This window comes from Etheostoma spectabile, chromosome 11 (assembly GCF_008692095.1).
Source record: "Etheostoma spectabile isolate EspeVRDwgs_2016 chromosome 11, UIUC_Espe_1.0, whole genome shotgun sequence".
Lineage (NCBI taxonomy): Eukaryota > Metazoa > Chordata > Actinopteri > Perciformes > Percidae > Etheostoma > Etheostoma spectabile.
Window position 1 is genome coordinate 2,319,929 of NC_045743.1, and position 140,072 is coordinate 2,460,000.

The 140,072-nt window shown below is 40.7% G+C and overlaps 5 protein-coding genes and 1 long non-coding RNA gene across 17 annotated transcripts in view; 3 read left to right on the plus strand and 3 right to left on the minus strand.

Moving 5' to 3' along the window:
- Positions 1 to 53,812, minus strand: part of znf385b (zinc finger protein 385B) — a 56,672-nt gene extending 2,860 nt beyond the window's left edge. The window contains exons 1-11 of one of the 6 annotated variants that reach the window (XM_032529893.1): positions 53,613 to 53,812; positions 34,947 to 35,084; positions 34,481 to 34,624; positions 33,817 to 33,930; positions 10,301 to 10,437; positions 9,975 to 10,085; positions 3,516 to 3,687; positions 3,009 to 3,383; positions 2,494 to 2,678; positions 2,227 to 2,322; positions 1 to 1,924 (exon numbers count right to left, since the gene is read on the minus strand). The exon at positions 1 to 1,924 is cut by the window's left edge and continues 2,860 nt beyond it. In XM_032529893.1, coding sequence (XP_032385784.1) covers positions 1,655 to 1,924; positions 2,227 to 2,322; positions 2,494 to 2,678; positions 3,009 to 3,383; positions 3,516 to 3,687; positions 9,975 to 10,085; positions 10,301 to 10,437; positions 33,817 to 33,930; positions 34,481 to 34,624; positions 34,947 to 35,082 — 1,740 coding nt within the window. In that variant the 5' untranslated portion in view covers positions 35,083 to 35,084; positions 53,613 to 53,812 and the 3' untranslated portion in view covers positions 1 to 1,654. Of the gene's footprint in view, positions 1,925 to 2,226; positions 2,323 to 2,493; positions 2,679 to 3,008; positions 3,388 to 3,515; positions 3,688 to 9,974; positions 10,086 to 10,300; positions 10,438 to 27,438; positions 27,881 to 33,816; positions 33,931 to 34,480; positions 34,625 to 34,946; positions 35,085 to 35,740; positions 35,986 to 53,612 lie in introns of those variants that run through there. The other 5 variants (XM_032529890.1, XM_032529892.1, XM_032529889.1 and 2 more) reach the window with 5 other exon arrangements.
- On the plus strand, positions 26,182 to 49,540 carry LOC116698119 (uncharacterized). The gene is made up of 3 exons (XR_004334123.1): positions 26,182 to 26,288; positions 30,622 to 30,624; positions 49,529 to 49,540. It is a non-coding gene; the product is annotated as an uncharacterized LOC116698119 (long non-coding RNA).
- A 3,615-nt stretch (positions 53,813 to 57,427) lies between the features above and the next one.
- Positions 57,428 to 73,579, minus strand: cwc22 (CWC22 spliceosome associated protein homolog). Its single transcript, XM_032529118.1, is given in 22 exon segments — positions 57,428 to 58,468; positions 58,592 to 58,800; positions 59,219 to 59,281; positions 59,283 to 59,290; positions 59,423 to 59,455; positions 59,537 to 59,785; positions 62,715 to 62,792; positions 63,810 to 63,870; positions 64,209 to 64,290; positions 65,027 to 65,122; positions 65,201 to 65,263; positions 65,379 to 65,585; positions 65,840 to 65,975; positions 66,097 to 66,150; positions 66,673 to 66,812; positions 66,815 to 66,840; positions 67,059 to 67,187; positions 67,703 to 67,957; positions 68,125 to 68,330; positions 71,954 to 72,183; positions 72,274 to 72,323; positions 73,477 to 73,579. Coding segments are annotated over 21 exon segments (3,192 nt in total). The 5' UTR covers position 72,323; positions 73,477 to 73,579; the 3' UTR covers positions 57,428 to 57,650.
- Positions 73,580 to 75,054: 1,475 nt separating this feature from the next.
- On the minus strand, positions 75,055 to 110,438 carry itprid2 (ITPR interacting domain containing 2). Of its 7 annotated transcripts, none has more exons than XM_032529113.1 (23): positions 110,300 to 110,438; positions 105,459 to 105,602; positions 103,902 to 104,066; positions 101,800 to 101,842; positions 99,650 to 99,699; positions 99,343 to 99,396; positions 94,706 to 94,745; positions 94,504 to 94,599; positions 92,185 to 92,332; positions 91,224 to 91,284; positions 86,389 to 86,496; positions 84,967 to 85,321; positions 84,551 to 84,767; positions 84,010 to 84,061; positions 83,430 to 83,512; positions 81,234 to 82,273; positions 80,540 to 81,200; positions 80,109 to 80,168; positions 79,678 to 79,802; positions 79,472 to 79,586; positions 78,694 to 78,759; positions 78,297 to 78,608; positions 75,055 to 77,503 (listed from the first exon to the last, which is right to left on the minus strand). In XM_032529113.1, exons 2-23 carry the CDS (start codon positions 105,499 to 105,501, stop codon positions 77,396 to 77,398), a joined length of 4,002 nt encoding a protein of 1,333 aa, XP_032385004.1. In that variant the 5' UTR covers positions 105,502 to 105,602; positions 110,300 to 110,438; the 3' UTR covers positions 75,055 to 77,395. The 7 variants fall into 7 exon arrangements, with proteins under 7 accessions (XP_032385004.1, XP_032385005.1, XP_032385002.1 ...); XM_032529114.1 differs by having other exon boundaries at positions 80,540 to 81,172; positions 81,212 to 82,273; XM_032529111.1 differs by having other exon boundaries at positions 80,540 to 82,273; positions 84,967 to 85,318.
- A 6,927-nt stretch (positions 110,439 to 117,365) lies between these two features.
- neurod1 (neuronal differentiation 1) lies at positions 117,366 to 121,605 on the plus strand. The gene is made up of 4 exons (XM_032529117.1): positions 117,366 to 117,518; positions 119,254 to 119,505; positions 119,956 to 120,185; positions 120,447 to 121,605. Exons 2-4 carry the CDS (start codon positions 119,276 to 119,278, stop codon positions 121,007 to 121,009), a joined length of 1,023 nt encoding a protein of 340 aa, XP_032385008.1. The 5' UTR covers positions 117,366 to 117,518; positions 119,254 to 119,275; the 3' UTR covers positions 121,010 to 121,605.
- A 3,655-nt stretch (positions 121,606 to 125,260) lies between these two features.
- Positions 125,261 to 140,072, plus strand: part of cerkl (CERK like autophagy regulator) — a 26,035-nt gene continuing 11,223 nt past the window's right edge. The window contains exons 1-3 of the mRNA XM_032529654.1: positions 125,261 to 125,656; positions 125,814 to 125,923; positions 131,656 to 131,886. Of these exons, the coding sequence (XP_032385545.1) occupies positions 125,457 to 125,656; positions 125,814 to 125,923; positions 131,656 to 131,886 (541 nt within the window). The 5' untranslated portion in view covers positions 125,261 to 125,456. The remainder of the gene's footprint in view (positions 125,657 to 125,813; positions 125,924 to 131,655; positions 131,887 to 140,072) is intronic.

Sequence of the window (140,072 nt, forward strand, 5' to 3'; positions counted from 1 at the left end):
TTTCCCCTTAGCTTTCAAACCCACACGTGCGGCCATACTATCTATAAAAACAAAGCATTTAAGTCCTTCAAAGTTAAGTGTCTGGCAGGCTGCAAATGGTTAGACAACGTATTTCTCTGTACCAAGATGTCAAAAGTCAATATGTGATTGTATGTGGTGTGTTTAACAAGGTCCATGATAATAACAGGCTCCTGTCATAATAGGAATAACTGTATATACTGTATACCGAATATGTAACTACATATACTGTATACTGAATATATTGTGTGAAAGAGACCGGGAGAAAAACCCAAATATACCTCAGCCCCAAGAGACTGAATGAACAGTTGAAAAGTTCAGAATAAAGCTGGTATGTGGCAGTGATCATTTTGTCACACATAACTTGCTTATATTAAGATGTACATAGAGCCTTAAGAGCTAAAAGTAGCATGTGTATCCTGAGGGTGGCACTAGAGGAAAGGGTTTGTGTAATGTCTCTAGACCAGTATTAGATGGACGGACAGATCACACTGTTAATTGAAAGTTGTGAAAAAGTTTGGTGTGAATATGTTTTTAGATAAACTCTAAAAAAACTAAAAGCATCCAGAGAAGTGTTTATATTTAGTTTTACCTCATGGAGAGTGAATAAGCTTGTTAAATGTATTGATTAAGTAAAGTATTGAAAAACGAACACATTGTTGGTTTTGGTCTTTTCAAGGGATTTGGTGACAATAAGAACTATTTAGAAAAATGCTTGCCTTATCTTTCAATTTAGTTTTCTGCTGTACCCTTAGGAACGAGTTGAACATGAGTGCAGGGACGTCTGAGGGAGGACACCTGAGGCACATGAAGACATCTGCAGTAGTATTTGTTCATGAGGACGTCTGACATCAGGTTGGTGCTGGTTAGCTCCTCCAGCAGGAGCAAGAAGAGCGTCTGTTTTCAGAGGAGATTTGTTTAGACAAAAAAAAAACTCCTCCAAACTCTGAGGACCCGACACAACCAGACCTGACTAACTTGTCCACCTTTGTGTCTAGATTTCGGTTATCATTGAGACGTTTTTTAAATTCTGCTTGTCAATTCCAGTTCCTCACAAATCCTGGTTCTGATCCTTGTTACCTTGGTCAAAACAAAATACATTAAAAACAAACTACAGCTTTATTTTCAGTACATTTGGGCTGCCACAAAGAGATACTTTGGGGTGCTTTTTTGGTAAAAATGTCAAAGAAAGAAAAATATAAATATTCTCTACTGTATGTTTCCATACACAAGTTGAATGCTTTACTTTCTTTTGGATGTTTTGAATCTGGAGCATCAAAATGACAAATGGGGACATCAAAAAAGCGGCATACTGATTGTTTTTCCCCAAGACAACTTATTGCTTACTAAAAAATATTTTTCTTTATGTGTGGGAGCCTTTCAGCCACTGTTCCTTTGTGGTTTGGATAAAATCATCACAGGTTGCTGTTGAGTCAGTTGTGAAGTTTCAGACCCAAGAAGAAGATCCAGACAGAAGGAGGCGGGTCTGTCCTTTCAAGTTTCCTTTTGAAGGTTGCAGGTTTGAATCCTTGCAGCCTTGATGGCCGAGCTGATGTCTCTTCTCGACTCTTCCCTCTCTCCAATTAAAATGGAGGTCAAAGGTCAACAGTTTGACTCCTCACCACCAACGCTGCCATCAGTAGGGAGTGAAAAGGATTGATCCTTGGCTTGCTCTGATTGGTCCAGGAGCTGGACGCAGGAAGGAGGCGGTGAAGAGGGATGAAGTGGTTAGAGGACGAGGATGGAGAGAGATGGTAGGGGTTAGGGGTGAGGAGGTGGGAGTGAGGAGGGGGGAGGAGGAGAGAGAAGAAGAAGGTAGTGAGATGGTGGAGGTAAGGGAGGAGGGCGGCTGAGAAAATGGAGTGGAGAGGAAGGAGGGAGAGAGGGAGGGCTTCACCAAATCCTTCTTAGAAGGAGAGAACAGGAAACAAGGAAAGAAGAGGAGGGGAAACAAAAGGAGAGAAGACAAGGAGAGGAAACAAGGAGGGGAACCATGAGGAGACAAGAATTGGAACCAAGGAAACAGGAGAATAAAGAAATTATTATTATATACAGTATATTTTTTATTGTCTCGCCATTATTGATTTATATCAACATTCATCTAGTTTACTGATCAATTAATAAGCACAGATCTATAATTAAAATGTGGTTCATGCCAATGAAGCAAATTATAATTTAAATTAGAGTGAGAGGTAGAGAAATACTTACAGTAAGTGAGCTGCGCTGCTGTTTGTTATAAGGGCTGTATTTGGGTTTGCTTGGTTTTCCTGCCACTCTGTCCTTGTGCCTCCTGCTGGAGATGTGCTGCAACAACAACAAACCTTGATATTATTCTGTGGTTTCCACTGTGGTCTCACATAGTTAACCTGTAGCGAGTCTGAAATCACTTCCTATTTATGACAGTAGTTCTGTATAAAGTAGAGTAGTAGTTAGAATAATGTTTTATTATACTGTATGTGCCCACTGTGTTTTTACCTGTTTGAGTTGGATCTCAGAGTTGACATGGACATCACAGATCTGGCAGTGGAAGGTTTTGTTTTGCAGGCCGGAGCCCTTCAGTGCAGAGCTGCTGCTGTTCTTCAGCTTGGCTCCGGCTCGAGGGTAGGCCTTGATTGGCCCGGCACCGCTCCGAGCCTCCAGCATCGTCTTGTGCTTTGAGCCTGCAAACAGAGACACGCAGAAACTAAACTTCTATGAAACAAGAGACATAATGACAATGAAAAACTATCAACTAATTCACTTCCTTTCCTTCCAGCCCACTAGTTCCTGTTTATTTCTATTTAAATCAAACTGCAGAGACTTGAAACTTGATGAAGCCCAATAATATATCTGTATAGCAATCTTCATCATGTAGTAACGCTAGTGTTAAAAGTTCTCCCTGTTGTTGCATTTAAGGATGCATGTGATCACTCAAGCTTCCACTGAAGAGATGAAAAATGGCAGCACAATTTTTTTTTAAATAATTCTTACATCATCTTTTTCTTCCTCACCTGCATTATGAGCCTCCAACTGAGACAGAGAGTTGACGGCGACTTTACACAGAGAGCAGTACAGCAGTTTCTTCGCTTTTTCCTCCTCCGACTCCACTGAAAGAGGAGAATCCTGGGTAGAGGCCTGGGAAGGAGGAGGATGAGCAGCTGGGGATGAAGAGGAGGTGACAGGAGCTGGAAGAGGATGAGGCGGAGAGGCTCGGGAAGAGGGGGAAGAAGAGGAAGAGAAGAAGAGGCCTGAGGCGGGGAGAGCGGTGGGAGGACTGGAGGGAGGAGGCTCACTGCTAGAGGAGGGGGAGGCAGAGGAGAGAGAGGAGCAGGAGGGAAGGAGGAAGGGTTTAAGAGGAAAGGAGTCCGTGGGGCTAGATAAAAGATCTGGAGGTGAACAAGTGGGAGGAGAGGAGAAGGAAAAGGAAAAATTAAAAAAACACTCTTTGCTATAACAACCAAACTCACTTGAAAATAAAAATCAGTAACAGTATTTAGATCAGTTTTATTAAAATGAACCTGTGTGCTGATCGTTGCTTCTGTTATCTGAGACAGGAAGGGCGGGGCAAACTGGACTTGTGATGCTCCCATTGGTCTCTCCAGTGATTGACAGCTTGGCCTTGGTCTTGTTCTCCTGAGACTTGAGCTTCTTTGCGTGACGACTGCCTCTGAAATGAGCTTCTGCCTGAGACTGAAGAAAGAGACATACAGAGAAGTTTTAATTTTCTGTTTGGGCATGTTTCTGTCATTTACTATAAGTCCTGATGTCACTTTCTAACCACTCTGCCACTAGCTTCTGAGGCTCAGTACCGTCTTTCATTGAGGGTTTCTTTCACCAGTCTTCCTGAAAAATTGCTGAATCCTTATCACTGCCCGACACTGTCAAACTATTTTTTAGCATTCAAAAAAATAAAGTACTCCCGTTTTGTTTTGTGAGCACAGCAGTGTGGGTATTATACAGTACATCATAGTAGTCGATATCCATTATATCCATCAAAAACACAGTTATCTTCCCAACTTTTATCTGTAAAGTCTGCTGTCTAAACAAGTCTGCAGCCATGCTAGCAGCTCTGTCAGGCTGCTGCTTTGAGCTAAATACTGTCAGGATGCTAACATGCTCACAGTGACAATGCTAACATGCTGATGTTAAGCCGGTTATATTTACCAGGGTCACCATCTTAATTTACTTAGCATGCTAACATTTGCTAATTTGCACTTCAGACAGGACACTGCTGATAAGAATGCTATTCATTATGCAGGTATTAAATCATAAACCAAAGTACAAATTTGATATACTTGCAAAAATCTACTGTATGTGTGTATTTATGTGTGTTTTTCACAATAAGACATCCAGATACAGATAGCTTGCTAGTGGAGATGGAGTATTTTAGGTCTACTCAACCTGTACATCAACCACCAGGAGTTGGAGAGCCTATGTGTTGGGATGTATTTGGACTTGAAATGTGAAACCAGAATTGTTCATGAACACAATTTAAATCAAGTTCTAACTGTACAAAATTGTTCAATTGTAATTGTGTCAATTTGTTCAAGTGTTGTTTGTTTGTCCAAGACAAATTTCCTTTAGGACATTAAACTCCATCTCATCTTACAGGTGTCACCACACACAGCGTAACAAGCCCAGAGTGACAGTGTGTCGACTCAGTACATAAACCTCCAGGTTAACAATGTCCTCATGTAACTGTCTGGACGCTCCATGACTCAGCTTTTATTCAGTTTGTTAGACTGAGTTAATGCTGCCCTTTTTACCCGTCTCCTTGTCTCCTCTCCTTAACAGTAATTCTTGTTTTTATGTTCACTCATGAATAATTTAAACAGCTCATAAATTAGTCATGTTTGACTGGCATGTCACTAACGATTCAGCTTGTTATCCCTCAGCTGTCATTATGTGGATGAGCAGTGTCACAGTACTATAATATAATTTAAATGTTAGGTACAGTAAACCTGATTACACACCTGCTGTTTTGAAGGAATGTCTGACAGGATCAACCACTAAACAAAAACAAGCTTCACAACGTTTTAACATTTTCCTTAGCAGTTCTCTGCAGACAAAAACTGTAGGCATGTCCTCAGGAAATCTTTTAAAGGAACAGTCCAACATCATCTTCAGTCAATTTAATCTATGTGCTTTGTAAAACAAGATAACAATGCAAATGTCAACAATTAGGGAGAACTATCCATCCATCCATCCATCTTCATCCGCTTATCCGGTATCGGGTCGCGGGGGCAGCAGCTCCAGTAGGGGACCCCAAACTTCCCTTTCCCGAGCCACATCAACCAGCTCCGACTGGGGGATCCCGAGGCGTTCCCAGGCCAGGTTGGAGATATAATTTCTCCACCTAGTACTGGGTCTTCCCCGAGGCCTCCTCCCAGCTGGACGTGCCTGGAACACCTCCCTAGGGAGGCGCCCTGGAGGCATCCTTACCAGATGCCCGAACCACCTCAACTGGCTCCTTTCGACGCGAAGGAGCAGCGGCTCTACTCCGAGCTCCTCACGGATGACTGAGCTTCTCACCCTTTCTCTAAGGGAGACGCCAGCCACCCTCCTGAGGAAACCCATTTCGGCCGCTTGTACCCTGGATCTCGTTCTTTCGGTCATGACCCAGCCTTCATGACCATAGGTGAGGGTAGGAACGAAAATTGCCCGGTAGATCGAGAGCTTTGCCTTCTGGCTCAGCTCTCTTTTCGTCACAACGGTGCGATAAACAGAAAGTAATACCGCACCGGCTGCTCCGATTCTCCGACCAATCTCACGCTCCATAGTCCCCTCACTCGCGAACAAAACCCCAAGGTACTTAAACTCCTTCACTTGGGGTAAGGACTCACTCCCTACCTGAAGAAAGCACTCCATCGGTTTCCTGCTGAGAACCATGGCCTCAGATTTAGAGGTGCTGATCCTCATCCCAGCCGCTTCGCACTCGGCTGCGAACCGATCCAGAGAGTGCTGAAGGTCACAGACCGATGACGCCATCAGGACCACATCATCTGCAAAAAGCAGCGATGAGATCCTGAGCCCACCGAACTGCAACCCCTCCCCGCCCCGACTACGCCTCGATATCCTGTCCATAAATATTACAAACAGGATTGGTGACAAAGCGCAGCCCTGGCGGAGGCCAACCCTCACCTGGAACGAGTCCGACTTACTGCCGAGAACCCGGACACAGCTCTCGCTTTGGTCATACAGAGATTGGATGGCCCTGAGAAGGAACCCCCTCACCCCATACTCCCGCAGCACCTCCCACAATTTCTCCCGGGGGACCCGGTCATACGCCTTCTCCAGATCCACAAAACACATGTAGACTGGTTGGGCATACTCCCAGGCCCCCTCCAAGATCCTTGCGAGAGTGAAGATCTGGTCCGTTGTTCCACGGCCAGGACGGAATCCGCATTGTTCCTCTTCAATCCGAGGTTCGACTATCGGCCGAACCCTCCTTTCCAGCACCTTGGAGTAGACTTTACCAGGGAGGCTGAGAAGTGTAATACCCCTGTAATTGGCACACACCCTCTGGTCCCCCTTTTTGAAGAGGGGAACCACCACACCCGTGTCTGCCACTCTTTAGGCACCGTCCCAGACTTCCACGCAATGTTGAAGAGGCGTGTCAACCAAGACAGCCCCTCCACACCCAGAGCTTTCAGCATTTCTGGGCGGATCTCATCAATCCCTGGGGCTTTGCCGCTGTGGAGTTGTTTGACTACCTCAGCGACTTCCACCAGGGAAATTGACGACAATCCCCCATCATCCTCTAGCTCTGCCTCTACCACAGAGGGTGTGTCAGCTGGATTTAGGAGTTCCTCAAAGTGCTCCTTCCACCGTTCTATTTCCACCCCATTTGAGGTCAACAAAGTCCCACCCTTACTGTAAACAGCTTGGATGATTCCTCGCTTCCCCCTCCTGAGGTGGCGAACGGTTTTCCAGAAGCACCTTGGTGCCGACCGAAAGTCCTTCTCCATGTCTTCTCCGAACTTCTCCCACACCCGCTGCTTTGCCTCTGTCACGGCAGAGGCTGCCGCCCTTCGGGCCCATCGGTACCTTGCAACTGCCTCCGGAGTCCTCCGGGATAACATATCCCGGAAAGACTCCTTCTTCAGTCGGACGGCTTCCCTGACCCTCGGTATCCACCAGGGTGTTCGTGGGTTACCGCCCCTTGAGGCACCTAAGACCCTAAGACCACAGCTCTCCGCCGCAGCTTCAGCAATGGAAACTTTGAACATTGTCCACTCAGGCTCAATGCCCCCAGCCTCCACAGGGATGCCCGAAAAGCTCCGCCGGAGGTGTGAATTGAAAGTCCGTCGGACAGGGGCCTCCTCCAGACGTTCCCAATTTACCCGCACTACGCGTTTGGGCTCACCAGGTCTGTCTAGAGTCCTCCCCCATCCCCTGACCCAACTCACCACCAGATGGTGATCAGTTGACAGCTCTGCCCCTCTCTTCACCCGAGTGTCCAAAACATACGGCCTCAGATCAGATGAAACGATTATAAAATCGATCATTGACCTTTGGCCTAGGGTGCTCTGGTACCACGTACACTTATGAGCATCCCTATGTTCGAACATGGTGTTTGTGATGGACAATCCATGACTAGCACAGAAGTCCAACAACAGACAACCACTCTGGTTCAGATCAGGGAGGCCGTTCCTCCCAATCACGCCTCTCCAAGTATCTCCGTCATCACCCACGTGTGCGTTGAAGTCCCCCAGCAGAACTATGGAGTCCCCTACTGGAGCCCCATACAGGACTCCATTCAGGGTCTCCAAGAAGGCCGAATACTCCGAACTCTTGTTTGGTGCATATGCACAAACAACAGTCAGAGTTTTCCCCCCCATCACCCGCAGGCATAGGGGGGCGACCCTCTCGTCCACCGGGGTAAACTCCAACGCAGCGGCGCTCAGCCGGGGGCTTGTGAGTATCCCCACACTCACCCGGCGCCTCACACCCTGGGCAACTCCGGAGTAGGACAGAGTCCAACCCCTATCCAGGAGTACGGTTCCAGAACCGAGACTGTGCATAGAGGTAAGCCCCACCAGATCTAACTGGTAGCGCTCCACCTCCCGCACAAGTTCCGGCTCCTTCCCCCACAGAGAGGTGACATTCCACGTCCCCAGAGCCAGCCTCTGCCGCCCGGGTCTGGTTCGTCGAAGCCCCTGACCTTCGCCGCCACCCATGTGGCAGCGCACCCAACCCCACTGGTTCCTCCCACAGGTGGTGGGCCCATGAGATGGAGAGAGAGGTGCCACGTAGCTTTTTCGGGCTGTGCCCGACCGGGCTCCGTGGCAAACCCGGCCACCAGGCGCTCGCTGACGAGCCCACCGTCTGGTCCCTCGATCTCTTCCTCGTTTTTCCATAGGATTTTTGAACCATTCTTTGTCTGGCCCCTCCCCTGAGACCACTTTGCCATGGGAGACCCTACCAGGAGCACAAAGCTCCAGACAACACAGCCCTCAGGTTCATAGGGGCACACAAACCTCTCCACCACGATAAGGTGATGGTTCCGGAGAGGCAAATGTCAACAATTAGGGAGAACTAATATCAGCAAAAAAACTAAATTTAAATTTTAGAGCACTACTGCACGTTACATTATATTCTGACTGTTCAGAACCATTTTAATTCTTTCCCCAGTTTGGTAACCACAGATTTTTAGTTGCTAATAAGCAAGCATTTGTAAAGTAGCCTAACATCTACCAAACATAGTATAATAGCTAAAAAGCAACCATGATGTAGATGATAAGATGTCCAGTAGGGTTCATGCCTTTGTTTCCAGAGATACTGTAGGTCATTGTGTATTTTGCCTAGCTTAGCAAAATGACTGGAAGCTTCTTCAAAAGTGAAAAAAGTGAGAATACCCTGTAATTTTCAGCGTCACAAATCATAAAACTCTGAGGACTCCTGACGATGATATGAACTGCCATCAAACAGAGAGTTAGAGAGTTAGTCAAGACCAGACCCTAAACGATAACAAGTAATAGCAAGCTAATGCTAATCAGTTTTTTAGCTTATTCATTTCCCAGTTCTGAAACCAGTGAGATTGATCGCAATCGCCATGGGCGGCACTAAACTCTGCACGGAGCCGCTGCGAAACGGCCACGGGAAAGAACTTGCTATGGTGGAACGTGTACGTTCAAAAGTTTGTTTTAATCGTGTGAAAGAAAACTCAGATAGTCTAGTTAGCTGTCTCTATTTACCCTGCAAAGATCTGAGAAGCATTAACCATATTCCTCAAAAATCAACCTAGAGAGTTAAGGTTGACATTTTTGCTTAATTGTTAGCTAACAAGGATAGGAAGGGTATCCTATATTAAAGGAACAATTCAATGTTTTATTAAATCATCTTTCTCTCTGTCTTCTATAAATTTAGATGAGAAGATGGATGTCAATTTCATCTCTAAGTGTAGCTACAGACATAGGTCCAGTGTGTTAAGCCTTAAGCACATGGACTGGAAGCAGGGGAGAAGTGATAGCCTAGCGCCATCAAAATAGAATAAAATGCCTTCCAACAACTCCAAAGCTGTGGTTAGTTTTAGCAGTGGTTAGCTTTGGAGCTATTTGTTGACCAGCTACTGCTGGGCATAGTGACTGCATCTCAAAACTACTGTCCACATTGAGGAGTTGCAAGGTTTGAGTTAGCGGTTGGTGGGTGCATTTACTTTCAGTTTCACTTTTGATGGATGGCTAGCTGTGTCCCCTTGCTTCCAGTCCTTTTGAGAAGCTAGGCAAACCATGCCCTGGATGGATAGAACAATCAGAGATGAAACTGATATCAATCTTATCATCGGACTCCGGGGAAGACCGAGAATCAGAGGATTTCCAGAAATGTCACACTATTGCCTTGAATGTGCTTCAAACACAGCCGAACCAAAGTGCAGAGAGATCACATTACAAGAAGTTTATCAAAGAAACATTATCAAATTGACCAAAGAGTGTGAAAATCAGATCTACAAGTTAAACAGACGCACAGACACTTACATCAGAGTTAAACTTCAGCTGGCAGACGTTGCATGAGATGACCTGTTTCTTCCTGGGTATAAAGGTAACGCCAAAGGTGTGGTTGATGACGGCTTTCTGCACCGGGTCCATCTGCAGGATTCACACAGAGGTCAGAGATCCCCAGCCTGCTCAGGAATGGCTGAACAGTGATGACAGTCTTGCTTCTTGTCTCTTTATCACAGTCAGTCTGTAACGCCTGCAGCTACAACACCCTGTCACTGTTACTGTCCCTCACACACACACACACACACGCACGTGCACAACACACACACACACACACACACACACACACACACACACATTACCGTGTTAAAGTTTGGGAACAGTCCGACTGGTGATGTTGTCTCGACAGGAAACGTCAGGAACGGTTTCATCATCACCGAGGGACCATTGGCACCAATTAGCCCCGGCAATGCCCCGCCCACTGCACCACACCCACCTCCTGGAAACAGAGAGAGAAAGAGTTGGAATCATTGATTTCTAATAACTGAGCTCATGACACTAATATTGATTTGTGTGCTTTTTAGTTCCTGGTCCATGACTGGAAGTAATTGGTTGTCTGTTTAACATAAAAAAAGAAGATATCCTACTTCAATGCCTTGACATCAACAAGATATTTTTAATACTTCAGATGTTCTTACAGAGAGAGAGAGAGAGAGAGAGAGAGAGACATCTGTCTATATTAATGAAACACTTTGTGATCCCACAAGTGTACTTTCTGGTTGAAATTATAAAATAATTTCCCAGGGCGAAACCAATGTTAAATGTAACATTTCAATTGACTGTACAGACAGGAACAATACGTTTTCATCTTTTTCAATGGTTCATACTACGATCCCCTCTTTCTTCAGAAATATTGCAATTAAAGGTGGGTTTGAGAAGACATTTTATCAATCCAGGCAATGAAAATACATTTGAAGACAACCACTGCTGGATAACATGAAAAACTACAAGAAGACCTCCGCCGCCAAGGCAATTTTGACTGCTGAGAAATTGTTTTTCTATTATTCCAACACCACATGAATGCGGCACAAACGCCCTATCTCTCAGTGTTAACAAATGTGAAAAATAATTTGTGTATCCGCCCTGTGATTATGATCCATTTCACGTTTTTAGGTTCTTCTTGCTCTATAGACCCTTCCACCAAGTTTTATTTAAATAAGTCCAGCAGTTTTTCCGTAATCTTGCTTGACTAAAAAACCAACAGACCAACAAACGGACAAACCCAACCAAAAACATAGCAGAAATAATTTCCAAACTTTTTAGTCTATATCCTTCGCATTCCACTTCCGGGATAGCTCCGGTGCTGCAGGAAATGAAGCCGGATGCATGTATTGTCTGTTTCCTTCTGCTTTCTTTGTGTTGGAACAAAGATTCGGTGGTTTCATTCCTATACCATGGTTACCTGGTCCTCGGATCTCTGCATGGTAAATTGAGACAGCTAGACTATCTGTCCAATCTGAGTTTTCTCTTGCAAGACTATTTTGCAGTGGCTCTTTGCGGAGTTTAGCACCGCCCACGATGATTTTGATTGGTTTAAAGAAATGCCATTAAACCAGAGCACGTTTTCCTCCCATCCCCGAATGCTACAGTATTTGGAGTAGCCAGACTCTCCTTCAGCGTCTTTTGGAGGAGGGTCTGGCAAATCAAGACTATTTACTTTCTGACTATTTCTCTAAGGTTTGAGTAGGACACAGATGAAGTTTTGCTATAAAAACAGATTTATTACGTTTTCAAACAATCAATTGGACCAGTAACCATTTGTTTTACAGTAAGCAGGTCACGTATAATATAGGCTACACTTACAGTCCACTGAAGTCTGATCTCCAAATTTAATGTGAGGAGGTGTTACATATATTTTATATATACAAACCATACTCTATCCGTGTATGTTTATAGTCATAGCTTGTCACTCTGCAGTGAATTATTTCATAACAACAAAGTGTGGGTGAAAACACTGAGAGCAATTGAATCAGCTCTGACAGAGAAGGAGGAGGAGGAGGAGAAGTTTTTGATCTTATTGATTTTGTCAATCTATCCAAGTTAAGTTAGATCAACCCAATCTATGGGAAAATGCTAACTTGCTAGCTTGATAGCATCAAAATGGCTCCATAGGAGGTGTGTCTTGTCAAGGCTGGCTTACCCCGTTGGGAAATTCACGCAGAACCGTCATAACTCTGCTGTCCTTACGTTAAGCCCTCCCACCAGCTCTATACACCATGTGATTAGCCTGACCAGAATTTGTTTTTTTCCAGATTGAAAGCCAACGGAGAGTTCAGTCAGTCAGCCATCCAGCCTAGAAATCTAGACTGACCCTAGATGAAAATTACATTTGCTGCCGACAGGGTGCGATTTCTAGGCTAGATGGCTGAGTGAATGAACTGGATTGAGAGGTTTGGTTTTAGGGCCAGGCCAGCTGTCTGTGTTTTCAGACTGACTTATCATCTCAACCCATTCTAAATGCTTTATAACCAATATTAACCCATGCTTTGTGTGCAGAGTATGAGGGCGTGCCAAGCTAGCAGCTATGCGAGCATTGGAGCAGTTGGTGAACAGTGTTTTCTGTTGGAGATGGTAAATCCCTTTGGGGTCAACTTTAGTTTTTTATACTTTGTAAAGCTGTAACATGCACAAAGAATATATTAAATACAATAAAAGGAAAGGGGGAAGGCCAAAAAGCATAATATGAGCACTTTAATCCATTGCGGAATGTATTAAATCCAGTTCTAACCCTTGCTGATGAGGATAGACAGTTTTAAATGTGTGTTTTAAATGTGATTGAGAGGTTTGGTTTTTGTACTCGTGTTTTTTGTTAGGCGTGTTTGTGTTTTCCAACTGACTTTAAGATAGCTGCGAATTAGCAGTGTGCCATGATTCTATTATAGCAGAGCTATGAGTCATTGTCTACATTTATCACTACAGCTCATTATTAAGTCCAGAAAAGCATGACTCAACACAGAGCTGTAATCAAACACATGGAGCTGGACACACAACAGCTCAGATCACTGTCATTGTGTTGTCATTAGCTAGGATATTATTTATGATTATAAATACAGATTAGTGTCTATTTAAAGATGGTGTAATGTGTCAGCTTGCTGGACCTGCCAAAATAAATGTTCACTTTCAATATTACAGTCACGTAATGCTAGTAAACTGCATGCTGTCATAAAAAACTGCATTCACTTTAAAGCAGAAAATTATTCATTAACCTATTACGTCTTATGTTATGTTATGTTTTTAGCAGTATTTAGTATTTCCTAGTAGTTCCCAAAGTCAGTTTGACTTGCAGTTTGTATCCTATCATGTTGGTACATAACATGTGACAACATCACGGAGCATAATAAACCGACTAAGTATATCTTTTCACTTTTATCAACTTATAAGTTAGTCCTTCATGTTAAACATTGCAATGTGGAACAGAGAAACTCCTGCAACCTCCTGAGAGACCAATAAAACCACCTCAAGAATTCACCATAAACGTCCCATGGCATAACCATTTTGTTGAGGATTTCCCCCAGCCTGCCTATGGTCTCCCAGTGGCTGGAAATGGTGATAGGTGTAAACCAAGCCCTGGGTATCCTGCTCTGCCTTTGAGAAAATGAAAGCTTAGATAGGCCGATCTGGAATCTGCCACTTATGAGGTCATAAGGGGAAAGGTTATTTCCCATTTCTCTTCTTTGCCTACCCAGAGAATTTGGCCTGGCTATGAGAAAGAGAGAGACATCATGGCTTGTAGACAAGCAAAGCATGTCAGTTGGTCAAGGCCACACCCCCAGTCTCCACCTCGCACCTCTTCTCTCCTCCTCAATAGCATTTAAAGCTACAGACCCAGAAATGACGCATACTAAGGAAAGCTCATTGTGGGACAGGCTCTAGTGGCTGTAATTCTGCACCAAGGCTGAATTTTGTGAAAGAGACTTCAGATACAGTATTAGGGGACCCCTAAGGCCTATATAAAAGCGTCCAAAAAGCACCATGTCATGGGACCTTTAAAAAAAACAGAACCCTTTGAAAGACCACTCACACAAAACAAGATCCGACTGAACCTCATCAAGGACTACTGAATCCATAACACGAAACACTTTAAATATCCAAGAGAACCACAGGAACTCCCTTAAGTAACTTGGACACTTTCTCAAGAAAGATTATACCATGACCTTTGGGGCCCCCCAAAGGTCTGGTGGGAGGGAGTATCTGATGCTGTTCAGCAATCTATCATGAACCCTAGTGATGCATTAAACCTCCTGAAGCACCACTCAAACCACTGCAAGGACCATTTGAACCACCTTAAAACTCCCTAGAAAGACATGTCAGGACATTCTGAAGCTCCTTTCAAGCATGCAATGCAAACCTGAACCTATCCAGACATCAGGAACTGTATGTGTGAATGCAAATGTGTGTAATGTCCTATTGAGCCCATGTGTAGAGCAGGTCATTGTCACGGCGAGCAAGTAGGCGTGTTGTTGACATTTCTATCGTGCAGCTAGTGTGAAACAGATAACATACACTGTCTAACTGGAGAGAGGACGAGATTCAGAAACGTCTGTAAGTGAGAGCCGATGCCAAAATCGTCAGACAAATTCAGGGCACGGAAAGATACTTTGTGACCAAATTACAAACCCAACTACATGACAGCAGTGTAATTTGCGTCATGTCTTCCCTCATGCACGCTCCACCCAGGCGACACCCCTTGCTGAAACAAAAAATAAATCAAGAGTATTTCCAGTAAGTGAGAATGCGTCTGACACAGACAATTTTGTTTTTTGCGTTACATGTGTGAAAGGACAACTGATTTTTGGTCTTTATTTGTCACTGTACTTAATTTTGTCATTTTTACAATGTAAATGTATGACAAAGAAAAGAAAGTCATGATTAGTATGGAGATTTGGAGATATATGTTTCAGTGATGTGTGTGTGATAAATGGCGTGGTGACAGGGTCACCGTAACCCTGTCTTTCTGTCCTGAGATCTGTTTACAACACACACACACACACACCCACACACACACACACACACACACACACACACACACACACAGTAGCCCTCCCCTTCTGTCTTACAGTAAGTTGCTGATCTAAGAAGCTGCTATAAATATTGCTACACATCTGCTACTGCATTTACATGGAGACCGTTAATAAATCAGCATTGAAAATGGCCAACAACAAAGTAACGGGCGAGACAGTTTTATTTCAGGCTGTCTGTGATACAGCTTGAAGATCTGTAAAATCTGTAAACAAACTAACACACTCAGTTTAAAGTTTCTCCACAACTTTCTTAAAACGCGTTGCCATCTGCAGTCTGCAAATCTGAAGTATTTAAAGTAACAAAAGTGCTAAGAAGTTTCAAACTTAAACAGATATTGAAACTGGAACAGACCAGTTTACTAGCTGAGTGGTGTAAATCAAATCACATACAAGGAATTTGCCTTGGGGTTTTGTATGTGCAAGATGGTCACAATATACATAGTAAGAATAAAGTAACTAATGCAAAAGTCAGTCTTTGTGTTTTCTCTATTTTGAGTTAACCATCACAAGCTGTTTTTTAAACTGAGCCGAAGAGGGTTACCTAACATTAGATCAAATTAGAATCCCGGCTTCAATCACAGGATGCAAATCAAATGGGGGGATGTATTCTCTACTCCTTCTGGTGTTGGTACTGAAGTCCGTCGGGGGGGCATACTATCACCGGCCCTCTTTTATATTTACATAGATGACCTGTCTGACCAGCTAAGAGTGTAAAACAGGATGTATGGTAACATGCTAGTGAACCATCTTATGTATGCTGATGATTTGGCTGTTGTTTCTCCTATGAGTGCTGCGTTTCAGGAGTTGTTAAATATATGTTCCAAATATGTTTCAGGAGTTGTTAAATATACGTTCCGATTATGGGGTTAAATTGGGTGTGAAATATATACTAAAAAGAGTTTGATCATGATCTGTAGCGTGAAAGGGGATAAGGACTTTATTTTTCCATCTTTTCATTTGTCACGGCAAGTGTTAACTGCTTGTTGTAAAAGAAGTACTTGGGTCCCATCTTAACGGATCAAATGTCAGATGATGATGACATGTATAGGCGGCGCCGCATGTTATATATACAAGCGGATATGCTTGCCAGGAAGTTTTCAAGGTGTTCCGATACTTTCAAGATAAACATCTTTAAAGCATATTGTGCTGCTTTTTACATTGCCCTCTTGTGGGTCAAATTCAAAAAGGCAAGCTACAACGAGCTGCGAGTTGTCTATAATGATTGTTTGCGCATACTATTCAGAAAACCAAGGTGGTGTAGTGCAAGTGAGTTGTTTTGTCAAGCTGGAGTTATTAAATTCTCTGCTTTACTGCGGAATCTAATGTGTAAACGTATTGGTTGCCTGAACTCTTCTTGTAACTGTCATTTTACAGCTGATTGACCCAAGGGTCAGTGCCAGTCACCCTCATGGGATTACTGGTATAACTGTCTTCTTTAATTTGTATCTGTCATTTTTAATTGTACTGTATGTTGTTTACTGTACTGTATGTTGAAATGGTCCATAAATTCATTGTAAACTCTTTCTAATTCGAAGTGTCCAGTTTCCTGCTGGTCAGTCCAGTTTTATCTACTGAGGTAAGATTTATGATTGTGACTGCAGCCATGCATGTCTGGCATTCACACCTCACTCTAACACACACACACACACGCACACACACACACACACACACACACACACACACACACACAATAAAGATGTATGAAGGAAAATCTTACACAGTGGCCGGCTGTACCGTCAGCTGCAGACTGAAGCTCCTGTAACTGATCTGACATGTAGGCTCTGTCCCATCTGTCATAAACCACCCCCATAAGGTAGCCAATGGCAGTGGTTGCTAAGAAGTGTGTCTGATATTTAATCACTCACATCCCCCCGGTTTATAAATCTAAATTGGACAAACCTTTCAGTTATTTGCACGACCTGGCACACAGACCGTCGCTGGTGTTTCAAACAGGTTGAAAACATATTTGTAGCGATCGAGGGTGTGGAGATGAATGCACTGATCAGCCAATATGCATCTCAGCAGCTTTTTTAAAGACCTAACCCTCCAGACAGGTACTCTGGAGTTATAATTTGTCAATCAGCTGCATGTTTGTTTAAGTTAGGAACAAATGAAAGGACATGAAAGGAAAAAAACTCTCAAAAATTCTTTTGAGGTGGACTGCCAAAATAAATCTGTGTAAACAAGAAGCAAGACTACACACATACACACACAATCACAGTGCCAGGTAAGTATACATCTACTAAAACCTGCACATGGCAACCAGCTGGCGATAAAAACTTGTGTTTCAACTGCAGTACTATTCTTATGAGCCAAAGAGCAAAAGCCAAACACACCCACTGTGTGAGTGTGTGTGTGTGTGTGTTTATGTTTGTGTGTGTGTTTGTGTTTATGTTTGTGTGTGTGTGTTTATGTTTGTGTGTGTGTGTGTGTGGTGTGTGTGTGTGTGTGTGTGTGTGTGTGTGTGTGTGTGTGTGTGTGTGTGTGTGTGTGTGTGAAACAGTTAACACTCTAAATATGTTGAAGCAGATATCAAAGTATCTCAGTCGTACCAGTGTATTACTGAATGATGATAGGCATGAAGTAGGTAAATCAACATGGCTCTTTCGTTGAACAGACTACAGCTTTAACACGTTCACTTTAAATCTGTGCAAATGTTTCTGATCAGTAGTAAGACGAGTTGACAGAACTGAAAGAGCCAAAAAAAATTCAAAAATAGAGGAACATATTATAACTTTTTAGCTGTGTTGCACCATTCAGTTTCATACAAGAGAGTAATGTCATAGAAAAACAGGAGTCCGTGCAACAAATTAACTGAATAAACTGTGTGAATTTATTTTCCTGTTAACGACCGGGCTAATTTAAAGTTGCCTGACATTTATAACCCGCTGGCTCCAATCCTTTATAAAGTAAAACAATCAACAACACAGGGTGAATAAGTTAAAGTCCTGCAATCAAAAATAAGTGTAGAAGTATTAGCAGAAAACTCTAACAGTACTCATTGTGTAGCAAAAATAATATAATATAAATATTGTTATATATTACATAATTTAACTATTGTCACTGATGCATACAAGTGTAAGCAGAAACGTTCATCTTTTAAATAAATGTTATGGATAAAAATTAAATGAAGAATTATATAAAAGCATAAAAAGAAAAGATATTAGCTTAAAACACATGAGCAATATGTGTTAGTTCCCTCTTAGTGTTAGTGCACTGACTGTTCAATCTGTTTTTAATTCAAGTGAACCGACTGTGTCTTGTTGCTGAATTAAGACAAATGAAATATTCTGCATATTCTCCCCACAATGATAGATTTTTTTTGCATGAAAAATTACTAAAATAAAATGACTTGAGAAGGATATTTTTGCAAAAACAAATGCATCATCATTTAATGATCATATGTTTTGTTTAAAAGAAAAATGAATTAATGAAATAAATAAAAAGCTGGTAAAAAGTAAAAAGTAACATTTGCCACTGAAATGTAGAGGTACCTCAACATTGATACAGGTGTAAGTTGTACCTTCTGAACAGGAGAAGTCAAACTTTCAAAACTGTCAAATACATTTTCATCTTATCCCATCAATGGGTAAAAATGTTGAACAAACCAGTAACACACACACACACACACACACCACACACACACACACACACACACACACACACACACACACACGCAGAAACATACATAGCTGTGGAAACTAATGGGAGCCGACTCAAAAATCAAACACGCAAACAAATTTGTCAGCACTTACATTTAAGCACAATATTTGTAATAATGCACAGCCGTGCAAAGTAGACCACTTACGTATTAAGTCTATTAAACAACCCAACTGTTTATAAAATAGTTCAAATCAGGATCTGCTACAGTAAATGCAATAACATTAAATCAAAATCATTCTGATCTGCTACTCATTGAACCACAACCTGCTCATGGTTTGGACAGGCTACTTTGTCCACAGAATAACAGTGATACGCTTTCTTTATCCTCTCCTACTCTGGAAAGAACTCCAAACTGTAGATTTCGCCTGTAGTTCTTTTAATCAAGTGAAGACCTTCAACATTGGCTGCCTTTCTTAATCATCATCTAAATTGACTAGCTGCATGAATTTGATCGTGTTTGTTTTTTTGTTTTAAGTCTTCTGATTTAACCGGTTTTTTTTTTATCTGACCGTTTTACTTTTTTAGTTTGTTTACCCTTTTAACTGTTTTGTGTACACTGTGAAACTAATTTGCTCGAATGTGCTATACAATGCTCGCCTTGACCTTGCCTTGCCTTCCTATTCACTCTAATTGATGCACTAGTTCTAACTTGTGATAAGTGTGATGGTAATCTGTCAACATTGTGCACCAAGCTTATCATCCATCTGCTCCTTAATCGCGTTCCTCAGGTAGCATGTCACATGGTGCTGTTACGAACCAAAGAGAATCCAAACTACGCCACTCTAGTGAATGCAATGTGAGCTGTTCGCCACAGAGTGGTGGTGAAGGGTGTGTGGCGATGAGATGATGGCAGTTTTTTGATTAAAGGTTCTACCTGAACCAGTAGCCTTTTTTTCTTTATCTCGATCCAGATTTACTTTACTTTGTTTCTCCCCTTCTGTCTGTATGTGTTCTACTGTACTCTAATCTGTCCTCTACTGTACTCTAATCTGTCCTCTACTGTACTCTAATCTGTCCATCCACTGTACTCTAATCTGTCATCCACTGTACTCTAATCTGTCATCCACTGTACTCTAATCTGTCATCTACTGTACTCTAATCTGTCATCCACTGTACTCGGACTGTCTCTGAGTAGCCTATGGTGTCTGCTCATGTCTCTACGAACCAAAGAGCAAAATCCAAACCACCCACTACTCACTGTTGTTTGTGCATGTGTGGTGTGTTGTGTGTGTGCTGTGTGTGTTGGTTGTTGTTTGAGGTAATGTGTGTGTGTGTGTGTTGATGTGAGTGAGTGAGTGAGTGTGTATCAGGTGACTGGAATAAGAGTGGCATGTGTCATCACTATCTGAACCCACAAACCCTGAGCGTCAGGTGTGGTGTGGTGGTGTGTGTGTGTGTGTTGTGTGTGTGTGTGTGTGTGGGGTGTGTGCTACTCCTTCTTAATCCCCTGCTGCCATTTCTTCCACAGAGAAGAAACTCTATCCCTGGGGACGAGAGAGTGTGAGAGAGAGAGAGAGAGAAAGACAGAGAGAGAGAAAAAGAGAGAGAGAGAGAGAGAGAGAGAGAGAGAGAGGAGAGAGGAGAGGAGAGAGAGAGAGAAGAAGAGAGAGAGAGTGAGAGAGAAACACACAGAGAGAAACAAGAAGAGAGAGACCACTGTGACCGAAATTAAGAAAAACGTTGACAATGTTGAATGTTGAAAATGTACCGACCGATTGAAAACAGCTTGGTCATAGGAAGGCTGAACAGGCTATCAGGGGGCAGGCTGTGTTCACTGTCATAAACGAGAGGTTGAGACCGAATCTCACTTCTTTCACTGTGAGGATTTGAGAGGTGTTCTTAGAAAAAATAAACAACATGCAGTTTATTCTGAGTTTTTTAATCTCCATGATCTCCATGATCCATGATCCCTAACCCTAACTGTGACTTTGTGGATGACAACAGTCAACCAGCTCAGTGGTAAATGTTTGAGGAATTACACATACAAAGAAATTACAGCTGCCCACGTTATTCATTGTTATTTAATGCCTTTATGTATTTGATACGACGGAGAGAGAGAGAGAGAGAGAGGTTGAGGTTTAAAAGTCCCTTTATGGACCATTTTCAGATTACAAAATAACTCACAAAAAAAAGACAAAAAAAACCAAAATAGACAATTACAACAATACAAAAAAAGACATTCCATTTAAAACCTGAGGGACCAACTCCCCCCCCTCTCCCACGGAGCAAAAGCACCCCTTTACAGCCCACACATTACCAAAACCCCCCAAATGTCCATCAGTGGTAATAAGAGTGTTCAACCTCAGCGGGCCCTGACAAAACCCTTCAGCATTGGTTGCGGCTCCACAGAGAGAGAGGAGAGAGGAGAGGAGGGAGAGAGAGAGAGAGAGAGGGAGGGAGAGACGACCACACACATATTTACAGATTATATTGGAGGATTAAAGTTTAAATAACTCTGCTGCATTTACTTCTGTGTGTGTGTGTGTGTGTGTGTGTGTGTGTTGTGTGGTGTGTGTGTGTGTGTGTGTGGTGTGTGTGTGTGTGTTTTTGCAGTTGTTGGATCATACCGTCTCCTGTTAGACAGAGCTCAGAGTGTGTGAGAAAGAGACACTCACAAAACCAGCTGGTACCCAAAAGCGGTCTTTTCTTTACGGTGCTGTGTTACCCACGGTATATTACTGAGTTAGCGTTACCCGGAGGTCACATAGACAATAATTAAATTTACAATAAGATATTAAGTTACTGATGCATTGTTGCATTTCAAGTGTTGCATATGTAACTTAGCTTACTTTGGATGTATGGTGAGCTAAACCAGGTATCACTGTCACTGTGTCAAGAGCCAAAGAATTAAAAGATTGATGTAGCAACCAACATAGTAATAATTAATGTAACGCATTTCATGAAACCCACGGACGCTTTACAAAGGTAGAGGGGGACAAGTGAAAAGACAATAGTAGGCCAAGACAAACACAGACTAAGGAATAACACGTCCACGCTATATGGAAGGGGGGACGTAATTTAATCTAGGCTACTGACGTACAACCACGTTGCCCATTGTAAAGTTATTTTATGAATGAAATAGACATATTACATACCTGAGGGCAAATTCTGGGATGTTTTCTAACCATTTTCAACCCTGTAATTGTCTCCATATGTTGAAAGCCTGAGTGTTTTTGCCTGTTGTCTTTCACTTTCCCTTTTAACTTTTACGTTGTTCTTCATTTAATTTCCTTCTTTCTTTATGTGATGGCCCTGTCCCAGTGTCAGCAATAACTACAGCCGACAACTTCTGAAATAATTAGGCATATATAAAGAATTGTCCTGCAACCCTTTACCTGGCTGGGTACACTAAGACAGGCTTTACCGGATATACGCCAAAATCTGTGAAAGACTAATATCAGATGTTTCAGTTGTTTGCCGTGTGATGACCCCCCCCCCCCCCCCCCCCCCCCCAATCTGCCTGCCTATCATGTTCTGCTCCTTTTTTCCAGGTACTGTACCTGGCCAACTGGGCCTGGTTTACAGAAGACATAAAGGACTCCCCCTCTGGGAGTTTCATTCTCTCTCAGCTGGGCCTGCTGCGTCCATCCACCATTTTGTTTTTTGTCTGGTTTGCTGCACCATACAACACACATCAAACCATATTCACCCATTCAAACATGGCAAAGACGACTGATGTCTTATACACGTCCACACCACACCTTTACACTTTTGTTGAGTTAAGTTGTGTTATTAGTCTATTTGGTCAAATAAACTACTTTTTGATTAATTTATCTGTGCGTTACCTCCCCTTTGTTGCCGGCCTTGAGCCAAATGCTAGCAGCCAAGTCTGCACAAAATTGATCACCGGCGATCTCCGCCCGTTGCATACCGGTTAGATTTGTGTCCAACTTGATCCCGACTTGCTCTGACTTCATGCACACGTAGGCAACGATAATCTCACAAGATCAAGGTGGCCGCAGTTCTGACACACACAGGCAGCGCAGTTTCTTTTCAAGACCGCAAGACACAGGCGAACCCGGAGCATGGTGGGAAACGCCAGCCTCTCAGCTGATTCAACAGCTGATTGGTTCAGAATCGACTCAACATGATGACGTTTCATGTAGAGTTTTTATTGATTTTGAATTGGAGGGATTTTAATTGCCACTTGTCCGATTTAAAGGCTTATTCTGTGCAAACCGCATGTTGTGTGGCTGATAGTTACGTTTAGAAGTCAGAGAGAATCAGTTCAGATTACGGATCATATGCAGTGTGTCGTTAATTAAAATCAGCAACAGATCGCATGTAGAGCATTTTGAGAGCTACTCTGTCATCATTAAAACAACTGGGGACTTGTACAAGTTGATATATGGGTCTGATCAAATTTTATTTCATTTAATCAGACCACAGTGTTTCTGACACTTCCGGTTCAGCCTGAAGCTGCCGGAAAAACGGCTGCAAACTGTCTGACTTCACCGCAGCTTTTTGTCACCACCCACGGGTGCTGCCGCCTGCTCTTGTCCACTTTACAGGGAGGCGCAGTTCATCTCAAACAAGCCCACTGACTCCAGCAAACACTGACCAACCAGCAATAAGGCTGCATTCACACCCAATTAGGTGTTGCGGTGAAAATGGCAGTCCTCCAATTCATTTGAACAGGGGTGCATTTAGGGCGCTGCGAAAAGAATTATCTCCCTACGTACAACTGACTTTTTGCTCCAAAGAGGAGGAAGTGGGTACGAGTGGAGACTTTACGGGCCCAGTTGTGCTTCTTACAGTACAGTGACATAATCCCTCACTGGCTTCCCACTGCAGCTGAAATCATTGCAGCTTGAGATGATGCCTGGAAGAATGCAGGGTATTAATTCACCAGTGATCCTACTGGGAGGAGAACCCGTCTTACTACCTTCATCTGCATCACACATTCCTTGTCCACAGAGAGGGAGAATGACATGGAGTGGTTCTGCTGACGGCAGCATAAGACATCACACTGCATTATTATTATGCAGAGAAACACTCACATTAGCATAACAAGCCTGTATGTGTGTGTGTGTTTAAGTAGGTCACGTTCAGATCCTTCTTCATCCAAAATAACACACACACACACACACACACACACACACACGCACATACACACACACACACATACATACACACACACATACAGTGTATAAGACCAGATATATGAAAGCAGACATCAGAGCGCCAGTCTGTGTCTCAGTAGAAAGAAAACAGCTTAATAACCTCATTTGAACGGAACCAACATATGTTAAACTATTGGACAGAACAAAGAACATGCCGCTGATTTAGCCATTCTTTGATTTAGCCTTTCCAGTAGCAGAGATAAAAATGCAAAATCTGTCTGCATATCTGACCAGTAGATTAAAAGATATCTCTTGCTCTTAAAACATATCTACTCAGGATCTAAGTTTGTTTGTTTTTTAAACATTTTTATTCCAGCATGTTTAGCATGGGCCTGGCAAAAATAATGGAAACAGCACAAGACAGGTATTTTAGAAGGTATTTTATAAATAAATTAAAAATTAAAAAATGCAGCAGTGTTTCTTTATCTGATCTTTCCTTTTTTGGAAACATCTAAAAAAATGTAAACATAATATATCATTTTTGGTCACACCAGTAATGAAAACTTTCATATCTGTGTGTTAAATGAAACTAGATCTGACAGTGCAGGAAAGAAATTACAATGAACTAAACAAACTGGGACCAGTTTCACAAGGATAGACTTTGACCATAGTTGAGATCTATCTAGAATTCAGATAGATTACAGATACAGATAGACACAGATAGATTAACTTGCAATGGCGTCTTGGTGAATAAAAACTTTTTTCAGACTGAAAAACATGACTGACTATCGTCAAATCACTTTCTGTTCACTCCAGCAGAACAATTTTGCCTTGTGGAGAAATTCATCAGTTTCTGATTGTTACCATAGAAACATTACTGTTAGTTCAGAGTTAAGGCCTTTACACACCAGGGGGAGTGAGAAATAAACGACAAGAAAATGCTAAATATATTTTGGAAAGTATTTGCTTGGAAAATAAATATTTCTTGACTAATTCTTGACCCCAGAAATTCTTCCTACATTTAAAAGAGGATTAAGCTCTCAGTGCTGGAGGAACTGTGGGGAAAGTGATGCAAATTAAGTCCATATATTTTATTTATGCAAGTTATTAAACACATTTTGGCTAAAAGTCTTTTAGTTTTATTGATGCAGTTTTCAAAAAAAGTAATTAAAAGCAGAACATTTCTGGGAAAACGTCCAACTGGTCAAGGTAAAAATGATTCATTTGGAATATAACTATAGCAAATAGCAAAGAGCAAATAACAAAAAGTTGGAAAAAAAAACATAGATGAAATGAAATGGTAATGTATGCTTCAAGAAGCACAACTCATGGAGAAAGTGACTCACAAAGGAAGGATGTGGAAGATATGATTGAGGAAAAAGTGAATTTTAACTAACGTGTCCTCTTCTTTTCAAACAGACGGATGACTCTTTTACTGAACATGTGACCACCGCCTGTATGGATGCATGCTCGATCATGTCTGTGTGAACGTATGGCTGAATGCATGTGTTGTTCACGTGTAAGTGTGCATACATGTATGTGCCTAAATGTATTTAATGTACAAAAATAAGTCCAGTATCCAACCTGTTTGTAACATGTAATCACATTAATGTAATTACAAAAAACAAAACAGTCTTAAATCTCTTTGTGAAACTGGGGCCGGGCAACTGCAACCACAACAGACAACTGCACGCTCTACTACACATGAAGAACCAAGCAGACAACAGAACCTAAAGTTACAGTAAATTGGATTTGTATTAACTCATGTTTATGATTTCGTATTAGTTGGTTTCAGAGAAAAACAGAAAACCTCTAAAAGAAAAAGTAAGGGATAAAACTTTAAAAAAGGTTTAATTTGCAGAACTAAAAGCGGACAAGAGAAACAATTGTATGTGTGTTAGAAACAGACAAACACACACTGTGCTGAGATGATAAGCAGCAGTGTGTGGGTAATTACAGCAGTCACGCTATATCTATAATGAGAGGAATGTCAGACAGACAGGAGGTCTCGACCAATCGCATCCTTTATTTTCTCAATTTTATTATTATTTTATCAAATATTCAGTTTCTCCCAGGAATATTCTAGAAGTTCTCTGCATGTAAAGATCCCAATGTTCATTTAGCTGAAGATATTCCTGGAAAACGTCAGACTTTCATATATATCGCACAAAAGATAATCACATTTAAGAGTGAGCAAATAAAGAAAGAAGCAGCAGTGTTGTAGCGTTTGTATCAGAGAGACTATCCATAGCAGGCACATTTCCATCTGCACTTTATCAAGGTGGAAAAGTTGGAAAACTGAGTAGGGCTGCACAATATAGGTGGAACGTATACATCCAAAAGTTGTTTTAGTTTGTTTAGTCCACTACCGTACACAGTATACACAAAAGTTTGGGGTCACTTAGAAATTTCCAATGCACTCCATTAAAGACAGAACACCAGCTGATGTCAGTTGCATTGTTTTTTTAACCAGGGCAGAAGTTTTCAGATTACTTTATGTGCTTACATAATTGTAAAAGGGTTCTCTAATGTTTTTATAGTTAGTTTTTTTTTTTTTTATTATTATATCAGATTAGTAAACAGAATGGGCCCTTAGAGCAGTGGATGGATGGTTGCTGATAATGGGCGATGTATTGCATTAAAGATCAGCCCCCCACTCAGATCAGCTGGTACTCTGTCTATAACGGAGTGGAATGGAAATTTGTAAGTGACCCCAAAGTTTTGACCGGTAGTGTACATTGTTTTTTATCGTCATCGCGATATCAACTTGCATAATAAACGCAACGCTAAAGGCTGCAGCGTATCGCAATAGACACTCAGAAGTTTTTTTTGATAGTTGAAAGAAAATATCAATAGAAAACTACAATTTAAAATGTGTGTCTTTTACATTCAATTCAAATTTATAATTTCTTCAATAAAATAATGTTGGAAATAATTTCCTAAATCAAAAAGCAATGTGTATTTTAGCAGAGTAATGAAAGCAGCAGAAATGCCGAACTGAGTATACTTTAATATCTGTTTAAATATCGCAAGTAACATCTTTATCGCGGTATTCAACAACGTTATCATTCATGGTCCTCAGAGGATAAATCTTCCTGACTGCAGTGATCCCCTGACTTTTCAAAGCACCAGCATGAAGCTCATATTTGTGTTCTTTTATTTTAAAAAAAACCAATACAAATATATTGGTTTATGACCAAACACCATCAAACCTAATGCCATTCCCAACAGCCTCAGCTATTTACTGCTAATTAGTAAATGTTAGCATGCAATTCAACCTTGTTGTGAAAAGGGTATAAGATGTTAAATATTGTAAGCAGTATTCTCTGCTTAGTATCAGTAGAAATGTACTGATTGACTGTTCCAATAAACTGGAATAACACAACCACAAAGTAGAAAAAATCCCCAAGAATGTTTTTTGTGATGTGGATATAATTATAATCAACCTCTGATAAACAGCTGATAATATGTGTGACAGTGACAGTTTTCACATTGTGAGCTGAGAGTCTACAACCTCAGTTCAAGGATCGAGTCCAGGTCACAATCTGCGGGTCATGTAATCTCTACCACCCCCCCAAAAAAATCAAAAAAACAAACTCACATATAACTGACACAAAAACAACACTTGCATTAAAAACCAAAGTGGCTAAATGTGGAGCTCAAACACAAATTGACGGAAGACGGATTTCCTACCTCGACTCAGGAAACTACTCCACATCATCGACAGGGAGACAGCTGTCTCACCTCCTCCTCCTCTTCCTCCTCCCTCTCCCCTCTATCATCTGCTTCCCCAATAACAAAAAGCAAAGAAGAAGAAACCCAAACTAAACAGCAGAGAATCGCCACATGACTGTCTGTCTGTGTGAACGCTTGTGTGGATAGAGGATGGCGACCGACACACCGAGAGAGAGATACAGAGTGTACAGTGTATTTGAATCACTGAGGTGATGCTATTTAGGGTGAGCGGTGATGACAGCCACTCCGTCTCAATGGAACTCCCTTTTTCCCTGTCTCTCTATCTCTGTGTTGCTCACGCTCTATCAGCCAGTTCATGGCATCGTGATTCAAAGCAGAGGAGGATACAAGCTATCAGTTATTTCATTCGCAAGAACAAAATGCAGAATGAATATGTACAAGAATGAAAGGAAACAGACGAAAACAACAATAAAAAAACAACAACAAATAATTGAACAAAGGAATCAAGAAGGAACAACAGCCGGGTGTTAAAAGAGAAAGAGAAAAAAATCTGCAAATGTAGAAGAGAGAAAGACAAAAATAAGCATGCAAGTAAACTGCTAAATGATTCAAAACAAGAAAACAAGACTGGAAAACAAAAGTAATTCTCCACCAGTCATCTACAAGTCCTTCTCTTTCTCTAGAGCCAAGGGTTCACCAGTCCGACCAGTAGAGTGTCTACTTATCCAACCAGTCCTTACTATCTTTTCTATGTTTCATACCGTACCAACAACTTGTCTCCTGGCAGTACCAGTTTTAATCTTAACTTGTCCTACGAGAACTCTAGTTCTGTTAGCCCGGGTTTTTCTATACCTCATAGACACATAATATATTACACGTTGTTGTCTACTGGTCGGCGGTCACAGATGTGGGTCATGTTTGCAGCATCACAGGTTCAAATCTGGTCACATACAGTACTCCCATGCAACCTACACACACACACCTTCCCCCCCCCTCCCCCTTCTGAGGCTACCGCCACCACAGTACAGCACTATGAGAGTGTGAATCTGTCAGCAAGGTCTATTCATACACCGCTGAATACATCAACGCAAAACCACACATCAACACCTGCCCAATCTCTCCATTTCACAAACAACAATATGTGTCTATTAATAACATATAGTTGTCATTATGTACAAGGGATTAGCAGGACAATGTGTTGACCTTGATTAGCCCAGGAGAGCTAATTAGAGCTAGTCCACACACACACACACACACGCACGCACGCACGCACGCACGCACGCACGCACGCCGCACGCACACACACACACACTTTCACATGAAAACCAAATAAAGGAAGAGGTGAACTGCTGTGGACATTTCCACTGTGCTATAGAAACCAATCAGGAGCACTGAGGTTTTCATTAAAAGGAAACCTTAGTATAACTACATTTTACTCTGTGAAAAAATAAACTTCAGTACCCTCCCCAAAATGTTTCACACATTATATTCTTATTCATTATTGCTGGGGTACAATACCTTAGACATTCAAAGCACATTAGTCGTTTTGTCTTCAGTATATAAGCAACAACTCTGCACACACCAAATACTGAAAACTAAGTGAGGAGAGTAGCTTTAAATTGTGAACGTCATTAGTCGCATGGGAGTTACTCTGTTTATTTGTACTGATGTGGATCATGGGAATTCACTTCTTTCATTAGTGATTGTGTGGGTATGAGTGTGTATGAGTGATAATGCTGCCTCATAGTGGTCACTAATTGCCACTGAGGGGAAAACACAACTATGAGTGTATTCAATTAGAGCACGTACTCTATATAGAGCATATCCTTACTTACTAGTATAAATGTAAATAGTTCTTTCAACTTCTCAGACTTAGAAAAATGATGCAAGTAATTCTGGTTCATCTCCTACTGCCTGGCTAGATGTCTGTAATTTTGTATTTTTACCATGCGTTTTTTAAAATTTCACCACAATACATGTGTTTGGCAGTGGTGGAAATGAACAGGGATTGTGGGTAGTGTAGTACTTTTCCATGACATCGCAAATAAAATATATTTTTCTTCAAAAGAGATTGACTTCATAAGGACTTGTGGCTTCTACAGAAGCATAAACCATCGTATCACAATCTCCTAACGTGGGATAAGACTACTGGATGGTAAAGCCATTATGGAAATATAACCCATCCATCCATCTTTGTCCGCTTATCCAGGTATCGGGTTGCAGGGGGAGCAGCTCTAGCAGGGGACCCCAAACTTCCCTTTCCCGAGCCACATTGACTAACTCCGACTGGGGGATCCCGTGGCATTCCCAGGCCATGATGGAGATATAGTCCCTCTACCTAGTCTTGGTTCTTCCCCGAGGCCTCCTCCCAGCTGGATATGCCTGGACCACCTCCCTAGGGAGGCGCCCAGGAGGCATCCTTACCAAATGCCCGAACCACCTTAACTGGCTCTTTTCGACACGAAGGATCAGTGGCTCTGCTCTGAGCTCCTCACGAATGACTGAGCTTCTCACCCTATCTCTAAGGGAGACGACAGCCACCCTTCTAAGGAAACCCATTTTGGCCGCTTGTACACTGGATCTCGTTGCTTTGGTCATGACCCAGCCTTCATGACCATAGGTGAGGGTAGGAACAAACACTGACCGGTAGATCGAGAGCTTTGCCTTCTGGCTCAGCTCTCCTTTTCGTCACAACGGTGCGATTCTCTGACCAATCTCCCGCTCCATTGTCCCCTGACTCACGAACAAGACCTCAATGTATTTTACCTCCTTCACTTAGGGTAAGGACTCATTCCCTACCTAAAGAAGGTACTCCATCAGTTTCCTGCTGAGAACCATGGCCTCAGATTTAGAGGTGCTGATCCTCATCATAGACGTTTCACACTTGGCTGCGAACCGATCCAGTGAGTGCTGAACGTCACAGACCGATGACGCCATCAGGACCACATCGTCTGCAAAAAGCAGCGATGAGATCCTGAGCCCACTAAACTGCAACCCCTCCCCACCCTGACTAAATACTACAAACAGGATTGGTGACAAAGCACGGACCTGGCAGGTGGCACACACCCTCTGGTCCCCCTTTTTGAAGAGGGGAACCACTAACATGGTGTTTGTGATGGACAATCCATGACTAGCACAGAAGTCCAACAACAGACAACCACTCTGGTTTAGATCAGGGAGGCCGTTCCTCCCACTCACGCTCTCCATGTATCTCCATCATTGCCCACGTGTGCGCTGAAGTCCCCCAGCAGAACTACAGTGGAGCCCCATTCAGGACTCCATTCAAGGTCTCCAAGAAGGCCGAGTACTCCAAGCCCTTGTTTGGTGCATATGCACAAATAACAGCTAGATATATAATCAAAATCCTTATGCAAAATACGAATGTGATTTTCATATCCGGGACCACACTGTTGCGCTCTATTGAGTTTTATCTTTTTATGCTACTTCATACGTCTACTCCTGTTCTGCCATCAGCAGTTGGTTTCAGTTGAACATTTTGTTGCTAGTAGTTGAGTTTCATAACTTAATTTAACTGACATTGTTTTGTCATATCTATGACCAAGAAATATATGGAGAAACTACTACTACTCCTCAAATGCCCTTTTTGCAACATTATTTGTTTGTACTCTTTTTATACAGCTATTTAGTGATTGTTGATTTTTTAATAACATTTTTCTGCGTTCAGTTTGCTGCTAACTAAGCTAGCCATTAAACTAGCTAATCTGTGGTTGTAAATGTGCTGTTAACGCAATATTCTAAGTATAGCCCTAATTTAAAAAGTCACAGAATGATTTACGGTAGGTAGACGGCTACAGTGCACACATTCTAAGGGGTTACAGATTTAGTTGTAACACCGGAAAAGCCTGTGTTAGTGTATCAAGCCAGGTAAAAGGTAGCCAGAGATTTCTTTATATAGGCCTAATTGTTTTCTAATTTTACTTTAGAATTTATCTGATCCGTTCCTTTAATAAAAAATAAAATCATACAAGCTCATCAGATGTTGGAAAATGGTGGGAGTAGGTACTTGTTCTAGCTCCATTGATGTATAATTTTAGCCTTTCAGTAGTGCCAGTGCGCATGTTGTTTAAGAAGACATAATAATCCATACAAAATAACTGATTCTAGCTGTTTCATGTGAAGATCATTGATAGATGAACACACAGATCTTGTCGACTGTAAGTCTGTTTGTATTGGCTGTGATTCCATCTGACCTGACTGCTGATAGGCTGCTCAGCCAGGTCACACACACACACACACACACACACACACACACACACACACACACACACACACACACACACAAATGCAGACAGCTTGGCCTGGAGGAGCTGAGTTCAGGCCAAAGAGCTTTTCATGGTCGGGCAAGCATCCTGTAATGGACAGCGAGAGAGAGAGAGAGAGAGAGAGAGAGAAATACAACACACACACACACATACAAAATGTACTACAGTATATGATTAATATAAATCAATCTACATGTTGTGTTAATATCTGCATGTGTTTGTGTGAGAGACAGAGACAGAGAGAGAAAAAGAGAGCGAGAGCGAGAGAGAGAGAGAGATAGGAGAGAGAGATTTAATCTTTAATCAGTGTTATTGTAGCCTGTACACTGATATGGACACATAGTATGTAATTACAGCTGCTGCACACAGACACCTATCGCTAGTGTGTGTGTGTGTGTGTGTGTGTGTGTGTGTGTGTGTGTGTGTGCGTGCGTGCGTGTGTGTGTGTGTGTGTGTGTGTGTGTGACTGTCTTTTTCAGTTTCTTGTCTCTCCTGACATCATTATCCAATTTACTGTAATTAGGTGTGTGTGTGTCTGTATGTTTGTTTGTTTTTATGTCCTATTCTTTCCTCTTGTTTATGTTGATTTTGGAACTTAGTATTTTTAATTTTACTATATTATACAAGTGATGTTGTTGTTTTATAATCTAACCTGGAAGTCAGCTTCACTCAGGGCTTAAATGACTTAAATGGCATTGTGTGTTTGAACAAGAAAATAAGGCCAACAAACTGGAATATTGTAGTATACAGTGATTTACATACATATTTCATCACAGCAGATTTTTGTGGAGACAGACAGATAAAAGGACTAATACCAAATATAATGTAAGGATAAGAATCAATACAAGCGATGTCTTTGATAAATTTAGTCTGTGTGGTTTCAGAGCAGTGGTATGTCCCAGTTTAATAACCTGCTGCAATCTGCTCCACTTCTCAACTCCTTTGCATCTCACAGCACATCCCCAGTCTGTTGACCAATAGTTTGACTTTAAAAACTGGATCTGAAATGCTGCAGGAAGAAACTGTTTCAGTCACAGCTGATTAAAGACCCAAACTCAGTCAGTCAACGTAAAGTACTTCAACTGTAATTTCAGCAGCAGAGGGCGCTGGAAGTACTTAGAAGCTTTCAGCAATAATGAAATTAAGTGTGGAGCATTTTATAAGACTGACACTTTGGACATAAAATATGAGATCTAATACAAAAACACACACTCTCGTATCATTGCTCAATAGCCACTGATATCTAGTACTATCTTTATGTTAAAGGAATAGACATTATAGGAAAAAACACTTTCACATGGGCCTTCTTGCCCAGATTTAGAGTAAATACAGACATGTCATGTTTGTGCATATGAAGAAACAACCAGCAGCCAGTTTAGCAGTAACTTAGCTTAGTATAAATACTGGAAGCAGAGGGAAACAGCTAGCCTGACTCTGTCCAAAGGTAACAAAATCCACAGATTGATTCATATCCACAGATCCACAGATTGTCAGTCTGGTTCAGCTAACATGGGGGAACTTTAGCCACTGTGAAAGCATGACAAAAGGATTCAACTCATCAACATGACTGACAGGTGTTTGGGTGGAGCTAACAATACCCACAAAGAGGTTAAGTATGATAATGCACTAATGATCTGACTTAATGCATTGCAGGGTCAGTGTATTCTTTCAGTGGTCAATCTCAGAGCTCTGTCTCTCTTTCTCTCTCTCTTTCTCCATCTCTCTTGCTCTCGCTCACTCTCTCTCTCTCTCTCTCTCTCTCTCTCTCTCTCTCTCTCTCTCTTGCTCTCGCTCTAACCTCTCCCAGAGGGCAGCAGCAGCTGTTTATGATGGATGAGTCAAAGTCACTGTCACTCAGCAGACAGACATTTAGACTTCACAAATGGATGTCCTGTTTAGCACTTAATGTCTGTAGGTTACGGTGAGAACTTGCATATATTTCTGTGATGTTGTTTGGACTATTCATTTCCTCTCAAGCCTGCAGCTGTAGTCTTTGTGGTGCGTTCAAGTTCAACTTTTAATGTTTGATTAATTCGTCATTGTCAGCGCAGTACACCAGTAGTAGAAGAAGTATTAGTAGCACTGGTCCTACCTGCCGTGCTGGATGAAGCGCTAAGGCTTGGACTAAGGCCTGGGGTCGGAGTGAGTCCTGCAGGCTGGGAGCTGAGCCCTGCAGCCTGGGGAAGAGACCTAGACTGAACCCCTGTTGAAACCAAACACATCAAGATCCATTAGAACATCTTGCTAAAGCTACCGCTACTACTACTACTACAGCTCCTGCTGCTTCTGTGACTACTACTGCAGTTACCTTGCTACAACGAATGCAGCTTAAACTATGTGACGACTGCTACAGCTACTACTAGTCTACTACTACTTCTACTACTACTAAAACTACTACCGCTGCTTAGACTTCTGCTACCCAACCCATAACGTGACATAAATCTTCAGGCTCAGGTCAGATTTGATTATTTTCAAAATGGAATTCATTTCACTTGTTACCACTGCATTGCAAGAAAATAGGCATTGCCGAGTAGGAAGAGGGAGTGAGGTGTAGTGAAGCTCGTGCGTTGTGTTAGCCAAGCAAGCTAACAAATAGCAGTGGTTAAAATAAACCAAACATTTAGCTTCAGGTCTTGAGTCGGTTCACAAATTTGACAGTAGAGGGTCAGCAGTTATTTTAATATTTTTTTATTTTTGCCTTATAAGATGATTGTTATAAACTACAAATGCAAATACTACTGCTTGTCGTACTGTACCTGTTGACTGTTGTCCTGTCTCTCTAGCCTGGAGCTGTCTCACTCTCCGGAGGTGAGACCTGCCATTGTAGTGCAGCTGGGCCTGAGCAGCAGAGGTCAGCTGCAGGTTACACACCTCACAAAGCGAATAGGCCCCACCCTGACCTGGGAGAAAACAACAAGGGTGTGTCAGACTGTAGAAGAAAACAACAAGGATGGGTCAGATTGTAGAAGAAAACTACAAGGTTGAGTCAGACTGTTAGAAAAAACAACAAGGAAGAGCCAGACTGTAGGAGAAAACAACAAAGAAGAGTCAGACTTAGGAGAAAACAACAAAGAAGAGTCAGACTTAGGAGAAAACAACAAAGAAGAGTCAGACTTAGGAGAAAACTACAAGGATGAGCCAGACTGTAGGAGAAAGCAAGAAAGAATGAATTGGAATGACAGGAGATAATAGAGAGCGTTGGTGCTGGAACATGTCACTCACCTGGGGATGGAGTCTGCTGGACAGAGAGACTGATGGTTGCAGGTGTTGGAGGGTCCATCAACTCCTGACACATCCCTCCGAAGGCAAAGATCTGCCCCCTCTTCAGGAGCTGAGAGGGGCTGAGAGGAGTCTTCATCCCTAAGGGAGAAGAAGAGAAACAGACACACATGACGATGAGTGATATTCCTAAATATCCATTTATACCAGATACAATCAATATCTAATACCCCCCACATCCTCATTTAAAAGATACATATTTCACAGTTACAACAATTGATTTCAATGAAATGAATTATAATAAGAATTAGCATGAGAGCTTTTTCTCTTTTCACTTTAATGAAATAAATGAAGTACAATCCAGCAAACCAAATGCCAGCAGGGGAGTAAACTGCAAAGTACAGAAGAAAACAGAAAGAAGCTCAGAGACCTAATTATAAGTGACTATTGCCAGCATGTAACCGGATGGCTGGAGGGTTACCTTGCCAGCTACGATGGCGTGGCTCTGGCACTTTCTGTTGTGACCAGGCCTGAAGAATGACAAGCTACTATAGTCCGCAGCTAAAAACAGTTCATTCAAAATAGTACGACAAGGTCTAAAACACAATGACACTTCAAAAACACCATATCTTTTCGTAAAAGGAATCAGTTTACTGAAAAAACTACATTACACCAAAATCCGCTCCAGATGTCTAACAATGGTGATCCAACGCAGCAGCAATGCATACAGAGCCAACGTAAAGGTGACAGTTAACATCCACAAGAACAAGCTATGACCCTTAAAAGGAGATACTCACTGAGGGACAGACAGGTGGACAGACAGGAGTGAGGCCTGAATGACACCGGATGCAGAGTGTGAAGCATAAATGCTCACAGGGAGAGTGATGAAGTAATGAGTAAGAGGAGAGAGGAAGGATGACATATGTGTGTGTGTCCAGTGTGTGTGTGTGTGTGTGTATGTGTGTGTGTGTGTGTGTGTGTGTGTGTAGGTCAGTCCATGACTGTGTCCATCTGTTGTCCCGTCAGCTCTGCCAAGTCCCATGACCTCTGACAGGCCCAACACACACAACACACACACACACACACACACACACACACACACACACACACACACACACACACACACACACACACACACACAATAATTTTTTTCATATTCAGTTATCTTTATTGTCACAACGTACATACATTACTACTGTATTCAAATTATCTTTAGGGATTAAGATCAGATTTAGTCAACTCATTAAGGCTGTAATTGCACATCATTGACTAATGGCACAAAAAAAATGTTTACAACATGATAATGATAATGTGTATTTTTTATAGAGTGGTATATCAGCTGCTGGTACCCACAAGGTCTGCACTGGACATGAATTCAAGGTCTCTGGTATCAACATAAACACACCAGCTGGACCAGCTAAGAATTTAAGCCCAAATTCATGTTTTTGTTCCATATAAACAAAATTGACTTCCAATCAAAAAGCAACTCCTGCTATTCCATGACCATGGATTAGCCATTAGGATGTACTGAGTACCGGACAACAGCTAGAAAAGTTCGAAAAGTTGACAGCTTGAAACGGCATTAAACTCTCCTGGTTGAATCATCAGTACTAAAGAATAACCGCTGCATTTGGAAATATATGGTTCCTTGATTAAAAAAATAATCTGTGTAAAAATAATAAGTGTACATAAAAACAAAAGGTTAAACAACTTTGACTCCCAAGGTGCAGTTTGTCAAGAAATATTCAATCAAAGAGCTTAAAAATCAGTTATATGCACTGTTAATGGTGTTTGGGGGCTAAAGATTATAGAGAAAACTGTAGGTTCTGCTAATCAAATGAATTTACGTTTGGATTCTGGGTCAATTTTAGATGCAATCAGTAAATATGGTGCTGTGTTTTGAATCGCGACTCTGATTCACACCTCTGACTGGTTTCTTCATAGCAACAGTGGCCGAGGATCATGGGTATTGTAGAATTACGATAGATACAATAGAGCTTTCTGCCATGCCAAAGTGATGGACAAAACAGGCGAAACAAAGAAACAAAGAATTAATTAAAACTGGTGGCAGAACATAGAGCTATAGGGTGGTTACATTATGCGAGAGAGTCATGTATTTCTATGGTAGGTAACATTGAGGATACTGTTAAAATGATGCGTAAAAACCAATGCTACTTGCAAGGCTAAATATACTTTGTGTTGACAAGACAGAAGTAATTGGCTGATATGATGCATCTGTGTTTCTTTCCTCTTCAAACACTTCCAATTATTTAAGCACTGAGCTGAGTACATCATAGCTTTCAGAAAAGTTGGTATTTCTGTTACTCCAATTAACACGGCAAACATTTATGATGTTGTTTTTTGCATTATTTGCCTTGTTACAAATATCACTCCCATTTAATGTATGGAGCATTGTGTCATTTTATTTGAATGTGAAAATCAATTTGTGCAATTTAAAGTGCCCTCCCAAATTCATAAAAATGGTGTCCGTGTCCACTACTTTCTGCTAATAATCCCGCAATGCAATGCAGCCATCACTTGTCAGTGATCATGCAAATGACGATGAATAATAAGTGCATGAATCTCTGTTTAGTGTTTACAATTGAGTAAAATATTTATTATAAAATGAGTAATGAATGAGGGAACAAGGGAGAGATTTTGGACACCGGCAGTTTGATTTTGAATAAGTATTTTAGTTTTTTTACCTGGAAGTTTTGGCTCATGGTTCTGTAATATTTAGAGTTATTTCACATTGTAAAGGATTTAGATGAGATAAATCTATAGCAAACCTACTACACTGCAGACTCCGCTGGTTTCACACTTCCTCTCTCTCTCTCTTCCAGCTGGTTGTTGGTACTCAACTTTATGTTCTGCTGACAGCTGGTTAATCTGCCACTGTGGTGATGAATTAGCTACAAAATGTGCGCACGCACGCACACACGCACGCACGCACACATGCATGCCCCCACTCACACACACACAGACACAGACACACACACACACACACACGCACCACACACACACACACACACACACACACACACACACACACACACACACACACACACACAGCCAGTTGATGCTGACATCAGCTTTAGCAGGGAAGGATTAAATATATCTGCTCTATTGAGCTGGGAATTACAAACCATATACACACCCAGGTAGATACATACACACTCATACTGTAAAGTAAGATGCTGAAAAAAGAAAAAGCAAGTCAGTGAACTGAAGATTTTGCACTAATATGATATGAAATATGTGTATTTACCTTTTCTGTGTGTGTGTGTGCATGTGCATGTGTGTGTGTGTGTGAGATTATAACCCCCACAGCTGGCCTCTGATTACTGACTGCCTGGTCAGCCTGGATTAGACACACACACACACACACACACACAACACACACACACACACACACACACACACAACAATGTGATTGCAAGGAAAAGCAGAAATATTTATTTCTGCGCCAGTGCGTCACAATAACCAGAATTTCTTCTTCTTCCTATTCAGACTTTAAAGAGACTCAATAGAGAGCAAAGAAACATTTCACTGAGTTTTTGTCTCATCTCCACATGTTTACATAGTGAAATATGATTATATCATACATTCACTCGACAAGAAACAGCACTGTGCTATACTGTTTGTGGTGATAGAACGCATGTGATTTGTACCGATGTTCTTTAAAACACCCTCTTTTGAGATCAATAAGGGAGAACCAAAAGGTTCTTTGCAGGTTCCTTTACTATTTAGACTCTACACAAACACTATTATGACTTTCAAAAGATTGATAGAATCTATCTGCAGATTATAAAGTCTTATATGCATTTGGCTCCTTTTCAACTCAAGATTGCAATCTGACTTTGACGTTTTAGGACATAATCTCACGTCTAGCTGTTTCCCTGCTCCCAGTGCTTATGCTTAACTAAACTAACCATCCCTGAACCTTCAGATATAAGAGTGGAATCAATCTTCTAATCATTTTCACTCTCAGCTAGAGAGTGAAAATAAGATAAATTTACGAAAATGTACTATTAAGGTGTTTTGAAAGGTGACTGTAAATGCAAATAAAATATCTCCTACTCCCAATGATGCACAATTAAGACATGTTTTAGAAACAACTAATTTGTAAAATTATATTTTTTACTTTTAGTAACTGATTAAGAATTTATCTACCTCAAGAACCAAAAGAAATCCTCTTATAGTGTCAGGAACTAACAGGACAACTGCAGTGTGTGTTATTGTTCAGTGGGGTATGAAAGCTTTTATAAGCCAGAGTTATGTTCTGAAATCACTACGTAGTCATGGAGATACAAGGTTTACGCCATCAGATTTCTTATGTATTCTTATCTCGTTTCTAATGTCAGCAAGTGGACAAACGAGGGGCTCATCAGATTGGTCGAAAGCTCTGAATACTGCTGGTGTAAAAGATAAAGAGATGGAGATATTGAAGAGGTCACTAATGCATGTCCCTGTTCCCTGAAAGGGACTATACGACACACACACACACACACACACACACACACACACTAACCTGAGGCAGACAGGACAAAGAAACTAATGGAGATGTGAAAAGACAGAGAAAGAGGTCTTAGAGTGGCTGTCTCCCACCCTGAGGCCAGTAGCTGGCAATGACAGTGGTCAAAGACACACATACACACACATATACACACACATATACACACACACACACACAGCAAACAAAGCAGTAGCTGGCAGCGGCAGAGATGCTACTAGATACAGTTTGATGTGTGTATGTTTGCCCCTGCAGGACTCTGAGATCAAACTATCAGAAGAAACTGGTAAAAACTCAAAACACTGCTTTAGAAACAACATGATTTTTTTTAGATAAAAATAAATAAAATTTCCATATTTCTCACACAGTAACCCTTCTGAGAACCAGCGATAGAAATCCAGGTCAAATAAAATCGAATGCATTAATATCTGATCATGCTTTGTATCCTTTTCAAGACCTCCACTCAGGCAGAGCTTCCTCCCAGGCTGTGTTTGACCTCCGACAGGTTCCACAAGTTCAAATCTCAGCAAACCATTTCTAACCTCAAAACCTCAAACTGGAGCAGCTCTGACCTGAAACCGCAAACTGAACACTAGATGTAGGAAGCCTGTTGGGAGGAACTAGCTGACAGGCTGAATTCAGGGCAAAATACTTTTACATAAGTTTTATTTTTCTTAGCTCGCTCTTCACACAACAACTCACATTTTCCTTACAAAACAAAACTGCTTTAAGGTTGTTCTAACCTAAATTTACAGTTTGCATGTCTTAGAAAACTGGGATTACAGTAGCCGGGTCTACTCCAACAACAAAAAAACTATTATGTATTGACATGTTGTTGGTGTGATGGGACAAATTATGATACAGACAATAGGATGGACAAAGTTTAATATTGATGTATTCTGCTAATTTGTAAAATGCAGATGGTGTCATGAGAGCTCAGCACACTTGAAAACATTGTCAGCAATTTGACAACCTATATGTAGGATGACAAAAAGTATCCCACAAACATGCTGACAACTCAACAGAAGTGCTGGATTTTGGCATGGTGCAGTGGTGCAGTCTACGTGATTCGCAGTACCCACTACGAAAGCGCCAGGATTTCCATAAACCCACTTAAAAATGTGCAATGGCATGTAACAACGTACTTTCCATTATAATTTTCATATAATTTGAATTATCTGTGTATTTAAAATGCTCTTAAGAAGGCTCTGTGACAAAACACGTAAGCATATTTCTATTGTGTTGTGAGCCAAATAATTACTTTGTCATCCTAGACTTTAACTCTCAGATGTGCTGCCTTTTTACTTTTTTGGGCTGCAATGGGTATTGCAATGTCCAGAACCATCTCTTGACGCACACTGGCTCACAAAGCATCACTGAAAAGAAGACATTTTGAAAGTGTAGAAAAGCCATATTAGTAAATTATTTTGCACCGTTCATGAGTGCAGTGAGCCAACAGGAAGTAAGCCAGCAGAGAAGTCTCTAACATGAATGTTCTACTGGCCCAAAAAACATAAAAGCTCAAGGAAGCCTGGAAAACCTTTTGGGCATATGTGCCCAATGAGCAACTTTCATGGAGGTAAATGGGGCGCAATCTGGGCATCATATGTTTCAGTCTACAGAAACTATTACTTAATTTTTGTGGTCTTAAATTTTGCTTTTACTTGCGTGATTGTATTTTTAGTTGTTTAATGAGCATTGTTGAAGGTGCCTGTGCCCTTTAAACGTAGGCTACATGTTCCACTAAAACAAGATCCTTCTCAAGACTATTTTTGCAGAGGCGTCGTTGCTCTGTGCGGTGCTTAGCGCCGCCCAGGACGATTGTGATTGCTTTAAAGAAAAGTCAATAAACCAGAGCAGGTTTTTCTCCCATCCTGGAGTGCTGTATGGACTAGCCAGACCATGCTGGTCTGGGTCAAGGTCTGGCAATGCAAGACTAGTACGTGACTAGTCTTTATCCACAATGTTCCACTTCTGGGATTGTTCCATTGCCGTATAGGAAATTCCGCCAGATGTCACTTTTGATGGACAGATGTCCAGCACCTTCAACTGTGTTAGAATTTTAAACTCTGGTGGATTTATGAGGACTATGGTTAACCGCTCCTCAGATATCTGCAAAACAACCTTTAAACGTACACATGTTCCACTAAGACAAGTTTCTTCCCGAGGCTATTTGCAGTGGAACCAGGGCTTGGTCCAGCGCTTAGCACCGTCCAAGACAAATGTGATTACTTTTAATCCAATAAACCAGAGCACTTTATTTCTATCATCCCGGGATGCTGTGTGGACTAGCCAGGCCCTTTCTGCGGAGGAAGGTCTGGTAATACAAGACTATAAATGACTAATAAAGACCTTGAAACTTAAAACGGGAAAGTCTGATCTCCCCTGACTTCCTCAGAGAGTTACATTTCGCTGCATGTGTGTTGTCAATCTGGGGAATGAGTTTCTCATCGAAAACATCTCTGCTTCTTGTATTATGAATTCTTTAACCGCAGAGTCAGTGTATCTGGAAATTAAGCCAAACATCACTCTTCTGTTTTCTAACTCTGCCTTTCTCGCCAGACACATAAACTGCTCTCTTATAAAGAGTATCATATATAAAACTAAACAAGCTTCACAGTGACACCACCATCAGTCTGAGGAGATCACATTCAGACTGCAGTGAATCTGAACACCTGCAGGAGGCCGTAACCTGAAGACACTCTGAGGACACATAAGGTGCTTTCCATTCAGCTAATTATGCTTCCTCCCTTCTCAAGACAGCGACCCGGAAATCAATCGAGGTTCTCCATCATTGAAGACGTTCCAAAACCTAAAATGTGTCTCGGAGCCACAGATGTGTCCTAAAATTACATTTCTACCGGTTGGCTTTGATTGGTTTGTGTTCAGTGATTGACCGGCGGGCCGAGGTGCTATGGAAACAGCATTAACTGTAATAATAATTTAATTGCATCATTGCATTACTGTAGGTTGGACAATCTACCTGTGGAATAATTACACCAATGGCGGATAGATTCATGTTTATTCATAAAACAAATAAATGAATACATATGTGTTTAATCAAATCTTAAATCTTTGTATTTTTCTTTTTCTTCACTAGCAAATTTTCTTTTCTTTTTTTCCTGTGCCAAGTGCATCTTGGCTCATTAAGGAAAATGAGGTAGCCAAATGTTTGTCACAGCTGCAAAGTTGTGGTCATTATTAATCCAATATTATTCTAAAATGAATTGGAATTTCTTTACCTACATCAGTTACATTACATGACACTTTGGAGCACGAGTCATTAGTCGTTAAGTGTTCTTTAAAACTATTACTCAATTATTTTTTGCACATTATAGGACAGTTAAGATGGCATCTGTCATGAATATTCCTTAAAATGACTGTAAGGGGGTGCTAAAACACGAGGTAAAGACACGAATGAGGGAATTGAGAAGCATGTTGGCCAAATGGAAAAGCACCCAGTCAGACAGGTTGAAAGGTTTGTAGACAGTCCAGTTCTCCGTCTGTCTGTTTTCTAGTTGTCATGGAAGTGCTGTGTAGTAACACCACAACTGTGATGCCACTGTGGTCTGTCCACAGGGAAACTATGACACACTAATGCACCCTAATGCGTACTAATGCACACTAATGCACGCATGCACGCACACACACACACACAAACCGTCCACATCCTCACTTTCCTGTCCAGGTGGTTTCTAAAAGTACTCTGTCCAGCATTTAAAAAAAGGTAAAAGTAAAACAAGCGGAAAACTCTTCTTCTTCCTCTTCGTCACAGTGAGCACGTTCATAAACCCCTCCTTCAAGTCAGCAGAGGGGTTGGATTACACGCTCTTTAAATCTCAGCAGGTTTCAAGTTTTAATACTTAAAATATCATGAAATAATGTTTTGGTCTGCATTTTTTTAACAATAGCCATTCAATGTATTTACATTCAGTAATTACCTGCTTGTACAGTAGTTTCCATTGGTGGTGGTTAAATCCGCCATTCCTTCGTTGGATTCAGCCATTCAACCTATGCTTTGAGGTCAATATCGAAATTGTAGAGTTTAAAAAATACATAAAAAAATATAAATGATGGAATGTGTTTGTTATTGATGATCCAGTGTGTTGCTCTCAGTGTGAATCGCAACAGTTTAGGGATTTAATTTTGAAGCACACTCAATGAGTGATGTAGAGTGTGTTTGTGTGACTAATCCTCTCTTATATACAACTGACATCATGTTGGTTTACATACCGCAGGAGGGATTACACACACACACACACACACACACACAGAAAGAGAGAGAGCGGGAGGTACAGTGACGTTAGTCAGTCCAACCTTCACTTCAGGACACTGTGACTTCTGTTCTTTCTTTATATAGCTGCTCTGCTCCATCAGGACCTGACACTACAACCGTTCAAGGAGAAACTCTAAAAGCTTTCACACTAAAATCCAGCACTGAACTGGTAGCGCTAACAAAAAGTGCAGACCTGAGGGGCCCAGTCACCTGACACACCACTCAGCTAATAAACCACCTTGCTATCCAACAACTGCCACTGAACTCAATGACAGAAGAAATATAACTGTGGCGTTGGTGTTTCAGAGTAGATTCATCACATTTATCAGCATTAACGGAAACATTGATAGATGTAGATTCTGCATATTACAATTTGGTAATGTTAAGATCACAGCCGAAAATACAGCAGCAGCAGCGCCATTGTAGATTAGTTTTTGTTTAGGTTTGATCTCTTAAAGGACAATTCCAGCCAATTTTTACGTTAGACTTAGACTTAGACTTCTCTTTATTGATCCTTTGGGATGACTCCCGCAGGAAATTGAAAGTTCCAGCAGCAGTTTTTAGCAAGAACAAAGAAATAAAAAATAGATAAAAAGACAGTATAAAGACAACAAAATCAACAAAATCCCAATAAAAATTATAACAACTATAAGAACATTTGTCAAATAAACAAAGAAGAGACCATAAATTATTATTAAAGTGTCAGTGTTTAGTCCAGTGTTAAAAATGATTATAAATGATTATAAATTGACCAGGTGTGAATTTAAGTCCAGGTGTGCATGTATGTATGTATGTATGTATGTATGTATGTATGTATGTATGTATGTATGTATGTATGTGTGTATGTATGTATGTATGTATATATGTATGTATGTATGTATGTATATATGTATGTATGTATGTATTGTCCTCTCTGCCCTATTTCCTCCTGCCCCCTAGTGAGGAGTTGTATAGTTTATTATAGTTAATCTTGATTGCTATAAATATAAGCACTTTCGACTGAAAAAAACACAAACTTGAATCAGTACTTACAAACTTGAGCTGTTGCAGCTACGTGTACAAGCTTCCACTCAGCTAAAACGGCAGTTGTTGGGGCAAGTTTTAGAGTGCCTTTGTGCCTTTTAACATGTGAGGTGAGTAGGAGGCTTGGACCAACCGGCATCCTTGCTTCTTGGAGCGATCTGCACACCGTTTAACTTTTCCTGCTACACCGGGACTTCAGTGCGAGACCACAGCTAGCCTTCAGTAATGCTATCACTGTGCAAGCCACAGACATCATTTGGCTTGTTTGCATGTAGCATTTGTGTGTGTGTGTGTGTGTGTGTGTGTGTGTGTGTGTGTGTGTGTGTGTGTGTGTGTGTGTGTGTGTGTGTGTGTAAGGAAACTACGACACAAATCAACACTGCCAAGCCTCATACTCACCAACACCAGCTCAGTCACACACAAATGGATGAGCTACAAATACACATAAAACTGCTGCGTGACTAATATTACAGAAACATAACTGAACACACAACAGCTAGCAGCTAGCAGGGTGCGCTAGCTACCAGCAAGATAGAGACAGGGTAGGTGCCTTTTAACAATGTTTGAGTTGAAAATGCATACTGTTGTCACGTTAGGGCCCTGTTCATGTTGCACAAACATTTTAATTGAATTTCGTGTATGTTAAGAAACACAAAGGCACTGCTGTTTTAGCTCAGTGGACGCTCGTAGACATAGCTGCAAATACTCCGTGTTGCCTTTACCGATTTGGCTCATTTTTTTCTATTGACTGCACTTGCATATTTACAGCAATCAAGATTAACATAAAAATTGGCCGGAATTCTCCTTTAAAAACTTTCATCCATTGTTGTTTGTCTTAAAGGAATAGTTTGACATTTTGTGAAATTCTCTCATTTGTTATGAGAACGTGTGTGTATATATATATATATTATATATATTATATATATATATATGAAGCTGCAGCCAGGAGCTGGTTACCTTAGCGTATAAAGACTAGAAAGAGGGGAAACAGCTAGCCTGGCTCTCTCCAAAGGTAACAAAATCCACAAGCATCCACCATCTCAAGCACCTCTATAGCTCAAAGGTCCCATGACATGGTGCTCTTTGGATGTGTTTACTGTACATAGATCTTACTGGTCCCTTAATATCATATCTGAATTCTCTTTCCCAAAATTCAGCGTTGGTGCAGAATAACAGCCACTAGAGCCAGCCCCACAATGAGCTTTTCCTTAGTATGTGTCATTTCTGCCATGGGACCTTTAATAAATAACACATTATATCTAATTTTATCTGTACAAATCAACCAACAAAGAGTCCTAGAAGCAACTGCACTCATAAAAATAAATTATATCATTATATTATAAATTATCAAGAAATAACCTCTTAGAGGTGTTGGTAGGTGATATTTGTAACCTTTGGACAGAGCTAAACTAGGCTTTATTCCTGTTTCCAGTATTTATGCTTAACTAAGCTAACTGGCTGCTAACCGTAGCTTCATACTCAGTGTCTTGTTGCAATTATGCAAAATAATGTGAAATAATTTGGGATAAGTGAACATTTGTAACTGATCCTGATTCCTGCCTAAACAGGAAGCTGCAGAGCCACAGAGATAAACCAGATGTTGCTCTATTACAGACTGTCAGGGATTAACACACACACACTGCATGTAGGTTACCCTGCAGGCTGTGCAGGAGTTTCTGGGACCTGATTGGTTGAGCCAGAAGGGAATTGTGGGATTGGGATTATAATCCACTGATAAATATGTGTGTGTGTGTGTGTGTGTGTGTGTGTGTGTGTGTGTGTGTGTGTGTGTGTGTGTGTGTGTGTGTGTTGTGTGTGTGTGTGTGTGTGTGTGTGTGTGTGTTGTTGCTCAGTTAGTATAATCTGTGGTTTTATAATGAAGATTACCACTCGCACCCTTCTGAACATCCATCCCAGTTGTCTGACTTTGCCCCCCTCGCTGCTGAAATGTATCAGCAAAACACTAACCTTTGACCTCCTTGTGACTCAATATGTGTGTGTGTGTGTGTGTGTGTGTGTGTGTGTGTGTGGTGTGTGTGTGTGTGTGTGTGTGTGTGTGTGTGTGTGTGTGTGTGTGTGCATGCAGAAGATACACACTTTGAGCATGGAAGTACATTTGGAAGTACACTCCGAGGCCTTCCCAGGCCAGGGTACAGATGTAATCTCTCAAACTCCTCAGGATGACTGAGCTTCTTACCCTATCTCTAAGGGAGACGCTAGCCACCCTCCTAAAGAAACCCATTTTGGCCGCTTGTACCCTGGATCTCATGACCCAGCCTTCATGACCATAGATGAGGGTAGGAATGAAAATTGACCGGTAGATCGAGAGCTTTGCCTTCTGGCTCAGCTCTCTTTTCGTCACATTGCTTCAATAAAGTGAATGTAATACCGACCCCCGCTGCATCTATATGCCAACAAGTCTCCCGCTCCATTGACCCCTCACTCGCAAACAAGACCCACAGGTACTTGAACTCCTGCCCAGAGTAGGCACTCCATCGCTTTCCTGCTGAGAACCAGCCTCAGATTAAGAGGTGATTTAGAGAAGAGCCGGTCCGTTGTTCCACCACCAGGACGGACTCTTGTGTTCCTCTTTATTTCCAGCACCTTGGAGTAGACTTTACCAGGGAGGCTGACAAGTGATAACCCTGTAATTGGCACACACCCTCTGGTCCCCCAATTTGAACAGGGGAACCACCACCCCGGTCTGCCACTGCACTGTCCCAAACTTCCACACAATGTCGTGGAGGCGTGTCATCCAGGACAGCCCCTCCACACCCAGAGCTTTCAGCATTTCTGGATTCTGATTTGGTCTATATTCTTCCAAACAATCACACTCAAGACCTGAGTACTACAAACTGTACTTCAGCACTGCAAACGTACAGTACAACACAGTGAGTATCTGCCTTTTTTACTGTAGTGCGTTTAGATTTAAAGCTGCTGCTGGAAAACATTAATAATAATAATAATAATATTAATAATAATAATACATTTATTTTATAGCACTTTTCTAAACACTCAAAGACACTTTACAGTTTTGGTTTACAAAACAAACAAAAGGCATGTAGACATGACAGACAAAAAAGAAAAGGAAGACACACAGGTGCACAGGTAAAGCAGGAGAGGTCGGCAAAGAAAAAGAGGGAAAAACTGTGAAAGTCTGTCAACAGGAAAAAGCAAGTTCGAAGAGTTGAGTTTTGAGGGTCTGTGTGAAGGATGGTAGGGGGCTTGACTGTTTGATGTGGTTGGGGAAGGCGTGCCAATGGGTGGGTGCAGCAGCTGAGAAGGATTAACCCGGCCCAAAAGACGAGAAGAAGGCAATGACATCACTTCCTTCTCAACATGCTTACTCATCAAACATTCAACACCTGTTCCACTCAACTAATGGAAGAAGAAACATGAGACACACACACAGAAACACACACCTTGGTGGGCAGGTGATTTAAGCATTCGTTTCTACTCTAAAAGGTTTTTTAGTTTTTTTTTAGAGGAGTATGTAGGGGTAAAGGTGTGTCTCAGTTTCTTTATATCGCCTTCACATTAAGGACACTGTGACTTTACATGAACAAATAAATCAATAAATGATGTAATCATAACAGCTCTTCACCCATGCCCTCCCACATCTAGACAGCAGAACACGTGTGTAAGGATGCTGTTTGTGATTTTAGCTTAGCGTTTAAAACAATAATCCCCCACAAACTGGTCCAAAGAGTGACCAGGGCTGGGACAGATCACTGTGCTCATGGACACTAAGCAACGGACCCCAAAATGTCAGGATTCGAGGTACCTCCTCAACTCTCACAGGAGCACCACAGAGGTGTGTCCTTAGCCTCCTCTTCTACTTATTCTTCACACAATTGTTCCCCTATTCATCCCTTCAACACTCACTTATCTTATATCTTCTCATTTAACCAAAAGACAACAAGAGAGAAGAAATGTTGCCACTTTTGTTTTGTTTCACTGTGTATGGAGATATTTAAAACAGGAAACAACCTGGACGAGGTTTGTCTGTCTGTCTATATGTCTATATGTCTATCTATATGTATGTCTAAGAGGTGAAACTCCTTACAACTTCCTGCAGCCTCACAACTAATGACACAGTGTGTACGTGTGTGTCAGTGTGACCTTCACAACCTCAGTGTGTGTGTGTGTGTGTGTGTGTGTGTGTGTGTGTGTGTGTGTGTGTGTGTGTGTGCGCGCGCGCGCGCGCGCGTGTAATACCTCAGAGAAACGAGTTGCAAGGAAACACTTCATCACTGCCGTCCTATTTACACACACACTTTCTCGCGCACGCACGCAAACACACTCATTCCCTCTTTTAATGCCCAATTTCCTAACCTCTCTCCTGGGCCACTAATTGCATTTTTGATGATAATCATTCAATCACATTTCATTACTGTCATCACTTCCTCTTCATCACATGACGGGAAATTAATTAAACTTCCTTACACAACACAGGGTGCAGGTGCAGAAACACACATACACACAGGTAGCTTCATAAATCACAGCAGACAGAATGGGAGTAATGAGGTGGCTAGCTGTTAGCGCTCTGGGAAGGAGCACACGCACAGTACTCCACATACTGCAATACTCTCAGTATTACTGTTACAGTGACAGGAAAATCTAATCTCTGAGGGAACACAGCAGTTGCACAACACAAGTAGTGTGTGTTCAGTGTCATCAACAACAAAACTACTAGACAAGCACAAAACGTATTGGAGCAGTGATTGGTCTGGAGTCATGATTTCACAGAAACACTGATTTATGAGTTCAGAGTTTTAAAAGGATGATTTTCTTTAAGTAAATATAGTTACACATTTTGGAAAATAATCCTGCTTTCTAGCTGAGATTTAGATTCAGACTTCTCTTTATTGATCCTTTTGGGATGACTCCCGCGAGGAATTAAAAAAATTCCAGCAGCAGTTTTACCAAGAAAAAAAACCCTGGAGCCAGGAGATGGTAAGTTTTAACATAAAGAGAGGAAACACTGCTTCCTGCAAAGAAATAGTCAAACTCGTTGTGAAACTGCAACTTGTCGTTTTTTTGAAACATGATATAACATGCTAATCAGTGAGCTTCAGAGGTGTCGGCAGGAGGATTTTGTTATTACTAAACTATAGTGCATACTGTCTGTTTCCCCCATGGGGAATTGTAACCAATGACAACTACACTTTTGGAGCATCCACATGATGCAAGCCTTTGGTGATCGCGTACCACCCCCCCACCCCTCCTCCACAAAGTTGCTAACAGCGTTTAACCCTTCAGAGGATTAAAAAAACATGACAGACTCTTTAGAAGAGGTAATTATCTTGTAATTTGTATGTCATCTTTGTCAAAAGCGGAACGCTGCTATTGTCCTTTCTCAGCTGTGAAGTAAAACATCTCACTTAAGCCTCTATGCACGAAAGTCACCGGACGACACCATTTTGTAAACACAGCCATACTGAAAAATACAGAGTGAGGTTTGTGAAGCTGATAGGCTTATTAGCTTTGTATCAACCCATTTGGCAATGGCTTGAATGTAATAGGCATTAATATAAAATAGATGCGCACTACAGCTTTAAGATGTAACAGTGATGTATTCGCTCTTTTAACTGCAATACAGTTCTTATGATGAGCTCATTACACCTGTCAGTCCAAGTGCACACACAGTTGGCATGTGTGTGTGTTTTTGTGTGCTCTCTGCAGGTTTCCAAACTGATCTGTCCTGACGTAACAACATGCTGCTTCTCAATCTGCCCACTGCTGAGTTTTGGCACACACACACACACACACACACACACACACACACACACACACACACAAACACAAAACACACACACACACACACACACACACGCACGCACACACACACACACACACAGAGAGAGTTTAGTAATACTGTCATGTTCTATAAATAGGTAAAATTGATTTGCGTGGGGGAGAACAAGAGATTGTGTTACAGTATAGGGTAAATGTACTTTTACTGTACAACTGGACAATGCTTAATAACTGCTTAAAGCTACACCAACACCAAACTGATTATGGTTAGGCATCAAAACGGCTGTTACATGACTGGTTCATTTTAATATGACCATTTTATTTAACACTGTGGAATGATGACTGGTGCATGACCATAACGGTTTTGGCACCAAAACAACTTGGTTAAGGATTAGAAAAAAAGGTTTGTGGTTTGGGGTAAAATTTTAGGACACAAACACCCGTCCTGTGGGTCCCGTCCACCACACCAACCTCCTCAAATGCATATGTTTTTGGAGGAGCTTTATATACAATACGGGCACTTAAGATTTTTGCCTTACAGTAAAAAACAATGTGGGGCTTACAGTAATAAATATGTTGACTACATAAGAATTACAATGCCTTCATGTTCATAGGTATATGTACGAATGGTGATTGAGGACAGCCTGAACAACATCTTATTATAGCTTATCTGCAGGTTACTACAGTCTGATGGTGGGTTGGTACAGCAACAACTAGTTAGTACAATTAAATGGCAGGTTAGTACTGAATAATAATAGAGTCTAACAGTGGTGGTTAATATGGTCCAGTAGCGGGTTCGTAATGACTAGTAGGTATGGTCTAACAACTCTTCCTGTCATTCTTTCTTTTGATTGGACATTAAGCTCAGTGGGATTGGGTTCCTGCTGCAGAAGACTTTAATTAAGTTGATTAGTGTTAATTAGACTCACAGAGGCCTGAGACACACAAACTGAATGTCCAAACATCCAAACAAAGGACAGAAAGAAGGAAGAAAAGGACAAAAAGATGAAGGTCTTGTTCATTTTATAAGGGGCGGTTGGAGAAATGGCAGGTCACAAAGGAAAGTTGGAAAAATGGAGGTAGAGGAAGGAAAGGAAGGGAGGAGGTATTATAGGAGGAAAATCACTCATCTGGTGTGTTTATGGGCAATCTGCAGGGGGCGCTACAGTCCAACTGATCAGGTGTCACTATCAGAATGACCGACGCACACGCACACGCGCACACACACACACACACACACACACACACACAAAGAGAGCCTGTCATACTGTCACATATGTGATAATTAACAACATCTCTGTGATAGAAAGACAGACAGAGAGAGAAACACACCAACTTCAACACACACACACACACACACAGTAAGTCTTCATCGTTTTCTTGATTTTTTGGCAATATTGTCTTTGATACACTCATAATAAAAAATATTCAACTGAGATGTAGTTGAGAGAGAGACTCTGGATGATTTGGACTGTGTGTGTGTGGGGGGGGGGGGAGTTGTAAGGGATTATCTGAGAATAATGAAGCATGTTCAATACGCACATAAGATTATACTGTCTGTCTGTTTGTCTCATTTTAAAGAAGACAGTTATACTGTAGTTTTGTTGTATTTGATTAGTTTTTTTAAAGTATTTGATGTAAATAATTAAAGACGGCAGGTCAAACCAATTGTTGTAGTTTGTGGATTGCTGGATTAAAACTGTTTTAAGAATGAAACACATTAATTAGTGGATTTGGAGAAAGTTACAACATACTGTCAGTAAGACCTGCTGTTATCTACAGAACCAGCTGCGGTTCATTTAATTAAAAAACAACACAAATCAATAAAACTGAGTATAGAAGCACAAACAAGGGGAAAAAAACTCACAACGTACTGAAATAGAGTGACAGAAACACGTGTAGTTATTGATTGATCTTCAGATTATTTTTTCAATCAATTGATTACATTTTTGGTTCATAAAACAATAGAAAACCCAATCTAAAGTACAAAACCCCAAAATATTAATTTTACTATCATGTGAGACAAGAAGCAGCAGCAGATCCTCACATTTGAGAACATAGAACCATGTATTTGCTTGGAATATGAACTTATTGATGATCAAAGCACTAGCAGATTATTTTTTATTTTACTATTTGATTAATTATTATTATTATTATTATTAACTATGAGAGATACACTAGAAACAGACAATCCTTTATTTAGGTAAAATAAGTAATACCACACTATAAAAATACATCTTTACCGGTAAAATCCTGCTTTTAAATTAAAATACATAACTAGTTACAGCAAAATGTACTGACGAATTAAAAGTAAAAGTACTCATTATGCAGAATGGACAGCTATACTACTTATTTTACAGATTCACATCCTACATACAAAGCAGTTTATATAAGAAATTACACATTTTACTGGAGTATTTATTCTACTTTTACATAAGAAGCAATGTAAATGCTTCCGCCATCACTGTAAGTACAATTGTAAGGTTCTTTACCAGATTACTTCCACTTTACTTTTACTTTGTGCTCCACTATTTACCTGACAGCTGTAGTTTGCTGGGTAATTTCTTTTTTAAGTATTTTAACTACTTTTAGCTTATGTAGTAGATCATAAAACCACTGTGTACAGTACCTGTTTTTTACTTGATTATTGTGTGTAGAGTAGGACTACATATTCTTTACTAGCCTACATTTTAAAATATAAAGTAGGCCTAGGCTACTTTTTACTCAAAATCTGCACAAACTAGCCCATAAGATCGATTATAGATTTCATGGAGTATTTTTCATTAGAAAATGTGACAGAGAAATACAAAACACAGACAGACGTGTCTTATGAAACCACAGTGAAGACAGATAGAGGTGCAGGCAAGCGGACATTTAAAAAGTGAGACAGACAGAAGCAGCCTGAAAGTTATCCGGACAATTAAAAACCACCGGACAGACAAGACAATCTTCGGTGCTGTTCCGTCCGTTTCCTAACCTTCATATGAAAAGATACAAGACAGACAAACAAGTGGAGGAAGAAGAAGTACAAGAAGAGGAGGAATAAAAAGAGTGAAAGAAGAAGGAGAAGAAGAAGAAGAAGAAGAAGAAGGTGACTTACCGGAGAAGGAGGTGATGGATGAAGAAAGTAGAGTCTTGCAGGTTTGAGGCGCTAACTCAACACACCCAATAACAGCAGCCAATCGTTAATCAATAATCAATCAAACAGGTGTCTGTGAGTCCAGTTTGATTGATCAGTACATCGACCGTCTGTCTGTCCATCCCGGACACTGATCATCAACTGTCGGAGCGGTGGAGCAACCGCGCACGAGTATAGAGCGGCGGAACCGCGCATGCGTCACACACAAACAAGAGAGAGAGAGAGAGAGAGGAGAGGAGAGAGGAGAGAGAGAGAGAGAGAGAGATGAGGAGAGAGAGAGAGTGAAGAGAGAGAGGAGAGAGAGAGTGTTTATAACGTTCATATTACGGGTTATTGGTGTACTGTCAAATATTGGACAAATTGTGATTGGTGTTTTGGCAACATACTGAAACGTTTATGCCAAATTAAAAGCCTCTTGAGAGAGAGAGAGAGAGAGAGAGGAGAGAGAGAGGGAGAAGAGAGAGAGAGAGAGAGGGATTAAATTGCATCCAATAAACAAAAAAATGGATGACTTTTTAAAGGAAGAAAATTTGAAAGCAGCTCCTTCCTGTGTCTGTGGTGTGTGGTGTGGTGTGTGTGTGTGTGTGTGTGTGTGTGTGTGTGTGTGTGTGTGTGTGTGTGTGGTGTGTGTGTGTGTGTGTGTGTGTGTGGTGTGTGTATATATTCCGGTTGCTTTGTTTCCAGGTTTTGTTTTGGCAAAGAGAGCAGGGAAAATCTATTTTAAACTATAAAATATTGGCTGCAACACAGGCGTTGTTCCATTTCTTTTACCTGTTTCCGTCTGTGTGTATTTACTGTCGACTCACCTGTTCAGGACTTCAGGAGGATCATTTCACACTTCCACATTTCCTCTGGCCTGAGCTGAAACTGTTCAATTTTGTTTCAAGCAGTAATAGAAGAAGTAGGCTTTTAAAATATTTTAACTCAAGTAAAAGTAATACCACAGTATTAAAAAGTCCTGTATTCAAAATTTTACTTAAAAGTACAAAAGTATCAGCATCAAATTTAAAGTGCTCATAAAGCACAATGTAACATAGGCCTGAATATCACTGGATTATAAAGTGTTCGGATTTGTTTATAAGGATAAAACCCATGGACTGTGGGATGTACCATCTTGTTTTCAAAAGGTGGTCGCAACATTTTTAATTATTAATGCATTAATGTGTAAACAACTTTAATGTTGCAGTTGGTAAACGTGTAGCTCATTTCAACTTATATACTGCTTGGAATAGCTTAGTCAGTAATAATAAATCCTTATTTATTAATTGATTTATATATTTTTTAACAATATTCATCTGCAAATTATCTAAAGCAGTGAAATAACTAGTGGAGTAAAAAGTATAATATTTGCCAGTACTTCAGTAAATGTAAAATAATGACATCCTACCCCTGGTTAGGTGCTATTAAAAGTCTCAACAATCAGGACTGTGTGGTTTGATCAGATTTGACTGGCGCTAACATTGCGTTTACATCACATCGTTCAATTCTGACTGATGAAAAGACAGAGTCAAGATCTGAAAAACGGCACATCAGATGTTTGGGGAGTTATAAGGGGAAATTCTTCTTTACACCAAAACAAAAAATATATAACATAACAAATGTTACAAATTAATGTGAAGACTGCAACTGAAGAGTCACAGAAGTAGCCCGTTGGATTTATGCAGCTCATTGATGTTGTTTTGTCAATATACATATATATATATATATATATATATATATCTATATATATATATATATATAAATAAATGATGCGTGGTGAGCATCTGGCATCTTAAGGCTGCACTACAAAATTAATTATAGTCTAAATTCACTACCAAATAATTTGATAAAGTATTGTATTGTTGTTTACTTCTGTTCTTTACTGCCTTGTCTTTGACTGATGTCCAATAGTGTCTTTTTAGGAGCATGGAGTTCAGACAGAGACAGACAGACAGACAGACAGACAACATGATGTCAGACAGCTGAGACATTCCACACAACTGCTCTGAGCGAAAGACATCTGCCGTGTGTCTCTCTAAAGCTCAGAAATGTTGTCAACCTTTCAACCAACCCAAAGCATGATAGAAAACTCCTGGAGCTGAGCCAACTCTCTTAAAGATAATTCTGGTAACATTCTGTATTTTTCTTGCAGTCAACAAATCCCACAAAAAGACCAAAACCAACAATGAATTTTAATTACCAACAATTGTTATGTCTTCTTCAACTGTGCCATACACCTCCAGTGTTGTTCAAAAGCTATTAAAAACACATCCGGGAGCCACTCGGTTGCACTGGGTGACATGTTTGCTGCCAGAAATACTCACTAAATGTGAAATAATCCGCCACTAAAAATAGTCCCGACAAATGCACCAGCCTCATTCTATAAATTCCCACTTAAAGATTGTTCATAACCTGCTCGGCAAGCGACAAGGTTGGAAACTAACCGGTGAACAAAGTGGAACATTTAGTAGTTAAAGAGTCAGATATTTGTCTATCAGGAGTTTATAGAGCTAGAAGAGATAGAGAATACTGGATTTACATGACTCTAGAATAAGTATAATGCTGCCTTATTACTGAATGTGTAAACAAGCCACTGGTTGCCAACATGTTTAACATATCAAGTGTATGAGGGGATAACAAGTCAGTGGTGTGTTATTGTAAGCTTATTAACATTTATGTTCAATGTCTGTCTGTATCATTATTGAAGCTCTATGACATTTACACTTAGTGAAATTTTCAAATCCAAAGACTTAAAAGGAAACATTTGACATATATATCAGTTTGTAAAAATTGTTCAAATTCAGGATTACATGGTTGCCATCTTTAAAAACTTTGGAGTCTGTACTAGAATGTAATGGATGAAGATTATCTTCTCAGTGAGCCTCCACATCTCTCCACTTTATCCTGTGTTAATTTTTCCACTTCTCACCTCTATCCCTCTCTCTCTCTCTCTCTCTGGACCTTGCTTTGGTTTCCCAGAGTTCCTTGCAGCTCCCAGTGGATCTGTTCTGGCATTTGCTGCCGCAGCAAACCAATCTGGTTCCCATTCTCCTCAGGACAACCAGCCAATCACAGTCCAGCACTGCAACGACCCACTTACTCACACACACACCCTGTGACCTTGAACATCACATCAAGGTTGTACAAGGATACACAGAGAGCGAGAGAGCGCGTGTGTGTGTGTGTGTGTGTGTGTGTCTCAACAGAGAGACGACTGGGAGGGAGTTGGAAGGCACTAAAACCTGTACAAACACTAACAAAGATGAGAAAAACCAGTAGATACGGACACAGATTTAATAATCAATATATCCGATAGAAGCTCAAATTGGCATCACTTCGGTGTGTTCCAAGGCACTTTTTTGACCAACTCTGGGAGGCAGTCAGTCCGACTGCCCTTTTTGCTGAAGGTCGGCCGTCAGGTTTGTGTGCCAGAGCCTTAACGCACTGAACACTTTAAATTAAACAGCTGATTCACGTGTGCTTGTTGCCCCGTGTGCGCTGCTGTGCTCATCTGTTTACATTTAGGAATGCCGTCCTACAGTTGCTTAACGAACGCAGGCCTACATGTGTCATTAGTAAGAGAAAAAAAAAAAAAGATTTGAACTGTGTCAGGCTCGGACACAAACATCTTAATGCTGGTTGGGCTCGGGTCGGGTTCGGATACTGCTCTGCCGGACGACAGTGAAACAATAGTGAACACATCCTGCAACTGCAACATTTTAAGACAGATGCGGTTGTTTTTCTAGTCAGACAGCAGCTACCTGCGGCTGCACAGTCAAATAAAATACTGAAACAGATTAGAAAACATCTAAAGCAACTTTAATGTTTTTTTTTCCTCGCATTTTATCAACAAAATCATTATTAGAAAATACAGGTAGACAGATTTAGACAGCGAGAGACAGGTGAAGAGAGACAGGTCCCAAATCCAAAACAACAATATGATGAGGTAAAGAAGCAAAGGATGACAGAACAGAAGAAAAGATGTCAGTCCATCACTGCTGCTTCAAGACGGAGAAAGTTTTAACTCCTCCTCCTCCTCTCCTCTCTGTTCTCTTTGTTCTTCTCTCTATCCCTCGGTTTCTCTTGCTCTCTTTCCCTCTCTCTCTTCTTCTCAGTCTCTCTCTCCCTTGCTCGCTCTCTCTCTCTTTCCCTTCCGTTGTCTCTCTCTCTTTCCCTCCCGCTGTCTCTCTCCCTTTCTCTCCCGCTGTCTCTCTCCCTTTCTCCGTCTCTTTGTCTGCCTTGAACGTCCATTTTTTGTCTCCTCTCCTCCGCCTGCTGCTCCTCTTCTTCTGCTCTTTCGTCTTGTCTGCTATGGCGGCCACCCTGGCGTGCACGCTCATGCTGCTCGGTTTCACGTGCACGGCCACGCTCTTCCGCCTCACGTGCACGGCCACGCTCTTCGGCCTCACATGTGCGATTATGCCCATTCACCTCACGTGCACGCTCACGCCCGTCCACCTCACGTGCGCGCTCACGCCCGTCCACCTCGCGTGCGCGTTCACGCACGTCCACCTCGCGTGCGCGTTCACGCACGTCCACCTCACGTGGGCGCTCACGCACTTCCACCTCACGTGGGCGCTCACGCACGTCCACCTCACGTGCGCGTTCACGCACATCCACCTCACGTGCGCGCTCACGCCTGTCCACTTTATGTGTGCGGCCCTTCCTGTCCTTCCTTGCCTGTTTTTCGTCATCACTGTCGTCCTCCTCCTCCTCGTTCTTCTTGCGTCCGGCTCGCTTCTTGTCCGACTGTTTGTCCTTCTTCTTGTCCTCCCCTTTCTTCTTCTTTTTCACCTCGCTTTGTTCTTTACTCTTCTTCTTTTTCCTGTGTTTTCCGTCTGGATGACCAGGAAATAAATATATAGATAAAACAAATAGAAATTTCAGGGAGCACAGATACAGAGCAGAAAAACAACAACATGCAATGAAATTTCACTTTTAATAAATAAATATGGATGTACCTGAGCTGCTGGAGGAGTCTGAGGAGGAGGAATCTGATTCGCTGGAGGAGTCGGTGGACGAGGAATCTGATTCGCTTGAGGAGTCGGAGGAGGATGAAGAGGACGAAGAGGATGAGGAGTCAGAGGATTCCACTTCCTGGTTCTGAGTCATGATCATCTTGGGAGCGTTCTTCAAATGTTCCCTTAACTCGTCCCTGAGAGAGAGAATTAAGTGTGAAATGTTTGTACACACACAACATTCATTTAAAAGTTGGGGGACGTTTAAACAGTTTTTGTTATGAATAAAGAAATTCTATTAACTTCAAAAATTTAGACCAGACTTTCCCCCTTTATGGTTCTTTCTGCAAAAATTAGATGGATTTTCTCATTTTCTCACTGCAAATTTCACCAAGTTTAATACTTTTTAGGACCATTCAAACACCAAATAGAATGCTATTTAATACCGGTTTCATTTAAGCCATAGCTAAAATTGACACTTCCCAAATTTTGAAGGTCTAAATGCTTTTAAAGACATGCAGTACGGCAAGCAGATTATGGTCATTGTTGGTAATGAGGCTGGCCCACGAGTTTGCCCACAGCATAGTGGGGGATATAAAAAAAAAGTAGTATATTTTCCTTTCATCCCATCCAAAAGAAGTGAAGAAGTTTATGGGAAACGAGGTTTCGGGGTTATCAGAGGAAAAAGACCCCCAAAGAAGGCTGCAGAGTCGTAAAACACAAAAAAATAAACACATTTTTCTGGGTGTGTGTGGTGTGTGTGTGGTTGTGGGGTGTGTGTGTGTGTGTGTGGGGGGTTTTGTGGGTGGGTGTGTGTGTGTGTGCTCATTCGACAGTCTTGAGCCTTTTATTTAGTTGGGGGGCCCCCTGTGGCAAGAGCCCTGGAAGAGGATCTTTACAAAAATTTCCCGGACGAGGTCTGGTTCCTACTCATCCGAGCACTAACACTGAGAGTTATGTTAGATTAGAAAGAACAACCCGTGTCATGTATGTAGAATCTGCGTTCATGAGGTTGTCAGATGGAAATTATGTCTGTGTCCTTACACTCCAGGGCACAGAATCTGTGTAGAGCAGGTGAGCGAACAGTCGAGCCACGTTCCTCAGTTTGTTGGTCTCCAGTCGGTGAATCGTTTCGTATTGCTCTGCAAAAATCCCCTCAAAACTCTCCATGTACTCCTTCTTCAGCAGACAAAACCTCTGAACACACACGCAAAACAAAAGATGTCAATTTGTCCAGTTTAAACAGTTACGTGACTTTGTACATTGCGTCAAATGTTTTTGAGGACTAACGAATCCATCTACACCAGATCACTTACTATATTACGTATGAATGCAAGAAAGACTGAAACATAATGTTTGGGACTTTAGATGCAGGACAGTTCAATAATGATAAAAAAGAAGAAAGAAAACCATCTGCAAGTCTGTCGTTATTAAAAAAAAAAGTCTGTACACCAACATATTTGCTCCAGCTGTTTCTTGTCTTTTGACAAAATCTTAGCCTGATATCTGCAGACTGTTTTAGGGGGTGGGAGAAAAAGAAAAAAAAAAAAGAAGAAAAAAAAATCGAGTCTTGGATGCATTGCAATTCTGTTCATAATAGATTATAAAACAATAAATAATGTGTTCATTTTTATTTAAAAGTTACTGTCTCCAAGCATGTACAAATCAGAAAACAGAGTGACGGAAAGAGGATTGGATAATGGACAACAACAAAAAATTAAAAAAGAAGAAAAAAATAAGTTTTGTGTATATATATATATTAGTTCTGTCAAACGATTATAATATTTAATTGCAATTACTCACATTAATTTCACAATTAACTTGCAATCAATCACACATTTTTATCTATTCTAAATGTCCCTTAATTTCTTTTTATCCCTTTATTTTTTCATTTTAATTCTCTTATCAACACGGAAAAGTGGATTGATTTGCTTTGTGCAAATGTTTTTTTATTGAAAACAACATTGTCATATAGTCTACTCTAGTGTTCAATTTCACACGTAACATTCTCACCTAGAGCAAATAATCTCTGTAACACTGTCCTCAGTAAAAGGGTGAAACAAATACTTTGACGAGAATTGGCATCAGCTGTGTGCTTGGCCATCCAGTGGGATTTCAGACTGGACGAGTTGCGGTGATAGCTCAGTCCACAACAACAAAACACACAGATCACTTTGGTCTTGTCAGTGGAACCATTTGGCGAGTTAAAAAAAAAAAGAAGTAAACTTTCCATTCAGAAAGTTATTTGAATTCATTTCGGGGTCTCACGCTCGCCATCCACTCCAAACGTAACGTTACTACTCTTCTGCCGGCTCGCAAGCCCAAACAAGTGAGCACGGCGTGCCTGTTGTTTTGTTTCCGGTCTAGTTAGATCCCATGTGGTGGTGTAGTTTTTTTAACACTTACCAGTGAAAAAATGGCAAAGTTTGCAAAAAGAACTTAAATCTTGCGATAAAAAAAATTGACACCGCTAGAATGGGTTTGCGTTAACGCCGTTAATAACGCTTTTAACTGACGGCACTATTATATACACATGATCTAATAAGACATACATAAAATAATTAGGCAAAACACATAAAGGCTGTTGATCTACTTTATCACATTACATGTGACCACCTCATGTTTCATGTCCTAAGAAGTCAATTCTCCACCTTTACACATAACTGAGCCTCTGACATGGAAGATCACTGTGAGAGAAGGTGACTTTCACTAACACGTGTAAGGCCTAAGCATGGAATGAGTACAAAATAAAAAACCCAGGAGACAAAATTTCAAAATCTAACAAACTCTGATTTGTATGTATATTTATTTTAAATCACGCATGGAAATTTACATAAAAAAGACGCACTGATAATTGGTTTAGAATCAGATCGTTGGCCTCGGAATTGAATCGTGAGGTGCCAAGAGATTCCCACGCCTGGACTGTTTACTCGCTAGTGGAAAATAACCGGTGATGAAATACACAAACCAAGGGCTCCTGTCTGTTCCTCCATAGATCTGAACGTTACATTCACTACGCGATAACCACCTGACACCTGGAGTCCCAACAGGTGGCAGGTGCACATGTAGTCTAACTACTCATGGGCCCAACTCGTCATGTCGGCCTTCAAGAAAGCTAATGTGGCGGGCTGTCATCTGTTACGTTTTATTTATTTATTTATTTTAAGATTATTTTTGGGGCATTTCCACCTTTAATGGATAGGACAGCTCGATATGAAAGTGGAGAGAGCGGTGGAAGACATTCAGAAAATTGCCAGAGGTCGGACTCGAACCCGAGACCCCTGCGTCAAAGAATAAACCTCTACACACTATCGCCTCTTCCACCAACCGAGCCAACAAGGACACATCTACGTTACGTTTTGCATTAGAGTAACGTTTTTGAGCACATTGTAATAACTCAATTTCCACAATGTTCAATTTCCAACAGATTAACATGCATAACTTCTCCTGCAGTTCTAAACCTACGTTAAAAGAAGTTTTGAAATATCTTTTCAAGGTTGTTGCGATCTTTGTTTGCTCTTATTTATGCTGGTGCATTTGAAGTTTCAGACCACTTATTTTATGAACACACACACACACATATAATATGGCATGCCGTTAGGAATAATATAATATATATGAAGTTATCCAATCTGAATATATGGAATGGAAGTCTGATATATTGAATGAAAGTCTGAATATATGGAATGAAAGTCTGAATATATGGAATGAAGTCTGAATATATGGAATGACTTCATTCCATATATTCAGACTTCATTCCATATATTCAGATGGATAAACTTCATATATATATATTATTTCCTAAACGGCATGCCATAATATATATATATAGATATATATAGAAGGACTTTTAATAAAACCCTGTTTTAGGGGTTTTGCCTAAGTGCACACTGTAAATAGACAACAAAATTCATTTTCATATGCACCGAATAGTGCTAATAAAAACTGTTCCGTTTTTGATTATCCAATAACGGTGATTAGCACCACAAACTAAATTTCCAGTGTGTCAGAGTATAAGCAAAAATCTCAGGAAAAAAATCTTAAAACCTGGACACATGATGAAACCCAGACTGTCTGACTTGATAGAAACCACAAGAAGGAAAAGAGAAAATGTTTTTCGTCTCACCCCGGCCAGCAAACCAAAGAACTTCTCGTATGTTCTCTGTTGAGCGCAGCAGTCCAGGATCATGTTGCACAGCTCCTTCTGTTCACACAAATAAAATATTGTATTAAAACAAATGCATTTATAAAAAAAAAATCCACATTTAGGTTCAAATCATGTTGACCTGTTGATGTAAAAAAAACAGATTTAATACAGCAGTACAATTATATTGTGTAGTTCACTTTTCATTTTAAAAGCGTGAAATATGTCATCACACAGACTGACTGCTCGTTCACGTCCAGGCTTCTCAACCAGCTGTGATCGATTTGGATATCTCTGAAAGCTCGTTTTAAATGAGGTTAAAGTTTAAATTAGTAATTATGTGAATGAGAGCAGCAGCCAGGTGTGAAATCCCAGAGATGGGTTACACCTTCAATCTGAGGGAACACAACAGCTCCAGATGTTTTGTGTGTGTGATGTGAAGAGAGCAGCTGCGACGTCCTTAGATATCAGTGACGTTGGTCTCAACACACACACACACACACACACACACACACACACCACACACACACACACACACACACACACACACACACACACACACACACCCACACCCCACACCCACACACACACACACCCCTTGTGAGGACCGTCATCACTGCCGTGTACAGCAAGTGTTTCCTCTCACATTTTCAGCTGCTTCAGATTCAGAACATTTATGATTCATGTCACTAAAATCGTATATACACTGCATAAAAAGCTGTGCCTGTCCTGGATGCTATCAGACTAGCAGCCTTGAAAACATAAAAGTACGTGAGCTAAGCAGCCAAACAGAATTATCTTAGTATTATAAGTAGGATGAGAAAATGTTTTTCATTCTAAGTCTTACTAGCTCTATTCTGCAATACAAGACAAATCATGGTTACACACCCACACACACCCCCACAATCCCCTCCCAATACAATTCTATGAAACCCCAACGATTTACTGTTTTATTAATCCGTACTTGAGAATATTTGCAGATTCATTCTCAGTGGAGAAAGAGAATTTATCCTCATTCGTGTGTGTGTTTGCGTCACTAAAGCCTTTTAAATCTGCCAAGTGTGTGTGTGGACTTACCGTCTGGCTGTCAGGAAAGTCCATCTTGATCAGTTTGTGAGCGCACTCCTCATAGTCCAAACTACAGAAACAATCAATCAATCATTAAGTGCACATCAGAGTTCAGGACACACACCATACACACACACACAAACAACACACACACACACACACACACACACACACACACACACCACACACACACACACACAACACACACACACACACACACACACACACCCCACACACCCCACACACACACACACACACACACACACACACACACACACACACACACACACACACACACACACTCCATCAAATATAGAAGGAGCTGTAAATAACTGCCAAAACCCTAAGAGACAACTGAGTCACCAACTGTGCGAGCTTGTATTTGTAAGAGTGTGTTACTGTGTGTACCTGGACTGGATAGCAAGGTAGATAGTTCTTCTGAAAGCAACCAGGTTGACTTCTGTCTGATCAAAGATGGTGACCTTCTCATCTGTTAGGGAGAGACAGAGAGAGGGCGTGTTTAATATTAGGGTCAAATTACCGTAGGTGTATTACTAACTCTAATGTCTACAGAGGCTTTAAACTGGAATTTATCTAAATTTAACGGCATAATTTATTCATTTAGAAATTTTTTAACATTTTTGTTTCCTTTGGTGCAATTTAGGAACATTTCTAGATTTGGTTTTCCACTGCAAATAGTACCAAAAGTCAATGAAAGGCGGGAGTCTAATCGCCTTAGCACCGCACAAAACTGCTGTGAAATTATCTTCAATGATCCTTTTTCTCGGCAACCAAACAGAGGAACATCTGTACTTTGTCGAATGACCACTGTGGTTCTGCGAACTGGCATTTTTTTGAAAATACGGGTCCAGTGAATACAAAAAATAGCGGCCCCTGTTGATGGTAGCTTGACTTTTTAAAAGTGGGCATGAAACAGATACAATCCCAACAGAAAACCAAAAAAACAACGGTTCCAAGTGAGTCTTTTCGTTAAGTCCGGTGTTTCAAACTCCACAGCTCCAGTTTGTATCGAGGGCTCGCTGTTAAAAACTAGCAGTCAAGCCCAAAATGAGAAAAACTCTGATGATGTCACAATGACATTTTCATCAGACTTGACAAAACTGCCCCAGAGCCACAGCTGACATTAAACAGGCTTAGCAACACTATCTGTGGAATGCCCCTTTAGTTTGAGAAAACCATCCAGCAGGTCAACCTGTGTGTCTCACCTTCTCCCTCCTGCACCTTCTCTTCTTCATCTTCATCCTCTTCTTCGCTGCCATCGCCCTCCTCCCCTGAATCGCTGCTGCCCTCGTCCAGGATATCTGTCGGCAGGTGACAGCTGATTGGTTAAACTGTGAGGGAAGTAACAGTGGACAGTTTGGTGTTTGCAGCAATCTTACCTCTTTTGATGGTTTTGTATTTCTCCTCATTATCCAGGAAGTCTGGGTCCATCTTAAACACATCTGAATGAGCACACAGACACATGTTAGAGCTAAATATACACACTCATTCTGCAGAGTTGTAGAGTCAGGTGGAGTCCCCCTTCCCACTCCCCCCCTCCCTTCCCGGGGGGCTTACTGAGCATTTCCTCAACGTTGTACTCGTCGTCCAGTGGCAGCATGTGGGTGAACTGGTCTTCCTCGTCCACCAGGTCCAGGCCCTCTGGGATCACTGGATGATCTTTAAAACCGTCCTTCCTGATGGCAAACATCACCTCGATCATGTACTGGACCCTCTTATCAATGGCAGACTCGTGGAGGACATTCCTGAGACGCTCAAATATGGCTGAAGAAGAGAGAATTCATTGTTACTTTTCTGTGTTCTTTAACTTTACTCTCCTTAACAACAATATTGTTGAGTTTAAAGGATCAAGTTAAGCTCAGATTTTCAGGAAGGAAATATTTATGTAGCATTTTTGGTTTTGTGTTAATTGACTTTAAATGGATTGATCTATTCTCATTTAATTTTTTACTAAAATTGTTACTCCTCATTTCAAACAATGGGGACAATGATGATAAAGGATTGACAGTTGTAGCTACCGTTGATTCCTCGCGGGGACACCTCGGTCAGTTTGAGTCCACACTCCTTCAGGAAGGCGATGGAGACCTCCACGCTGTCATCAGTTGGACGCTCTAGCAGCAGAGTGAGCATCTCCAGACACAAAACCTCATGGGCCTGAGGGCAAGGGACACCGGAGCAGACAGAGAGAGTGAGAGACAAGTAAACAAACTTCATCTGAGCTGATCATAAACACTAAACCCCTCCTTTGAAAATAAAATCAGACAGCAGGACCTACCACGTTCTGGTTGATGAGATGTGCCACAAACTTTGAGGCTGTCAGACACTGTTGCTGGAAAATAAAAAGAAAGACTAGTTTTAATACATCACCAATACAAACACCAGTGCTAATAAATAAAACACTGCCAATGAATGAATTTAATGTCAAGGAAAAAAACACTCAAGAGGTTTTACAGCCAATTTGAATCTAAAGCCGTGTTCAGTCTGAACACAAACTGGTGTGCTGATTTTAAACAAATTTGGCAGGAGTATTAACGAATACTGCATAAAACAATATCTACAATATCTAACATTACCTTCGTCTTGTAAAGCTAATTATTAAGTTATTAAATACAAAATGAACTACAAGATATCATGTGCTGTGTTCAGCCTTTTATGTTATTACGAAAAAATATTTGTCATTTTTTTTTAAATAAATCCAGAATTGTAGAAGTTGAGACTGGTGATTCTTATGTAAATCAATATTTTCACCCACCCCGGTCCATCACAGTCACATATTTTGAATCACACTGCTACACTCATTTCCTGTTGATCCATCTATAGACAGACAGACGACAGACAGACAGACAGACACCTTCAGGTTGCGGCGGTAGCTCCTCCTGAAGGACAGGATGAGGCGTTTGAGGATCAGCTCTCCAATCTGCGGGAACTTGGAGTTGATGATGGCAACGACAGCAGAGTAAACGTGAGTAAAGGTGGGAGATGCTGCCTGAGCTGCAGCACCGAGCGAGCCAGAAGACCCCTGAGAGTCAGACAGGTAGACAGGTACAGGCAAAGTCAGGGAGACAGTGAGATTTTTCAGTCCACTGGTGGAATACTGAAGAACGAAAGCGTCTGTTTTATTCTCTTTTAACAATCACACTACATTTTTAGTAAGTAGCTGCCATGAAATGTAAATTTTGCTGTTAAAGACGTTTACATTTGAATACTGAGTGTATGTTGGCGTGTGCAATTGTTCACCTTCCCCTGATGATGTTCTCCTGCAGCAGCTCTTGGATGATGTGGACGATGTTCGACACATTGACTTTGTTGATCAGACCGTTGATGGACTTCTTCAGGGCCTCCCAGCTCATCCTCTGATATGCCAGGCTGCATAGAGGGCGGGGCATCAGTGAACAAACAAACAAACAAAACAAATAAGCAAGCGCACAGACACACACACACACACACACGGTAAGATGCTACAAAAGCTTCATTTTAAAACAGCCGCAGTGAGCAGAGCAAGAAGTCACTAGATTCACATTTTCACTACGTCCATGTTTGCTTTTTGCTTTTCATCCAGGTTTTATTTTCTGACGGAGCCCACCAAAGCCTACACCCAAATCCCAGATGTCAGAGCCCCCTTGAATGCACCACACTCAACTGTTTTACCACACAATGATAACTGAACCAACATGCAAAGGTGTTTATAACGGTGTAATCAAATGTGTACTATCATGGATGAGCTCTCTCTCTGCAGCAAATCTCAAGTTTCACTGTGAATTAATAATAATCTGCCTGGAGGAAAGGAAATCAATCTACAAACTGATGGATGATTGAACCAAAAATAAAAGAATGGTCTCTAATCCTAGCTTCAATAAAAGAAAGAATTGAAGCACTCCTACCTGGTCTTGTCAGTGATTTGCTGTTGCATCATGCGCAGCTTGGCGGGGGGGATGTAAGCTCCGCCCGTCCTCGTCAGGATGGGGTCGATCTCCTCTTTCTTCTTCTTGACCGGCGGCTCTTCAGCCGCCACTGGCTCCCTGTCTGTGGGAAGGGAGCCTGAGCGTCCTCTCCTCCTGTGATCAAACTCTGCATCCCGATTCGTCTGCCGGTCAAAACGGCCATCCCTCTCGTCACGGCGATCGTCATAGCGATCACTGGGCGGAATAGGGACGAAGAGATGAAACAATTTTTTTTTTATTTCCCCTTGCAGGATTAATAAAGTATGTCTTCTTCTTTTTCTTCTATATTGAACACCTATTATTACATTTTTAAACTATTAAAAATTCACAAGCCAATAAAAAGCAATGAGGGTTTCTGTTACCGAGTATAGCGTCCTCTGTCGTAGCGGCCCCGATCTCGGTCTCTCTCTCTGGACCTGTCTCGCCCTCTGGACCTGGATCGGGATGTGGATCTGTCTCGCTCTCTGGACCTGGACCTGTCTTGCTCTCTGGACGTGGACCTGTCTTGTTCTCTGGACCTGGACCTGGACCTGTCTCGCTCTCTGGACCTGGACTTGGATCTTGATCTCTGCACAACAAATAAAGAATATCAGCAGTATTTCTTTCAGTCATGTTAAAAGCATCTGGATTGTCACTGAATGATGGACTGGGACATGAATTTCTTCAGAAATAACTTGGTCAACAGAAAAACATGCTGCCATTTTTGAAGTCTGTGTCTAGCTGTATAAGAGGCGCAACGCAGAAGCAACAGTTCAACTTAGAGTCCGCCTATCAATTTCTACTTTAAGTAAAAGCTTGTAGGTAGTCTAAGGGCGTTTTTACACCTGTAGTTCATTTGCTTTGGCCCGAAACAGTTGGTGAGTTTGTAAACTTGGAGCAATTTGCCCTGGATTGGTTTGGTTTCACACTTAGAAAAAAGCAAGTGTACCAAAATGCACCATTACAAATAACGCAAGAACGTCCACTACTCTTATTGATTGGACGTTTCTGGGAGCGGAAGCAAGAAAGTAAATAAATAAATAAATAAATACATACATACAGGAACAAGGTTGTGTGTTCTGGACTAGCGCATATTTCCTGCATCTCCATGGTCAAACCAGCTCATTTCATTAAAATGATCAGACATTGCTTTGCGAGAGACATTACTACATCTGCTCTGGTCACGAGACATCGCTATGCATCAAATTTTAGCGGCAGCTGGTTTGGCCATGGAGACACGAGTGACTGACGGCAAGCTTGACCGCACTCTATTTCTGTGATAGAAACACTGCAAACTGCTACAGTTTGCTGCTCTGCTGCATCACATACTGCTAAACACTCCTGAGTACAGGAGACATTAGCTCCGACTTGCGGAGTTTGTATAGTTGGTGAGGTTTGAGTACGGATCACGTTCTCACCACAAACAAACCGCTCCAGTTTGACTGAAAGCGTACCGAGACCACCTCTTCAAGCAGGTCTCAGTACGCTTATCTGGTCCGCTTTTGATGTGCACCAGAGTTCGAATGACGCGTTCTCACCTGCCCAAACAAACCGCACCAGCGGGACAAACGAACTCTAGTTCGATTCAACCAAACTAAAGGCCGTTGGTGTGAAAACGCCCTAATATGACAGTAGTGGACACATGGTTCTCTTCTATTTGTGATTCTGTTGTGGATCAACAAGCTGCACCTTTATTCAGTAGAGACGTATTCAGTATTTTCTTCACTGGTCGCCGGTCTGTTTCATGATGCAGGCCAGTTAAATTTTACCCTGGCTACTCTGTCTCACAAACATGTATTGATGTAAAATCATGCTCTGTTGCCATGGAAACTAACACTGAAAAACAGCCAAATTTGCAGGGCCAGTTATTCAGAATCACAAAATGTTTGGTGCGGCCCGATATCTCAAAGATAAATAAGCTAAATCCAAATAATGAGGTGCAGGCACCTGTTTTTTCTTTACCTGCACAACTAAACATATCTAATAAATGGTCTTTTATTAGTCTTGCTAAACTGGCCTAAACAACATATCTGTCATGTTTTAGTTGTTTTGCATTTGCCAAAGAAATAAAATCCTTAGTCCATGGCTTAATAATCTGGACATGTGTTTACAATTAAATGTAGCCTATACTGTAAATGTGCACACTTGTTTCTTTAAAGTGACTATACAGTATATATATCTTTTAAAGCCTTTCTAAAACTGTGTAATGTTCCATCTGATGATAATAAATGACCAGTAACTGCAAACAAGACTAACAATGCAATGATATACTTTATATACACTATTTGTATATAGTTTTTAGAGGTTGGGGGAAAAAGCTAGCAGGAGATGTCTTTATGTAGGCCTAATTGTATTTTAATTTTATTTCAGAAGTTACCTACTGGAGTTATTGCTTGTACCCAGTATAAGCAATAACGTGGGTTAATATGTGGATTAATACTGGGATGTCTACACAACTGTGTGAGTCAATTGACTTCAAAAGGTTTGCCACTTTATTCAAACCAAAGTTCAAACACTTGTTGATGTCTGTCTTCTTTAGTCTGTTGGCTGTTTAGGTTTTTCTCCTGAAACACGTCAAACACATTGTGCTGCGTCTTGTGTTGACTGTTTACATATCTGTGCTCATAATCACATGTGCACTGTATGTACTGGTGTTATTGTTGAATACATTGTGAATACATTTTCCTAAAATTGTATGATGTTGTATGTATGATTGTATGAAATTGTTGAGTTATTAATACACAATACTATTTTGACCTTTTCGAATCCCCCGACAAATAACCCATGTTACAAAAAAGACTAAAACTAATCAAAACTAAATTAAAACTAAGCATTTAAAAAAAAAATCTAAACTTGACTAGCAAATCCGCTATAAAAACTAATTAAAACTAAACTGAATTTGTAAACAAAAAGTCAAAACGAAATAAAAATAAAGATTAATGAAAAATTAAAAACCTTGGTTTGATACTGCTAATTTGTGTTGTCATGGTCAAAATAATTGTAGCAGAGAATCATTATAGCCCCTCATTAAGCCAGGACATAACGGAGGCTCCTTCAGTATGTGAGTCAACGAAACATGTTTCTGAAAACATTTTAAGTGAGAAATAGGCCATAAAGTTGTTGAATCTGTCTTCATTTCAGATCGGTAAAGGTCACGCATTAGTCACGCTAGTCCTAATCGTCATTTCTGGGTTAGCACTCCACTAATCAGATTGGTCATTGAGTCGCCATACGCTCATTTGCATATTTGTGACATCATTATGCTATCATTTGCATAAAGCTTAATGGCTGTGTCAGCAAGGTAGATAGAACGAAATATTTAGCCAAATTATTGCAAATTAAATACAGGAATTTATTTTACCTTATAATTATTACTTAAGTAGCCTATATTTAATTAAAAAAAAAATCTACAAAGAGAGTGAAAAAGATCAATAAATAATTCTCAAAGAAGGCTGGTTTGTCCAGGGCCAGGCCACTCAGCTGCGTCTTTCTCCCGTTGTTTCTCATGTCTCTCCTACCGACATCGGCCCCCGCACCCTGTCCACGTCCCCTTTCTACCTGCCTTCCTACGCACACAGGGCGGCAGGGGCTGCGCCTCCCAAAACAGATTCAGAGAGAGGTGACTGTTTTGGCAAAGAAAGTTGCCAGATTTGTTGCTAGCTGCTTTTGTGAAAAAAAGTTGGGTCTAAAAAGTAGCTAATCTTGCAACAAAGTAGCTAAGTTGGCAACACTGTTTTCGGGAGGGGAGGGGCTGTGTGTGTGTTTGCAGAGTGACAGAGACAAAGGAGAGTAGGGAAAGGAAATGCACCTGAACGAATGCATGTTTTGAATAGCGTTAAGAAAAAATACCAAAACACAATGTGTGGCGGCCAGTGTTGATTGTGTGGCACAAGTTAGTCTATGTGTGTGAGAAACACTGGAATGTGCTGGTGTACGTGCGACATTGGTATTTATCTAGCAAATTGATTCTGGACATTGTGAATTAAACTCAAAACTTTATCCATCCCTGTACATTACTACTCGTATTTCTCACAGCAACATTTTCCCTTTTCCCAGATTTTATTCTTCCTCACTCAGTGTAAAACTCTGGAGGACACAAAAGAAAAGTCTCAACAGCATTTTTCTCTGTCTTAATAACAGTAGGGAGCCAACAGTAAACAAGGCACGTCAACAAATGAAATGCCAGTAACATCCCCATTAATCCGTGCTTACTTTAATCTGAGCCACACTGCTCCTTAACTTCCTCAGTGCCCCATTGTGTTCATCCTCATCATCACTACTGCTGCTGCTGCTGTCATCAGAGCTGCTGGACGCGGGGCTCCCGGAGGGGGAACGGCCTGCAGGACTGGCCTGGGGAGATGGCCTCTCATTGGGGCTTCTCTCAACTGAGCCGGCCTGTTGGGGCCTCTCTGCTGCAGCACAGGACTCGTCTTCTGTAGGTCCTGAAGACACAGAGAGTGAGAGAAAGAAGAGTTATCGGGTGAACATGCTACAACTACAAAATAAAAATTGCGGCCGCAGGTTTTACTCACCACTTTGTTCTTTTTGCCCAGGACTGGGACTTCTGCCTGGAGAGTCCATACTAAAAAAAAAAAAAAAATACAAGTTTATGATTCTAATAAAAGAAAAATTAAAAAAGAAACACGTAAGAGTCTCTCAATACTTTGACTTTATTACCCTGGCTTTGTCTCTCAGAGCCTCAAACCCACTGATTCCTAATCCTTCCTACTTAAATAACGCTCACAAATAAATAGTTTCATTTTTACAACAAGCTGAGTAATTTCCTAAAATAATAGCTGACCACTATTAATGGATGCTCTAGTGAGTATTTCAGACAGCTACTGTGACTGTACTTCAGAAAGACCTCAGTGGTGTCTGCATAATTAACATGTTTTAATCTTCACCTTTAAAAAGGTCTTGGTCAGGATTCAGCTGACTAACTAGATTCCCTTGAAAGAACTGGATTTACAACTGTGTTGCTTAAAAGAAACTTTAAACCAGCTTTGTACAACAATAACAATCAAATCAAGTCAACTCAGTTGTTTGTGTAAGCAGATGAGGGCTCAGGACACCGATTGTGGAAAGTAGGGCTGCAAACAATAATTGTTATTATCAATTAAGGAATCCTACAGATTATTTTAACTAATCATTTAGTCTATAAAACATTAGAAACTTCAAATGCCCATTGCAACTCCCTAAAGCCCCCGAGATGATGTCTTCAAATGTGTGTTTTTCTGACCAAAACAACAAAACTTCTGCACTACCTCAATGTCTCAAACACAGATAATAACAACATAACCTAATATGCAGCCCGTTTTGTTATTTTGAGTTAACTGACCCTTTAAAAGGACAATGTAACGCGTCTGGAGTGTTTCACGTAAAACGTATCTCACTTTTAAAGGAGTTTAGGTTAACGTTAGCAAACGTTACCGTGACAGGCCGCTCAGTAATTATAACGTTACATCGTTAGCTAGCTAGTTAACTAACGTTAAATACGTCCGTACGTCTAATCTAGTAATGCAGGTAGGTTATTAAATATCTACAAAACCAAGTTTTATCGCCATGTGTGTTTGGTTCGGATGAGCTAAAGTTAGCTAGTAATTTAACGCTGCTCGTGCCTTAGCTACAGCGGACTAAACGCTAGCTAGTTATTTGCTAATGTGGCGCTAAAACCTGAAGTGTTTCTCTTCTCCGTCTTCTTACTGCGTTTTATTTGTCTTTTAATATCCTCTTACCGTTCTACTTTCCGCCTTTTCGTCCCTCTGTTAAGATTTCGTTTTTCTGCCGGAAACGTCCTTAAAATTAAATTGAACACTTCCAGGTCACGGATCGCTTCTAGATTTCAAAATAAAAGATCAAGGTTTGAAGCGATTTGCGGCTTTCGAAACGCCCCCCGGTGGTGATGATAGTTACATCCTCCGAGGATGTCAGTTCAATTCTTTTTTTCTTTTTTCTTTTTTTCTCTTATTTAGAATTTAATTTACAAAAACTCAGTTATCACAGTTCACAGACACAAAATTACGTGCAAAATTGCACGTAAATAAGTACAAATGACAGAACACAAAAGTAAGTAGGAACGTAGCAATCCAAACATAAATAAATAAAAAGATAAATAAATAAAGAAGTGACGGACTTTCAAACCCTATCAAATACTGTATGTTGGCAGCAGGAGTTCTTAACTAAATAATCTTGAATAGACATCAGCCATTAAAACACCTTTTCTATTTGTTACCAAACCAAGAGACTCAAAGTACATGTCAGTCTACATTTGGAATAATTTAAAACATGGTGTGGATTTGGAAAAGGTTGCTTTGTGAATATGGAATTTACTTAACAAGATATAGAGATTTACAATATTACATATATTGCTATCAACACATTCCCACAAAGTGTTTTTCTTTAAATTTAGAAAGTATTTTCTAATGTGCTTATTAGTACAGTTGCTGCTCGTAATATCAATGTTTACATAAAGAGTAAAATTGAATTATATATAAACTGAATTATATTCTTTGAATGTTATCGGGAATGACTTCTCTCTGAGAAAGAATTCATAGTTAAGTAATTGGCTATTACAATCAAAAAGATCTTTTTAAGAAGATAATATTTCTATCGATCCATTTCTGCAAATAGAGTGACTTGTTCCCGTTAGTGATGCATTCATTATTCCATAAGATAGACTTATAAGTTATGAGAATGACACATCTTCCAGGCCAAAAAAGGTTGTTTATAAAATTAGGATAGTTTTAACGGCAATCTTGTAATATTATAGTTACATTTCAATAACAATGTAAGACATTCTACACTATTAAAAATGTTATTGGGGATAAAGTACAATAAGTTCCAATCCATCTTCATCCTTAGAGCACCATTTTTTGAAATGATGGTGTCTGTTTTTCCGTACAAAAATACAAATATGGTAAACACGGTATTCATGTCTTTACATGTTGAATCAAGGACATTGAGAGAGAGGGCAGGGTAGACAAATCCAAATCAAATCCCTTACGCTTGAGTCAAAAGGATCCTTCCTAAAATAGAAATTCCTCTTTAAAGCCATAAATTAATTTACATTCAATTCAATTTAAATATCTTTATTGGCATGACGTAAAACTGTGCATCAGAATGAGATTATTTGCCCAAGTAAGTTTTCACTTGCATGGAATTTGTCTTAGTGTTTTTGGTGCAACAGAAGAACATGTTGTAGTGTGGGGCGCGCGCACGCACGCGCACGCGCGCGCACACACGCGCACACACACGCGCACACACACGCACACACACACACACACACACACACAAACAGTGAAGCAGCACTCATCTGTACTGAAAATAAATACATCTTTATTATTCTCATCTCTACAGAGTGATCCCTCCCCTGCATCCCACTGACAAGACATCAATACAAAATAAACATAATCCTTAATAGACATCAACAGAAATTAATAGAAACCAACAATCGGACAGTGAGTGAAATTAGAAGAATGTGAAGGATTCTCTTGATCAGTTAAAAAAATAAAAGGACGTGGGTCCTCGGAGCTCACAGTGAGTGTTGGTCCAGCAGAGCAAAGGTTGTGACATGAAAAATAAACGTTTTAAAAATACAAAAGTACTTAAACGGTGAAGGGAATCAAAGGTCAGAGGTCCAGTTAATAATGAATCAGAGTGTTGAAGAGAAGACAGTGAGATGTAGCTGAAGATTAAGAATCAATAAGTGGACATTTAAGCTCAGATTCTCTTCACGATGTATAATTATCTCCCAAACATCAAGAATGAACATCAACAACATCAACAACAACAACAACAACAAAAAGTAAATTAAGTGATTTCCCAAAAAAAAGTTCCGCTTTCAGTAGATCATTTTAATTCTAATGTGTCTGTCTAGACATTTTGAAAATAACTCTTCCACAAAAATTTAAAAAAGTAAATGATAATGTAGGTATTTAAGAGTGTGTTTTTTGTTTGATTAATGGGTCTCCCGGCCAATCACACTCAGCTATGGCGGGTGCGAGTGCTTGTGTCACCTCAGCTACTCCCAAGATTTCCAGTTTTCCATAACTGGATATCCGGAAACCCGCGAGGGACCACGCAGTCCCTACACACAGGCATTAATGCTGAAAAAAGAAATGTTCGTTAAATGGTTATTAGAAATTCACTGTTCAGTGATCAATCACGTCTGTGGATTCTGTGCAAAGAGGAGGGAAATTAAGAGTTTCTACTACAGATTAATTAGCATCAGACGTGCAGGTAGACAGTTTGTGCTGAAGTGGTGCAGAATGACCTAAAATGTTAGCAGTGATTTACTGATAATCTATTAACGTTACTCTCAGTAATCCTTGTATATGTTTATAATATTGCACTCGGATTTGTCATCGGACTGTGGGAAGCTAACATGCTAAGGCGACTAACATGCTAAGGTTTGGCCTACACTGCCCGCTCACTCATACGTGACCCGGCTCGCTAAGCTCCTCTCTGTAACCCCACATTACACCATCATCATCAACATCATCATCATCATCATCATCATCAATGTTGCCATGACAACTTACTGTAACCTGCTGCTGCAGAGTAGGGCTTTGACCTCCACAGTACCTCATGACAACCCTAACCTCTTCACCTGCACACCTACACACACACACCTACACACACAAACACACACACACACAACTCAAATAGTTTGAGTTATTGTTTGTTTTTTCAACATTTTGCCAACCCCTTCAGTCCAGGATGTGTTTAGCCTAGCTTAGCACTAATCACAAAGAAACAAACAGATTCGACTATGAATGAGGCAAGTGGAACAAAAGCACAATGACGATGACGATGACGATGATGATGACGACGATGATGATGATGATGATGATGATGATGAAAGACTGTTGACAGATGTTGGATCATAATACCTTAATTGTATATTTTTAGTATCTCCCTAAACCTTAAGAGAAGGTGAAATGTGCATGGAACTTTAGAGGGGAAAAGTCTGACATAAGACTTTACTCTTATTTAGGATCAAGGAATGTAACCCCAGACAAACAGCTTGGATCAATAGTTCATTAAGGCACTTAAAGTATTTGTAAGGGTAGTTGCTCCTGTGTGTTGCTCTGATAATATGTTTAAGACTCCAATCAGCCTATATGAATGAATGACTAAAAATGAAAAGCAACTGATTATTTATTATTATTATTATTATTATTATTATTATCATCATCAGGATGGACTGAACTGGGGCAAAAGAACTTGATGGGGACATGACTGGGACTAGTAGTGGTGTTACTGGTAGCACTGGTAGGACTGTTAGCAGTCCTAGTTGTAGTACTCATAGTATTAGTGGCAACGTAGCAGTTAGAGGCCTGGCTTTTGATCAAAACAGCTTAAAAAAAAAAAAACAGCTGATGGTGCACAGGATGGTTCAGACTGGCTTTCCCAGCATGCATCACACCAACACATTAGAACCAAACAGACACGTAAACGTCCCATCTGAGTTTATCACATGTAGGCAATGTGCTCATTTGTCATCAGTGTTCCAGACATACAGTGTTACAGACACATAGTGTTCTACACAGACAGCGTTACTCAGCTATACAGTGTTACAGACAGACAGCGTTGCTGCTCAGGCTGCGGTTACTAAGGCTGAGGGTGAAAGGGGGCGGTGCATTGCTGTTGCGACTACTGCTGGTGTTTCCTGCCGGGCAGGGGCGATCGCTTTGGCGACACGGCAGCCAGCAGCTCGCTGTAGATCTCCTGTCGGACCTCTTGCGCCACGCTTTCTCGAATCTGGAAAAGAGACAGGACATTTAAAACAGCCGCTGTCTTAATTAACTCAAATGTTACGTTTTTTTTTCTAAGAGTCGGGTGTGCAGTCTGAACGTACAGACATAAAAGTGGTATCAATCGTCTCACCTAACTCTCAGCAAGAAGGCAAACAAAGGAATTTTCCCAAAGGTCAAATTGTTGCTTAAAAACCGCTGCAGTGTGAAAAATGCTCCAGCAGTTTGTCTTTAAAATGAAGCTACATGTTGTCACTTTTTTCTGGTCTGCAGCCATTTTAAACAGCTGTGTGACAACAGGGGGCTTGAAAGACTCTTTAAAAGATTAAAAAAAACAATACCAACGTGCAATAATGTAACTGTAGATTCAACTGTGGACTAGTTATTCTCTTTACTTATATTTATTTATTTAGTGTTTGTTTTGTTTCTTTTTGTACTTTTTTGTCCTATACCTTGCTGCTGTAACATTGTGGATATGCCCGTTGTGGGATTAATAAAGGATTTTGAATCTTTTGAACAGTCATAAGAAAGCCTTCTGCTGCTAGGTACCTTTTCTTTATCCTAAAACAGTGCTTGTGTATGACCCAACAATGTAAAAGGCAGTGTTTATTTTACCAACAAATCCTATGGCAAAAGAAATTTCATCAACTTTTTCACAACAAAAATAAGACTAAACAAAAAGAAACCTTTAAAAAAACAACTCAGAAACAGTTTCGATAATTTACATAATGACAATAATAAACACAAGGATTGACTCTTTAATCACCAAAGTACAAGTGAAAGTGCTGGTGGACTGTTACCTCTCTGATAAGCTGCTGCAGGTTCCCCACTCTGACTCCTCCTGCTGCTCCCTCCTCCTCTTGTACTTCTCGTCCTTCACCTCCTCCTCCTCCGTCCCTCTCTCCCTCCTTCTCTTCCTCAGTGTGTGTGTTGGGTCGAGGAGGGGGGGCAGGGTTTATGTTAATTGATGCCCGGTACACGCCTCCTCTCTGCTCGCCGCTTCCTCCTCGGACTGGACTGGAGGATCGGGAGGAGCAGTTGGTGGAGGGGGCGTTACCGTCGTAGCTGAGCTCAGACTGAAGGTAGAGCTGCTCTCTGAGCAGGTCTGACACCTGGACAAACAGAAAAAAGGTCATACAATATAATTGTGTGTGTGTGTGTGTGTGTGTGTGTGTGTGTGCGTGTGCGTGTGCTGACCGGCTCCATGGCTCTCAGTGCAGAGGCGGTGGACAGGCTGTCAACACTGCCGTCTCTATGGAGACTCTGGAAGAGAGCAGGTCACATCACGTCAAGTGAATCAGTTTAGTTTGAGATCAAACAATGTGTCTTAAAAAGGTTTTCAATAAACTTCTGCAGTAACCAGTGACCAGGCAAACGCATGTACATACTGTATAGATGTACTTTATATACCCGTTGGTGTTGTGTGTATATGCCTTGAACTGTGCCTGTATGTAGTGTGAATAAGTATTAATAAACCATATGGCGTCTCTATATGCATCTATACCCTGGGATGTGTGTGCATATATGTGTCTTGTGTGTGTGTGTGTGTATTCTGCGTTGTGTTTTGTGCTTGTATAACCTGTATAATATGTTTATACCCTCTTGTGTATACAGTGTGGGTGGTTTGTGTACTCAGGAAATGTTAGTGTTTTCCTGCATCCCTTTAACTGGCCAATAACATCTGAAGTGGGTGTTTCTCTCAGAAGCAGAGCGGAAAGGCGCTTCTGGGACGCTTCTTTAACATGCTGCTGTGCATCTGGTGGAATCACAAACATTGTCAGCTCTGGTGGCCGCGACGCAGCTGCGCCCGCTGGAAGCCTTGGTAATGTATTGTCACTGTTTTGAAATTATTAACTATTATTAAAATGCCACTATGAAAATGTCTCAAACGAAATACAGTCAGAATATCCTGAGTACCCAATGATGTGTGTGTTCTGCATGTATACCTTGCATTGTGTGTGTTGTGTGTATATACCCTGTGTTGTGTGTGATGTGTCACCTCCATCAGTCTGTCTTCCAGCTGTTGTTCCAGCTCCTGCAGTTCCTCTCTGACCGCCGACCTCAGAGACTGGAGCTGCTCCATATCCATCCTGCACACACACAAATGCACACCAGGTTTTTTTGTGCCACAAGTACATTTAGTCATACTGTGAAACATGTATCTGTTTGATTATGAATCACCTGTCGGCAGGGCTCAAGTGTTTGTAGACCAGAGCCTGCTGTCGGATAATTGACAACTCCAGGTCCATCATCTGACTGCGGAACAAGTTTAGACTTTGCCTCTTCTGCTTAAACTCAGCCAGAGACTGAAAATTGAGAGAAATAAAGTTAAACAAAGGTTAAGAATAAAACAGTCCAAATGCATCATACTGCAAACTAAGCGTAGGTCAATTTTAAGTTATGCAAAGCTAGTTTGTCAATTTATTATATAACAACTCCTTTGTATGACTGAGTCAGAGAACACATCTGCCTTCAAATGGAACTTGTGATTTTGTGTTTGTGTCATGGAAGTCAGGTAAAAGCTGTACAAAGTGAGATTTAAATAGACTTTATTTGCAGGAATAATTGCTGCTGGATTTAACACGCAGAAATTGAAGGAGTGAAGACGGTACCTGGTGGCTGGCCAGAGCTGCTCTGTGCTCCCTGAACGCGTCTGGAGTGTCGACTTGGTTCTACATGGAGAGGACAGTGATGTCAGGACAGGAAGTGGAACACAAAAAGCTGACGAAAGGATAAGTAAGAGCAAACCTAGTCCAAAATAAACAACAGGAAGTGATGTCATTGCACCTGGTGTTGGAGAGGGGTTTCAGGGGTCTAGAGCAGCAAGGAACAGCTGATCAAACGCAGTTTGACACTTAAGGAAATTGCCAAAGATTGTTGCCCCTCTAATGTTAGTATGCTAAATATGAAGCTATGAAAATAAAGCCAAAGTTGTAATACACTAAAGTTGTCATTTAAAGATAGTAAGACAACAATTTGACAAAAGAATGACAATTTACTACAGTTGAAGTGACAAGATCTGAAAGGACTGAAGAGAACTGACCCGGCTCAGACTCTGAACCGTTCCTCTGATGTCATGCAGAACTCTCCTCAGCTGCATCTCGGTGCTGGACGGGCCCTGGATGGGACCCGGACCTTGAGCAACATAAGGAGCCAGCCCCGGCTGGAGGCTGTGACCTGGGCTTAGGGTTGAGGCCAGGTCTGGCAAGAAACCTGGAGCAGGAGGAGCAAACCCCGGATGGAGGCTGTGTTCTGGGGCTAGGTGGGGAAAAGTCAGGTTTGGGTTCATGTTGTACCCTTGGTAGCCAAGGTAGGGCGAGGCAAACTGCGAGCCATGAGGAGTAGCATGGTAGGGTGACTGATGGCCGTATAGATGACTGTAGCCCTGGTGGTGCATTGCTGGCATTCTCGGATGCAGGTTGCCCAGACTGACGTGGTGAGGTGCCGTGGAAGTGGAGGGCTGATGAAAGTTGGAGAGGCTGTTGTGCTGGGGCAATGTGGGAGTTGTAGGTTGGTAGAGACTGTTTAGACTAGAATGGTGGGACAAGTTGTGGTGGTGAAGTAGGTTAGGAAGACTGGCATATGGATGGGGAGGGTATTGTGGAGGAGGGTTCAGCATGAAGGGGTATGGGCTAGCGTTAAGGCTGGGACTAGGATTGGGACTTGGGTTAACATACTCAGCGTTAGGATTAGGATAAGGACAACGGAACATCATCTGTCCTGGATTCCAATTTTGTTGGTTTTGGTTGGTGCTAATGTTCTGTTGGAACTGGCCTGGCTGCCGCTGATTGGACGAGAGATCAGGAACACTCTGGGTACTCCAGGAGGGGGAAGGTCCTCCTGGTGGAGGAGGGCTGCAGCTCTGCAGGGAACAGGTTGACCGCAACAGGTGGCGTGGGATAGGTTTAGGTGGGATGGGAGCTTCTGTGGGAAGCCTTAGTGGTTGGTTGATAGAGGCAGACGAGGAGGCAGGGTTTATAATCAGGGTAGACAGACAGTTGGTTTGTCCTTCCTCCTCCTCTACCTCTTCCCGGTCCCCTTCGGCCTCCTGGTTGTATTTGAAGGAGAACCTGGGCTGCGTGCAGGACACCTGACCTCGCCCAAACTGGATCCTGACAGAGGACACAACCCTGGAGGGCGAAAGGAGCGAGGAGGGCAGTGAAGATGACCGCTGCATAGGTACGCCGCGTCTTCCTCGTCCTCTGCCAGGGACTTGGGGCAAATCGGCGGACTGGGGGTCAACCCGCTGTCCAAGCCGGGTCAGCTGGCTCCGTTTGGCTCGAATCAGAGCGCTTAGAACTGGAGATGATGGAGCAGGAGGAGAACAAAGTGGAGAATCTTCCAAGAATGGATTGTCTTCTTGGGCCTCGTCCTCAGCACCCACTCCCTCTATGGGTGGTTCTGTGTCTGTAGCTGTCTCGGTCTGGTTCTGGATGTGTTGAGGTTCTTGTTCTACAGCGGACAAACTCTGGGAAATCTCCTGTTCTGGTTCTGGTTCAGCATCAGTCCGGTCCCCACTCTCAACTAGCTCCTCCTCCTGGGTACTATCCTGTGGCGTTTCCTTAAGTTTGTTCCTTGGGAGGTGGTGGGATGAGTACTGTGGAACCTGCTCTGAACTCCCATCAGCCCCAGCATCACTAGCAGTCCCCGCCTCTTCCTTTCTGCCATCTGGCAGGTTGAATGCTGGTTGGTCCATTGCGAGGGGCGTGGCCACATCCAATGAGGGGTGTGATGTCACAGTGGTCTCGCTGTCACAGCTGTCACTGCTCTCCTGCACCTGATCAAATTAATTAACAATCCATTAACAGTGGTGGATGAGGTACTCATATCCATAACCCTAACCCTACATTAAGTAAGAGTACCAATACAACAATGTCAAAATACTACAAAGTAAAGGTCCTGCATTCAAACTCCTTCTTAAGCCAAGGCACAGAAGTAAACGTATCCCTGTGGCTCATATGTTACAGAGGCATTAATGAGTAAGCGTCATTTTACTGTTGTAGCTGGTTGAGGTGGAGCTACTTTTGACAACTTTATATACAGTTAAGTAGTTTCATCCAGTGGTTCCCAATGTATAGGTCAATTATAAAATATCCAGTAAAATAAAGGCTTTTCAAATCATTTTGAAGAAGAGTGGCTTGGACTACCTTTGTTCTATACTTAAATGTTTTTTTGTTGTTGCTTTTTTGTGAAATATTAGATTATTTTACTTAATTTAACAAACAGTTATCTAAATAAAAACAGTGCAGAAGTTTAGTGGAGAAATCACTCACTGAACTGCTAAAAACTCATAAACACCAAATACTGCATGCATTTAATGACATGCTTTTCATTTAAAATGTTCATCTGAAAAGTTACGAGTAGCTGTGTCATAGTATAAAGTACAACATTTCTTAAAATGCACTGGAGTAAGTAAGTAGCATAGGACTGAAATACTCTATTAATGAACAAGTACAAAACCTTTATTAAGTACAGCACTTGAGTAAGTTTACACCACTGTTCATTGGTAATTAGAAAAATAAGTCTAATTAAGTTGTAGCAGCCTAATGAAGTTACCATGTAATTCAATTTGTTGAGTAATTTTCTGTGTCATAATGAAATGACTGGTTGGGATCTGTAATAATCTGTCTAAATTCAAAATCCCCAGTGCATAAACACAACTTGCAGTGCCTTGTACTCCACTGGACGAGGGGCTGAGGGTGTGGGGGACGGTGTTCACTCTGATGAATTGCAGACGGCAGACATATGAGAATCTGCAGCAGAGATAAATGTTCCAGACTGCCTTACAAGGTATGGAATCAGTTTCTTCCCCATGTGGTTAATCTGCAGGGATCTTTCTCCTCTTTGTTTTTTTACGAGTGGGTTCAAATAACTTAAAGGTTAAACTTGGTGATCAAAACTGGAATACAAGACTACAAAACAAAAACTCAAACCTTGAGGTTGCTGTTGGAGTCGGCGGAGGGCTCCTCAGCAAAACCACTGCTGTCTGACTGCTGACTGACTGTCCTTAACAGATCTGAGAGAGACACACTATGATTATTCCTGCAGTACACTGTCTATCCAGGTGATGGCAGAGTAGAATAATTTATATTGAGCATGAAGCGAGAACACAGTCAGTCGTCACTGAGGTCTTTCCTGAGACACAGGAAACATGTTCTTAGCATACAGACACATGCTGCAGATGTAAACTTGTATATATATATATATATATATATATATATATATATATATATATATATATATATATATATATTACAGTGCATAGGAATGCAGCAGTGTGCGAACAAACACTCAAAATATCAGACAAAAATTCTGCTTTTTTAAGTGTTTAATGTGGAAGGAAATGCTTTTGACACTTTTGTTAGACCTCAAAGATACACACATTACATTTTGGTGAGTGACAATGAATGTCTACATACCATTTGTGTGTTTCCAAGAAAACCCCAAAGTGAACTTTAAGTTAAGTCAAACATTAAGGTCAGAAATTGAAAACAGAGGAAAAGGTGAACTCACCAGTGGCTCTGGAAGTTTTGGGTGGCAGAGCCTCATCTTCGTTACTCTGAATCTGAAAGAACAAAAACAGACACTGGGTCTACATGCATCTTCATCAGGCTCCTCACAAGGTAAAAACAGCTGTAAAGGCCAATCCACACTGGTTTTATAGTCTTACAACGCTACTAGTTTGGGTCCTTTCTTTATTTTCTCCTCACATGACTTTAAATTGTAAGCTCCACAGGAAGCCGTACAAACAATACAAATCTCCTGCTGTCTCTATATATTGTGAAATAATTACAAGGTCAGCATTTTCACTGTGAGCTTTCTGGCTTCAGTATATGCTTATGTGGAAATGGACTTAATGAATCAACAAATAGAAGCAATGATGCTTTCTTAATGTATATACTTATATATCTTGCCCCAGACAAATACCCCTCATATTATTATTTAAAAACTGACTTTTTAAAAACAATAAAACCTAAAAAAGTAAAACAAAGAAAAATACAATAACTACAAACTCTAATGACTCTGGTAAGAAGAACCCAGGAGAACACTGTACCTCCTCCATGTCGAAAGAGTCTGTGTTTTCCATGCGAAGCTGGACCAGCTGGAGCGGAGCCAGGGTGGGAGGGGCTTTCTCTGGGGTAGAGGTCAGCTTCTCCTCCTCCTCTTTGACCACCTGGGTTCCTTCTTCTATTCTCCGACTGGTTGACTGAGAGTCAGATTCTGGTTGATGCTCTCCATTGGCTGTTGGTGCAGTTTTGTTCTGTTCAGGGCTGATGGGAATTAAGATGTTATGCCACAGTCAGAACAAAATCTGCTTCCCAACGAGTACTTTTACTTTGGTACTTTTATAACAACTTAAAATATTTTTACAATGTAGCGGTACTTTTAGCTAAGTATCTAAGTATTTCTCACACCAAGTGGTTTAAGTATTAGCTGGCTAACGTTAGCTACTGGCTTGTCCAGCAGTACCTGTCGTCTCCATCTCCGTTGATTTCCTCGGCGACCGTTGCCAGGGAATAGCTGTCTTTCTTGCGCATGGGTTTCGGGTTGACAGTCTCTGCCTGGAGGTCAGAGATTGTACTGCAGCCGTCCTCTTCTGGACCTGGGTGTGTGTGACCGTTGGTGTGGGTGTGATCAGGGGTTGCGTGTCCGTTCGGCGGTGTGTGTTGGTCGGACCTGTGCGCTTCAGGCGACTCGGAGGCGGCTGCGTACAGGTTGTGTTTGCTGAGCGTTTTCTTGAGGAGTTTGGCGACGTCCCGAGCCGAGCCGGTCCTCCTCAGAGGAGTAGATGACTCATCTCCCCCTCTTTCTCCTCCGTTTCCTGCTGAGATAAAAACATTTTAGAACAAAAACACTATCATTTAAATGTAGTGCTTGTTTTATATTATAAACTGTGACATAATATATTTTCAACTTATTCTTGGTCCACGGTATTTATACATATATGTATATGAGGGTATATGTGTATATATATGTGTGTATGTATATGTGTAGGTATGTGTTTATATATGGATATATATAGCAACAGAATTAGAAATATTGTAAATTGAAGGAATGCAAGAATTAAAGGGGTAGGAGTACATAAGTTTTACTTCTTCCTACTCCTTTTCGCACATGTGATAGAGGTATGTTAACACAGGAAAGAAGGGTACTTTGTTTGTTGTTTTTCTCTCCAATGTTTTTAAACATTGCTTTATTATTTCTTTTTATTATTTTGTATTTTATTTGTATATACTTTCTCTTGCATGTTCGAAATAAAGACATCAATCAATCAATCAATGGTAAAGACAAGACGTTATAGAGACGAAACAGACCTTTTGGAACTAAATTTCTATTAGTTTATAAGAAAGAGGTGACAAAAATAGAATTTGACAGTAAAAATCGAGACAAATTGTCAGTTAAATAAGAATCAATCTGACAGCAATTTGCTTACATTTGGTTTAAAATGCTCAAATTTGGTGTTAACAAAACGTGTTTTCATCAATTAAATTGTGTATTGATCTTCTGATAAGTAAATAAAATGCTCCTGGTTTTCGTTGACGACAACAAAACTGAAAAGTAAGTGAAGTAAAAAGGAGAATTAATAGTGACAAAATGCACATGGAACTCTCATCTATGACTATGAATACATCTAAAAAATAAATAACAAACAATATGTTTTTATTATCCATCTCTTCAAGTATTCAACTCTTGAAAAAAAGTCCAATTTGTTGTCTTTTGTAACTCACTATGATTCACCAATTGTAGTCTATATTCATCATATATCCTCAAAGGTTTTGTTTGCTATATAACAGTAAAACAAAATCAGTGTATGACTCCGTCAGTGGCTCTCTGCTTTAGTTTTATAGAAAAACTGTCCTACTGTGGCTTGGGTGTGGTTGCCCTGGTTACCTTGGTCCCTGGAGCTGATGCGTTGGACAGGCTGACCAGAAACCTGACTGTAGAGCTGGAAAAACTCGTTGGCTACTGTAGTCAAGACCTCGATTTGACGGAAACGACCTGAAGAGACAGAAACAAAACAACAGTTATAAAGTGCTTCACAGAGTCAAGATAAAGACAGAAAAGGCACAAACTAGGGGATGTAAACAAACGCTTCTGGAAATAAAAGATGCTTTTATTCTCTAAGATTTTCAAAAAGGCTGTTCCTAACCTGCTCCTTTAAGTGCAATGAATGACATGGAGTAGATCAGAAGACAATTTAGTTAAAAGCGTAAACATGTCCACATCCAGCAGCGCTCTTCCTCCTCTGAGCCAGTTCAAATACCTCTGCTGGTTGGATGTTTCCTGGTGTCTCGGAACTTGCTTTTAAAGCACTACCCCCAAAAACTTCTTCTTTTTCTTCAAAACAGTATAGACTCTACCAATGAGGTTCAGGTGCAGTTTGTCAGGTATCAAGAAGCTTCTGGAGATGGTGTCAGCGACTTCAAAATTGACAGATGGTTGTGATTGCGATACACTGTATTGTGCTCTAAAATTACAATCCCTAACCCTAACCCGCCAATTCATTCATACTATTAGAAACATTAAATACCACTGGCTGATTCTTACGTTTAATTCACAAAACTAGGGGATTCAATAATTATCTGCAATAACAGCTTCATGTTGGGACTGGACACAGACGTCAGAGACACTCTTCCCTCCCTCCCTCCCTCCCTCCCTCTTCTGTGGTTATGTAAATCAAGCTGTCAGTCTTGTCTCTAACAGGATGATGACTTGCATACTTTCCTTCCTTCTGCACTCGTCTGTCCACCCCTTGCTGTCTAAATACTTGTCAGTCTGTTATGAAACACCGACATCTGTCTTTTGTCTGTCCCGCTGTAAACGCCACATAACTCCCTCTAAAATGTCATCACCTGAAATCTATAGCAGAGGTTTGCTCGCTCTTATTCTATCACATCTAATCTAATTCTGACCTCTAACTCCTTTATTAAAAAAAACAAACAATTAAATTTAAAAATTAAAAAAAAAAAAGACTTGTGGTTGATACATTTCATTGGCGGCATTCAGTCATTCCAACTCCAATTTTGAAGATTTTTATTGTTGTATAATCTTAAATGAAGGACTGAAATTTCTTTAATGGATGAAAGAAAACAAATGAAAGTAATCCATTAAGGAAGTTGTCTACACATCCATAAATACATAATTATTTTATGCTTATTCTGCATTTTTTTTCATGGTGTAAACATTGCACACTACCTAACTGGTACCAAATAGCCGACAGACCAAGTTAGCAGCTAGCTGGTGAAGAACATTTAGCAGGTAAAACAAATGTTTTTCTCAGGAATTGGTGGAGACCAAACTGAAGCTAAAAGGAGATTGAACATTGGACTTTGGCGACGGCTGATGGATGCTAATGTTTCTTTTTGTCTGCTTGATGTTGACCTGGGCAACTGTTTGCTAAAATGTTATCCAGAACAACTTTTACAAATTGATTTTATGCCACGGTGAAGTTTTCAGCTTGTTCTATTACCCCAAAAGTAAATGAGCACCTTCTTAACAAGCTGCAAATATTTCAAAAGAAGCTACAAATAAATAAGATAAACCTCTATTTAAAACACATAGTAAACAAATTATTCTGTTCAAGCTAGTCAGTCAGTCATACAGTTTAGTTTTTTCAGCCACATCTGGACATGACTACAGAAAGTCTTATTACAGCAGCTGTGTGTGATGATAGTAATACTGTGTGAGTCTGTTTCCTGCTGACTGCTGACTCCACACTAATGCTCATTCTGAAGATCCTAAAACAGGAAGTGAGGAATAAAAGAAAACAACCCAAACTCTCTTTTCTCCCTTCATCCCAAGAGATTCGAGCAGATGGTGAGAACGGAGCTTACATAACAAACAACAACAATGTCACACACACACACACACACACACACACACACACACACACACACACACACACACGGGATCCGGGGAACCGATGGAACAGTATGAGAATGTTCTGGAAAAGAAAAAAAGCTTCTAGAAAGCACAGACGGTCCAGAGACTGTTAAAGGAGCCGTTAACAGTTCACTTTAAAAAAATCAAAACAGATCCAGTTGGGATCTGGGTCACTGCAGTTTTTCGTAAAGTTAGTTAGCAGTTAGTTTTAAACCAAAACACGTCCTACGTCAGGCTTAATCAGAAAGCAATCCGCAAAGTCACACAGCATTTTCAATTCTAATTATGTGTATATTAATGTATCCTGGTGCTATCCATTAATCAATTTCCCATAGAAGGAACCTTTTTGATACTACCACTTAGAGGTGCCAATGTTTTTTTGTTTTGTTTTGGGTTTTTTTAAGTGATGGAAGTTAGTGATTTAGTGAAGAGAATTCTGACAGGGAACAGGCCCTTGAATTTTCTCTCAGCGGACCTTTTAATGATTTATGTCATCATGAGCCATTTTTCTGCCCGACAAACTAAATGTTGGCTCTCTTCTCTCCTCCTGAATCAGTTAATTGAGCTTCAGTCAGCGTGCAACAGTACGTGACTCATTTATTTATCTGCAGATAACAAGAAAACTAGGCCGTCATCCTGAGATAAGCAGAGGGAAACAATATGTACATGTTCCCATAATGCACTGTGACAGTAATCCAAAGCTTTAGCAGATTTAAAAGACATCTCAATCCCAAACAAACTGCAAGACTGATCAGAAATCCATTTGTTTATCAGTGTCAACAAATAAAATGGCTTAGTCTTTAATGTGGCTGTTCATGGACTTGGACAAAATAATCAAAGAATAAATCTGCACCCGGGATAGTGACAAGAACGGACTCTTGAGTACATTATTTTGTTATGTTTTAACTTCCTGTTTATGCCAGAAGTGGGAATGTGTCAAATGTGACAAACATCGACTGATAATACACCAGTTCTCCCACACAGGATCAGCAGTTCATGTTACTGTTAAAATAGCCATGGTAACTGGTCAGATTGTGTTGGTATTTGTGTTTTTTTGTTTTATGTGTTTATAACAACAAGATATTATAACAGCTGTCTGAGTGGCAGTTTAAAATGTGTGTCAACACAATATTTCTTAATCATAAACGCAGAGACACAGTGCAAACACATGTAGTTATACTATTACACACCGTCCGGTTTACTGTGACATGGGCTTATTATTATTGTGTAACAAGCTGATTATTTTTTATTTCATATCTGTGGTGATGTGTGGGTGTCAGGTCAGATGTAGTCTTGTACATCGACAACGTTTCACTTCCGGGATTGTTCATGTGCTGCTGGAAATTCATCTGGAAGTCCGTCACCCTCAGCTTTCTTACAGTATGTGTTGGCATTCTAAACTCTGGTCAATTCATGAGGTCTATGGTTACCTGGTCCTCAGATCTCTGCAGGATAAATCCAGACAGCTAGCTAGATCTGTCCAATCTGAGTTTTCTCTCACACGACTAAAACAACTTTTGAACAAACACATGTTCCACCAAAACAAGTTCCTTCCCAAGGCTATTTTGCTCCGTCCGGGGATTAGCAGCGCCCAAGACGATTGTGATTGGTTTAAAGAAATACCAGAGCACGCTTTTCTCCCATCCTGGAATGCTGTGTGGACTAGCCAGACCCTCCTCTGCAACACTGTGGAGGAAGGTCCGGCATTGCAAGACTAGATTAGATGACATCCTCAAAGATGTACTGACAAATGTATGCTAGGCTATGGTAAGGACCGCAAACTTTTACTTGTATTCACTAAAGCCAGCAACAGATTAAGAGGCAAAACCAGAGATGGAACAAATCAAATAACGGGCAGCCGGCATTGAGGTTAATAAGACTTGGAAAACTGGTGCATGCTATTGTGGCAAAATATAAATCTGCTGCACTGAACAGCATAAAAAAATATTCAAAGATCAGAGACACAATCTCTAGTCAATACCTAATTATTCCATGTTGAATTGCAAATGTTTAGACTGCTCATCTAAACAACATTCATTAACTGATTTCAAACTAGAGCCAAAACAGCCATTTAATTATAAAATCAAAGTAGTACTTTCAGCTATGGAGTGAATCATCTTCTCACACACAGAAGATCTTTTTTTCCAGCACCAAGACAGTTAAACTGTCAAGAAGAAGAGAATCAGCTGTGTGTTGGTGTGTGTGTGTGTGTGTTGTGTGTGTGTGTGTGTGTGTGTGTGTGTGTGTGTGTGTGTGTGTGTGTGTGTGTGTGTGCGCGACTGTGTGTGTGTGTGTGTTCAATTAGGGAGCCAGTATCTTCATACAAACACAAGTTTGAAAGTAAAAAGAGGCCAGGATGTTAGCAGAGCAGGTCTGTGTGTGTGTGTGTGTGTGTGTGTGTGTGTGTGTGTGTGTGTGTGTGTGTGTGTGTGTGTGTGTGTGTGTGTGTGTGTGTGTGTCTCTCTCTCTGGGACAAACAGATCTTTGTCCTTACTGGCGGTGTTGTCCAGGCAGTTGGCAGAACAGCTAAAGGGGCTACAGGACCCCACATAACACCATAATAATACTGGACACACGCGCACTCACGTGCACGCACACACACGCACACACACGCATTTACCATTACACTTACACTTTAAGCTTCACATCCTCTGTCTAATGTTTCTGAACATGAACCTTCTGATCACTAACATTGTTTACCATCCATCTGCAGAACTGAAGTGTTTGGGTGTTGTTGCCCTTCTGAAAATGACTACAGTAGAACACACTGTTGAGAATGTAGAGTACAGTCATAAACACCAGAACAGATGCAGGATTACTGGAGACAGTATGAAGGTACATACTAGTCAGAGCGTAGTTGGGGTTTTCCACTTCCATTCGCTGCAGCTGAGCTCCCAGGTAGACCTGCAGGTGAACCATGGGAAGTGATGTGATTATAAAACAGTTATATATATATATATAGTATAAAACAGATTAATGGTGCAACGCAGGCATCCGACTAAAATATCTCCGGACACAATTGGATGAACCTACAACCAATCAGAGCAACGAAACATGTGACGTAAAGATGAACGGTACATGCATGTGGGGTCAGTTTTCAAGTAGGAAAAAAAGGCGTCCTGTTCACGAACTTTCTCAAATTACAGCTTAACAGTACACTGAAATGTCTTTCTGAAACCATCTGAGGTGGGAAGTAGGCAAGACAGTGATAGAATCTTGATGTTTGATCTGAGTTGGGTGCGCCTGGTGCTTTGCGCTGGACGAACCAACAGGACGGTGATCATCGCTTGTAACTCGCCCACAGTTTGATAAACTGTTGCGATTGGTCCGCCAAGGCCAAGTTGGCTGGAAATTTGTCTGAACGGGTAGGGAGGCCAGAAGCATCAGCCATATCAAATGGAAGATGCTCTCGCAGATTTGTCTGGGTCCCAGGCTCATGAGTTTCACCGCAGCTTGGCAAAACTAAACAGACACATTTTTTAAGGGAGTTTTGGTGCTTTGTAGCCACCACTTTGGTCCAGACTAAAATATCTAAAACACTATTGAATAGATTTTCATGACATTTGGTAGAGACATGCATGGTCCAGAGAGGATAGATCCTTTCATGATCCCCTGACTTTTCCTGTAGTGCCAACTGCATGTCAGTGCTTTCACTTATCCAGTGAAATATCTCATAAATCCTGAAACATCTACTAGATGGATTGGTACATTTTGTACAGCCTTTTATGAGAGGAAGAATCATAGACTTTGGTGATTTGCTGAGTTTTAATTTATACCTACACCACACACTACTGTCGTCAGTACCTTGATGTCGATGCCCCGCGCTGTAGAGATGTTGCTGAAGAAACGGGAGGGAACCTTTGAGGCTAGGTCGGGTTCTTCTCGACCAAAACCGAGATTTAAAAGGATTTCTTCAGGGTCCTCCTCGTACAGGTCAAGCAGCTCTGACACACTGGGGACGGACGGACGGACGGACACACACACACACACACACACACACACACACACACACACACACACACAACCACACACACACACACACCACACAACACACACACACACACACACACACACACACACACACACACCACAGTCAGTAGATCAGTCAATTAGCTAGTGATTTAGTCTGCTGGATAAGGAGGGTCTCCTCTGGGTGCTTCTCTGACTGTTCCCACACCTCTGAAACACTACAAAAACACAGACAGCCAGTTAGTACTTCTCTCACACCGCTTTCTGTTAGTGGGTTATTCTGTTAATGAGAGAGTTAGGTAATTATCTAGTTATTAAGGTAGTTTAATAAGTGTGATGGCTCAACCTCTCTGGAGATTGCAACAATGATATGCCCCTCCCCAACTCCACCTAGAGGAAGACGAGACCAGAAGGAACCTAACCAACATCAGAGAATCAGTCCCTGCAGGAACTCACAAAGTTGTTTTGTGACTATTGAAGCCCAATGACAACATGCAGCCATTGCCGTAACTTGCTGTATTATTAAAAACTGCTGATTGCAAATTCATTTTAGGCACTTGATAGTTAATAAGAAAAACTTGACTATGAGAACACACAGTTGAATGCTAAAGTGACATAGTGGTGCTTGAGAAGGCAACAACAAACAACAAAGTCCTCGCCACCATAGTTACAATAAATGTATAAACATAGGTTTTGCATTGGATTATGTTTATGTGCAACACTGTGGTGGTTGGTTAATTTCTTTTAGCATTCTTTGAGCTTGGCCATTTTGTGCAGAAGAATTGTGTCTATATGGGTAAATGTGGGTATTTTGTAAGATGTAGTAAGCCTAGGTTTGCATTGAAATAACATCCATCTATCCATCCATCCATCTATCCATCCATCCATCCATCTTCGTCTGCTTATCCGGTATCGGGTCGCGGGGGCAGCAGCTCCAGCAGGGGACCCCAAACTTCCCTTTCCCGAGCTACATCAACCAGCTCCGACTGGGGGATCCGGAGGCGTTCCCAGGCCAGGTTGGAGATATAATCCCTCCACCTAGTCCTGGATCTTCCTCAAGGCCTCCTCCCAGCTGGACATGCCCAAACAACCTCAACTGGCTCCTTTCAATGCGAAGGAGCAGCGGCTCTACTCCGAGCTCCTCCCGGATGACTGAGCTTCTCACCCTATCTCTAAGGGAGACGCCAGCCCCCCTCCTGAGAAAACCCATTTTGGCCGCTTGTACCCTGGATCTCGTTCTTTTGGTCATGATTCAAATAACAGAAAACCTTTTTCCCCCTTTTGTTTTGGTATTGAGGGTCCTGTATCCCAAAACTGCTATGAGCTGCTATGGCAGCAGTTTTACTGAGGTTTGAAATATGTTTGTAATGGAGTTTAAGTGGCTCCATGGAACATCACTGCTTTACATGAATTGAGCACACTCGGAAACATGACATTTGTGTCAATCGGCTACAAACCTTTGTCCCACTGAACAGAACCCAGGAGTCTCTCAAACCTTGTATCAATACCATAAAACTAAGGATGGATTACCCATGATCCAACACTCATTGCCCACTATGAACCATTAAACACAATACACCATTCCCCTTCCAACTGCTGGAGCACCGCCCGAACCCTAGCACCATTATCCGGGCCTCCTATTCTGACCCCATCTCTGCTCACCCACCACCACCACCAGTAAATCAGCCTCCCATAAGACTCTCCACCACAGACACTTAGTGCAACACTAAATTGACAGAAATTAACATAATTGATTTCATTAGTTTATTGACCCACCTGCTTCAATGATGAAGATCTAAAAAAGTTTAAATCGCAAATGTCTGCTGTTTTATTATTATTTATTATTATAGAATATAACAAGTTCCAACGACAATGACCGGTAATTTTTCAAGAATGCATAACATGAAAACATATTTTTTTCCTTTAACTAAACTCATGTCCCTTTCATAACTCATGAACCATTTGTTGTAGACATCACTGCACTCAGCAGAGTTTCTTTTTCATTAGTGACGTTTTTTCCCACCTCCTATCCTTTAGCCACGTCCCGTTTCATACCTCCATACAGGAAATAAAGTGGTCTCTATCTAAGCTCACTGTTTTGCTTCCTGCAGAAACCTTCATGAGTCTGACTGAAGACTGATGACGAGAACTAACCTGGAAACAGTGCTGCTCTTCCCTGATCCTGTGGAGTTCATACTTCTTGCTCTCTCTTTATACTGATTCCTCTTCTGATCCGCCGCAAGACCAGAACTACACATTCACATACACACAGAAGCATTAACACACATACACAGTTATCAACCAGTTGTCAACTTTATTTACTGAATGTAGAGAAGAAAATAAAAAGTGAACTCACCAGGATTCAGTTTTATTGTTATTGGACTGAAGATGGTTGGCTGCGGAATAAAAAAAAAATTATTATTACTAACAGAGTTTACATCTCTGTCCTGCATTTTATAGGATTTTGGAAAGGTCACATTCCAGCTACCCCAGCTAACGTTTACAGAGCGTTTGCTAAACACATCGGTTAGTCCTCATCCTCAAATTCTTTTCTACTTTAACGTTAAAAGTGAAACATACGGTTTGAAAATATGAACAAGTATGTGAGTGAAGAAGCCAAACAGGGGTTATGTTAGAACACAATAATCAACTGAGGATGTTGACTTTTTGCCTGGGACAAGCAGCTGTAGCTCCAGTCTTGTAGCATAATATGAAGTGTATGTAGCCAAGAGCATATTAAAGACACTTTTACAAGATTCTCGTTTTAAAACGAGTCAGCTGGAAACAATTCAAGGTCATCCAAAGCTGGCGTTTTCAGCCAACTCCGGTAGCGAACAGCACTTCCTTTAGCTAGCTAGCTTTAACAGACAAAAACAGCCAGTGACCGTTTCAGTGAGCATGGTCAACAGTCGTCAGTTAAAGGTCCAATGTGTGGCAATTTCTCCCATCTAGCGTTGATATTATATATCTCAAATCTCAATCAACTCTCTCGCACCACGCAGCTCCAAGTACAAGTCACAGGTACGGTAGCTTTCACACTTCAAAAAGCCGGTCTTTTGCTTTTTTCAATATCCGTTTTCTTTTTTCTGGGCAAAGAAGAAGACTCCAGTTCCTGAAATTTGAATTTTAAATAGAGTTAGGATTTTGAGTTTGGTTCTCCTTGTTTTCTTCTTTAAAGTTGTCAGGGCCGGGAAACAACGATAGCCATTAGCAGATTCGCGGCACCTGTGAGTTTATCTTGTGACAGAAAAAATTTAAAAGGAGGAGCAGTATGTCCCTCACCAGCTAACGTATTTCAAGATGGCGCATGAATATGGAACGTCTAAACCAGTAAATGAAAATGAAAATGTAAAATTTCAAGCCAATAGGAATACTTTTTTTAATTTATGGTGGTGGTAAATATTGATGAACAGGACAAGTTTGTGAATGGGCAACACATTTACTAAAAACTGAACACTGAAGCAGGTTCAAATTAATTCTGTCAGAGAACAAAAATGACTCCTCATAACTAACTGCTGTTGTTTTCTTTTTCCATTTAAAGGAACCTGTTGGGACCTGCCATTCTGCCACTGTGTGTCTCTGAGTGTCTCTCTCTTTCTTTTCTACTTAATTTAAGCTGAATTTCTTTTTCCTTCTTTAAATCCACAGTGTTTTCTTCTGATTGAAAGGAGACCCATGTGACATCAACTCTTCCTACTCTAATTCACTGACTCACTTCAATCCTATTCACCCTGAATCCTTTAATTAACAAATTCATTTTCATCCTATTTTCTACGAGACACTTTAATCCCCTCCTGTCCTGTCCTGATAATGTGTGACATCATTACAGCTCATTAGGATGTGTCCATACATGGCATCTCCAAAGTCTTCTGCACCACTAAAGCTTCTTCTGGCGAATGTCATTCTCAACATGATCACGGCACTTAGTGTCAGGACATAACAACATTAGGCGAGATTTAGGTTGATGACAAGAAGTAGCCAGAGCCACTCAACTAAAGAGGTTTTCAACAAAAACTTCACCCGAATCATTCACCCATAACCTTTTCATCCTAATGTAACTTCCACATAAACACAGGGCCAGTTAGCTCAAATGGATACAGGTTGTAAGTCTACAAAGGCTGTGGTGCGTGAAGATAAAACATGATGCAAACTTTAGAGGCAGCAGGAATGTATAGAAACTCAAACTATTACTCACTCAAACTATAACTATTAGTTACTGTCACTTGTCTATTTAATTTATTTTTACACATTTTAATAATTCCTATTTTATATTTTTTGCCATCTGATCCACTAAATTCTACATTTATTTGTACACATTTACTTAAAGCGGCTAGAGCCATTTATATATTTTTATTTTAACAATGGATCACACAACTAGTAGCAGCAGTATGAAAGGGGTCGCTCACAGAGAGGAACCCACAGAACATTTCCCTCTGACTCAGAAGTTTTCTCATTTTTGGAAAAAACAGAAATCAGCAGGGACAGATTAGATGAACTGTAGCTAATTAACTAATCATCTCAGCAACAGCCAATAAAGAAAAGTTTGTCTGTTCTTTGATTAACAATCTTTCAGCTGCAGCTGGTGACTGAACTCAGCAAAAGAGTGTTTGCGGGTGAAAAGACACTCCGTCACACCACTGTAACCAACTGGCGACTGCTGATCAACTGATCACCTCACGTTGAGATTTAAGAATCTCCCAGTTAAACTTCTACCTTCAGTATTTGGAGTAAGTAACTGGTGAAGAACAGTAGGCTACAGTTGTTAATTAAATGAGTCTGTAGTGTTTTGGCTTTGTCAGCCAACAAAAGGCGATTAAACAGTTGTAGTTATTTTAGGCTTTAATTACTCACAAGTGTTGAAGAGAAGTGTAACAAAGATATTATACATGCCAGTCAGATGACTGCAGGCTTTTATTCTGAATAAGGCAAAAAATCTGGCATACAACATGAAGATTGTACTATTGTTGTGCAGGACAAAAATATTTCCCGAGAAGAATTTGGGCAAGGTGTTTCCATGTAAGCAAAACATTTACTAACTAAAAGAAATATTATTATTATTATTACTAAAATATAGAATTACTTGTTAATTAATAATTAATTCTAAAATGATCAGAAACTCATAATTTCCGAAGATTGGAGTGACAGCTAAAGAGCAGCTGTTGTATGCAATTACGTGAAGTTAACTGTATATATGTGTATGTAACTATATAATGTAACTAAACTGTGTCAGAGGCTGCCGTTCCTGAACAAGGGGTCTCTGATCAAATCTATACAACCTGTGGCCTCTCAGCATCAACTCATTAGCATCTATTCAGTCCCAGATTCCACCAGGTGACCCTTTGCACACACACACACACACACACACGTCAGTGTTTAGTGCTTAAACATAAAGCCATTACAGTCTATTGTTAACTCAATGACACATACACCGTCTTGTTATCAGAGTCGTTACTGACGTATTCACAGCAGTTCAGAGGAGTGATGAAACAACACACACACACACACACACACACACACACACACACACACACACACACACACACACACACCACACACACACACACACACACACACACACACACACACACAACACACACACACACACACACACACACACACACACACAACAGTCAGTCATGCATGCAGTGTGTTTCCACACCTCTGTGATTGTTGGCTTTTCCCCTTCAGTAAGCACTTGCACCGAGGAATGAAGATCAAGCGGTGTATCGCTGTGTATCGCAACATGTTCTGCTGATTCTATTGACAGTGTTTTGTTTGTCAAACATCTTCATTTACACACATCTAATCAAGCTGCATTCTCGTCAAATCTAAGGATTTTTGTGCAACACGCAAAGGGTCTTATAATACTCATGATGCTTATAGTTATTTCTTCGTAAGCTCTTTGTGACACCAGATTCCTCATTATTCTAACACTAAAGACTTATTTTTAAGCTTTAAAAGAATACGTGAAAACTTAGTTGCCTTTCTTTAAATGGTTGTTCATTTCTTTAATGTTTAATTTCTTATACTGCACTATGACTTTTATTCTTTGGTTTTATAACTGCTTATTCTTGTGTTTTATCTATTTTTATGTTTTAACTGTTTTTAACTGTTTTTGTGTAAAGCACTTTAAATTGCCCTGTTGCTGAAATGCTCTATACAAATAAAGCTGCCTTGCCTTGCCTTTCCTAGTATATGGATGGACTGTGTATGATCAATGTCCTAAATTGTGGCCAAATTGTTGTTACAATGTTAAACAGACCAGACATTGATTACATCCCATGACAATTATGAACATGTCCATAAAATCAAATGTTGGTCTTTTGGAAAACAGAGCAAGCTGCTGCTTCACCTTCCAGACTGTTTTTGGGAAACACAGGTGAGACTTTGTTTTGCCTCTAAGGCCAAAATGTACGCTTACTTCGGTGAGCTGCAGCATTCATTCATGAACACACTGAAACCTACACTGTACATTTGCTACTACTTGACAACTTTACTGTATAGGTCTTCTCTGTTTCAATCGCCAGCAGCTCAGTGAGCACATCCACCGCCACGCTTGCTTAACCACACACTCGCTATGCACACCCTATAAATATAGGACTCCGTTTGAAACACAAATATGGGAAAATATACATTTATACAGAAAACAAAACAGAAGCTGTCTGATAAAAATCTACCTTTCTTCGTGATTGTTTACTGGTGAATCTGTATCTTTGCACTATGTATTATTACTGTATATTATTTATTAATGAATATGGTCAAGGTAGTAATTATTAATACAATCTGTTACCCTTTGTTTCAGTCAAACTTTCTATTTATAGACGTACAGTTATGTTTGCAGTTAAAGTTCAACAAGAGAATTCAACAAAATGTCAAAGCGTTCCTTAAGTTGGTGGCGTCATTTAAAATTCAGAATTAGCCGAACATGGGGGGAAACCGTTAACAATGGAATCTGTAATATTGTTTGTATTGTGAGTTTTTCTGTCTACTGACCTTCAGCTCCCAGTGAAAGGTCATCTTCAAAGCTGCAGCCGTTCTTCAGCACTCCTGTTCTCACACACACAAAACATACAACAAGTACACACAAAATAGTTAAGTTGTGAAATCTTTTCAGAAGCATGGGGTAAAAGACATGCCTCTACTAATTCTGACACATAACTGCTAGCATTAAACACAACTAAAGCTACATTTAAAAACAAGAAAAAACATCATGAACCAATGTCCCCAGAACATGTTCTATCAGGTTGGGGTCCTCACAATGTAATTTATACAAAGAACACACACAGAAAATGTGGATTACCTTTGCTTGGAGAAGCACTCTGTTCATCTAAAGAGGCTCCGAGGGGAGTCCTGGACAAGAGACAAAAAGACAGAGAGTTAAATATCAACCCAAACCATAAACTGACCATTAAAAACATAAATATTCACCAAATTGCCAGTGTGTAGGTCTATATATCAAATATTTGATGCCAGTGTGTTTTGCCTTTAATTCTCATCTACTAGTATCTTAGTGCTACACTGGGATGGCTTAAAATACCTTTAAGCATATTCCTAACCAGGCAATGTTCACCAACAACAACAACCAGGCTACACTATTTATCCCAGGCTAACTCCTGGTCAAACAGAGTGATAATCCCATGCCAACCTCTGATTGAAATAAAGTCCAGTCTAAGTCCTGGTTAATATAATGCAAACTATACCAGTAAACTAACCCACTGTATATATGGAACTAACAAAGCCAAATCCTGGTTGTGCAATGCTCATTAGCAACACTAAGTCGATACCAGGCTACACTAACCATCACTACCTTTCAAACTGAGGCTAACTATCAGGTTACGACAAAGTATCTTAGATTATCTACTTAACAGGATATGGCTCAGTATACCAGGATACCTCCTAGTCTGGTTTAAGATAACTATCCCAAGCTAACTGCCTGTCGGTCTAAGGTTTGTCTGACTAAATGGCTGTACATCGCTGAGATAAAGCCTGACATCTGGCATGTCCCTCCCCGTCCCCTATCTCTGCTATCCAGGCTTAGCGCCATCTAGGAAGGGTATGATGGATTTAAAAAAAAATACAAACAAGCAACAGCATTTTTTTTCCCCTATCCCCGAATAGATAAGCAGTGTAGCCAGATCCATACTCCAGGGCTGACACAGCGCTGTGGAAAGAGGTCTGGCAATCAAGACTAGGCTACTGCCTAACTGCCTGTTAATCTAAGTAACCCAGGCAAGGTGCCTATCAGGCTAACTATCCCAGGACAAATCTTGGTCAGGCAAAGGTAACCTATCTCAATGCAAACTTCATGTTGGACTAAGGCTAACTCTGACTAAGCGGTAACTGCCTGTCAGGTGAAGGCTTACTAATCCAGACAAACTCCTCAGACCAGACAACTTATTGAAGTCCACTACTGACCAGGCTAGACTAAATATCCCAGGCTAATTCCTGTTTTTGTTACCTATCCCAGGTGTCCTACTGACCAGACTAGTCGTCCCAGGCTAACTAGCTGACAGATGAGGCAAGTTGACAGTAGCAGTAAGCTAGCGGGTCTGAGCTGCTCTCTGCAGCCGGGCGCTGGGAACACAGAGCTGTTACACAACCTGCCACTCTTATCAATGGGACAAACTTCATGCCACCAGTTAACACACACAAATGGACGGTTGTGTAACCAGCAGGAGCAGTGTTTGCTAATCCTTTCACTTTCCACCGGCAGACATGTTGGCCTCAAGCCCCTGCCCTGCGGATATTGCTATGGTAACCTGTGATTCTGATTCTGCTGGTCATGTTACCACAGTGACACGTCAGAGCGCGGTAGGGTCACATGGTTGGGAATGACAGCAGTGAAAACTGTGTGTGCATGTGATAACAGTGTTGACCTAGCAGGAGAAACCCCTCCTCTGTTTACTCTCCTTTTTTTCTGCTGTTCTTTTCATCCTCTCATTGCGTCTTTCTTTCCTCCTTTGCCTCAACAGCTCTATAGGCCCTATCTCTGGGCGTTGTTCCCTTTGTGTGTGTGTGTGTGTGTGTGTGTGTGTGTGTGTGTGTGTGTGTGGTGTGTGTGTGTGTTGTTCGTGTGTCTGTCAGCAGCTGATAACACCATTACTAAACACAAACCTTCAGACACTGGGAAAACATATCAATAAACCAGTTGACAAGAAAACCAGTTTGCCACTCAACCAGTCACTCAGGATTTTAAGGACCATATCCTCTATGTTTCATAGTGCAGTCCATGAACTACTAAGTCTGTTTACTGTACATTGCTGCAAATCCTTTTCTAATCATCCATCAGTTTGGGATTGAGTCACTTGTTTCAGTTGATTTCTAAGAAAATCAACTTGCAGCAACAGGCTAATTAGAAGAGTCACATATGACATGTAACAACCAGGCCAAAACAGGACACAAAAAAACCTTGGTATGGTCCTTTAATCGGGTGGTGAATGGATACTGTACCTGCATTCAATCAGCCAGCTGGTGATCTTGTTAGGAACTCGCTCTGAGAGAGGGAGACAGATGAGAGTGTTAAAGAAGTAGGCCAGCCGATGCTGTGTTGTAACAGTGGTTACAACATGCTATATAAGGATTACACCATGCCAGACTTCAGGATGTAACTCAACATCTCAGCTGATTGTAGTCACAGTGCCAGCAGGCCGCAATTCCACCACAGTTAACATCTGCTGTGGCTACAGATATTCATAGTTTTCATCATCATTCAATCGGACCATTATCTTTTCAATTAGTTGTTTAGTGAAAAATGCCCATCAAGTTTCCCTGAGCACAGTGACATATCTTACACTTTCTGTGCAGCTGGAACCACTGAATGTTTGGCATTTTTGCTTGAATGATAAGCACAATTATTTATCAAAGTCCAAGTATCCAAATGTTATTTACCATCAAAGAAAAAAATCCTTTTAGAGACTTAAGAGGATTGTGCATGTTCAAACAAGACTAAGAGTCTGCAGTAACGCATGGTGAGAATATATTTGGCACAGCTGTACTTTGAGCTTATTGGTAACGTCAGCACGCTATTATGCTCACGGTGACAATGCAAACAAGCTGATGTTTACAAGTGATACGGTTGACCGTGTTCACCATTTTAGTTTAGCGTGCTAGCATTGTAACATCATAGTTGTGTTTTACTTGAGTATGTTCTTTTTATGCTACTTTATTTTTCTACTCCACCAGATTTCAGAGGGAAATATTATAGTTTAACTCCACTACATTTATTTAACTTTTATAGTTATTAGTTACTTTTTTGGATAAAAAAACATATGATACAGCACGGTGCTACTAAACTACACGGTGGTATATAATGTATTTAAAGTCCCTTTGGGGTGGACTTTAGGCCATTTCACTTACAACCTATAACGTGCAAAAAAAGATATATTACACAATAAAGGAAAAGGGAAAAGCCAAAAATCCTAATATGAGCACTTTAAACAAATTATAATTTTGACCTGATGACGGCGCTAAATGAAATATTAGTAGAACAACAAAGTAATTACAATTTATACAAAGGGGACAACTTTCTAGCAATCCATTTAATAGTTGTGGAGACATTTCACTTAAAACCACAAATGTCAACCTCATGGTGGCGCTAGAGGAAAAGTTATGGTGTCACCAAAGTAACCCTCTAAGCACCATCGATATCTGTACAAACTTTTTATAACACTCTATCCAATAGTTTTGAGATATCTTAGTCTGGACCAACCAACTAAATTCTACTATAGCTAAAAACAAAGAGGGAGAATGAATGTATTTCAGTTAAAGGGATGAATTTATGGAACAGTTGTAATGAAGAACTGACTATATTTAGCAGGATTCACAAGTTTCAACAGTTTGTTTATTGTAAAAACAGTAGGCGTGATATACAACACGTTCGCCTACATCTTTTAAGTCTGTAGAAAGTATTTCGTTTCTAAGTAACCTCAAATACACTGTACCAACTGCCTTTCTGTTCTGCAATTTATTGTTGCTTATCAGCTAATATAGATAACTAGGAAAAGATGAAACGGTTTGATAAGGGGCAGTGGGTTAGTAGCAGTAGCTCAGTTCGTAGGGAGTTGGGTTGGGAACCGGAGGGTCGTTCAAGTCCCCGTATGGACCAAAGTAGGGAGTGTGGATTGGTAGCTGGAGAGATGCCTCTTCACCTCCTGGCCACTGCCAGGTTCCCTTGAGCAAGGCACACCCACCCCCCAGCCCCCCCCCCCCCCCCCCCCCGTGCTAAGGGCGCTGGTCCAGCTGGCAGCCCACTCACTCTGACATCTCTCCATTTGTGCATGTATAGGTCCTGAGCATGCGTGTGTATTTTAGACCTGTGTGTAGTGATTACTAACAGAGTGTAAATTGTAATTTCCCCACTGGGGATCAATAAACAGTATAAATTATTATAACTACTATTAGTCAGCAGTGACTTTGGCACCCAGCTAAGGTGGCTGCAGAAAAATGAGATGAGGTTAATGTGAAGTATTTTGCTTTTTAGGAATACATTTAACATTTAAGGTTATTCCTATATCCCCAGTTACAACAATGGTGACATCTGAGCCCAGCCTAACCTGGTTCTTCTGAGGGTCTTTGTTCTTCCACATCCGTTACATTCTGTTGGGGCTCCTGGGGGCCACAGCTCTCTGCTTCTGACTCTTGCCAGATGGAGTCTCTACTCCGGGCCCAGGCCCGACGCCGCAGACCGGCTAAGCAGCGGTCTGACTGCACTCTGGGATCTAAGGATCAATCGAGCAAACAATCTGTCAGACAGCTGGCCTACTATAAAGTCATTAATCAGGTTGGGTAGGTATTCACCCTGACAAACAGAAACTGCACGTGACAAAACATTTGTGTCAAACTGAGCGATCACACGCCTCAGTCCTCACCCTGCACATCTAAATCAACTAACTGTGCTTTTTGACCACCACTTTGATAAAGAACAATAAAGACATGACTAAGGGCCCAACAATAATTACAATGTAATATCCCATTTCATTCCGATATATTTGAAGGCTCAAAAGGCAAAGTAAATCTGTCATCTGATTTACCTGATTTTTCAACTTTGATAGAGATCTATTTGCATCATCAAACAATAGCAAGCCATTATACCAGGGATTCACAGCCTTTTTCGTCAGAGGTAACGGCCTACATCCCGATCAAATGAGCTCAAGTGCTGCATGATTGACGTCACAAGTCCAAATGTATTCATTTTAATTGACTTCAAAATGGATGTTAAGAAACACTACAAATGTATACATGTTTTCCTCATAAAACGTCATAAAACTGCATTGTTAATTTCAAATTGGTTTGGTCAAGTCTGCATTCATACTACTACCACTTGAAGTGGCTTTAAGCTAATTAGTCCAACTATTTATCTGTTACCTTTAGCTAAAGTCTAACTCTTCATGCTTCATGCTAATCACTCCAACAGTTTTAGAGCTACAATGATTAATTGATTAGTTGTTTTGATAGTCAATTAATTGGTTTAACTGTATCTAATTCCAGCTAGGCCTGCACAATTGGGGAAAAAAATTATAAATCCCGATTCTTTTAGCTTAGAATTGATATCACAATTCTCTGCCACGATTCTTTTCTCACTAAGTGTGATGTTTATTGCACACATGAACCATGACAACACAAAACAAGTTGGCAGTACCAAACATAGATTTTTTTTGGCACCTATAGCCCATTGTCCATCTCCACAAGCCTGTAAACATAGAGGCTTCATTGAAGAGAAGGGAGAGCACTGCAGCACTTGGGAGCACTTTAAAACCTATGTTATACAGTCTATGATTAAAACGTACAGAAGAAAGAAGTAGCGTTTGTGATCTTATTGGCTCGTAAATTAGGTGAGAATCAAAGTCATTAAAAAAAAGAAAAAATTATAAAAGAAAAGTATATCACATTTTTTTTTTAAGATTAATAATGCTGGCCTAATTCCAGCTTCCTAAATGTGAATATGTTCTAGTTCCTTAAACCCTCTGACAGTAAACTGAATGTTTTTGAGTACTAGACTCATTACTTTTAACTAGTTTCAACTGTTTATCCATTTTATCATCAGCTATTTCTATTCGATACTCATGTCCATTACTTTTAACTTTTTCAACTGTATGAGTAAGATGACCCACTTGGAGCAGTGCTGGTGTCCATTTCCAGAGATCCACTCTCCATATCTGCCTTTCTGTGTGTCTGGTTGAGGCCAGTCAGTCAGTCAGTCAGTCAGTCAGAGGAGACTGAAACCTCTACAGCAACATCAGCAACAGGTAACACACCTGGACAGAGAGACAAAGGGAGAATTATTTTTTTTATTTTTTATTGGTTGGTTGGTTTATTTAACGGGAACAGTGCACATTAGTAAACAATTCTGTATATGTGGCAGAGTAGGTCAGAAGGCTTTTTTTATGTGTAGTTCCTGGACAGATGTTGCAAAGTTACACTAAAAAACAATAATACAATATAGCCGCAAGCAGCGATTTGCGGGTTCAAACTTTTTTTTCTCGATAGCGACTTCAAAGTAATTTCACACATGAGGTCCAACGTTGTTATAAAAACATTTCCTGCAAACTTTGTAACGATTGGACAAAAAGTGCACTTGGTTTAAAATGCCTACAACTGATTTGACCAAAACAATTATTTTCAATTCAGTGTGATATGTAGCTCAGTCCAGCTCACATCAATTTGAAAAAAGCAGATTACCAACAAAAAAAAACAATTGCTCATAAAGCCACAAGCTGCGATTCCAAGCTCAAACCTTGATTCGCGTCATTCCACGTCCAGTTATTGTGCATTTAAAATGCCCCCTAGTGGTCAGTTTGAATGAGACTTGCAGTGTATGTGTGAGGTCATTATGTAGACAACAAGCTACTTTCCAGATTTATTGTTTTCTTAAATTATAAATGTGTTGACAAAGGACATATTGGGATGACCTGATAATAGCCGCCTTATATTATGTCAGCAAGCAATGCATCATCAAGGCTGTGCTGTAGATGTTGATGAAAGCCTTTTACCCTTGCACAGTTAACCACATGCAGTGCACTTATCCATATGATGCACATTGCACATATAATTTGGGTGATGAATGTAAGATGACTGCAGAAGTGATACTCATCTGTGTTTTTGTTTGTTATTTTTAAAGAAATGGAAGAGCAGATTCTGAAAACAAATCCAGTGTGGCAAGGTTTACATTTTTATGATGTAAATTTAGGGAGCAAAAGCAGTATCTGCTCCAAATATCGGCTCAAAAGAAATCGGCAGCCCTCATCGCTCATCGGCTAAGGCTGATTAAAAAAAATCTATTTCGGCATCGGCACTAAAAAATCCGTATCGGTCGATCCCTACTACTAAGTACTGCACAATTCTGACATACTTGTTCATGTTCATTTTATGCTACTTTATTTTTCTACTCCACTAGATTTCAGAGGGAAATATTGTAGTTTTAACTCCACCTCATTTATATAACTTTTATAGTTGTTAGTTAATTTTTATATAAAAAACCATGTTCTAATAGTTAAACTTTCAATTACCATTGCTTGCTTTGAATCAAACCCTTTGGTATTAGGAAATGAAAAATAAGGTGTGCCATATTTAGCAGCTCCAGCTATTATTTCAATGTGTCAGATACATGTTTAATTAAGGCTGCAAGCAGTGTTGGACGGGCCCTTGCACCTCCTTGCATATCGGGGTTACTTACTCCTTTCGACCATGCAATATGTCATCTACGAAAAGGGAAGTCTTAGCTGATTTCAACGATACCACCCACAAGACTCTACATCATACAGTTAATTAACTGTGAAATGGGGCGTGGCTAAAGCATAGGGGGTGGGCCAGACCATGAGCAATTAAAAAGGAACTATCTGCTAAGTTCGATGATACCTCACACAAGAGTCTACCTTAAACGGTTCACAAGTTATGAAAGGGGTGTGGGCTTAGTCCTAAGCGCCAGCAGCCGGCCATCAGCCGACCGTTGAAACCAACAGGAACAAGATCACAGTTTACTACGGAGGAAGTCTGAGCACTGTTCATACACATACATGTAATAATAGGTAATAAGGTTACACGGTTGCTCACGATAGTGGGGATACAGCCACAAAATAATTTACTAAAATAACACGCAAGATTACAATATAAGGTGATGGGAGTAGAAAACTAAAGCATGGATTTAAAAATAGAATAATCCATATGGAGTCACTGACTGGAAGAGAAGGATGGAGAGGAAGAAAAAAAAAAAGAACATGCAGCCAAATTTAAACGAGAATGTGTGAAACAGGAAACAAGTGTTTAGGATGAATAACAGAACAACTTCCTGTCGAGATATAGAGAAAAGGAGAGAGAGAGAGAGAAAGAAAGAGATGGGAGGGAAGATTTTGTTAGATTTCTTTTGTAAATGCAAAACAAACTAAAATGTCAGAAACAACAATACACAGACAGAGAGTGCGCAGAGAGAGAGTATCCTCTGCAGCCACCAGTAGCCTCTTGTTCACCCTCGTTCACCCTCTCAGTCCTCTTTAGTTATCCGTCACCCCAACATACCTCTGTAAGTATCAACACTCCTATGGGCTTAAAGGAGGCCATAACAAGTTTGTAGTGCTGTGTTTTACAGAGAACAGCAGCTGTGTTTAGTTTGCATTTTGACAGTTATTAAAGGATTTTCAATAGAGATACGTTATCAGGAAAGCGTTAAATAAAAGATTTCCCATTGCTTCTTTTGTTCAGCCAACAGTCCAAAACCTAAAGATTAGGGCTGGGCAATATATCAATTTTATATTGATATCGTGATATGCGACTAGATACGTGTTAGATTTTGGATATTGTAACATTGTAATATGAAATTAGTGTTTTCTATTCCTGGTTTTACAGGCTACATTATAGTAGAGTGATGTAATTGTCTGAAACTACCGACTTTTCTAGCTGTTCTGTTATTTGCCTTTACCCACTTAGTCATTATATCCACCAAGCACCAATTGTCAACCATACAATATTGTTGCAATATTGATATTAAAGTGTTTGGTATAAAATATCTTGATATTTGATTTTCTCCATATCGCCCAGCCAAACTAAAGATATTTAGTTTAATATCACTTAAGACACTGAAAAGTAACTCATGCTTATACTTGACGAGCTGGAACTAAGTAATGTTAATAATGGGTAATAATAACTATTAATAACAACCTAATATTAAACATTTTAGCTCTAATTTTTCAGATAACCACATTCAACAGCACATTAATGACAAACCTAAATCTCAACATGTACTGTAGTAGTTACAACCTTTACACTGAAATACAGTCACATACATCGACATCATCAAACTGTCAGAAAAGTAATCAACAACTATTTGGATAATAGATTAATTGTAAAAGTCATTTCTCAAAATGACAAACATTTCATGGTTCCAGCCTCTCAAATGTGAGGATATGCTGCCATACAAAAACACGTAAAAATTAGCTCCACCTCAACCAACTACAAATCAAATTAGTACTACTTAAATGATCCGAATACATCCTCCAACACTGGCACTCTTACAGTACAATACTTTTTAATGCAAGGGATGCTTTTCTCTGTTTCATATCATGATGATCAAATGTCTTTGAGGGAAGTTGACCCACTCACTGTTGGTTATAAAAAAAAAAACAGACTTGGAGGTCATGACTGCATGAGTGACACCACACTTACAGTCGGTTTCCTGCAACCTGCACACAGAAAACACACTTGAACCTTCATCTCAAGGACAGTGATCAATGCTCACTGCTAACAGAGTTAAACAGCGTGGATGTGGGGACATGGAGCCTTTATACATCACTGTTACATCATGGTTATATAAAACTGCAGGGGGGGCCCCTGGAAAATCAAAGAGAAGTTGAACAAAGGCTCCATTTATATCTTTCTGTACAGTCATAAAACGCATACAAGTACATTTACTACAGTGCTGTACTTTAGTGCGATTTAAAGGTATTTGCAACTATGCACTTTCTTTAAACCACTTCATACCTCTACTACACAACATTTCAAAAGGAAAACACTGCAAAGGGCACACCCCTAAAATCAGTATGTGAGTTATTTTACAAAAATGTCACCAAAGAGTAAAAAGAAGAATTTCAGGTAGGCCTCGCGCTGTTGGCAGACGGAAACAGAACAAACTTAGTTGAAAAGCCGAAACAATTGGCTGATTAATCAAACGGTCTTATCTATCATTTCTCTCATTTCAAAAATGCCAGCTAAAAACGCTCCAATAATCACTTGATTGAAAATAGCGAAAAATATGTTATGTGTTGTGTTTTGTATGAAAAAAGTTTCACCAGGTAACAAAAAAGTTGCCAATTAATTTGTTGTTAATTGACTTATTGTTTAGCTGTACTTGTATATACTGCTGGGTAACAAATTATATCTTATATCTTATAAGGGTATCTTATAAGCTTTATATGTTTTGTGTGCAAAAAATCTTAATTTGTAATGTAGCCTAGTCCATAAAGCTGTCTGATGCATGTAGTGCTGTATAAAGTACAATGTTTTAATATTCTCACATGAAAAGTAGTAGAGTAGAAGTAGAAAGTGACATAAAAAGGAAATACTCCCATTAAAGTACAACCCAAAATTGTACAATAGTTAGCCCAGTAGGTTGAATGTAGGCTACTTCACCACTGTCCAGCTTCTTCAACACATCTGATCTGAATCCCTTTAAATATCTTCTGTAAAAAACACCAATCAGGCACTTTAAAATCAAAATAAAAGTGAGCACCATTACTAAATCCCCATGTGTCTTTAGCATTTCCCTTTTAGGCTCGGACTTAACTTGTTTGCCTAGTTTAGTTGTTCCTGCTCTGTTTGACATGGAGGACAGGACTGACAGTAACGTTAGTCAAACTCTTCGTGTCCTCAGAAACTACCGAAACCAGCAGCACCGTCACATCCAGTCGTACAATATGCAGTAGTAGTAGCAGTAACGTTACTCTAAGCGGGTACAGCTACTCACCGTCATGTTTCTCCGCAGTTTGTGTCTCTGCTTCCGAACTGTCAAACTCCTCCAAACTTTTCTGAAAACACTACAACATTCCTGCTTCCGCTTCCTGAAACCAGAGGGGGCGTGTCCGCGGTGGACAGCGGAGGAGAAACAGCCACACCTGTCGGATTGAAGGGCTTGGCATGGCCTACTGTCACACGGTAATTACACAGATCACACACAGGGGTGGAGGAAGTACTCACAACTTTTACTCAGGCTACATTAAGTAAGTGGAAGTGTTATTGTCTAAATAATAGGCTACTTCATCACAAGTTAAAGTCAAAGTAGGCCCACTAACATAAAACTATTAGGCTAGGCCAATTGTTATAAAGTGTTGCTGACGCATACACATCCACATAAAATATTAAAAATATATATTAAGCTATCATCCAATGAAACATGTGGCACTGTATGAAAAGATTAATAATATATAGACTATGTAAAAAAGAAAGAACATTTCTGTCTTTCTTTCTTTCTCAGTTTTTTTTATTTTTTTTATTTTTTTGGGCTATTCCACCCTCTATGGACAGGACAGCTAGATGAAAAAGGGGAGAGAGAGAGGGAAGAATACAGGAAACCGTCACTGTTCGGATTTGAACCCCACACCTCTGCGTCGAGGCATAAACCTCTAAATGCACACGTGCGCCTGCCATACCAACCGAGCCGATCGGCCACATTCCTTCTCAGTCTTCACCTGCAGCAGCTACATGCCACCACCAGATGGAAACCAAACACTGATGATGACCACCTTTGCTGAGCTGCTCTGCTGCCGATGGATCTGCGAGGACACAACAGCTACCGAAGATATTGATCAAAATAGTTTCAGATATAAGTGATCTACATGTGAACCAAACCTACCATAATTAGAAAAATTAATTTCCTGATGCTGTTAAAAGGGTCTCTCCAGTTGTCACGCTGGACATTAAAATCTTTTATAAACCTTTTATTAAATGACTATATATGGTAGCTAGTGCAGTTAAAGTAGGGTGACCAGACGTCCCCGGTTTCCGGGGACAGTCCCCGATTTTGGCTTCCTGTCCCCGGCTGGATGTGTCCCCGGAAATGTCCCCGGTTTTCACTGTGACTGAAAGACCCGAAATTGGAATGAAAGAAAGACAAAACTGACAAAACGTAGCCGATAGTCGCACACCCAACACACGCAGGCTCCAGGCAGCCAGAGCCAGCGGTGCTCAGAGAGGTTTAGAAGCCGTGTGTTACGATGCTAAAACCCACTGGTTATTTACATGGAGTCTGGTGCTTTTAGCGAACGCAATTTCGCGGCTTTATGTTTTAACCAGGATCTTACGTTAAGTCCAAGTGGCTTCCTTCAGACAATCCTTCCCATGATGTGTCGACACTTAAATATTAATCTGAGTCTGTGAAAGCATAAGAAAGACATTACACAAATCCAATAACTTCCATTCGCACGACCGTTTAAGGTCCGCACGCAAGGAACATTGTCTCAGAGGTTTGTTGTATCGATTCTCAATGAGCTGTTAATGCAGGATGCTGAGCAGTAAAGCAAAACGTCAGTGTTCGTAAACATTACATATTATGAAATATTGAGACTTTCTATCTGAAATATTAGGGACTCTTAGGCTATATCTTGAATTTTAGGACTTAAGGACTTTCATTGAAAATTAGCTTAGGACTTACTATCTGAAACATTAGGACTTTCATCTTAAACTATTAGGACTATTAGGCTTATATTTTGAAATATTAACTTCTATCTTGAAATATTAGTTTTTGTTGAAATATTAACTTGATCTTCGAAATATTAGGACTATAGACTTCTACTGAAATGTAGGACTTATAAGACTTTCATCTTGAAATATAGGCTATAAGGACTTTCTATCTTGAAATATTAGGCTATAAGGACTTTCTATCTTGAAACATTAGGACTTTCTATCTTGAAATATTAGGACTTTCTATCTTGAAATATTAGGACTTATCTTGAATATTAGGATATTAGGACTTCTATTTTGGAATATTAAGATTCTATCTTGAAATATTAGGACTTTCTATCTTGAAATATTAAGACTTTCTATCTTGAAATATTGACTTTTTTTTAAAATTTAAGGATTTTTATTTGAAATATTAGGACTTTCTATCTTGAAATATAAGGATGGATTTTTTCTTGAAATATTAGGACTTTCTATTTGAGGGTGTAGTGAGGGAGTAGGAAGTAGCAGGCGGGTGGGTCTAGGATCATACCTGGGGGGGGGGGCTCCCTAATAAGAACAGTCTAGGTCTAGTGTCCCGTTTTAAGTTTTACAAAAATAAAAACATTACTTGTTTTGGAAGTAAATACGCTTCTGAGCTGAAAATGTCCCCGGATTTTGTCTGAGAAATCTGGTCACCTTAAGTTAAAGTAAAATATTATTAAGAAATGTGACAAATAAAAACGTTATTAATAATAAAAAATAATGTAGCAGTCCGAAGACTAAGTAAACTGGAGCCTTTGCTACCTGACGTGTACTATCTCTGAGGTCTGGTTTTTGCGATTGCTCGCTGCCCCATCAGTCCATGTTCAATGCTCCTTTCCCAGTTTCATTGATCAGTTCTTCATTTGCGAGTATAAAACAAACTACAACTAAAAACCTCTATGCAATTCCTAGACTATTGTCCATTCGCCGCATACAGAGAAGAATTGTTAGTTGTGATCTTGTCCCCAAAAAATTGAGCCCATCAACGGTTCATCGTTCATCTAGCGCTGCTTTAAGGCCTACCCTGGTTTCTCCTTCTGAATGCACTCACTTAGAAATGGCATTGAAGTAATTCATTTGAACACTCAAAGCCTGATCCAAAGTTGGACTTTATTGAAATTATGGTCACACAATCAAAAGTTGACGTACTGTTTGTATCTAAATCATGGCTGTGTGATTCTGTGTGGATGTGGAAATTATGCTGTCTCTCTTCCCAAGAAAATTATCTCAGACTCCCATTCTCTAAGGGATAAAAATAATATGATGCATTTAACAAGCGTTTTATCTCTGCTGGTTTTTTATTTGAAAGGGCATATGGCCACTGTGGTTCTTGCCAGTCAGTTGACTCTTCATCGTACTTTTCAACTGTTACTCAGGAAAATGGAAATCTTATTTTTAATTTTCAGAAACTCTCTGAAGCCGAGGGCCTTGCAGCCCTGCCCCATTGACACCAAGGAATCTTTAGGCGTTGACAATCAAGACCCATCTTTACTCAAGTGTGCTGCACCTCTCATTGCTAGTTCAGTAACACACATCTTCAATTTAACCTTGAGGATGGGAAATATCCTTTGGTGTGGAAATCAGCTTTTGTTCTACCATTACATAAGGGAGGTGACTGTAGTAATTTAGATAACTAACAACCCATCTCTAGGCTCCCCAGTTTGGCAAAGATCTTTGAATCTCTAGTAGGCAAACAGTTACAAACTTGTATTTCTGCAACAGTATTCTTAGCATGAATCAATCTGGTTTTAGATCCAAACACAGTACCACATCCGCCACTATGCTTGTTATGAACGATCTTGCAAATGCGTTGGATGATAGAAAGCACTGTGCTGCACTGTTTGTTGATTTGTCAAAAGCCTTTGACACTGTAGACCATGCTATCCTTTTCAACAAACTGTCAATGGTTTAAAAGTTATTATCAAGAGGCGTCCTATAGCTCCCTGAGTAAGTGCGTTCGCCCCATGTTGACTGAGTCCTGCAGTGGCCCTTTGCTGCGTGTCATCCCCCTTCTCTCTCTCTTTCACATGTCTATCCACTGTTTCTGTATAATAAAGGGAAAAAATCCTGAAAAAAAAATATTTTCAAGATAGAACTCAGGCCGTCACATTTGATGGAGTCAAGTCCTAACCCTTACACTTGCTTAAAGGGGTACCACAGGGTTCAATACTGGCCCTCTATTGTTCTCACTGTATATTAACACTATTGGTGATGATATCAGACATTGTAAATTCCATTTATATGCAAATTACATAGTGATGTATTTGATTGTGCCAACAGCTGGTCTAGCAATGATGCAGTTGGGGTCTGATTTTGAAATACTACAGGGGTGACTTTTATAGCTTAAACTTGTTTTAAATGTTAAGAAAACCAATGTCATGCTTTTCTCAAGGTCTAAACTTTCAGTTAGAAACACTCTTGCAATTGGTAGTTTGGATGGTACTGAAATTGAGCAAGTCCCTGCATATAATTACATTCTCCTTTAAAACACATGTTACTGAATTAGGAAAAAAATTTAAATTCAAGTTAGGGTTCCTTTACAGGAACATGGCTTGTCTATCATCTGTAAATAGAAAGCAAATTGTTCAGGCTACTTCTTTTTATCAGTTTTAGATTACTGTGATATTATTTATATGCATGCTTCAGCTACCACATTAAGATCACGGGATGCTATCTACCATTGTGCACACAGGTTTATCACGGGGGATAGTTACACTCATCACTGTACCCCATACCAACATGTGGGTTGGGCCCCTTTATCTATGAGACGAGAGCAACATGCTCTCTTGTTTATTTACAAAGCACTTCTTTTAAAACAACCTCCAACAATATATCATCTCTAATTTCCAAGAGACACCTACATTTTAACACCAGATCCGGATGTGGATCACATTAGAAACGTGCACAGTCTCCACAGGCCTGGGTGAGACTGCATTCCCTGCTTTCGCACCATTTATACGGAACGGCCTCTTAAACTCAAGCTAGACACTCTGGTGCCCCTTTCCCATTTCAAAAATGATCATTATGATGTTGTCTGTGATTGTTTTTGTTGAATTCAATGTTTGTTGTGTTTTTACATTGTTTTTAATGTTTTTGTGACCTTTCCTTGTTTTGTATGTTTGAAAAACTGTACTTGTTAAGATGTTCACACAGGGCACAACCGTAACAGAGATCAAGGTCTCAGTCTGTTTTCCCTGTTAAAATAATGTTTAAAAAAATGTGTGTGTGTGTGTGTGTGTGTGTGTGTGTTGAGTTTTCATGAATAGGGTCATCTGACCTTCTCCACAAGCACACACACACACACACACACACACACACACACACACACACACAGAATAATAGTTCTTATTCATCAGCAAGTTGCTCTGCTGTTTGTTCACTTTGCTATAAATAACAGTTGTCACCTCGCTGCTGTTTACTTTAAATTTCATATTCTTCATCATTCTTGTTGTCAACTGATCAAGTAATTAGGTTTGTTTTATTCCAGTAAAACTGTGATTCAAAGCCACTTGCACCTTTGGTTTGATTGGAAAACCATCAAATAAATGACGACTTGTAACCTTTTCTGGGTATCTGTGCTCTTATTCTTGACGTTATGAAGTACTAAAGTGTACTAAAAAAACTATATTATCATTACATGATGTTTCTGAGCGGCACAGAGATAAATCTTTTATTTTTATTAATCCTGAACTGAACACAGCAAAGAGACATATAGATTGACAATGTGTTAACCATTAGCTGTCACAGGATCTACACTGATGGGACAGACACACAGGTCCTCTTAAGTTGCCCAGTAACCTCCTAGCAACCGGTTTACCATTACCTTAGCAACCTCTTCACTAGAGCACATGCAGCCCAAATCCAAAGTCTGCTGCTACTCTTCTGTTTGGTCAGATAGCCTATGCAGCTAGTCTGACTCAATGGTTTCTTCCATTTTCTGCTGACTTTTTCAACATGCCGTTGATGTGGCTAACATGTTACACGCTACATGCTAGAAAAGAGTGATGTTTGTTTAAAGTAGGCCTATAGGAAAGTTACAGAAACGGTCGAGATCGAGAAATGGTCTGTACTGGATCTCATGAAAATCCATCCAACAACTATTGAGATATTTCTTTCTGAGCCAAGTGGTGAATGGACCGAGATAGTCATCCAGAGCCTTTAGCACGGCAGCAATAGTCACTTCTTTGCAATGGCAATGATACACATAAAAATGGCTGCCGCTCTGGCGTCCTGCTAATGATTTGAATATAAATGTCTGTTTGACTCTAATTCTATGCTAAAACCCTAAATCTAAGCAACTTGCTTCACTTGTGTGTCCAGACCTCTTTACTGGGGGACCAGGGTGTGATCCAGCATCAAACTGTGAGATAAGTGGTCGGGGTAAGGTTAGTCTCGCTTTGCCAGACCTTCCTCAATCGGGGCGCTGTGGAGGAAGGTAAACATGCTCTGGTTTATAGGCATTGTTTTGTTTTGGTGTACGTTTAAAAGTTGTTTTAGTCGTGCAACAGAAAACTCAGACACTGGACAGGTAGTCTAGCTAGCTCTCTGGAGCTACCCTGCTGAGATCTGAGAAGACTTAACCATGCTCATGGATCGACCGGAGTTTAAAATGCCAAAGGAAGCCCAAGGCAACGGATATCCGGCCTAAATAAGTGAATTCCAGCAGAATTTCCATTAGCAATGGAGAAATCCCAGAGGTGGAACTTTGAGGATATAGATAGGGTAAAATTGGATGCATGTAAAGGTGAGAACAAACACAAATCAACAAATAAACTGACTTTGACAAAACACCTGAACCTGTAACCAGTTAGAACACGTGGTCATCTCCACCTGGTGTTAGCATGTAATCTCACAAATTACTCACATTAATGCAAGTGTAAATGCACCCAGAATGCATTGCAATCAGAATGCAACTGGATTGATCAGACCACTGATATTCTACATTTTCATCACCATCATACTCTTCTTATTCTTATTCTACCACAATAATGATTAACCTCACAAATCTTCCATGAGTGTGATGTCTGTGTGCGCATGTGTAGTTGTATGTGGCGACAGATGGTCAACTTTCCTCACAAAGAGAGAAAGAGAGAGAGAGAGAGAGGAGAGAGAGAGAGAGAGAGAGAGAGAGAGAGACTCAGAAGCTGGTATAAATGGAAGATTTGTCACGTGATCCCCCTGGCCGTTTTAATGACGTACGCACCATATGGCGCGTGCCAGGAGGGCGTGGCCTCAATATGCTAATTACCCCCCAAACCCTGGTGTGTGTGTGTGTGTGTGTGTGTGTGTGTGTGTGTGTGTGTGTGTGTGTGTGTGTGTGTGTGTGTGTGTGTGTAGCCTATGTGTGTGATGCTGAGTATATAAACGGCATCCTCCCACACACACCTCAGAAAGCTCAGAGCAGGTCACGTACAGTCTCGCACACGACACGCACATAGAGCGCGCGGGATGCGTGCGATCTGACGAACAGCAGCTTGTTACAACAGGTAGGCTTAGGTCTTTTTCATCTACAGATTAATAACAAATATCTGATGGATAAATTCCTCCTTTGATTGGTTCTTCAGATTTCTGTGTAATCTAACCTCAAGGATGATACATGTGATTAGGCTAATTAACCAAATGAATTTAACTTAATAATTCGTTTTGTCTGTATCAAAATAAAGTATAGCCTATATTTATATATACATATATATGTATACACACACACATTCTGCATTCTGTATTCGTGTTTCTTTTAGAATTATAGATGATTTGTTGTTGCCCTCAGTCGTTTCTTCTTCTCTGTGATTTAATTTTGTTGGCGGTCTTTTATTGAGTTTCTTTGATGTTTGTTTTATTTCCGTCCCGTATGGCGATGTCCGCTCACCTACTGTCTGTCATCTGTACGATTGTAAGCAGTCAGCAGAAAACATGAAGGAAATAATAATTATTATAACAGTAATAATGATAATAATAATAATGTGTAGCCCATTACTCAGAAGCGTCTACTAGCCTTCTCATAGGCCGTATGAACGGTGAAGGTTTCTGTTGCGTTTCAAGACGTCATTAAATAATTAAAATTAGCCTGTATCCTAAATTTAAAAAAAACAGGATTTTTTTTCAAACGGACTTAATTTTGACAATTTTTTAACAGATAAAGAATATTTATTTTATGGACCAAAGCTAGTTTGGAAACGATTTCAACAACTTAACTGAATAAACAGCTGATTCAATTTCTCTCCGGACAATCTGAAGAATGTTTTTGCGACCGTTCCCGGGTTTTCTAATTAAATATAAATACTAATGTATAATATTAATATAGATTCTAAAGATCATATGTTATAGACCTACATTTTGTAAAAGTCGTCCCGTGTCAAATTTGCGAGTTTGGTCAGCGATTTAAATGCAATAAACTTGACTTTGCGGTGACGTTTTTTCAATTGCAACCAGCTTTGTGTTGATTGGATTTTCCGTCTTATTAATTTCTACAGGCTAGTATAATATTATTATGTTCTACATTTTTTCCTGCACAGACACAAAAGTAATCATACTTCAAACATTTGTTTTAATACATTTTAAACATCAAAAGTCGCTTTAATTAAGTTTTTAAGTCTTTCTTTTTCAGATCCCAAATTGGATCCGATTGAGAGCTTTCTGCATTTAAAAATCAGTTCGAATTCTTACAAGTCACGAATTACAGCAGCTCAATTAATCTTTTACTGTGTTTGTGTTCATATCATGCAGGAAAATAAAAGTTCAGCATCGATCAGTAGGCTAGCCTATGCCTACCTGCGGATTCTGTTCAACAAATAGAAATGAACCACGAATGTTGAGTCTGAGCCATGGTCCAAGCTCATGGAAATAATTCTTGTCATCACTAAATGAAACAATACGGATTATCTGATAAATCGTGATATTGTAAAATCAAGTCCAATAAAACTAACTTTCATATGTAAATAATAAATAACACAAACCCATCTTGTAGGATGTGATATAAAAAATTCGTCATGATGAAAATAAATGCCATTTCTTCTTAAAATATTATTGAATGAGGTAGTTATTTATATATTTTGAAACCTGTTTTAAAACCTTTTATTTGTCATATGCAAGCCTCTGATGGGTAGTTTAATTATTTTCTGTTAATAAGATGCCTTCTACATACAGGGAATAAGTGTAAGAATACTATATAATAAGAAGTTTTGAATTGCTTTTTAAAGAACGTATTTATTCTGTTTTCTTTAGTCTCAAACAGAGAATCAGCATCATGACTAGATCTGTGCGGGAGGAGCAGGAGTCAGTGGATTCGGAGGAGCAGCAGGAGCTTAACAGCCCCTCAGAGGGAGGGGGGGAGGAGGAGGAGGAGGAGGACAGCCAACAACAGCTGGAGGAGGAAGAGGAGGAGGATGATGAGGAGGAAGAGGAGGAGGACGGCGAGAACAAACCCAAGAGGCGAGGGCCGAAGAAGAAGAAGATGACGAAGGCTCGTATTCAGAGGTGAAGGAGATAGATGTCTTTTAGAAACTAACATGTTTAGCTAAAATGCACAAAAGACTGTAAAGTTTGTCCTGAGGGTGGCGCTAGAGGAAAAGTCATGCAGTCATTAAACAAGGCTCATCCTCAGAGGAGCAGGATTGTGATCATCTCTAAAAGGGACAAACAGGAAGCCAAATCAATGTTATTTCATGAAGATACAAAAACAGAACCATCAAACCTTTGAAGGATATGATCTAAAAACCTATTTGTGAATGTCTTCTGTTTCATGTGAGTGACTATTGCACATTGAGCAGCAATTGCTGCCAAAATGCTTGAAAGCTAAGCTAACTACCTGCGTTTGCATACTTTTGTTAGCTGCACGTGACAGCTGAATATCACTTCTTGGAAGTTATTGGAAGAAATGATGATTAACAACAGCGCTAACATTGTATTTTCTTTGTATTTTGGCAGGTTTAAGGTTCGTCGGATGAAAGCTAACGCCCGGGAGAGGAACCGTATGCATGGGCTGAATGACGCTCTGGAGAGTCTGCGGAAAATCGTCCCTTGTTACTCCAAAACCCAGAAACTGTCCAAGATCGAGACGCTCCGCCTTGCTAAGAACTACATCTGGGCCCTGAGCGAGGTCCTGCGCTCCGGCAAGCCACCCGACCTCATGAGCTTTGTCCAGGCGCTCTGCAAAGGTCAGTCCCCTGACAGCAACAGAATGTGCCAGGGTGACAAAGACCCGGTCTGATTAAACTGACACAGGGAAAAGTGACCAACACGTAGATTTGACCTGGGAGGGATTTTAACATTCAAATATGAGTGAAACCCACCAAAATCTTGACAACTCCACAAAACTAAGACTAAGACAAGACTAAGACCAGCAGGCAACTCTGTAAGACTTAGACACAGCATGTGTAGTGATCAGTACTAACTGATTATTGTCTCTCTGTTCTCAGGTCTGTCTCAACCGACCACTAACTTGGTGGCAGGCTGCCTGCAGCTGAATCCTCGGACTTTCTTGCCGGAGCAGACCCCCGACCTGCCGGTTCACCTTCCCCCTGCGGGTGCTCCCACCTATCCTGGACACTACTCTTCCTTCCAGAGCCCTGGGCTGATGGCCGGCCTGCCCAGCCCTCCCTACGGCACCATGGAGCCCTCCCACATCTTCCATCAGGTCAAAGGTCAGCCCTACGGCTCGATGGAGCCCTTCTTTGATGGCGTCCTGGTGTCAGACGCTCCGGCGTTTGACCCGCCCCTCAGCCCACCGCTTAGCATCAACGGGAACTTCTCGTCCTTCAAGCATGAGGCCGTTGCGGCTGCAGACTACGACAAGAGTTTCTCTTTCAGCGTGCACTATGGGGGCGGTGGAGCTGGGGGACACCCTGCCATCTATGGCGGCGGGGGGGGCAACCCGCGGTGCAGTGAGCTGCAGGTGGACGGGCTGATGGGCTTTGACGGACACTCACACCAAGAGCGGATGATGAACGCCCAGCTGAATGCCATTTTCCACGACTCCTGAGGATGAGAAGGACAGAGAGACAGATGAAGACAGAATGACGAATACGTTATATGGAGAGACAGTTCTGTGTGTGTCTATCATTTCACGGCTGTCTTTCTTCCTATCCTTCCTTTCTTGTCTTCTTTCTGTCTGCATTAGGCTCTACCACCCCTCCTCATCAGGAGGGCGATGATGTCAATGACGATGTCATGTTGATGATGTAACCTTTTCTGTAGCGCTTCATCCTGCAGAAGACGCTCCTTGAATGTCTCGTTAATTGTCCATATTATCACGTAAAAAATAATCAATAACCAATAATCAATAAGCAATAATCTGGACAAAACTATGCAATTTTGTTTAAACCTGAGCGATGCTCATCGAGAAATTCCAAATGTTGAAAGAATAAAGATTTCTCTATTTTTGGGTCAGTGCGTAAGGCGGCTTTGAGCCGGTGTTGAGCTGGCGTTGGGCCAAAGTGTTCATGTTGTTCATGTGGTTTTTACTTTTTGCTTTTTATAACGTTCCTGTAGCGTTTTGTTAACCATTCGTGTGACATTGTTCATATTTTATAAGATAGATGTTTATAAAGGCCTTTTAATAAAAGGAATACAACGTGATCTGAAAGACTCTGTTTATCATCAACAACACAACAAAACACCTCCGTTCGGTCCAGTTCACTGGGGTTGTAACCAGTTTATTCCAGGTTAGTCAAGTCCTCTTCAGTCCAGTTTGGTCAAGTTCACTTTAGTCAAATTTAGCTCTCTTCATAACGCTTAAACATCACATTTATACTGTTTATTTAAAAAAAAACAGAAAAATCTATCAGTCAGGTGATATACTGTATATAACATTTTGTCAGTGTCACATAAAAACCCTTTGTCTCCGGGTTTGGTCGGGCTTGATTCTGCTGCAGACAACGATGTGGCTGTTGGACGGATCAGATGGATTACTGGTATATGAAACAATTAGTCGATTAGTCCACTGACAGACAGAACATTTATCTTGGTACCACTTTACTTCAATTCTCTTATTTAGCATGTATAAGTAAACATTGAATAAATAGTTTTATAAAAAAAAACTTATATAGTTGCATAGTGTTTATTAACGTAATTTGTCAACAACTATAATTCCTCCTGTGGAAACCAATACACAAAGGCTGCTGTATGAACATAATTGTTGACAAATACTGTAAAGCAATAAACACTGAAAATGTCCTCGTATTTGTTTACAACTCCATAGTGTAACTGGCTGTTAAAATAAAGCATAATAAAATATTTTGATAAGTCATTTATGTTGTTTCTATTAAAAATGTCACTGGTTTTAGCCTTTCAAAAGTTGATGTTTGCTGGTCCTTTTAGTCTTCTATGATAATAAACTGATTCTTTTTGGATTTTAGACTGCTGGTCAGACAATGCAAGGAATTTGAAGACATTACTTTAGCTTTTGACAATTTATCCCAAAACATAATTGGCAGATAATTAGATAAAACAGTTCTTACTGGAACCTAATTCTGAATTTCTGTTCAGCTGTTGTGCTGTTAAAAGTAGTTCAACAATCCAACGTCCCACATGGCTGCTGTCATAAACTGTACTAAGCCTTTTTAATATTACTGGAGAACCAGCTCAGAAACCTGCAAATGTTCTTAAAAAATGTCCAGCATCAGCTTGAGCAATATTGAAGGTGTGCTGGAGATACAAGGTTTCCACACGACAACAGCGCTATTTAAAGTGGAGTTCAGGCTCCAAGAATGAAAACACATGAAGAGAAAACCCTGTTAACATGTTAACAACATTATCCCACAGACTGAGGACAAAACCTGTGTGTGTGTGGTGTGTGTGTGTGTGTGTGTGTGTGTGTGTGTGTGGTGTGTGTGTGTGTGTGTGTGTGTGTGAAGGGCACAGATGTTCGTTCTGCAGGCTAGATTTTAATTTATGAAAATGATCTTGTTTATGCATGAGAGCCCCCCTCCATACACTGCTGTCCTGCTGTGTCTGGTGTGTGTGTGTGTGTGTGTGTGTGTGTGTGTCTGTGTGTGTGTGTGTGTGTAAGTCAACAGGGACAATATGGTGGCCATATCCCACCATTTAGCCTTCCGTTAAAGTGGAATACTAATGAAAGAGAGTCAGTCTGCAGCATAAAGATTCGTCAAAATAGAACAGAAACTACTGTAATAACACCAACTGTACTAGAACAAACCTGTACATCAATTAAAAAAAAATGCCAATTTTGTTTTGGTAACAATTACAATTCTAAGACAAGCTTTTGGTTAAATTACAAAACACTAGATAAATATAGAGATATGGAGAACATTTAAATTAAAACTGTTTGAATAAGCTGAGCTGCTTATATTCTTTATTGGAGAAAGTTATTAATACAAACATCACGTTGACATTTTTAATTACACTCAGAATATAGCTACTGTAGTAGCTGCAGCAGTATTACCAGTAGGCTATTAATAGTATTAGTAGTATTAGCAGTAGTGTTTATGACAGGTAGGGTTTGTGTTTCAGTCTGTTGGCTGCTCATAACACTGATTAATGCAGCTTAAACTCAGCCATCTGTCATCAGCACACACAATCATAATATGGTGTTTATACCACAGCCAGAGAACATACTGCTTTCTGATTGGTTGGCATATGTATTTTAAAACCATTTACAGTAGAACAGTGTGCACTGTCTATAGAAGTCTTTACAGTATATAAGGGTGTTGGTATGTGTATTTCTAACTGTTGACAGCTATTTCACTGCTACTACCTCCAGTCATTATGCTCAGCTAAGCTAATCACCTCCTGGCTCTTGCTCCATATTTAGCGCCATTTGAGAAGCTGCTATGTGCTCCTCTTTATTGGAGTTGGGGACGTTAATTAGATATACATTTTAAGTAAAACTGCATATTGCATTCAAGGATGGTGCCCCATTAATTCAAAGTTGACACTGAGCGGCAGAGTAATTTCCTGCATTTGACATGGGTTTCGCCCATAGACCGTTAATATAATAATAATGATAATAATATACGGTCTATGGTTTCGCCGCTGCCACTCCTCTTTAGAAGCGGCAGGTCCAGAGTGTATTGATTCCAGTGGGCAAAGTGAACGTGAACACAGATTTTGACCAATTCTATCCCCCCATGGTCACCAAAGTAAACATTGGGCCCATTTTTCACAAGTCACATATCACCCTTAAAATAACTCGTCCCTGTTTCCTCTGCACAATCAAACTGTTTGTAGGCTTTAGGCTACTTTACGCAGAAGTTTTCTACCCGTAAATTATTGTAAACAAACAATCCAACGTGGTAACTTGTTGATTTAAAGAGCAGAACAGAAGCTGCCAAACTAGCCCCACCTTTACAGCATTAAAATAATAGGCTATGTAGCCCACATTAATCTATCTATAACTATAATCTAATAATACAACATACAGTAGGCTATGTTATTCCAAAAATGGCCCTTTTGCATAATGAGTAGACTAATTTTGCTTTTTGTACTTTAACTAGGCCTACATTTTGGTGCTAATACTTTTGTACTTTTAATTGAATTAGGTTTTTTGAGTGCAGGACTTTTACACTGAATTACTACTTATAATATAGATTTATAGATGCAAAATATGCAAAGTAACTTATAATTTAGTAAAAACGTGCGTGCAATGGAAATACACAAGTATAGCCTAAGTAGGCCTACGTCAAATCTGTTTTTAACCCTTGTGGTGTCCTCCAGGGTCAAAAACAGACAACAATTTGACATTCTTGTCCCTTTTTCAGACTTTTTTTGTTTTTGTTTTCACCAACACCACCTTACTACTACTAGTTTTACAGTAGTTTGGGAATTCATGGTCAATAACCCTCATTTATATAGAATTATAATTAATATTTGAGTTAAAAAAGCAGAAATCATTAGTTATTTTGACTAATAGTTAAGATCAGAGGAACGTACAGATGAGTTTAGTCAGGAATGAAAGTGATCAATTGTATTTGCAAAGAGCGTAGTATGGAATCCAATCCGATTTTTGTAGTAGGCTAATTTGGTTAAAAAGAAACCCAAATTTCAGATACTTTTTTAAAGGGGTCAGATTTGACCCTAGGACAACAGGAGGGTGAAGTAGGCTATAGTAGGCTGCTTGAGTTGGCTAAATGCAAACACTGGGACGTTATCAATCGGAACTGCCTTACATCGTTTAAACTACTTTAAGTTTAGGCTACTCACCGCATGTGTGCGCACTCCCGCTTGGATGAAGGTACTTGCGGGAGCGTGCACGCCCTAAACACCGGTGTGCCGTGTGCCCGAACCGACAAAGCTGCTGCCTGTCTCCATAGCGACGACACCCCGGAAATACAATATAACCTTCAGCTTATCAGCTGATCAGCTTACCGTGTGTTTTGCCGCCGCTTTGTTTATCGAAGAGGAACAAACTCATACCAGAGTTTGTTTGTTTGTTTGTTTGTTTGTTTTGTTCGTCGGTTGAGTCTTTGAACATGTCGGAGCCTGAGGAGGAGCTGCAAGGAGAACAGAGAGACAGCACGAAGAAAAACAGGGAAGAAAAACGAAGCGCCAAGAAGAAGAAGAAGAAGAAGCAGAAGAAGAAGAAGGAGGAGGAGGAGGAGGAGGAGGAGGAGGAGGGGAAGCGGGAGGAAGAAGAAGAGCAGCAGCAGGTGGATGAGGAAGAGGAGCACAGGTGAGAGGGTTCCTTCAGTTCCACACGGAACCATAGAGAGCTCTCTGATTGGCCCTGCAGTCAAAACTTTACCAAAGTAAAACTAAAAGAATGGATTTAAAGTATTAAATTGATGAAAATATGTAAATGAGAAACATGTTTTGTTTGTGTGTGTCAGTGAGTGTGTTGTGCTGCGTGGGATCTTCAAACTGGGGAAGAGGAGTCACGACGTCCTGCTCACCCAGACCAGGCTGACATGGATCCCCATCACCCCGGAGACGCCCACAGGTCAGCATGGTAACGGCTGTCATGGTCACATGACGACTTATGTCGTCTTGCTGATGCGAGACAGTTGTACAAACAGGCAGACAGGCAGGCAGACAGACAGACAGACAGGCAGACAGGCAGACAGGCAGACAGACAGACAGGCAGACAGGCAGACAGACAGGCAGACAGACAGGCAGACAGGCAGGCAGGCAGACAGACAGACAGAAAGACAGGCAGACAGGCAGGCAGACAGACAGGCAGACAGGCAGGCAGACAGGCAGACAGGCAGACAGACAGGCAGACAGACAGACAGGCAGACAGAAAGACAGGCAGACAGACAGGCAGACAGACAGACAGATAGACAGGCAGACCGGCAGACAGGCAAGCAGACAGACAGACAGACAGGCAGACAGACAGACAGGCAGACAGGTATATTGTGTGTATGTTGAGGCAGCTGGTGCTGTAATGGAGAAGTTTTGCCATGTTGAGACCACCTAAAACATGACATCTGGACACACACACCCACACCCACACACACACACACACACACACACACACACACAAAGCTATATGATGTCAAATCCCTCAAACACTCAGACAATTCAATTTTTAACAAATATTAAATCTGTAATATAAACAAAAAAAATACTGACACATTCTGACCTTGATTATTGTAACAGTAACATGAGCGGCTGCTGATCCCAGAGCTGTGTGGGAGAACACATTGAATTAGCTCCGCTAAATATTTAATTTGCACAAATACAGGTGATCACAACCGGTAGATGTCAACTCAAAAAATGCAGCACATTCCCACTTCTGGTGCCGACAGAAGGTTAAAAGACAAAACCGCAGAGTTAACTGCAGAGTTGGTGCACGTCCTTGATGCTGAAACACTTAAGGTTAACATAGGGAGCACTCAGACGCAGCATAGATGACTCTAATGTCTAAGTGTTGTACTGTACACCATTCAAAAATAAATTTTAGGAATAAGAAGAATTGCAATCGTTACGTGAGTCTTTATTCTTTCTTTCTTAACCCCTACTGCCTGGACGGGTTGCAGGTGCCGGCCTCTGAGCATCTCTCATACAGAATCTAAGCCGTGTTGGTCTCCTGCAGCTCTGTTCACAAAGCTGACAGAAAGAGATTCCTTCTACTGCGATTACAGGAAGTAGCAGAAGCTTGATATCAAGCTAACTACATCTCCAGCTTGCTAAAACATAAAACAACTAAAACGCACACATTTACAGACACAGTTTTAGTGTGTGAAACTTAAGGAACTAAAACAGGAGTGTGACTGACCCTTTAAATGTCAATACAGTCTCTGGTGTAGTCACGTTGTGGCGTTATGGTGGTAAAATGTTGGTATCATATCATTGTGGTCAGAGAATGGTTTTATTTCTGACTTTTTTTCAGTTAAAATCCATTCAGACAGAGTGTGTGTGCGTGTGTGTTTGTGTGCGTGTGTGCGCGTGTGTGTGTGTGGTTGACGCCAATCTGTTTTGTTGTATTTCATCCAAGGTAATGTCATTAAGCCAGCACTGTGTGTGTGTGTGTGTGTGTGTGTGTGTGTGTGTGTGTGTGTGTGTGTGTTGTGTGTTGTGTGTGTGTGTGTGTGTGTGTGTGTGTGTGTGTGTGTGTGTGTGTGTGTGTGTGTGTGTGTGTGTGTGTGTGTGTGTGTGTGTGTGTGTGTGTGTGTGTGTGTGTGTGTGTGTGTGTGTGTGTGTTGGCAACAGTATAGAGCAGTTGGTTCGGCCCGTGGGGGGTTATTAGAGTCTCTCAGTGTGGGGAGATTAACACACACACTCACTGACAGACACACACACAAACACGCAGTCAGTCTGTCAGTATGCTGTGTGTGTTGATTAGATATTTCTATATAAATGGATCAGATGTTGTTGTTTATTAGTACACATGAATTCATCCTGTTTCACCCAGCAGCATGTCTCTCTGTCCGTCAGCTGGAAGACAGACAGGCAGACAGGCAGACAGACAGGCAGGCAGACAGACAGACAGACAGACAGACAGACGGGTATTTTACCTGTAGTAGTATATCAAATAGTATTTCAAATGACACTCAACCCAATTTGCAGTTAATTCACAAGAAATCAAAGTACTGTTTTGTACTAATATAAAATTATAGAATATAATGTACATGCAGGCGGATTTCAACAGAGTTTCAAGTGGGAGGACGATGTAAGGTGATTCCAAGAACTCTCTGGGTTGTTGGCATTTCTTTAAACCAATCACAATCGTCTTGGACGGTGCAAAATAGTGTCTGGGAGGAAGTTGTTTTGGTGGAACGTTTTCACCCCACGAAAACAGGCCACATCAAATATTAAAATAAGTTAACTGTTCACACAATACAGTAACATAAGCCATGCAAATTAGCTGGATACATGGTTAAACGTTATTTGCTTTTACCAGTCTATCGCCGAGTATACTCATCGGCCCCAAATGTGCCTTTTAACATAACCTATTTTTTGTAAATCTTTACAATCGTTCCCCAAAAAAACCTTGCCATTTTCAGGGTTCAAGTTTGTTGTTGCTTCCTTAAGAGAAGAGAATTTGAGAACAGCAACACACAAAGAGGGGAAGGTGAGGTTTGTCCTGGAAACGTACTTCTGTTGATCCAGCCTAATTTTAAATGAATTCAGCAACTTGTGTGTGTGTGTGTGTGTGTGTGTGTGTGTGTGTGTGTGTGTGTGTGTGTGTGTGTGTGTGTGTGTGTGTGTGTGTGTGTGTGTGGTGTGTGTGTGGTGTGGTGTGTGTGTGTGTGTGTGTGTGTGTGTGTGTGTGTGTGTGTGTGTGTGTGAGACAGTTTAGAGTAGATACCATGTAACCACACGTGCTCTCACATCAGCCACACTGTCTACCAGTGTGGGTGATGTAAAAGATATTCTGAATATTTAGCATTAAACAGGCCTCCTCCATGTTGAACAGTATACAGGTGCCTTCTCTTCAAGTACATTTCAATCTATAATTCATCCATGATGATGTGTGCGTGTGTGCGTGTGCGTGTATCTGTGTATAATCCATAACTCCCCACATTGAGCCACATGGCCTGGTCACCAGGAGAGTGTGTGTGTGTGTGTGTGTGTGTGTGTGTGTTGGCACACTGTCGGTGAGGGCACGATGGGATACTCGTCTCCATCTGGAACTAACCAACACGCTACCTGGGACGGACACTGTGTGTGTGCGTGCAGCAACTCTGTGGGTTCTGTCAGCTCAGATCAGTCATCTTTATTGGGGTGGATGGAAAATCTCTCTCTGTCGCTCTTCCAATTTCATTTTTTTAATTTACACTCCGTATATATTTATGTGTATAGAGAATGAAAACAACAAATAATGAAAATGGGGCGATCTTATTTAAATACATCGTTATTGCCTAAAATAAAGCCTTCTGTATTATGCTGTGTTTTGTCCACCTTAGTCGGCTAATGGAGCGCTGCTCTTTTTTATGACAGCCAGTCTCCAAAGTGAAGCATTTCACTGCATATGTGAGAGAAAATATATGATAATAATAATAATAGAATAAAGATAAGAGTGTTTTGAATGTGAATATTCATTTTGGCACACTTGTGAGTGACTAATTATTGTTAGCAAAGAGCAGTGTACAAAACATTCAGGTAGCAACTTCTCAGTTTTAGCCGGCACTGACTGATACATAGAACTTGGAATTGACAGATATCAGATAAGGACTCTGATTGTGATCTTGGCCAACAAAACTTGATCCCTAATAAAAAAGGATAATTCTCTGTGTCAAACCAAGCTTTTTTAGAATCTTTTACATGTAACATCCTAGTTTTGGTTTAATGGCACATTTATTGGTTTTGGATATCTTCCACCACCTTTCATCAACCTTATTTCCAGCAGCAGACAGCTGTTTCCATCAAACAAGCTCTGACAAACCAACTGTACACTAGCTGCTCAGCACCAGACAGCATACTGACAAAGTTAGTGTCTAACTGGTGAAGAAAGTAGTTCCATTGAAGGTGCTCCAAGAGTGTTTTGTCAAAATCCGCTGTCTCTGTTGACAGTCCAGGGTCTACAAACGGCAACAAAAACAAACTGTGCCAACCTGCACCACGAAGCATACACAAACAGTGTTCCAGCTTTCCAGCCAATGAACAACGTGAAGTGGGTGGTGGTGGTGGGTGGGTGGGTTAGTGCACAGAAGAGCGAGGGAGGGGACGGGATGAGGAGGAGGAAGGGACGAGCTAGTCTTGTTTTGTTTGAAAAACGTCAAAGAGATGTAACGTCACCCAACATCGCTTAGAGCCCCTTTTAAGCATTTACAAGATATTCTACTCAGGAGTTGGTGTAGACCAAACTAGAGCTAAAATAAAGTGAATATTAGACTTACATTTGTATATAAGGTAGTTATAAAGTAAATAACTTAATAATAATAATAATAATAAATAACGTCATAATAACTTTAACTATTTACAATATTAAATGAACACAAGGAGCAGAGGATGAAGCGACAACGACAGACAGACCACTGCCACTCACTGTGACCCTGACATATGGACGCTGGCCTCTGCGGGTGGAAGCGGGGTGGGTGGTTTTGGGTTTTTGGTATTTGATAACAGCAGGAGGGTATTTCACAGAGAGAAGGAGTTAATCAGCTATCATCAGATATAACTAGACGCTGATGGATCTGTCCCCTCTGAGTGGTGCAAAGCTGTTTCTATATATTTTATACTGTACTGTGTTGTGTCCTTTGACAACACGTTTGTTTCAAGCAATTTCCTTTAATTTGTAACAGCCTGTTAATAATTAAAACAATGACACAGAGCGTGTTCCATAATAACCGCATTTTTAAACTACGGGTGTGGCCCATAACTAAAGCAAAATGCCAGAGGTTTAAATCGGGATGAATAAATAATAAATCTGGATGGATTTTAATATCTGTATGTGGTAATAGTGTATTAATATGTCATTAAGGATTTTGTTTTTCCATGCGTTCCATGCACAGATGTTTGTCGCCCTGCTGTGACATGTGTCTGAAGCTGGTTTCATAAAATAACTACAATGCCAAATGTGGTTGTGCGCCAGTAGCCTAGATTAAATTATGCCCCCCTTCCAGCGTCGACGTGTTATTCCTTTAGTCCGGGTTTGTGTCGGCCTACTATTGTCTTTTCCCTTGTCCCCCTGTACTTGTGCAAAGCGTCCGTGGGTTTCATGAAATGCGTTATATTAATTATTACTATGTTGGTTCCTACAACAATCTCTTAATTCTTTGGCTCTTGACACAGTGACAGTGATACCTGGTTTAGCTCACCTTACAGTGGCTTGCATAAGTTTACACACCCAGGCTAAAGTTGATTAAAAAGAGGAATGAAAAAACATCTTTTGGAAATTGATCTTAATTCCTTAATTCAAAAAATTTAGGAAAATCCAACCTTTAAAGGACACCAATTTCCTTTGTGAATGAATAATGTATTGTAAATAATTAAATATTCTTCCTAGACACTTTAATGTAAACACAGATCAACCAGTAGCAGTAAGCTTTCATATTTCCCTGACTGACAAGAGGGTTGGGCAAAATTACACCTCCTCTTTGCAGCCATCTAAACAGATGTTATCCACACAAATCTAAACTACAAAACAGAGTTTATTTCATTATTACTAATAATGTTGTTGTTTACAGACATCACAATTATTTCAAACTAGTCTGCACTTTCACTAAAGAGTGAGCAGTTTGTGTTGTGTTCACGTGCTGTGTGTTAGCTCTTCCTCTCTCCCTGCAGGTGAGGCGTGCATGCTTCAGCCAGGTGTGATTATGCTGCAGGATGTTTTTGCTGTGAAGGTGAAGCGGCGGCGAGCTGCGGGCCAGCAGTCGGGGGGACCCGTGCTTGGCGTGGCTCTGTTCTGCTGCAGAAGAAGAGGAAGGAGGCTAGAGGAGGACACGGTGCATCTCCACAATGCCTCCACAGAACACATACACACCTGGTACAACACCCTGAAGGAGCTGCTCACAGGTAACACAATTCACATTCAGACAGTCATGCAGAAAAAGAAGAAAAAAATTTAATTATGAGTTTTACTTATTTTTTTAGGTTATTCATTTTCAACAAGTCAGACCAGTGAAAACTTGGATTAAACCACTTTTTCAGCCCAGGGTGGCCTACCTTAGTTTAACAAAAACAGTTTGGACCCTCCTTGGCCCCACATGGAGTCTCTGTCCAATGTAATGGACTCATTAAAAAAATAAATCCAGGGTGATAGTATGATTGGAAGCTTGTCTGTGTTACATAAGAGCTGAGATACAGTGGAAACATGACTAAGCACTTTGATAGGCGTCATACTGTAAGATGATTACACACACGGCAATGTAATATGTTATTCTTAGCACTAAAGTAGGTAGGTAGGTGTGTAGGTAGATCTAGTTCAGCTGCGATTTAATTTTTAATCAAATCAAATTTTATATAAAACAAAGTGAATTTAGTCTACTGTAACTCTACAGATGGCCTCAATTTGCATAAAAGGAGTAACAAATTTGTATACACATGGTAACATTTTTCATGTCTAAGGGTTAGCTATCTGTAGTGCTAGCTGCTCAGATTATAATTTCATTGCCTTCTATCATCCTGTTCGTCACTTAGTTTAATGAGGTGAGTCACAGTTACATCAGACAGTAGAGCTAATCTGCTAATCCACCGGAACAAAGAGACACAGATTACACACACACACACACACACACACACACACACACACACACACACACATATATAGCAGTACTCAGTAAAGTGCTGTAAGCAATTGAATCATGTTGTCTGCAAGAGAGATTAACTAAACTACTGTCTACACAAACAAGTCCAATTTATCTCACGAACAAAACGAAACAAAAACCACCCTGCAGAGATTTAAAATCCTAGATAATTTACACTAGAAGGCCAAACGTATGTGGACAGACAAACATTACACTGTATGTAATAGTTGAACAGGTCATTCCAAAACCATGGGCAGTGATCTGCTGCTGTAACAGCCTCCACTCTTCTAGTTTCAGACGTGCCACCCGGAGGGATTTGCTCCTATTCAGCCTAAAGAGCTTTAGTGAGGTACAACACCGATTGATGCGTGATAAGGTCTGGCTCACAGTCGGTGTTCCAGTTCATCCCAAAGGTGTTGGATGGTTTTGAGGTCAAAACCTTGAATCTAGTTCTTCTACACCAAACTGGGAAAAACTACAGACATTTATACCAAACTTGAAGCCAAAGTACAGAGAAGAGACGAGGAGGCAGAAGGAAGAATTAGGAGATTTAATAACGAAAAATGGCTTCAACAGAAGAACGTTACATAAAATGTAAAAGTATTCCTTTGAAGCTGCACTAGTTATTTATTTAATGAACACAGCTCTATATTAATAATGAATTCTTTGCCTGTGAGTAATGTGAAAGGGGTCACTCGTAGTAACAAACCCAGAGAAGCAGTTCCTCTGAGCATTAAAGATTTTCTGTTTTAGTTTTTTATCTTGCAGCTACTGTTTTGTTTCTTTCTCAATGCTCTCATCGATCATTTCTAGCCATTGTAGACAGCTATCAATAAAAGCTTTGATAAGCCCACGCTACCTGCTCAGTACCACAAACCAAAGTGAAGAAAGTTTAGCATTCTGCAGCTAAAGAGCCAGATTTAGTTATTTAAAAATAAAGTAAATATTGCAATTCAATTCAATAGGTGAATACAAACATGACTCCAGGTTAAAGCTAATGTTGTGCCGTGTCCGCTGGATAAATAGGTGTAACCCGGCAGCTTCGCCACCACCAACTTTTATAAGGTGACATTATGTCAATTTAGTCTTTCTAGATTGTGCTGGTAAAAATGTGATTTTTTATTTTATTTATTTTTTTAAACCTGCTGAAAGGAAGTTAACATTAGCTTTATAATATAATCTCCCTCAGCGCTGTTTCCCATCAAATCTTTGTGTAGATTTTATACTTTTTAACTTGTTACTCTATAAAAAAAATAAGAATGCATGAATTCAGGCAACCTTCTTGACACTACCAGTTTGATAAAATTCTAGATGTTGCAGCTACTGAAGTTCCCAGACTTTTGGTTTTCATACACAATAGAAATGACAATGCTGGCTGTAGGTTTTAACTCGCACAAAACCCAGCTTTACTTTTTCTTTTTTTTGGCGGCTGCAATAGCGTTAAGAAGTTAGCCCTAAGAGAGCAAAAAGGGGTGTCTCCCTTCTCCTTTTACAAACACCCCCCCCCCACAAACACCACACACACACACACTCAAACCCCCTCACCCAACTCTCGCGTTTTTTTACCCTGGCAGGTTGACACTTTTTGCTGGCACCTGTCTGTCGATTTTGCTGTCCCCAAACCGATTACCATGAGCCCGCAGCAAAGAAAAACCCTTTTTTAAGTGGTTGCCTTTGACCTCACTCAACCCCACAACACACACAACACACTAAAAAACAGTAAGGCGTGTCAGCTGGTGGTCACACGCACACAAATTTGGGAAAGGGTTTTGGAAATTTAAAACACCCCGGTGGAGGGGTGGTGTGGTGTGTGTGGGTTGTGTGTTGGGGGGGAAGGGAAACACGGCGCTTGCGCTGTGCGGAAATTAAGCCTATTTTCCAAAACCCCCGAGGGCAGTTGAAAAAACCATTGTGTGAATCGTGGCGTCCGGGGGGCGGGCGTCCCCCCCCCTACATGCAGCCCCCCCTCATTCCAAAATTTTAGCTGCCCAAAGGCAAGCGGAAGCAGCCACCTTTTTGTTTAGGCGGTTTTTTCGTGTTTGGGGAAACCCGCAGAAACCCTGCAGAGGTGAATGGCGGTCAGAGTAAAAAGGGAGCACGGTTCTGTAAAAGTCTGTTTCCCCTACCGCAGGGAGATTGCGGGTGGTTTTTTCTGCAGTTTTTAACAGCACAAAAGAGGACAGGCCCCGGGGGGGCGGGCCCCCCGGACGGCCCGACGGGGGCTCACCGGCCCCCAAAGGGGCCCTCGCGACTCCCCCCAGTCAATTTTTTGTCAATCCAAGTCAGTTTTCGCTCGTTACAGAGCTTAAATTGGGTTTTACAGCGCCCAAAAGGGGAAAACATTTGGGGGGGGGGGGGGGTTTTGGGCATTGGGGGTATGAGGGGGGCTTAAGGTCAAAATGACCCAATCAAACACTGGGAGCCAAAGGAGTGGCCCTTTTCTCGAATTTCCCAAATTTTTTCTAAAATTTAAAATCGAAAAGATTCTCCCTAAATTTAATTAAGGCTAAAAAAGTTGCAACTCAAAATCATATCAGTTTTTTTGGCTTTTAAAAGGCAAAAAACAGAAGCATGTGAAAAGAGATGGCAGCATAATATAGGCCTAAAAAGTTTACATTTAAAGTATGCAATTTAATTAACGTACAGCCCACTGCCACACAGCTACGATCCAAATACTGAGGTCATTATTTTATGATTGGGGAATAAGACTCAACAACGTTGTGGGGGTCCGAAGAAATGAAAAAAAAATAAAAAAAACAAAAATTGGTGGGGGGGGGGGGTATGTGGTTTCATCGGTTACTATTAACAGGTGTTCCCTGAAGCAGTGAGTGTTTTTCCCAAGGACGTAAGGAGAAAAATTTAATCTTTGTCTCTCTCTTTTATATTCAGGTTAGAGGCTTTATTATTTTGTCAGGAAACTAAATTTATTGTACCGCAGCACACGTTCATACCCCACCTCCACCCACCCAATGCTGTGAGTATACAGATGGTATCAGAGGCTAAACACTTTGATATTCCCTTTATTTGATTTTATCAAGCTTGCAAATAAAAAATGTTGTATGTCAGAGGTGTTTTTCTCCAAATGAGAAAAGGGGGATTTTAAAGTAAGTTGAACTGCAAATAAACTTTTCCTTTTTAAGTCTTGCTAACTATGTGGTTCTAGGTATGCAGGGTCTGTTGGTCTACCACTTTGGTTCAGATAGAAATATCTTAACCAGGCACAACATTTCGTACAGACATTCATGATCCCAAGAGGAAGATTCCTACTACCTTTGGTGATCCCCATATTCATGCCCCCCTCAGGATGAATTGTAACAACGTTTGTGACGCCATAACGTCTCATCTACCGCCACCATCATGTCAACATTTTTATTTGTCCAATATTTTGGATTTTGGATTATGATCATAAAATGTTAACAGCTCAATGTGAGAGAGTGCAACGGAAACAGACTTGGCAAAATAATCAACAAGCATTTTACTTAACTGTAACTAATGCTTTCCATTGCAGAGGAAAACAATAACGGCAGATCTATGTTGAGCAATAGGGGGACTGTAACGTTTTTCCCATTAGTACATAGAACAGAAATGTCGTATTTACAGCATGTCTTCTCTATTTTTCTCCAGTATTTGTTGTCTGACTGGCACACTAGTTGTGCGCTCTTCTTCTGCATTGGTAAAATGGCACCTGACTGGAGGATTAGTGCCAACTACTGCTTATCTCTATGAACCAACTCCAAATATACATGCATTACAAAAGTGGATGGAAATACAAATTTGCATTTTAGTCTGTAGATACATTTTCTGCCATTCAACTATGTTTCATTAACTAATTGTTTAAGCTCTACAAATAGTAGAATTTCCTTTAAGTCTTGTAACATCTGTAACTGCCTCATTTGGACGTTTAAAGCCTTTAATTGATTACTTCTGTCCATTGACCTCAGATGGAGTCTGAACCAAATTATAATCTGTTGTTGTCTACAACATCCAGCAACCTCAGTCAGAAACTCAATACTTCCTCTTGACAACTCTGGGATTGTTTACCATGGTAACATTTTAGCAGTGCCATAGCAACCTGCCGCTGGCCAAGGCTGGGAGATGATCTGATGGATACTTGATCTCTATACATGTACCTGTTTGTCTGTTCTTCTTAGAAACAATCAACAAGTTTGAATGACCTCATCTCCTATAAAAGTGTGTGTGTGTGTGTGGTGTGTGTGTGTGTGTGTGTGTGTGTGTGTGTGTGTGTGTGTGTGTGTGTGTGTGTGTGGGGTGGTGTGTGTGTGGTGTGTGTGTGTGTGTGTGTGTGTGTGTGGGTGGTGTGTGTGTTGTGGCGCGCGCGCGCGAGCAAGCATTGATCATGCAACAGTCACTCACAGAGACAGAGAGGTCCAGTTTACGCATTCAGGATCACTATTTTTCTTTAGTGACATAACAGTGATTTTGACAAACTTTAAATAATTGTATCATAAACACCATGGGCATTATTCTGCTTCTATAAATATATACCATCTACAAAAAAGAAAGCTGTGGCCTACAATTTGAACCCTGTTTTTTTTGTCTGTGTGTTTTATTTTTTTCAAATTCGATTTTCAAATTAATTTGGACAAAACATATGCCCAATTAGCTATTAGCTGTTTGTGTTTGCAATGTACTCCTGGATGTACAAGCAACTATCACTGCATCACTTTTATACTGAAGAAAATTAAAAAAATGCGATGTCTGTTTGAAATATATGAACATCTTTTTTTTCCATGAAGTCCTGAACAGATTTATGGACGTTTATTTGTGATGAACATGAAATATAACAATATACTCAGGAAGTGTAAGTAATCCTAAATCAAAAAATATGTGTATCACGTCCGTGTGTTCAGATGTGACTAAGCTATGACGCAGAGAAGGAGGACAAATGTTGACACTATATGTTTAAAAGTACCTCAATAGCCTCCTTGAGTGATTCGCTGCTGCTGCTGCTCCAGTGATCCTAATGTTAATATTTGGATGAGATGTAGACATGTCACTATATGAAGCAGTGGTGGTTAATAAAGCTAGGTAGTGAATAAGAAAGGAGCTTCAATGAGAAAACAAAGGGAGTTAACATGGTAAATAAAACTTGATTTGCTAATTGTGTAACGCAGACATAAATAATAGGCTACTTTCAGCAGATCGTCCACCGTGAAGACAGTACATCTCCTTTTTTATTTCTTTAACTTTAGTTTACAGTCATTCATTACAGCCAATCAAAAAACAGAGTTTTGCAACACTCAATACAAAGAGCAACATGTGACTCAGTCATGTGTATTATTTGGCTAATCTTAGTGGTTCTTCGGATGTGGTGGAAAAGCAAACAGTGATGTGCAAAAGGGTCTTTTAGTTCCTGAGTTTAGGGACTGTAGTTCCATAGTTAACGGAACTGTTTGGTCTAGTGCCCCCTGGCCCTAGTGCTGCCATGGGACCAACCCAACCTCCAAGTTGGGTTGTTAGATGGGGTCCCAAGTGCCATCAACACCGGGCAGCTGCAAGTGTTTTTTACCATTCTCAAGGATGTGACGCTGGTCAACCAGGGTAGAAATTAAAGGTTTAGTCTACAACTGCCATAGTGGAGCAATGTTGTTTATCTGTGTTTTAAGCCCCCAACATCTCAATCCAGGCAGCGTTGCCTGGAACGCACTAGGATCAGGCAATGGTTAGGGTTAGGTTTGGCTTAAAACCTTTAACCTTTTGGGTTAAGGTTAGGGTTAGGTGCCTTGAAGTCAACAGTCCAAGCGCTGTCTTGAAGTTGATAGATAGAGATAGATAGATAGATAGATAGATGATATTTATTGATCCCAAAAAAATGGGAAATTACAGTGTTACAGCAGCACACAAAATATACATACATACAATATACATGAAATATTATAATTATAATAACAAAATATAAGAATAAAAATATAAGAATGTAACGAACAAAATTTAAGTATATACAAGATGGGAAAAAAACAAAACAAAATGTGCAGCTTTTGTAAATTGACCCAGTCGTGCCGGTTGCCCTTATTGTATATTGTGGTCTCAGAGTCTCATCTACCCCCAGGGATGACGTGTTGAAGAGTTTTATTGTCTGAGGTAGGAATGATTTCCTGTAGCGGTCCGTGCGGCATTTAAACTGTCGGAGCCTCTTTGAGAAGCTGCTCCTCTGTTGGACCAGTGTGAGGTGGAGAGGGTGGTCAGGTTATCCATGATAGATAACAGTTTTGTTCAGCGCCTCCTCTCCACCACAGCTTCAAATGTGGTCCTGTTTGCAGCCGATCACGGAGCCAGCCTTCCTGATCAGTTTGTTCAGTCTGTTTGTATCGCTGGCTCCGATGCTGCTGCCCCAGCAGATGACGGAGGAGAACAGAGCACTGGCCACAACAGACTGGTAGAAGGTCTCCAACATCCTGCTGCCACACGTTGAAGGATCTCAGCTTCCTCAGGAAATAGAGTCTGCTCATCCCCTTCTTGTAACAGCAGTGCTGTTGACCTTCCAGTTCAGCCTGCTGTCGATGTTGAACTTGATTAAGCAACGGTCATTGATAGGTTAAGGTTAGGTGCCTTGAAATCAACGATCGCAGCGCTGCTGGAAGGACACATTAGACATTATGTTGGTTAGGGGTGGGTCTAATGTTTTGGACGGCACCAAAGAAGTGGAGCTTCTGCTAATGGTGGGCTTACCGTAGATAGAAGGAGGTGTGGGGTGTTGGTAACTCATCACTGGAACTCCTAAGAACCTGGTCAGAGCTGTGTGGTATGAGTGATGGCAGGAGGTGCTGTGTGTGTGTGTGTGTGTGTGTGTGTGTGTGTGTGTGTGTGTGTGTGTGTGTGTGTGTGTGTGGTTTTGTGTGTGTGTGGTGTGTGTGTGGTGTTGTGTGTGTGTGTGTGTGTGTGTGTGTGTGGGGTGTGTGTGGGGGTCATTAACAGGGCGAGGTCACAGCCTTCTGGAGCAGATATAGTAATGATCTGGATAATGGAGCTAGTGTGTGAGTTTGTGTTGTGTGTGTGGTGGGGGGGGGGGCGGGGGCTGTATTGATTGTGCTGGTCTATGGGGATTTATATTGAGGTCTCTAAATCTGCCTAATGATGATCTGTACAGGGGGGGGTCAGGGGTGTGTGTGGGGTGTGTGTTGTGTGTGTGTCAGTTTGGAGTAGATACCATGTAACCACACGTGCACTGTCTACCAGTGTTGATATTCTGAATATTTAGCATCAAACAGGCCTCCTCCATGTTAGAACAGTATACATGTGCCTTCTCTTCAAGTACATTTCAATCTATAAATCATCATTATTTCTTATATCTATTTATCTATCAATCGAATTTAAATGTATTAGTTGACAATACAAATACAAATACATATATACAAATACATTTAAATTTAAGGCTAAAAACAGACTATTTTCAATGCAGAAAACATGTATAAACTACAGATGACTGGACAGACT

What these genes read in the sequence shown, in the direction of transcription:
- itprid2 (XM_032529110.1), bottom strand. Translation starts at nt 105,501, where the DNA reads ATGGAGAGTGGATCTCTGGAAATGGACACCAGCACTGCTCCAA. An exon ending in CCTTTCACTGGGAGCTGAAG is followed by an intron (nt 94,746 to 99,342) that starts GTCAGTAGACAG and finishes TTTATTCCGCAG; the next exon opens with CCAACCATCTTCAGTCCAAT. An exon ending in AAGAGCAGCACTGTTTCCAG is followed by an intron (nt 92,333 to 94,503) that starts GTTAGTTCTCGT and finishes GTCCGTCCCCAG; the next exon opens with TGTGTCAGAGCTGCTTGACC.
- neurod1 (XM_032529117.1), top strand. Translation starts at nt 119,276, where the DNA reads ATGACTAGATCTGTGCGGGAGGAGCAGGAGTCAGTGGATTCGGAGGAG. An exon ending in ACGAAGGCTCGTATTCAGAG is followed by an intron (nt 119,506 to 119,955) that starts GTGAAGGAGATA and finishes GTATTTTGGCAG; the next exon opens with GTTTAAGGTTCGTCGGATGA. An exon ending in TGTCCAGGCGCTCTGCAAAG is followed by an intron (nt 120,186 to 120,446) that starts GTCAGTCCCCTG and finishes CTCTGTTCTCAG; the next exon opens with GTCTGTCTCAACCGACCACT.